Genomic DNA, 144,179 nt, shown 5'->3' with positions numbered 1-144,179 from the left:
CTTAGGATTAGGCTTGAACTTTCTCATCATCCCAAAATTTTCAACTTTCTCTATGTTCATGTTAATCTCTAATGCTTGATGCAAATTTGTAGGTTCCTGCATTCTTAATGTGTAGCTCATATCAAGATCAAATCCTCCTAAGTAAATACACAATGCTTGAGCATCATTTGGTCTTGGACCTTTGGCAATTTTCTTCAAAGTCTTCATAAATATTTGGTTAAAAACTAATACTAACTCTTCTTCTTCAATATGGATACCAAATAATTATTCAGCAAAGAAAACTCACTAATCCACTCACCAAACTGTTCGCTAAATGTTGATTGAAATTCTTACCAAGAATTAATTGACTGAGGGAATACATCTTAGAACCAGTCCCAAGCTTCATCTTTCAAGGATTGCACAAATAATTTGATGATTAAATCTTTGTGATCAACTTCATAATCCTCTATTAATTCAATAAATCTCTGCAGATGCTTTTTTAGGTGATTCACCCTTCTTACCACTAAATTTGGGTAGTCCTTTTCTGATCTCTCATGGAATAGGATTTAGGTAACCATAGATGCAATCAAAATTTATAGCTCTATATCTTGTAGTGTTGAAACCTTGCTGATTGTATGAACAAAGAATAAGGATCCGGTGAACTACTGAGAGGGGGGGTGAATCAGTAGATAGAAAACTGATATAAACTTTCACCAATCTCAGAATAAACCTCTCAAAGTAAACTATAAACTAACAAGTTAAACAACTGAACTATAAATGCAATATCACTGTTAAGATAAACCGGTTGAATGTTACAACAAATTAACAGTAAACAACTTGAAACTTCACAAACATCCAAATAATTTACTAACATAAGTAAAACCTCATTTCAGATTGTTGTCATTTATCATAACTTCTCAAAGTGGATTATTCAATTAAACATCTCAACCATAATAAACATAACCACAAAAACATTCACCACTTGACACAATATTTTTGACGTGGAAACCCAAATGGGAAAAACCACGGTGAGATGAAACTCACAAGTTAACTATCTAAACTCTTCTGAAGTTCACCCTGTTAGGAGCCAAGCCTGTTAAAGCTTTTACAAAAAGTCCTGTTAAGAATAGATCTTGTTACGGACCACCCAGTTAAGGGGTTGATTATAATGCCCTATTAGAAGCAATACCCTGTTAGGAGTAACCTCGGTAGAGGATTTAAAATAAAATCTAATGGACCACCTGGTTAGAGGATTCAAATAACACTAAGCTTGTTAGAGCTTACCCAGTTAGAGGATTTTATTGTTGTAATTGTTAGAAAACAACAAAAAGTTTTTTGATCATTTTGAATAGCACTACACTTGATTGTTTAGATCCTTTTCATGCTCCTATCTGCCTTTACACAAACTGCAGATACATCATTCGGTTTGACAACCACACACTCAACTAAACCTTTTCCAACTCTGAAACAAAATAACTCATTGACCTTATAAACAACTCACTAGGTCGGTAACACAAAAAAAACCTAATTCTCTCATAGAGATTATAAACAAGTTGGTTCAAGTATGACCATTGGATTATATAACAATCTTTGCACATCATTCAAGATAGCCTCAACCGCTCCTTTATCACCACTTCATCGAACTCTGTAACTCATCACGTGGTTTGTATTACATGTAGTATACTTGCTCATTCCCAAGATAAAAACCATTATCTCAACATGGTAAAAACACTTTTAAACTCCTCATACAACATGCATACATGCCATAATCATTACCACTCATCATCAGATCATAAACCAATACAACCAATTCACCAAACTTAATCGGTTAGGGTTTGTCATATCAATAGGTAGGGTTTACTGGTTCAACTCTCCATTACTTATCAGTACTAGTTTACTCCACAAACTCACCTAGCGGTTACAGTCCCCTTCACTAGCTCTTCCTACCGATTGCAAAACAATATTATAACAATATGATTACCAGTTACAATTGACATCAATGACAACATAACATTTCATTAATGAAATCTTCATGCAAATGCCAACAATCTCCCCCTTTGGCATTGATGGCAATACAAATATGAATACCATTGATTGTTATGATTGTGAATAGTAATCCTGGTTTAGATTTTACCATATACTCTCCTTATCTTCAACTAGTAACTAGTTGTAAATCTTCTCTTTCAAGCATACAATTCTTCTTCCCATAATCACATATTTCTTCTCCCCCTTTGACAACAATGCCAAAGTGAAAGTAAAACATGCAACATCAAACTTCATTGTTTGGCATCAACACCTTGCAATTTGATGCTCCCCCTATGGAATAAATCCAATTCTAAATCACTCCTACTATAAAATTCTGCAAGTAGCTCTGGGACTAATGTACTCTACATCATGCTCAATTGACCTCATGAAGGGGTACAACCCCTAGCTGACTTCTAAGATATTCAAAAGTAGTCTTAGGTAGAGGTTTATTAAAGATATTTGCAAGCTTCTCCTTGGTAGAAATATGCTCCAAGATCACATATTTACTCTGCACTTTTTCCCTCAAGAAATGATACTTCAATTAAATATGCTTGGTTCGTGCATGGAAAATAGGGTTCTTGGAAATATTTATGGCACTGGTATTGTCACATAAGATCTTTATAGGTTTTGAAAACTTCATCTTGAAACCTTCCAAAATGTTCCTCATCTAGATAGCCTAGGTACAATTCATATAGGCTGCAACATACCCAGCTTCAATAGTAGACTGTGATATACAACTCTTGCTACTCCATGAAACAAGTCTTCCTACAAGAAAGAATTCTCCATCGGTTGTACTTTTCCTATCATCAACATTACCTACCCAGTCTGCATCTATATACACCTTCAAGTCAAAGTTACCTTCATATGGATACCATAATTCATAGCAATAATTCCTTTCAAATATCTTAATATCCTCTCGATTGCTATCAAATGTGTTTCCTTTGGATTCTTCTAAAATCTAGCAACTAGACCAACTGCATGAGCTATATCCGGTCTTCTATGAACAACATAGTTCAATTTCTAAATCATTGACATGTACTCCTTCTCATCAACAGATGTGGCTTCATCTTCCTTGGAAAATTTACTTCCTATAACCATTGGTGTCCCAACTGGTTTACAATCACTCATACCAAATGTCTTTAATACCTCTTTCACATACTTAGACTATGTGATGAAAATACCACTCTTCATTTGCTGAATTTGCAAGCCTATGAATATTTTTATTTCATTTGCAAAGTCATTTCTCATATCATCATTGCCTCAAAATATTATATCATCTACAAACACTTCACTAACCAATATTTTATCTCCTTTATATTTGAGATATATGTTGTTGTCTTCATTAGTTCTCTGAAAACCTATCTTCATTAGTTGTGAATGAAGCCTTTCATACCATGCTCTTGGTGCTTGCTTTAATCCATTTAATGCCTTGTGCAACTTACATACCATATATTTTTCATCAGTCAAAGCATAACCATTTGCCTGCTCAATGTATACTTCTTCTTCCAATATTCCATTCAAAAATGTTGACTTCACATCCATCTGATATACTTTGAATCCCTTATGTACTGCAAATGCCACTAAATTTTTGACATCTTTCAGTCTAGAAAATGGTGCAAAAATCTCACCGTAGTCTTCTCCTTCTTCTTTTTCATAACCTTTGAAAACCAATCTATCTTTGTTTTAGACTACTATATCATCTTCATCCAGCTTGTTTCTAAATACCCACCTAGTACCCATCACATTTTTACTCATTGGTCTGAGTAATAGGGTCCATGTATTGTTCTTCTCAATTTGGTCAAGCTCCTCCTCCATAGCTTTAATCTAATGATCATCTCCAAATACTTCCTTATCAGTTCTAGACTCAATAGTGGAGATCATGCAAGACTTCTCTCTAATTCTTCTTCTGGTTAACACTCCAGCATCCTTATCTCTAATAATCTAGTCACGTTTGTGATTGAATCTCACATACCCTAGAATAACATGATCATTATTTTTAGGTTCTTCTTCTTCATTATCAACATCTTCATCTTCATTATCATTATCTTCTTCTGAATCTACTTGTTTTGGTCGAATTGGTACAACAACATTCTCTTTACCAGTTTCAGGTTTCACAGGTTCGGGTTCCAAAAAGAAAATGCAAGGATCTTCATCCTTTTTCTCCACATTGGTTTCCCCTGAGACTTTAGAATACCCATCCACTTGAACATCATCACTCTCAATGATTCTTTGTGTCTGATTGTTGTAACATTTGTAGGCCTTAATCTTGGTGGAATAACCAAGAAATATACCTCTATCACTTTTAGCCTCAAACTTACTAACATAGTCACCTCTCTTAATAAAACATTTGTTTCCAAATATCTTAAAATAGCTAACATTAGGTGATCTACCATACCAATATTCATAAGAATTCTTATCCTTACCTTTTTTTTACCAAAATACGGTTCATAGTGTAGACATTCGTGCAAACAACTTCTCTCCAGAAAGTTTTCGCTACACTTCCTTGTATGAAATTTGTCCTAGTAGCTTCAACAGCTGACTGGTTGTTCCTCTCTACAATACCATTCTATTTTGGTGTCCTCGGTACATAAATTTATCGTTTGATACCATTTCCTTCACAATATCTAGTAAATTTCTCAGAAGTAAATTCACCGTGTTGATCAGTCCTCAAACACTTTACTTTCTTACCACTCTCCTTTTTAGCTAAGGCCTTGAATGCCTTGAACTTAATAAATGCTTCTATTTTATCCTTCAAGAATGTGACCCACATCATTCTTGAGCAATCATTAGTGAAGATCATAAAATATCTGTCACCTTGAATACTTTTCATCCTTATTGGTCCATAGAGGTTTGTATGAACCAAATCTAACAGATGTTCCATTGAAAAATATTTTCTCTTAAAGTTAAGGATGTCATCTTTCCCAACTGACATTCCTTACATAGAAAATTAACCGGTTTGTCCAACCAAGGAAAAACTCTCACTATCTTGGACTTACTCACTTTAATAATATTATAAAAAAATTTATGACAAAATCTCCTATGCCAAAGCCAACTATCATCTACTTTAGAAATTAAACAACTGCTAACTTTAGGATTCGGGTGAGGCAGGTTACCTTTAGTCTTCTTGTCGGTTGCAATCAATTCACCTTTGCTCCTAGAGATTTTGCACATACCATTCTTAAACTCCAATGGGTATCCTCCATCATTGAGTTGAACAACACTCAAAAGATTGTGCTTTAGTCCTCCAACCTAGTATACATCATCTACACTACTCTTTCCATTAAGAGAAATAGTTCCCTTACCTTTAACCATGTAGGGTGAGTCATTACCAAATATCATAACTCCACCATCAAATTCCTTCAAAGAAAGAAAATTGCTTCGGTCACCGGTCATGTGATGTGAACAACCACTATCAATGATCCTATCATCAAAATTATCCATGTGAGAAACTAAAGCCTTCTGATTAGATGTATCCTTTTTAATGGCTACAAAAACAATGTCTTCATTAGCATCACCCTCATATTCCTCATCACTGATACCACCATCAACTTCAATAAGACAATCTATTTTTCCTTTTCCCTTGTACTTCTTGAATTTCTCTTGCTTGTGCTCATTATCACCATTAGGATAGTTAGCTACAATGTGTCCAATCTTGTTGCATGCAAAAAATTTCGAAGGTAATTTACCTCTGTATTTACCATTACCTTTGGGCAATTTCTTTGCCAACAATGCTTCAAGATCAATCAAATTGTCTTCATCATCAACATATCTACTGGATCTAGATTCATAACTGTGACTGACATCTCTACTTTTCCTCATAGATAGGTTAGAAACTGAAGCTCTAAATATAGACTCAGATTTCTGAACACTACCATCATAACCATTTAATTCAAAAGTAGTAAGCTTACCAATGATGGAGTCAAGGGTTACCTTAGTTTTGTCAATAGATTTTAGCTCTTGAATGGCTGCAACTCAGATAGCCTAGATTGGTAGCAGGGTTCTCAACACCTTAGTAATCATTGTGGGATCTTCCACTTTACCACTAGCACTATTGATCTCGCCATCTGATTTATCCTTTGACCATACTATTGTTGTTCTCACCTTCAGCCATCTGCATGTCATCAAACTTTCCTCTTAGACTCTCTTCCTTGAAAATATTCACATGTTCATCACCACTATAAATATCTTCAAGTTTCTTCCATACCTCATATGCAATCTCTAGACCATGGGCATTAACATACTCTTCATCAGACAAATAACTGATAATAGCATCCAATGCTTGATTGTTTTCTTGTGGCTCTTTCTTCTGATCATCAATCATAATCCCACTAGGTGCAACATATTGAGTACCAATATGTTCCCAATATTGACTTCCTAGACTCTTGATATATATTTTCAATCTATCACTCCATATGTTGTAGTTCTCTCTATTAAACTTTAGACCTTCCTTCTTCATCATGTTCTACAAGATCTTTACCTCAAGATGTTAGGCTTAGACCTTAGAGGACCTGAGAAGCTTGATACCAATTGATGGCATGATGAAAGAATAAGGATCGGGTCAATTACTGAGAGGGGGGGTGAATTAGTAGATAGAAAAATTGATATAAACTTTCACCAATCTCTTAATCAACCTCTCACAGTAAACTATAAACTAACAAGTTAAACCACTGAACTATAAATACAATATCAATGTCAAGATAAACCAGTTGACTGTTACAATAGATTAACAACAAACAACTTGAAACTTCACAAACATCCAAATACTTTCCTGACATAAGTAAAACCTCATTTCAGATTGCTACCAGTTATCATAACTTATCAAAGTTAATTAAGAAGTTAAACAATTCAACCATAATAAACATAACCACAAAAACATTCACCACTTGACACAATATTTTTGTACGTGGAAACCCAAATGGTAAAAAATAGAGTAAGATGAGACTCACAAGTTAACTATCTAAACTCTTCTGAAGTTTGCCCTATTAGGAGCCAAGCCTATTAAAGCTTTTACAAAAAATCATGTTAAGAATAGACCCTGTTAGGGACCACCCGGTTAAGGGATTGACTATAATGCCCTATTAGAAGAAATACCCTATGAGGAGTAACCTCGGTAGAGGATTTGAAATCCAAGCTAATGGACCACCTAGTTAGAGGATTCTAATAACACTAAGCTTGTTAGAGATTACTCGGTTAGGGGATTTTACTGTTGTAATTGTTAGAAAACAACGTAATTTTGGTGATCTATTTGAATAGCACTACACTTGCTTGTTCAAATCCTTTTCATGATCCTATATGCCTTTACACAAACTACAGATACATCATCCGGTTTGGCAACCACACACTCAACTAAAACTTTGCCAACTCTGAAACAAAACAACTCATTGACCTTATAGGCAAATCACTAGGTCGGTAACACAACAAAAACCTAATTCTCTCATAGAGATTACAAAAAAGTTGGTTCAAGTATGACCGTTGGATTACATAAAAATCTCTACACATCATTCAAGATAGCCTTGACCACTCCTTGATCACCACTTCATCAAACTCTATAACTCATCACGTGGTTTGCATTACATACAATATACTTGCTCATTCCCAAGATAAAAACTGTTATCTTAATGCTCCAAAAGCACTTTGAAACTCTTCTCATACAGCATGCATACGTTTCATAATCATTAGCACTCATCATCAGATCATAAACTAATACAACCAATTCACGAAACTTAACCAGTTAGGGTTTATCATATCAATAGGTAGGGTTTACCAGTTCAACTCTCCAATACTTAGCAATAGCGGTTCACTCCACAAACTCACCTACCAGTTACAGTTCCCTTCACTAGCTCTTCCTACTAGTTACAAAATAATATTATAACAACATCATTACTAGTTACAATTGACATCAATGACAACATAACATTTCATTAATGCAATCTTCATGCAAATGCCAACACTCTCCTATTATATGACAGTGACATATTACAAATCAAGGTCACATCAAGACCCATCCAAGGATGATTATACTTTTGATACATCCCGAACAATTATGCTCTTACAAAGAATCCTTTCAATATGAGACCTTAAAAATTCATAACTCATAACCTATTACAACAAAGGTTAAGGTATCTTTAATTAAGCATTATGCATACTTCTTTTATAATAGTAGAAGAAAATCAATGAAAATTGGGAATTATGCTGAAACAACCTCTACCTCTTCCCTATTCTAGTGCTCAACTCACTTGAAAGGAACATTTGACACCTTGTTATAATTTTTTTGAGAATACCTAGAACATTGCAGCAACTATTTATCTTCTTTACTATCTGAAAGTTTTGAAGATCTTCTTCAAATGTCAAGTTCTTTATTCAGACTCCCCACCTTCTTAGCAGAGGACATTTGAAACAAAAAATCATTTTGGGTTTTTCCCAACAGTATTGTCACACGTTCTTCTTTAAACCAACTATAAATAAAATTTCCTCTAGGCTAAAAGTTTGTGGGTTTGAATCAAATTTCAGACTCTACACATTCCTCACTCCTTGCCACATAGAAAGTTCCATAATTCATCCCTAGTAGAGTCACCATTTTTGTTGGTGATTTTTTTTGCAACCCTAAGTCCTAAGGATAAATAAACTTCTAGTCTATGGGATTAGAGACCTAGAACATTCAATTTGTATTGTCAATAGACTAAGGACAATAAAATGCAACATAACAAGGCTTCCATAGCCTTCTTCACTTCGAGCTCCATCATACTGAAGAGGGTATTTCTATTTAGGGGCCTGCATTCGACAAAAAACTCTTAACAACAACTACCTATAGGCCTAATGAAGATGGATTGTTCTTAGATACAATATCCCACATGATTTGTAAACAAGTGAGAACAAATTACATGAATAAATTAAAAATAATAATAATAAAGGATAGAAGGATGAATTGGACTTGAAATTTTTCTGAAACAAGTTTTGAAAGATAGTAGACCAGTGTCTATCCATGGGCATAGAGGCAATTTCTAGATCACAAATTCAAACCCAAATATTAATTTAGTTTAGGTTAGTGGGCCTTTCAAACACTAATGCCTTACATTAATGCAAATCCCTTTGCTGTTGCATAAACCATTCTTGTTTATCCATGATATATCTCCAAATTCATTGCAATTTATACATAGATTTTAATTACCTCCTTACAAGAAATCCACACACACAATCACACATTGATAGAAAAATGTCCAGACAAATGAATACATCCTAAATATTTTGATTTATATGAAATATGAAGATACAAATGGAGAGAGTTCCTGAAACAATTTGATAGTTTGGTTATGAACTAACTAAAATTACTGAGAAAGTTTTACATTCATTTCTTAAGGAATTTTCTCAAGCACTAGACTATACACAACCCTATTTTACCTGCCTAGAAAATGAGAAAATTTGGAACCCTTAATATAACCTTGGTATTCCTTTTATAATGGTAAGGAATAAAACAAGCCTCAGGTTGTTTACCTGTGTCCATCTTATTCTTTTAGTTAGTCTTTCCTTCAAAAGTTAGCAGATGAATCTGGTCGCTTCTATTTTGTCCTAATGTGTAACCGTCTGGATGACCATGTGTGGTAGCCATCATGCCTAGATCAGAGAGTATCAATGGGAGCCTACCACCAAACCACCATGTCGCCAGCGACCATGGGTGGTTATAGATGCAGAAGATACTAGCTCGAGTAGCTTCCACTACTCATCCTGGTAGGGGACAACTTTTAAAGTTTGGGTTTGTGGCACTACCAACCCAATTCCTCAATGCCTACATCACCCACTATCTCCTTACATTTCTGCATCCAAAGTGAAAATTTTTCCATGAGAGAAAATCTAGTCAAATGCAAACTGTAAAATAGTATTGCATATGCACATTAATCATCTTGTTCCTCTCTGACAGTCTGGTGCATTTTCAAGCCCCCTTTGGCTGTATAACATATTTCTCACAGATTTTCCTTAAGGACCTCAACACATCTTTTGCAACACAATCCATTTCTCACAAGGCTTTGGCATAGCTGTAAACATATCTGAATTTTGATCTTCAGCCAAGTTACTCATATGAATCAATGACTTATCCATCCTTACGTTGATCTATATTTAAGAACATCCCTACCATCCTTTCAAGCTCCACTGTATACCAATTACTGCAGCTCTGCCTTCAAGCATATTATCATGATCATGAAACTTATCCTTTCATGATTTTATTTCTTCAAATGTGTATGAAACATCATGCACAACCCCGATGCCTTGGCATCTATTTTGAGTATAAAACTCAAACGCCAACACTTTTGGCATATTTTACTAACCCTAGACTACATTAATGGTTATGATACATTCATATGATAGGCCTACCAATTGGTGAATCAACCACCTCACCACATTTAAACACAATTGGTTCTTGCTGAGGATATTCTAAATATCTCACCATGTGACGACCTGATAACTCATATTTCCCATAGTCAGCACGTGACCCAATTCCTTTCTTTACTCGAGTCTCGGTGAAATTAACTTGGGCAACTCATTGAGTTCCAAGCTACCAGCTAGATCTTTGTTCAATACACAATGCACGTCTTCTCATTTTCTTGGGGCTTGCAAAAGTGGAAAAGACATTCCTAATGAGTCTCGAGTGGTCCCACACACTCACAATTGTAAAACATGGAGCTTGAGCAACTAGAAAAGCGAGACCCACGGAAGGTCAAATATTCAATTTTCTACTTTATGACTTAGGACTTATCCATAATAGAAAATACATTATTCTGCATGTGAAGTCACTTCATGGGGAACACCTTGGAGTAACAACTATGCTGAGGAGTACCACTATGCTCAAGACCCACTTTATAATTAAATCCTCATAAAAGGATTGATTTTTCTTTTGTAAATTACTAGTTGAACAATATAGACAAGGGTAAAAGGTCAATGACACTTCTCCTCTTCAAATAGAGATTTTAAAATTAATATTGATTGGGGCGTCAAGTTTAACAATCTAAAAGAACATTCCTGCAAGTTCAATTTCAAAGAAGTTTATAGTACCTTGACATTTTTAGTGGGATCAAAATTTAGGGCTAACACATAGTGTTGTTGACATAGAGATGCATCATCGACTTCTATCAATATAAGGAAATGTGGAGTCAAAATTTATCCCACCATGTCTTGAAACTGGTCCACATTCATATTAGTGGGAACAAAGGTTTCTCACAATTATTTGTTGAGAATAGCCTAATGTGAAGGGGAGATGTGAAAAAGCTCAAGAATGGAGATAACAGCGGATTTCTTCCCTAACTAGTCTACAAGGTCATACTCATTATTTATGAATTATGAAGTTGTGGTCTTGGATGGAACTCCTTGCAATGTGACTTTACCCTGTCGAGTTGTAACATTGAAACTAGGGGTTTCATCATTATATGATGAAGATGATGGTCCAATGCCTTTCAAAAAAACTTTACTCCTTTGGGTAGATCCTTCAGATGTTTTGTTCTTTATAATAATGGTAGAAAAGTGATTGTCTATTGAAATGTGGTTAACGGTGGAATCATAATCATAAGACATCTTGGCATAATCAGATTGGTTGTTTTATTTGGCTTTTCCCTTATCATCTTTTGGGAATAGTTCCTTAAACATCACATGTTCCTCATTAAAAGTGTGACCATCAATTTCTATGTCACCTTTGTCAATAAGATCTTGTATTATATTCTTCAATCTATGACAATTGCTAGTGTTATTCCCTTTACTCTTGTGATATTCACAAAACTCATTATCATTCCACCATGCAAGTTGTACTTTTGGTTCATATGGTGGATTATCTAATATTGTTATAAGATTGTTTGCAAATAATTTCTTGAATGCTATCTCAATTGGCTCTCCCAAGGGAGTGTATTTTCTTGGAGGCTTTTATAGATTTTGAGCATTCACCTGATTATTAGAATTGGATAAACTTGCACCTGAGAAATTCATCTTTGGTTTTGCCACATTTGCATCTACTACCCTATCATTAATAGTGTTCTTGTTTTTGTTCCAAAAGAAGGGTTTATCATTCCCATTTGATTCATCTTTGTTTTCCTTGAATAACTTAATGGTACCTTGTTCATTAAGGACTTTATCAGTTACCAATCCCTTTTCAATTTCTTTAAAAGTAGACAAAGAAGATTTTCTTAATGCATATCCAATGTTTATGTTGTCATTTTGACTGAACATTTCAATCATTTGTTTTTATGGTATATCACAACAACAATGACTAGCCAAAATTCTACACTGTTGTAAGATTGATGCAAAGGATTCTCCATTTTCCTACTTGGTATTACACAAAGTAGTCACTGACACATCTATTTCAATATTGTATGAGAAGTGTTGTATGAAAGCTTATGCTAAATCACTCAATGATTTCATTCCTTGTGGGAGCTATGAGAACCATTCCATAGCTTGCCCACCCAAACTTTGTGGGAATACTCACATCAAATATGTTTTCTCCCTTGCTACCTCAATGCAAGCAATGCAAAATTCTCATATATGTGCTTTTGGATCTCCCTTGCCTCTATACTTGTCAAATTTTGGTGTCACAAAATGTGGAGGAAAAGGAGGCATTGGAAAAATTATATCAAATAGATAAGGACATATGTATTTCATTTTATATTCTTATTTTGGTGCATGCATGTCTTCCATCTATTTTCACAAATCCTTGGTTTTTTGTTGCAAGTCATTTCGAGGTGGTCTCTTATTTGTTTGAGTTGGTCCCATAATTGAGCCATTGGGAAGAGGATGAGGGATATAATGCATGCATGGATGATATTGGTCATACATGTGCTTGTATGGAGGGTGAACATAATTGTAGCTAGCATATGGACCACTTGGTATGGTATTATAATGAGGAGCACTACACCTAGGTCGATTATACATGTCATGACCCTATGGATAAGAGGTATCATAAGAGTGACCTTGAATATTTCCTCCAAATATGACACGGGGTCTCCTTGTATCATGATTTTGAATTTTCCCTTGGGTATAATTGTATGCATTGGTTTGATCTGAGTTGCTATCAAGTATATTAGCATTTCGACACCATGAGAGAGGACAGCCACAGGATTGTTCATGAGATTTTTGAGAAAACTAGTATGAGCATGAGTGTTGGTCACTTTTGGTTTTTGAAGTAAAGATGAAGGTGACTCAGGAATGAAACATTCTCTCCTATTACCACCATTATGTCCTTTAGGATTTGCATTATCTTGATTCACTTGATTTGTATCCTCCTCTAAAATTTCTGACACATCAAAATTATAAGGTAATCTTGTTCCACTTTATGCCATCACTTGACAGAAGTATTCACAATACTTTCTCATGATTTCCTCAAAAATTCTATTGAACCTTGGATATATTATAGTCTCTTCAATGTCTAGGGAAGTTATGTATTCATTGTTATTGTTGTTCTTATTCTCTAGTGGATTAGTGTGATTCTCAAATTTTTGTGGGTTGTTAAATTCATCTCCATCAAACTCATAGCTACTCATGTTGAGAGATCTTAGAGCTTCCTCGACTTCTTTTCTATGCTTTTGTGAATGAGTTTCAACCATGAACTAAACCTTGGCTACAATTAAGGATGGAAGAAAATGTGAAGACTATGGAAGACCAAGAAAGAATATGAAATGGAATGAATCTACTGTCGTCTTGCAATATCTAAAAATGTAACTCCAATATAAGTGTGATCTAAAGTAAGGTGTGGCTTGCAAAGAGATGATATATCTCTTGATGAGGTAAGTTGACCTTAAATAAAGAGAACCAAATGGGACCCAAGATGATACATTTGATGCAGGAACCACTAAGTAATATGTTGTAAAATGTTTGCAAGATATGACATGGACTACTAAAAAACCTTTTGACTCAAGTTTGAAAGTCGTCATAAAAACTAGTTGATTAAAAATGAATGCCTAGATGAATCTACCTTAAAAGCTATTTGATATCATAACATAGATGTGTTGGGAGTTCACAAACGTGGTTTTAACCCATTTAAACACAATTTCTCAGTTCACAGATGCAATTTCACTACTGATAATGTTACTCTTTGTTTTGAAACATAAATGTGATATGATCTACACAGATGCCATTTTTGAACATAGATGCAATTTAATTCAATGCAAATGCAATTTTTGATGTCTTGATAAATTGTTCTAAATGTGATGTGCAAATACAAAAACATGGTGCTATCCTACACAATCACAATTTTAAGTCTCAAAAATGCACTAGGAATAGACACAGATGTTGCCAAAAAGATCAAATAAATGTTGATATAAAACACAGATGCATTTCTGGCTAGTATGCATAAATTTGTCCAAGGTTTCAATTATTGAGTGTGACTAGATCTTGATGTTGAATGTCTTATGGCAATAAAACATAGCAAACAATGAAGACACAATATCTAAAGGTTGTTTTGTCAAAAATTTGCGCAATGTGTATGTTCAAAATATTTCAATTGGTATAAAACAAATTTAAGTCACTTGAAAACATGCACAACCTAGGATGGAAAGAGGAAACCATTCAACGGCTCCCCCACACCAATATAATACATCAAAAAAATAGACAAATAGAGATTTTGGTTGCACTAGCTCCCCCACCATGATACTCACTTCTTGGGCATACTAGATTCTCTTACCCAAAAGATCTGAAAATATTTTAAGCGAGGGTTTCCTATCTGATCATGAAAGGGTACATTAGGGGTATCTATGGGGTAGGATTCGCACACCCTAAACCATCATTGTCCCAAAGAAAACTTAGGATGATCCAGAAGAGTAGACAAAGAATGATACTCATATTCCAAATGTGTAGGAAAATGATCATGTAGAGGTGAATGTTCTAGAAAATATTGGAAATAAGGATGCAATGCTTAACGGTGAAGGAGATGCAAGAAAAGAAGATGAGGTTGAGGATATTCAAAATCCTCCAACTAAAGAAGAAACGAAGAAGGATGCAGAGAAGGAAATAGTTGAGGTAAAAGGAGAACCCATTATGGAAGTAAGAGACACTACAGGGGCAGTGAAGAGAAAGAAAGTTATTGATGATTCAGAATTCATACAAGGCCCTATCAACCTTGTCTTTCTATCACCTACCCAGAAGCTTCAACTAGCATCATTTGCACTAGCAACATCCAATGATGATCTCTTAAAATCACACACTGAAGATAGTGAGTTGCTAATCATGGCATCCAATGTTCTGGAAAAATTGATCCTCTCATTTCAGAAAAAAACACTTCAAACACCCCATCCAGTCAATTGAATCTAGTTTTAATCAATTTGGTGCACACATTTTGAGTCATTTGAAAAATATGTTGAGGTGAAGGCCTAAAATGAGTTCAATGCAAAAAGGCTCTAGACACTGAAGAGAATGATTATTGATGATAGAGCCTCATTAGATGCTTGTGTTAAGAGTGTTCATGTGCATTACGTGAAGGAGGAAATATTTACAAATCATGCTTATCACTATCTAAGTTCACTAAGGATATTGAGAAGAAGTCAAAGGATCATGAGGATGAGCTAGCCTAGATATCTTAGTCAGTTGATCCACTATTGAAGTTTCTCTGAGTAGTCATGAAGATCAAGTAATATCTTTACTTGAAAAAATTAGAATTTTGCATCATGAATGGTAAATAATAATTGGCAGAGTTAGTGATCTTCAGAGTCATAAATTACTCCTAAGTCGGATACTATGTTTAGTTCCCTAATAGATGCTAAGAATGCTCAGGGCAACAATGAACTGATAGATCTTAAGTCAATAGAGGCACAAGCATATATATTTAGTGGCCTTATAAAAATTTTAGAATGCCTCAAGAAGGGCTGGGATAGCCACTTGGATTCATTGAAGAATACTTATGCAAATATCTTCTAATTTTTGTGTGTATATATATATATATATATATATATATATATATTATTTTGACTTGAATTTTGATTTCTGGATCCCTACCATTGCCATTGATGTCAAAGGGGGAGTGTATAGGAGTGAAAAATATTGATTTAAGGGGTATTCTTTTATTTTTGGATTCTGGTTGTTAGGTTTTTGCAATATTGCAGTGTATAGCATTTTGGTTTTGGTTCCGACACTTTGTCATTTTTCACAAGTGTTTCCATTAATACCAAAGGGGGAGATTGTTGGTAAGAGACATTGCATATATGATCATATGTTGTCATTGATAGTAACTAATGTCAGATATTCCATCCATAACTCAGAATTTGTTCATACTGGAAGTGTGATTGAATTTGGTAAGTCCGGTGAGATAGAACAGTGTATCCGATAGTGTGCAATATTTTGATTGGCGGATCATTTTGGTTGAATTTTTTGTGTTACAAATATTGAAGAAGAATTTCGGATATGTAATCTACCTTATTCTAGATTTGTGGCCTCCGGTGATGATTCTTGAGTAAGTTGGAAGATCTGGTGTACAAGTTTTTGGTTAGAACATTATTTGAGCATCAATAGTAATGTGTGGATATTCATTGTGAAAATATTATGGATCAATTTTGGTGATCATTTGTGTGTTTGAGGATGTTTTTCCAACATGTGGGAAGTGTTTGGAAAATTATTTTTGGTCCGCATATGCATTTGAGTTTGGATTGAGCGAACTTGGTATACACATTTCCTTTGTGTGTTATCCATTTTTTGGCTGACATGAAGAAGACATAATTTGATGTTGTGTATATTAAACATCAGTTGATATGATCATTTTTTATATTGGTGGTTGTTTGAAAAGTGGTTGTGAGAGATTGTGTGCAGTTTCACGTGCACAAGTAGAGGATTTGTGCTCTGGAATATAGCAGAACAGAGCAATATAGAAGAGCAGAGTAAGTTTATGTGTTTTGTTCTTAACCATAACTATACTCAAGCATTTTTTGATGTTATTTAATAGTTCAAACCTTCTTGTAATCTTTTATAATCATTTTGTAAGGCAGTGAGCTTTCCAAGGTTGTAGCCCTTGTTGTAATTTGAGCAGTGAGCTCTAGGTAGTGTGTTTGAATACATGCGCATTCTCGTTATGTAATATTTTTATACTTCTAATATAAGTATATTAATTTTGTGGGTCTCAATCCCACCATGGTTTTTCCCTTAACCGGTTTTCCACATAAAATTTTTGGTGTTATGGTGTTGTGGATATTTGTTTTATGTGAACATTGTATCTTTCTTTTGTTCATTTTCATTAAGTGTTTCAAGAGTTAGGTCAATAATGTTAATGATTGCAAAACACTAATTCACCCCCCTCTCAGTGTTCCTTGATTCCAACACCATCCATTATCCAACACCTCTTTTTCACCGTTCCATCCCTCTTATCCAATCCTTTGCATAGATCCTTACTCTAGTTCCATCCAATCATCCATCTCATATTCCTTTTTCATTATCCTATCAACATCTTTGAGTGTACCTTCATAGCCATAGTCTATTGCAACACACATTACAAGGGTACCATTCAAAGATGTGAGATTCTTGAGTCCTTCCATCTCCTATCATGTATACATTATCTTCCAAAAAGTCAAAAAATAAAGTGATGAAAATGAAAAAAAAAAGAAAAATAAATAAATAAAAAAAGAGAAAAGAAAAGAAAATAGTCAAAAAAAAAATTTGTCCATTGGTGAAAACCAAGTAAATAGACACCTTGGGCAAGTACCATGATGAAAACCTTGTAAACAAGCATCATGCATAATCCATTATTTTCTTGCACTATTCACTGGGGGCAATTTTCATCCATGTTGTCTTATATCCCTCACTCACTCTATATCTATGCATATTCGGGATTTTTCCACCTTTGATCTTGACAAGGTTAAGGAACTTTACAAGCTTTGTATGTCCCATCTATTGCACTTGATCCAGGCCATTTAGCTCATATCCATTATTTTCTCCATTTCTTGCTTCCATCCTTCGTTATCACCTTTGATCTTGCTTATCCTATCTACTTCCTATCTAAATCTATCCCTTGAACTTGATCAAAACTAAGGATAAAATGCAAAACATGTTTTCAAAATAACTTCTTGGCATTTCCATTTCCTTGGATCACATGACATTCATTACACCATATCATTGTGTTATATTGCTATATCTTGTTCCTTTGCTTGGATTAACATGTTATCTTATTGAGAGGTAGTCCTTGGAAATCGCACAAGCTTCCTCCATCATTCATATCCATTCATATCCTATTCATTCATTCAACTGCTCAAAATCTCTTTTACCTTGCTAGACACTAGGGGCAAACATTCAAAAAATCATAAAATGTCTTGAAAAAATCATAATTATCCTGAAAAAATCATAAAAAATAGTAAAACGTCCTGAAAAACTCATAAAAATCATAAAATGTTTTGAAAAAACCCTAAAAATCATAAAAAATTTCATCAAAATCTAAAAACATTTAATAAACGTTGCAAAGACAAACACTTCAGATGAGTGCAAACATCTTTGAACTTCTATGTAATCATGACATCACAAAACAATGATTAAGAAGACATCACAACACACTATCGACATATCCAATCAGCACAATAAATTGGACAAAAATCATTTAGCATGAAGCATATTGTTTGTTTGTATGCTTATTTTCTTTTGATTGTTTTTTATTTTCTTTTTGATGACATGTCTTTTAGCTTTTTTGGGATGTCTCTAACTAGAGATTTTATCTCCAGGATGTCTTTGACTAGAAAGGCGAGGATGGGGCATCTTCACTTTTTTGTTGCTTGTGGATTGTTCCTTAGTAATATGATGACTCATTTTAGGACATGATCATCTAAGATCATAGAGGACATGATGGTCTCATGTAAACTAAGGCAATCCTCTCCTGTCTATTACATTTTCTCTCATGCAATTGGTATGATGATTTATTTGGGTCTTATTTGTATCTAAATAAGTTTTATCCTTTTTCTATAATAAGCTCGATGATGATACAAGCACTTAAAAAGCACAAGAATTATCATCACCTTCATATCCTCTTTCTCATCACTCATTCTTCTTTCTCATCAATTTTCTCTTTTCATCACCCTTTTCATCTCTCTTTTTCATCATTTCTTTCATCATCATCTTTGTTCATCTCATTGTAGTGAGATCAATCAAATGCTTTATCCAACTGATGCATGTCTTTGAATCCTTAATCTCTTTATAAAATCAATCAACTTGCTTCTCACAATCTCAATGCCCCTGGATCAATCAATAAATCAATCCTTGGATCACCTTATCTTGCACTAGCATCAATCATTATCAACTTAATCAGCTAATCAACATGGCTATATTTTTCATTTCCATCAAATGTTTAGTTACACGTCAACAAATGTGCATTTCCATTAAATGTACATCTCAACTCAATTACTTGCACACTATCAATTATCCAATCTCTTTTTTATAATCTATCGAGAGATCGATCTTTGTCAATATTTTCAATCAATCTCTCAAGGGCGCAAAATATAGACACATAAAAATTTTCATTCAAATATCCTCCTAATTAAACTTTAATTTTTTCCATTATCAGGTGGATCCTAATTATATAATATTCTTATTATTTATTTCTCATTATTCTATTTTTATTATATTATAATATTCATATCATAATATATTATCTCGTTATTCTTCATTATCTCATAATATTCATATTATATTATTACTCATTTAATCCATTAATATATTATATTATTAAAACCATTTTCCAAACCTCCTACATATCAACTTTACCCTCTATTTCTCACTTTTCACTCTTACCCATTTCATCCACTTAATGAATATGGGATAAACACTTACACCTCCAAACCAATATTTTATCCCACATTCATCCTACAACTTGGATCCACCCTAAGGATGTCTATAAAAACCTAGCCCCCTCTCATTTGAGGTTATCTAGCAATCTAGCAATCTATCAATTAGTTCACTTTTTGCATTCTTCTTGTGTTTCACTTTCTTTAGCTTTCTTTGCATTCATCATCTCAAATCTCGAATAAACCATAGCTTCTTGTGTGTGCTTCTGAGAGCCATACAATCTACATAAGATCTTGGTTTAAGGAGTGAAATGGACTAGATTGTGTGACATGCATGTTTGTTTCTAATTTAGATTTCGATTTGCATGTGTGTTTTCGCAGGAAGACTTCATTGTTGGATGTTGGAAACAAGTTTAGATCTTTTATTCAAACACCACATTTCATCCATCTTCAAGTTCTATGACTCTTCTCATTGAGGTTGGTACTAAGTGCTTAGATGTCATTTTTTATATTATTCCTACATCAGATCAATTTCATGTGAAGTTGGGACATCCTTGGCTCTCTTCCATGAAAGAGATCCCTTATAATATTCATAAATGTCTCAAATTTCCCCATAATGAGAAAATCATAACAATAAATCATAGCATGTATCAACCCATGGTGAGGCGTGGATATGTCAACCTTGATTACTTTTGGCCTAAACAACTTGAGCCTCTTCAGCCTCAAAGTGATTGTCTCTTTCAATCTTATAAAAAGTGGAAGAATGAGATGATCTTATATTTGAGTAAGCCTAGATATCCAAGACCTATTCCTCCTCCCCACGATGGACCCGGTCTCCTTCCTACACCTTGTATTCCTCTTATATATGCTACAATTCTTCCTGCTACATCATACAAAGGGAAGCCCCTGAGATCTCCTATTTTTCAACCTAGTAGACCTTCTCCCATTCCTCCTCCTTTGAAGGAAGAGAAGAAGCATGCATCCATTTATCCTAAACCTTCACAACCCTTGGCTAAGACTAAAAGGAACTATTGTGCAAGAGAACGCTGATAGAGATGTCATGCTAAGACTTATGAACTTTCTTCTCAACCCATTTCCTCCCCGAAGACACCAAATATTGTCTAAGTAGTTTAATGTGTCCAGCCTTCGCCTAACCTAGGGAGGAAGTTCAACCTAGGTCGCCAAGATTAAAAATGCTTAAGAACGACAATGGTTCATGTTCTATTCATATTAGAAATCATCCTATTTTTATTAATCTTGATGAATAAATGGATGAAAATGATGTTCATGCTAACAATGGTGATGCTAATGATTCTAATGATGAATATGAGCTTGTTGATGCTGACAATGAATTATCTAAAAAAAATTCAAAAATATTAATCCTAGATCCTAGTGATAGAAAAAAGTAACTCATCATTAGAACATGGTCCTTGTTTGGAACTTGTAGTAGCTCCATTACCATTCTTGAAGTTTCTCCTCTTGCATCTTGTCCACCTTCCCAAAATAGTGTTTGACAAGATTGGGAGGTGGGTGATTTTCTTTATTAGCTTCGTTTGTGCCATAGATTCTCTCTCTCTAGTTTTGCTTGTTCATATTGTATTTCTCCCATGATGTGTTTCTCTATTATGATAGGTTCTATTTGGATTACCCTTGTGACTTCATTGGTGCAAGGTTTGTTGTGACATTCTTCTATTTGTATCTCAATTCTTTTATTTGTTGTCCCTTGTGTTGTCTACTTGGGGACGATGCAAAGTGTTGAGATCTCTTTTGGTCTCTTTCATGTTGATTCAAAAGACAAAAATGCTTTTCTTCCATTATGCTTGTGGTTCCACTTCCTCTGGGGGATGAGGTCAATTTAATACAAATGTTTCATAATATACATTATTTATCATAAGAGCACATTAACTCCAGAGTTAGTGGATCCCTTATATGTTTTATGTTTTGTGATCATTATCCTTAGATTTTTCCTTTCTTGGGGGTATATCATTGTGGTAATGGGTTAGTGCAAGAAGATGAGTCCACTTTTTGGCCAAAAAGTGGAAGTGTTTTCCCTGATTTTCAGATTTTGTCTCATTTGAGCTTAAATTTTGAAACACTTAGAGATTGAATCTTGGAAAAAGTCAGTAATATAAAAGATAGCCCTCTGAGTGTAGTTTCCAAATATATAATTTATTTTAATACCCACATAATAAAAAATAACTTTTTAAATGGAGTTCTGAAAACTATGTTTTAAAAATGCCTGTTTCAGAACCATACCATGCATGTGTACGACCCACACTTTTTGACACAATTAAAATTATTTTCTCAAACCGTTTTGGGAAATGGTTTGTAACACACTGAAGATTGATGAGCATATTTTTTTGTATTTTTTTTTCTAATATTTTTTTTTTAATTAATTTTTTAATTGCCGTAATTATCTTTTTAAAAATTTGACGTGTACGACCCACATAATTTGATGTAAACTTAACATTTTTTGATTTTTTTTTTTTTTAAATACAAAAGAATTTTGTGTAGATTGATGACATATAATTTTTTTTCCAAAATTCTTTAAAATAAAAAAGTTATTAAATTAACAAAATTAGTTAATATTTCAAATTTATGGACCTGATTTAGTATAAATTAAATGAAAAATAGTTAAAATAATCAATTTTTAAATAAATTTACATATTTAGAATCTAGACAGTATAATCTGAAATGGGTTTTAATTTCGTATAAAAATTTTCTAATTAGAGGCGTGTAAACTATTTCTGAAGTTCATATTTGTGCTTTCATTCATGGAGATTTGAATTTGCAGGTCCATGTCTCAGGTGTGGCCATCCCAGGCCTATCCCGAGCCTAATCCCGAGCCAAGTGGCGGGTTGTGGAATCAACTTCCACAAAACGGGCCCCCGTTTTCAAACAAGGGCGGATTGTGGAAAAAAAGGAAAAATGCCATTTAGAAACGGGGGCCCGCTTTTAAACAAAACGAGGGCCCGTTTTTAGAAACGGGCCCCCGTTTTTTAAAACGGGCCCTCGTTTCTAAAAAACGGGCCCCCGTTTCTAAAAAACGGGCCCCCGTTTTGTTTAAAAGCGGGCCCCCATTTTATAGCAAAACGGGGGCCCGTTTTTAAACAAAACGGGCCCCCGTTACCTTTCGGCTCGGGAGCCCGAAGCACAAACGGGCCCCCGTTTTTTGAAAACGGGCCCCCGTTTATAAGAGCGCATTTTCCAATGCACGGACTTCCGCGAATTTGTGACTCATTACCTTGCACTTGCCCTAATGTCCTTGTCTTTTAGATGCATTTTACCTTAAATCAATTTCTCTCGATAAGTCGTATGTAATTGCTTTAAAATGGGGGCATACACTTGACTCAATGTTTCAATTTACGCACACATTATCACATGTCTCAATACTTGAGTTACTTCGCAAACTAAGCCTTTTACTTTGTGATTTGGTATTTTTCTTTTTCATGACTCATAGTAAGTGAATCTTACTAGTCTATTAGTCATGATTCTCTCTCTATTTCCTCTTTATAATGTTCCTTTTATCTTGATATTGGTGTAGTGAGATCCTAAAGTCCCTTAGGGGCTTAGTGTGTCTTGTTTCTTTGATGTCCTGATGAAAGCTTTTCAATGCAAATCTTTGTACTTTACCAAGAGTATGCTTAGTTTCATAATCCTGCTAAAGTGGAGGATAAATGTATCATCCTAAATTGTACTCCCTTACAATTATGTCCTCACTTGGGCCCTCACCTTGGTGTTCATCCCCTAAGGTCTGATTGAAGTCTTGATTCTACTTACACTATGAATTCCACTTAAATTTTCATGTTTTGCACTTCATTCTTCCAAGATTTGAGGCCTTTAATGTTAGGATAACCGGTGAACAATTGAGAGGGGAGGGTGGTGAATCATTTGTTAATAGATTATATTAATTAATCCACTTAATAACCTTAAACTGAAGCATATAAATATTAAGTACCAGAATAGTACAAACAGATACCAGCAAGCAATGAAACTTAACAATAAAGAAGATAATCAACATAATGCAACCATACCACATAGCACCATGATTTGTACGTGGAAAACCCAGAAAGAGAAAAACCATGGTGGGAAGTGTACCCACAGTCAGATGATACTTTTGCAGAAAGTATGTGATACAATGAGGGGCCTACACATACAAGAAGGCACACTGCCTAGAGAATACTACTCATTACAAAAGAGTCTCACTGACTACAGAGAGGTAATAACCATCTCAAGATAAATGGACAACAATCCAGAATAATTAACTTCCAGAGATAGCATCTACCATGCTTGATTACAGTCTCAGTTAAGCTCAATATCGAAGGCCTTTAACCTCTTCCTTAATCCCAATTTGATCACCTATGATTGACCAAATCTCCTTTGCATATGATATTGCATTTCAAGACCACAACACATATTCCCCATAATCTATAATGAGATCTTACATCATTTTATATCAACCCTAAGGCCTAAACCAATTAGGTCGGCCACCTAAAATATATTACAATAAGATCATTACATAAATCCATATTACAATGATATGCCATGTCGGCTTAACACCAAAACAACAATAACCAATCCATAGAACATCCCGAAACATCCCAGTAACGTGTAGAGTACACGTTAACATGATATTGGTCCATAACCTAGATAGGTATCAAACCTATTCTGGGTCCACCATGCCAAAGCAATGTCTTCAAGAAGTTGAAGCATGATAAAAGAACATCTTTAGCATCCTCAAATCCATGTAGAAGCCACACCAACACTACTTATGCATCCTGTCAATATTCCTCAGTGAAATCTCTGTCGGTTAAACCTTAAACCAATGTCGGTATGGGTTTACAAGAGTGTATGATAGCATTCAATTACCAAGTCAACATCAACTGACCAAAACATGCTCCAAGAACATGTAACACATAAAATCAAACATACTCCATTGATCCAACCATGCCAGAAGTGTCCAACAGATAGTCTCTTCTACTGGTAACACTAGATCGTCTACCGGTAACCAAAACCTATTTGTCAGTAACCAACCATAACATCTAGTGTTGGCATCAATGACAAAAAATCAATGCAACACATAATCAATTCATCCATAATGCGAACAATCTCCCCCTTTGGCTTTGATGGCAACACTAGATGTGAAAAACATCTAAGTACCAAAAAATGCCAAGCAAGTCTCCCCCTATGGAAGATGACCAACAATCTCCTGAATATCAATAACACTCCCCCTATGAATAATATCTCTATAAAATTCTGAATTTATTTTTCACATCACTATCTCTCCCCGTTTGACATCAATGCCAGAAATATGACACAAATATCAAAGCAAGATTATAAACCTTTCAATCTCAAAGCTAACTACTCCACCTCAGTAGTAGCACCACTCATCAGTGTCAGAATGAATAGTGTCTCTGATAACGCATGTCGAATTGATGACAAACTGCATTAATCAAGCCTCTGTCGGAGGGGCAGAAACCCCTAACCTGTCTCTCAAATACTCAAATGATTCCTTAGACAGTGGTTTAGTGAATATATCTGCAATCTCTTCTTTAGTGTTCAAATACACCAATTTGACCTCCTTTCCTTCTACCTTGTTCTTCAAAAAGTTATACTTTTTTATATATGCTTAGTCTTAGAGTGAAATATCGAATTCTTAGACATGTCAATAGCTACAGAGTTATCATAGTAGATAACTATCGGTTCACTAGAATTTACCTTGATATCCTTCAACATTTGCTTCATCCAAAAGACTTGAGAGCAATTAGTTGCTATTGCAACATACTTAGCTTTTGCAGTGGATAAAGAAATGCATGACTTTTTTTGCTGATCCATGAAACCAATCTCTTTCCAAGAAAGAAAGCTCCACCAGAAGTGCTCTTCTTGTCATTAGTATCTCTTGCCCAATCTGAGTTAGTATATGCACATAAATTGAAATCATCATCTCTAAAATACCATAAGCCATATTCTGTTGTTCCTTGCAAATATCGGAATATCCTCTTTACTGCACATTCATGATTTTCTCTAGGGTTACTTTGATATCTTGAAACAATACTTATTGTATTCATAATATCTAGTCTAGTCTGAGTTAAATATAGCAAGCAACCAATCATAGACTTGTACCTTGTCGGATTTACCGGTGTAGAAGTATCCTTGATAGATAATTTGTCACTTGTCACCATAGGAGTACTTACCGGTTTGGAATTATCCATACCAAACTTCTTCAAAAATTCCCTTAGATACTTAGTTTGATAGATAAAAATGCCTTTGTCAGTTTGAGTAATCTACAAACCTACAAAAATTTTCATTTCACCAATCATGGACATTTCAAATTCATTCTTCATATTCTTAGAAAATTCCATGCACAATTTATCTTCTCCTCCAATAATGATATCATCAACAAATACTTCAATAATTAGAATATCATCATCAGTGATCTTATAATATAAATTACTATTAGCACTTCCTTTAGTAAAACCAAGCTTCAAAATATATTTATCCAACCTTGCATACCAAGCTCTAGGAGCTTATTTCAATCCACATAAAGCTTTCTTCAATCTGCAAACCATATCTTTATCATTTGTCAGTGAAAATCCACCAGGTTGCTCAATGTATACCTTCTTCCTCAAGTTCAACATTTAAAAATGCACATTTAACATCCATTTGATAAACCTTATAGTTCTTATAAGCTGCATAGACAAGAAATAGTCTAACAGCTCCAATTCTAGCTACAGGTGCAAATGTGTCACCATAATCAATTCCTTCCATTTGAGAATATCCTTTACAAACCAATCTAGACTTGTTTCTTACAACTTGACCATCCTCATTCAGTTTATTCCTAAAAACCCATTTAGTTCCAATAACATTCTTATTTTTAGGTCGGGGAACTAAAGTCCAAGTTTCATTTTTCTCTATCTGACCTAATTCATCTTCCATAGCCTTTAACCAATGTTCATCTTTACAAGCTTCAATAACAGATGCTAGTTCAATTAGAGAAATAAGACATACTTCTTCATTTGCCAGTCTTCTTCTTGTCATAACTCCCTTGTTCCTATCTCCAATGATTTGATCTTCAAAATGATTTAATCTTACATACCTTGGTGTATTCTGAACTTCAGGATCACTTCTCTGATCATCAGTCACAGTTGAATTTTTTTATTGTACTGGTGAAACTGTCTCAGCTTCATGTATTGGCTGAGGCATTATCAGTTTAGTTATAATCATTTCCACTATCGGTTCCCTGTCATATGATATAGATTGATTTTTTTATTGCTCATCCACTTTCACATTAGCGCTTTCCACAATTTTTTGCAATATTTTGTTATAACATCTATATGATTTTCTTTAAATTGAATAACCAAGAAATATCCCTTCATCACATCTAGGATCAAACTTCCCAATTGAATAATCTCTTTTGATATAGAATTTACCTCCAAAAGTTCTAAAATATTTAACAGTAGGTATATGTCCAAACCATAATTCATAAGGAGTCTTACTGGTTTCACCTTTGATGTGAACTATGTTGAATGTGTATACTGTTGTACTCACTGCTTCTCTCCAGTAGATGTGAGGCAATTTGGTTTCCATCATCATAGATCTTGTTGCATCTAAAATGGTTTTGTTCTTTCTTTCCACTACTCCATTCCGCTGAGGAGTCCGAGGTGCAGATAACTGTCTCCTAATTCCATTTGTCTCACAGTAACTATTAAAACTATGAGAACTGAACTCACTGCCTTGATCTGATCTTAGACATTTGATTTTCAATCCAGTTTATATTTCAACCTTTTCTCTAAAGATCTTGAATTTATCAAAGGCTTCAAACTTCTCCCTAAGAAAAGTCACCCACATCATCCTTGAATAGTCATCAATAATCAGCATGAAATACCTATCACCTTGAAAGCTTCTAGTCCTTGCAGGACCACATAAGTCAGTGTGAATCAGATCAAACACATCATTACATTTATCATGTATGCTCTCTAAAATAATTTCTAACTTGCTTTCCCAATTGACATTCCTAACATACTGGATCATGAGGCTTCATAATCTTAGGTATATCTCTAACTGCCTTAGTTGAACTGATCTTACCAATACAATCAAAATTAACATGACACAACCTCTTATGCCATAACCAACTCTCATCAATATGAGCAATCAAACATGTCTTATTACTAGTGTTCAAGTGAAAGATGTTACCTCTGGTCTGAAAACCAGTTGCAATCTCCAAACCAGTCTTGTTAATGATTTTACATTTTCTATCTTTAAACTGAAGTTGGAAACCCTTGTCCACCAATTGACCAACACTCAAAAGATTATTCTTTAAACCTTCTACATAATAGACATTGTCACTATTATGCTTTCCATCCATAGAAATAATACCTCTACCATTGATCAAACATGCTTTGTCATCTCCAAATCTGGCTTGACCACCATTGTATTCTTGTAGGGACATAAATTTTCTTTTATCTCTAGTCATATGATGTGAGCATCCACTATCAATTACCCATTCATCCTTATCTTCAACTTTTGCTGCCAAGGCCTTTTCTTCATTCATGATAGCTGGTTCCGGTTCATCTTCCTTTAAAGCATAGAACACCCATTCCTTTCCATTGTTGGATCCACTAGCAGAGTCTTTTGGTAGTTCATCCCCAGAGTCATCACTTACTCCTTCCTCACTCGCTATATATCATTATTTACTTTTCTTGAATCTATATCTATTCTGGTAAGGCTTAAATGATTTATTAACTCTTTTGTCAAATCTTGCATTCCTTTCAAGACATCTAGATGCAAAATGACCAATCTTATTACATGCAAAACATTTAAAAGGTGTTTTTCCTTCATACTTACTTCATGTCAATCCTTTGGGTACTCTTCTAGAAAATAAGGCTTCAAGTTGCTCAAATTCTTCATCATCTTCCCTCATATCTTCCAATTCTTTTGCATATAAGGCTTTCCAATCACTTTTGCCAGTAGATGATGATGCATGAAAATCAGGTTCAAACTTCTTAGCTCCAAAAGATCCAAATTCTTCAAGCTCAAAAGCAAGTAATTTCCCAATCAGAATGTCTCTGTTAACTAAAGTATTTGCCATTGTTCTTAATTCATTAATTGCAGTTGCCTTCACCTTGTAAGCTAGTGGAAGGGCCCTCAAGACTTTGGAAACTATTTAATCTTCACTCAAAGATCCTCCACAACATTGAATTCCCATAACAATCTCATTTACTCTTTCCATAAACACAACAATTCTTTCATTATCTTCCATCTTCAAGTTTCCATATCTTACTCGGTAACCATTAAGTTTAGCAATTTTGACAGTAGGATTACCTTCATTCAGAGTTTGGAATTTATCCCACATAACCTTTGCCAGTGATTTATCAATCAATCCCATGATTCGTTGATCTGTAAGTGCACAAAAGAGGGCTTCTCTATCTCTACAATCATTTTCAATATTCTTGTCTAGGTCTACAGGAGTAGGATTGTTGGATGCCGGATCATAAGGTGTTTATCCTTTCTCAGTGATCTCCCAAATATCCTTGCCAAGATATCTAAGATGAGTCTCCATTCGAATTTTCCATATCCCATAATTTGTTCCATCAAGCTTAGGGATTTCTCTTCTAAAAATAGTTGCCAGTGTATTTGAAGTGTTAGCTGCCATAGGATCTACCTCAAGCAGTTAAGCTTCTGCAAGAGAGGACCAAAGCTCTAATATGAATTGTTAGGATAACCAGTGAACAACTGAGAGGGGGGTTGAATCATTTGTTAACAGATTATATCAATTAATCCACTTAATAATCTTAAATTGGAGCATATAAACATTAAGTACTCGAATAGTAGAAACAGATACCGGTAAGTAATGAAACTTAAATATAAAGAAGATAATCAACACAATGCAACCATACTACATAACACCATGATTTGTATGAGGAAAAATCAGAAAGGGAAAAACCACGGTGGGAAGCCTACCCACAGTCAGATGATACTTCTACAAAAAGTATGTGATACAATGAGGGGCCTGCACATGCAGGAAGGCACACTGCCTAGAGCGTACTGCTCATTACAAAACAGTCTTAGTGACTACATAGAGGTAATAAAAATCTCAAGATAAATGGACAACAATCCAGAATAATGAACTGCTAGAAATAGCATCTACCATGCCTAATTACAATCTTGGTTAAGCTCAATACCGGAGGCCTTAAACCTCTTAATCCCAATTTGATCACCTATGGTCGACCAAATCTCCTTCTCATATGATAATGCATTTCAAGACCATGAAACATATTCCCCATAATCTATAATGAGATCTTACATTATTTTATACCAACCCTAAGGCCTAAACCAATTAGGTCGACCACCTAAAAGATATTACAATAATATCATTACATAAATCCATATTACAATGATATGCCATGTCGGCTTAAGACCAAAACAACAATAACCAATCCATAGAACATCCTAAAATATTCTGGTAACGTGTAGAGTACACGTTAACATGATATCGATCCATAACCTAGATAGGTACCGGACCTATTCTAGGTCCACCACGCCAAAGCAATGTCTTCAAGCAGTTGAAGCACAATCAAAGAACATCTTCAATATCCTGAAATCTATGTAGAAGTTGTACCAACACCACTTGTGCATCCTATCAAGATTCCTCAATGAAATAATTGTCGGTTAAACCTTAAACCAATGCCGGTATGGGTTTACAAGAGTGTATGATAGCATCTGATTACCAAGTCAATACCAACTGACCAAAACATGCTCCAGGAACATGTAACACATAAAATCAAACATACTCCATTGATCCAAACATGTCGGAAGTGTCCAACAAATAGTCTCTTCTGCTGGTAACACTAGATCTTTTACCGGTAACCAAAACCTGTCTACCGATAACCAACCATAATAGTTAGTGTTGGCATCAATGTAACACATAATAAATTCATTCATAATGTCAACATATAATGTCCAGGACTAGGGCACTTGTGCTCTAGTATTCAAGGACTAGGGTGCCCAATTCCCCTGTCCTCTTCAAAAGGTCCCATTTTGGGGCCTCTTAATGATAACATAAATTGAGCAGGAACCTAGATCCCATGTCAGTTGGATTTTTATTTTTTTTGGCTAGCATGTATAAAAGGAGGTCCACCCCTCTCATTTAGACATCAATTAGAATTCATAATCTATCATTGAGACCCAACAAATTCAAGTGAGAAATAAATCAGTCTTCTTTCAAGGATTGGAACAGAAGCAAAGTCAAGATTCACACATTGGAGATGACATTCATGTTCTATGTTTTATGAAGACTATCTACATGAAACCCTAATTTCTTGTGAAGACAAACAAAACTTCATAAAAAGGTATAAAATTAGTTTTTAAAACATTTTCGGCAATTCCTTGAAAAGGAAATCTTTTCCATTATAGTACTTCATTTACGTTTCAATTCTATTTCATGGTTAATTCAAAAACTAGGGTTTGACCTAAGGAAAACCCTTATTCCTAACCATTTTCCCTTCTGTAATGTGTGTTGGAACATGTACACAGCTGCAATTTTTCAGGATCGACATTATTCATAGAGACAAACAGGTTCCCTTTTGCACAACAAAAGTTTTGAGGGACCAAAGCAACGAGTATTCTGATCTCGACAAATTAGGTTGATCTTCTGGGAAAAAATCCAAACACTCACATATTGCTCAGATCCAACTTTGTAGCTCCATTTGAAAACTATAGCTCACTATATATGCATAATTGCTTCAATTTACACACATTTACACTAATTTCAACATCATTAATCAAATCAATTCAATTTAAAGGGAAAGAAGAGGCACATCTAAAACCCCTAGAATCTGATCAGAATCTTGATCTTTTAGGCTTAGATCTATTAGATTCCATCTTTCCCTTGTGTAATGGTCCCTCGGCAAAATATTAGTGGTTTTACTACATTAATAGGTGAAACCCTAATATTTTCACCATATTATAGTTAGTATCTCTTCTTATAAATATAATTTAATTTAAATTAGATATCTCAAAGGAAATATAATATCATGTGCTTAAAATATTATGATTGATTAAAAATATTTTCTCTCCTATTTGTAATTCTACTCTTTTGTTGACTATAAATATGTGACAAGAAAATGAGCATTTCTTTTTTTTCTAAAGTCTCCTTCAAGTAGTTCATTGAGGTGTTCATCCATTTCTTTTACCTTTCTTGGGATAGTAAAATAGGTTGGTTCATAAGGAATTTTGGATTGATATTCAGAAGATATCTGTATCTCACATTATTATTCTTCTTCTACGCGAAATTCAACTAGATTCATGCTACATTAATTCTTCTCAAATATTTTTGTTATTTAATAAAGTTAATCATTTTATTCTTTTATTTTCTTTTTTCATTATAGAGTAATATCTAGCTAAATTTATTTGGTCCACTATTTCTTATGCTCTATTTTTTCTTTTAATTTCAATGTAGTCATTTTTTATATGTGGATCTGTAGGTAACATTTTTTATATCTGAGGAGGACCTTCAATTTGTTTTGGTGGGTGGCCCCTGGATGTTAGGAAAATCATCGTTGGCTCTCAAGAAATGGGAACTAGGCTTCAACCCGAAGGAATGGAAATATAATGAGGCTCCTATCAGGGTGTGGCTACCAAGTTTTCCTATGGAGTTTTGGGGCGATTAAATCTTTGCTAGGATTGCAACGTGCTTTGGTGAGCTCCTTTCTATTGACCCAATGACCTCTGCTAAGAGGTGCCTGGTGTATGCTAGAATCTGTGTGAATGTTAAACAATCTGCTAACTTGCCAAAGGAGATTGACCTATTCTCAAAACTGGGCAGATGGGTTCAAAAAGTGGAGTATGAATATATTCCCTTTGCTTGTTTCCACTATAAAAAAGTCGGTCATTGGGTCAGGGAATTCCCCTCTATTCCTAGGCCTAAGAGGACCTAGAAGAAGAAAGATGAAACAAAGGGGGTGGACATGGTGTTTTTCTTTCCCTTGGATCCCCCTCCATATCTAGATGGAGTGCGTAATCTCTTGTGTTCTCAAGATGTTGTGCTAGATCCAAATCTTTTAAACCTGGATCCCTTGATTGAGGGGGGGATGCAGGGGGAAATTTGAAGCCTAAGGAGATTTCTTGTGGGGATAAGTTTGTGATGGAGGTTCATGGGGAACTGGATCCCCTCATCCACCTTGTTGTTGAAGTTAGTAATTCATTGAAGTCAAGAATTGAGGATGATGAGACCCAGGATGATGATAATTCAAATCCATTAATTGAGGATAGAGCTAAGCACAGAAAAAGGAACCCCTCAAATGGTCATAACTCAAAATTGCCTTCTAGAGGAGTTAAGACTGTAAACCAATAAAAGGTGGATTGTGGATCTGATTTGAGAGTAGTGGGGAGGACACCCAATGCGATTAGAAGAGACAAACATAGTCGGGTGTCGATTGTTGATGGAGTCTAGAGAACACTATAGGACATGGGGATTGGTTCCCCCCATCCAGTTAAATGAAATTCATCTCATGGAATATTAGGGGATTGAATCATCACCACAAGCATGATTTTCTATCAAACCTAGTTAGAGATCACAATCTAGATATATGTCTTGTTCAAGAAACCAAAATTCCTGGTTGTAGAGTGGAAATGATCAAATGGGTTATTTTTGGAGAGTGCAGGACTCATTGTGTTGATGTAGATGGGGCTTCTGGTGGTATTGTCACTTTGTAGAATCCTAGATGGTTTACGGGTAAGACTCTCTTTACCTCTCCTAATCACATTACCTCTAGATTTTAGTCAAACTGATGGGTCGTCTTTGATCATATCTAATTATCTATGCCCCAAATGGGAAAAGTGATAGAAAAATGCTTTGGTATTCTATGATTAATGCTATAAAGGCCTTCCCTAATGAGAAATTGATTCTATTGGGGAATTTTAATACCCCATTATCTAGTATGGAAAAGGCTAGTGGGATGCCCATTTCAGATGAAAGTAGATAGGACTTGGAAGAGATGATTAACTCTCTGGGCTTATTAGAACTTGATGTCCTTGGGAATAAATTCACTTGGTCCAACAAAAGAAGTGGGGGGGACCTCATCCAAGTCAATCTGGACAGAGGTATTATCTCCCTTGAGTGGATTCGTGATGCTTCTTGTAGATTAAATACGTTATCCAGAAATTGCTCTGATCATTTCCCGATCAGTCTGAGTATTTCCCCTCTGACCTAGAGTAAAGCCTTCCCCTTCAGGTTTGAGAAGATGTGCCTTTTAGCTCCGAAAATACATGACAATATTTCTAAATGGTGGAATGTTGACATTCAAGGAACTGCAATGTTTAGAGTGGCTAAGAAACTTTCCAATGTCAAGTCCAATATTCAACTCTAGAATAAAGCCTCCTTCGGCAATATTTTCAAATAAAAGAGAAGCTCAAGAATGATTTGGATGATGTCCAGTCTTAGATTAAAGATTTGGGGTATGATCCTATGATTATGGATAAAGAAGTTGAGTTACTTACCAAAATTCATGATATCATTTCCAATAAGGAGGAATTCTGGAAGCAGAGGTCTAGAGCTTTATGGCTCAAATTTGGGGATAGAAACATAAATTTTTTTCATATGACAACTCTTAAACATAGGGTGTCAAACTGCATCAATAAAATCTTGGTGGATCATTGCTAGATTGATAAGAAGGAGGAGTTGAACCAAGAAGCCATTAGATATTTTTCTACTCTTATTTCAGATGATGACCCTCTTGATGTTAATGCTCAAGATGAGATCCCACGGGAGTTTTGCAGTACTGTCCCTCAGGACATGAATACAGAGATAACCAGAATTCCATCCCATGATGAAGTTAGAGTTGTGGTCTTTTCTTTTAAAGGTAATAAAGTTCTTGGCCCTGATGGTTTCCCTATGTTCTTTTTTCAAACATTTTGGCAGATTATTGGCTTGGATGTTGTGGATACTGCGAGAGAGTTCTTTGGCTCCAAAACGCTTCTTAAGGAGCTGAATGCCACCCTTTTTGTCCTCATCCCCAAGAAACCTTATGGTAGTTCTTTTCATGACTTTAGACCCATTATTTTATGTAACTCAATCTATAAAATCTTCACTAAGATCATTGTGTTCAGGCTTACAAGAATTCTACCCTCTTTAATTTTGAAGCATCATAACGGATTTGTCCCTGGTAGACAGATTTTTGATTCTATTATTGTTTTTCATGACAATATCCACTCTTTATCTATCAATAAGAAGGCAGGCTTCTTGATGAAGTTGGATCTTCTCAAGGCTTATGATCGGGTCAATTGGAATTTTTTGTTTAAAGTGCTTGAATATTTTGGTTTTGGTAGCCATTTCATCCAGCTTGTCAATCAGTGTGTTACCACTCCCAAATTTTTGGTTTTGATCAATGGTTCTGCGTCTAGTTACTTCTCAGCATCGAGGGGTATTAGGCAAGGGGATCCTCTCTCCCCATTTCTTTTTATTCTGATGAGTGAATCTTTTAGTAAAATTATCCAAAGAGAAATCAGAAAGAGCAACCTGATGGGTTTACGGCCTTCATCCCAAGCTACTATTTTCTCCCATCAACAATTCATTGATGATACGTTGTTGATGGGGGAAAGTTTGATTAAAGAAGCAAAAACTCTTAAAGTTATCCTAGATACATATGAGAAAGGATCTGGGCAGAAAGTCAGTCTTTCTAAAAGCTCCATTTTTTTCATGAATACTCCTGAGCATAGAAAAATGACGATTGCCAATATTTTGGGTTGTAAGATGGTTTCTCTCCCAGATTCATATTTGGGTTTGCCCTTGTGCATGGGACCTGCCCCGAACTCCTTTTAGTCTAGTATGATTGATAGATTCCAAAATAAGTTGGCTGGCTCAAAAGGGGCTTTATTAAGTCAAGTGGGTAAACTTCAGTTAATCAAGCCCTTGCTTCAAAACCTTTCGGTATATGCTATGAGTCTCTTTAAAATCCTGACCAAATTTGTTGATAGAAAGGAAAGAATACAGAAGCACTTCCTTTGGTCAAGTACTGAATCCAAGAGTAGGCTTTATTTGGTCGCCTGGGATTAGGTTTGTTTGCCCAGAAATAGGGGAGGTATGGATATTAGACATTCGAGAGACTTCAATGGAGCTTTAATGGCTAAGCAACTTTGGAGATGTTTAAAGGAGAATAATGAATGGACTGATATTTTCAAGGATAAATACCAAATTCATGGTTTCCAAAGAATGATGGAAAATTATACCCTCCTGACTTTGGTCTGTGATGTTTGGAGCAACTTCTTCAGCTCTGCCCCAATTATCTATCAGGGAAGCCAATGCATTCTGGGAAATAGAAGAAATATAAGGTTCTAGGATGATTGGTGGACAATAGAGGGACCGATTTCTGACTCGATGTGGGCTTCCCAATTCAAATATAAATGCATTAATCTGCTTTGAACCTGGGTCAAGGATTATATTAGTGATGGAAGTTGGGTGGACCTCAGAAGCTTTGATGCTTCTCTGTCTCCTCTTCTTTCTTGGTTGAACCTGATCATCATTCCCTCCTCTCTATTGGAAGACCTAGTCATATGGAATGGTTCTACCTTTGGGAAATTTTTAGTGGCAAAAGCTTTCAAAATCATCACCAGGTCTTCTACTCCTCCCCCCTTTTGGGCTGGAGTTTGGAATAAACTCTTAATTCCTAAAATTAATATCTTATTCTGGTTATTCATGCAAAACAAGATCTCTACCATTGATAATCTCTGTAAACATTGGATCCCTATTTTGAATAGATGTTTTTTTATGTAAAGAAGAAGTTGAAAATGTTGATCATCTACTCTTACATTGTTCCTATGTCAGGGACATTTGGGCCTTCTTTCTTAACCTGTGGAATATTAATTGGATCCCCCCTGATTCTATATAGAACTTCTGCTACCAATGGAAGTTCCCTTATGGCAACCATGTGATTGGTATTTTGTGGAGCTTATCCCTACCTCATATTGCCTGGGGTATTTGGAAGGAAAGAAATAATAGGGTTTTCAAAGATATGGATTCCAATGCTCTTGATGTGCCTATCAGAATAAGGAATGCTATTAAGGAAAACTTTCTTAATTACTGTCCTAGTAGGAAAAATGATCCTCCACTTGAGTCTAACTAGGAGGAATGGGATACTATCAATAGATGGAAGATATGTTGGAATATATATGTCCCAATCTATAAAATTAAACATACCAGAGAATTTTTCTTGGCATTCACCTCTTCCGGGGTGGATCAAAATCAATATCGATGGGGCCACCAATGTAAATCCTAGGCTGATAGGCTGTGGGGGAGTGGTGAGGAATCATTTGGGTTTGCTGGTCTCTACGGTGGTGCTCCCTTTGGGCACCCAAACTAACAATTTTGCGGAGGCCAGCACCACCTACATTGGACTACACATGACAAGCAAGGAAGGGTTCAAACCGGTCTAGCTGGAAAGTCACTCGCTTAACATTGTGAAATGCATTAGGGGTAGTATGGAGCCTAGCTAGACTATTTCAAACTTGATCAAGGATTGCCTTGTAATGATTATCGGCCTGGAGGATTTCAAGATCTCTCACATTTTCTGGGAAGGAAACAAACCAGGTAGATCATGTCGCCAACTTGGTTGTTGATTACGTGGTGGTTAAATGGTGGAGAGGAAGGGAAACTTCCCTGAAAACTTTGTACAACCTAGAAAGAAATTATGCCAATATCTTTGACCTTTCCAATGAATTTAATGATGAAAGATTAAGATGGGATGGGAGCCGTTGGGGTGGTATTTTGAATTATTACCACTTTGAGAATCTCTAAAACTTCCAGCCCGCCCTGAACTTCTAGTTTTGTTTCCTCCTAGTTTTGCTTCTAGAGTATTGTTGTGTGAATTGTTTGAGCTACATAATGGGAGGTGAAAAGAGTAGGTTTTAATCTCTGACCTATGATAAGTGATAGAAGAATAAGGAGGTTTGGGTGGAAATATCTTATGGTGGGATGGTGCCCTTTTTGCAGAGACTCCATGGTCATTCTGCCCCAGTTACTGAAAGCATTGTCAAAGGATGGAATAAAGGCATGTTGGCTGCTTATGGTGTGGAGTTTCAAGTTGACAAAACCCTGGTTGCCATTGTTACTGGTCTAGATATCAAAGGCAGGAAATTATATAGAGACAGGAAGTCGGGTGAGTAGGCCATTGCTTCTTTTTTTATAAGGAAAAGGATCAACAGAGGGTTTCAAAAATGGCGGACAGTGGCTACAACGAAAAAAAATTGAATTCCCTTTGGGCTGATATGGCGGAATTCATCATGAGGTACATCACCCTTGATGGTAGATATGCCATTATTTTCTCATATCATTTTACTATCTTAAACCACTTTAGGCATGGTAGATTTATCTCCATCCCCTTCTACTTGGTTTCGTCCTTGGAGAATAGTTTAGTCAAACATCTTGAAAACTAGGATAACCCAATGCTTCATGAAGAGCTTATCATGTTAATCATGGAATATGCCAAAGCTCGTGAGGTGAAACCCTCCCCCGAGGATAAAACCCACATTCCCTCCTGTAACCCTGATGTGCAGTTTGTTTCTAACATGGAGATGGATGAGGATGATAGTGGCACTACCATGGATTGGCAGGACATCAAGGATTCAGAGGACCCTGAGTATAGATCGAAGAAAGAGGGGAGCTTATGGTCACCCTGTGAACTAACAGTAGTAGGAAAACCAATCCTTCAAGGTGGGCAGCAAGTAAGTTCAAATCTAGTAGCAGGAAAATGCAAGACCAGGAGGTCCCCACCAAAAAGAAAATGAAATTAACCAAATAAAGTGGGTCCAAATACTTGGACCACGAGATTAGGTTGGACATCCCCATCAATGTAGATAATGAGAAATAGGGGAATGTGAATAAGGAGAATGAAGGCAAGAAAAAGGAGGAGAAGGTGTTGGAAAACCTGTTTTTGGATTTCACTAGAAGTTAGGAAAACTACTGTAAGTGGATGGATAAGGAAATTGGAACCCTGAAAGATGAGATTAACAGGATTATTGAAACTTTCACGGATTCCCCTCGGCCCAGTAAAAGTGAGAAGATCATGAGCATGATCAAGAAGATATCTCAGGATGTTGAAACTATGAAGATCTTCCATGAGCACATAATTGTTAAGCTGGAAGAGTATGTGAATGATATCAAGGAAAGCCTGAATAACCTAGTGGAAATCAACAAGGAGGCGATGAATAATAGTGCTGATGGTTTGGAGAAAATCAATTCCATGATGGCTGACTATAGAACTAGACCCATCGCTAGTGATTCTCCCTTGGGGGAAAAATAGAAAAAAAATGCTTCGGAGGGTGGCTAGAGTGATGCTAGAGGGAAGACTAGTTTGGGTCCCTACACTAGGACTAGGAGCCAGAGCTAGGACCAAGGAACCTCCAAATTCATCATGGATAATTTGGAGAAAATCAACAAGAAGATTATTCAGAAGAATATTGAATTGGTGCACTCTCTCAGATGAGTGCTTTGTCCTATTCCCTTTTTGGCTCTGTTTGTTTTGTTTTTGGCATTCGGTCTGTGTGGGGTGTTTCCCCTATTTTACTTAGGTTTAATGTCTGGTTGGTTTCTAGATTTGGTCTGTAAAACTCTGGATTTCAGGTCCCTATAAAATCTATTTATCTTTATCAAAAACATATATCATCAATGTTACAAGGGTGTTGAAGTCAACAAAGATGACAATAATAGGACATCTAGACCATTTGAAGAACCTACATATAAAGATGTCAATTTAAAAGAACCATGGATCTAAGAACATCTAAATCAAAATTAGTTGAGGGAAATAAATTTTCAATGGATAGACTTGTAATATTTCATTTTAAAAATTGTTATCACTTATCTTAAATGTGTCAATTTTCTCTTTGCATTACATCTAAATTTGAAAAATATCAAAATTTATATGTATGATTGTGAATTTCTAATCTTGCATAGGTTTTTTTCTCTAATCTTTGTAACATTCCCTTCTATATCATAATCCAATGGTTTTCTATACTTATACTTTTTGGTTTTTTTGTATTATCACAAGTTTCCTTCATCACTCACTTCCTCACTTTCTAAATCTTTTGCATTCTACACAATTTTGGGCTTTCCCTTACCTTGGTGCTATTTCATTTATTTCTTTAAACACTTGGTATTGTACTCATTTTTCTTTAATGTTTCAAATATTTCATTTCTTAGTCTATTTCTTCATTCCATCCTTTAGGTGTGTTTTTCCCTAGACCCGCACCTTTAGGGATGTGTCTCCTTGGACTCCACCATTTGAATGAAGCACTTCACAAGTTATAAATATATTTTGAATTATTTCATAGTCAAATTTTAATATTCATTTAATAGAGATATGTTGAAATGAAATATTTTAGTTCTATTTATTATTAGTCATGCAAATCTATTTTATGTTTTGTGGGTATTTTATATTTATATTGTTATGTAATCTATTCTGAAAATATTTTGGTGGGTATTTTAAATCTGTCTTTTATATGATTTGTCTCTATAAGACTTAGCATGGAGTTTTTGATTAAGGGTCAAACAAGTTTTGAGGGGATCTGAAACCCCTTACAACAAGTTTTGAAGGGAGTAAAAACCCAGAACAAGAGAGAAACACTTCCAATAGATAACCATCAAACAATTGGCAACCCATACATAGCAGATTAGAAGAATCAACACTAATAAACCATCTGCATGAGAAGGAAGGCTAAATCCACCTAACAAGTCATCATAAAGAGAACAATAATATTAGGTTTTGCATTGGCTCCCAAAACCAACAATAAGCACCATTTTCCTTCAACATTAGCAGAGGGAGGAAAGAACAACTGAAAATGGTCCTCATCAACACATCAACAACCCTACAACCAAGACCTTGAAATAGGGCAACAATAGCACCCTTGCAACAACACTAAACCTCTCCCACACAAATAGTCTCCACCTCAGTAGGAGAGGAACCCACCTCTATAAGACAAGTACGAGAGGAAATTAGTTGATAAAGAACCAAACCCTCAGCCCAACCCACAAGAAAAATCTCCACCTCAAAAGAAGACACATGAAAGTAGGCAAGAGTAGGAACAATAAAGACCCTCAACTCAGAATAAGCAAGATCATAATAGAGCATCGTCTCAACATCAACAAAAACAAAATTCTCTTCCACAACAATAGGCGAGACCCTTAACCAGAATCACCAAAAAAACCACCAAATGTGCCCCTAGATGCTTACGGGCAACATGCACAAACTTGAGCGAAAACCCAAAAACTCCCCCCTCAGCTATATTGCAACAACATAGATAGATATAGATAACTTCATCCTTTCAGCAAAAAAAATTATTCTTTGCTAATATATTCCTTTTTATAGATGTAATCTGCAATGGCAACCAAAAAAAGAGATGTAATGTAGTGGATGCCAAAAAAAAAACTACTCAAATCCAACATTTATATATTTATATAAAAATATTAAAATTTTCTTAGAAAAAAAATTTAAAAAAATAAATAAATAAATAAAATAATGCCTCTTAATATGACTTTAGGCTTCATTTTATATTTGTTAACTCTTAGATTTAGCTTTCCCGGGTGTGAGAAATATTTGCAAATTTAACTACGCACTTAGCTATTTGTTGAGCTTAAGGCTTCATAGCACTCTATCATCCATACAATTGACATTTCTCTTGTCTAGTTAAACGGAGTAAGTTCCAGAACTACCATCAATATGAAAGCTAAATTTTAATAAAATATTAATTAAAAGAGAGCAATTTTAACTCACCGATCAGTAACTTTAACATTGAAAGTGCAAGGACAATGCAGCTGATACTACAATCAGTGAAGCAGCATTTCTTCAACAGTTTGTTTTTCAAACGACTTCTTCTATAAAGGAAATTCTCTATTCTATTAATACTTACAACTCGCTGAGCGAAATGTTGCCCAGTGAGTTATTCTCCTACATCTGCCGCTATAGATGATACGATAAACTCCTGTGATCTGTGTGCATCCTTATAAATTGCCTGGCTGGCATGGAAAGAACTATACACCCAGCTGGCGTTGCTGCTGCCTTGTAAAACCAGAATATCGTTGACAAACATCATAAGGAAGAAAACTATTTGTTTGCTCCACATCATGCTGTGCATTGTCATAAAGTTCAGGGAATAACTGGGGTGAACATTCTGAGGCGTGGGTGAAGTCAGAATAACCAGGGACATGTTGAATTGCGCTACTGCATTCCGAGAGAGCAGACATTTCATAGGTTGGTGAGAAAGAAGTGTCCGTTAATGTTGAGGTTGCAGGTGAAATCTCCAGACTGCCATCAACGAAAACGTCCTTATGATTTGAGTTGAGAGAGGCATTAGTGTACTTATTATGGAGGTTGATAGATGCTGTCTCTGGGAAGTTCAATCTGGCCCTTGCTCCCCTGAATTCTAAGGCGGCCTCGTCGTAGGCTTTGGCTGCTTCTTCTGCAGTGGAGAAAGTGCCCAGCCAAACCCTAATTGCTTTCCTTGGGTCTCGGATCTCTGCAACCCATTTACCCCACGCTCTTTGCCTTACTCCTCTGTAACGCTTCTTTATCTCTTGTTGCTGGAAATTGGAATTTACTTCGCTCACCACATGACTCTGATAATCTTTTACGCTGTGTTCTGAGAAAACCTTTGCTTCTGCACACCAAAAGAAATTAAAAAACTTATAATGATAATTTAAATAGATATATATTTCATATGTGAACTAGATTTATAAATGTAGCATCATTAATTTATATATTATGTGTAAATATATGAAAATAGTGTAACAGTGAAATTTGTATATTCATAGAATTTCTTATTCTATTTAATCTTACTTTCGAGGAAATATATTTTCAGATGTATATAGTTATAAATGGTGTAATCATATCAGAAGTTAGGTTCATTCCTCTAACATTTTAATCATTCAAAATACATATTTCTACACATACTCCAATATGTTCATCTAGACATCTAATTTCATATATTTAATATCCACTAGATCTAATTGTCCTCCCCTCCAAAGACACTTTCATTATTTTAGAGGGTGCTTTATGATCGCAAAATTGTCTCATTTCTTTGGAAATGTCAAAATTCTAATTTGACTAACTCCCTTGAATTAAATAAACATGTTTTTGGTGCAACTGAATGTTATATGGTAGTATTTAAGGATAGTTATGTATATTAAAACATCCTTAAATTCTTTGCACTAAAAAAAAAAAACTATATTGAAAGCTCTTACTATTTCTCTTCAATCTATTACACATTTTGGATTTTGTCTAGAAGAACTTATCTCCTAAACAAATAGATAACCATTTAATATAGTTTTATATATTATTAGTCCCTAGATCTTAAGAAGTCCATATCAAACAATAATTTTTTAAGTGAATAAATCAGAATAACTTTATTATAACTTTGCATGAATATAAATTTAGAGTACTATCTATGGTTTAATCTTAGACTTCGAAGAACTTGTCTCTTAATTAAAAAAAACTTAGCAAAGGCTTTGAGACACTTCATTGATAATGACATGATTTCTCGAGCATATGTTTGTTTGATTTCAAAATATTTCATGTTGACACTCATTCTTCAATTATAGACCTAAGTGCCTTAATTGTTCCATTTAAATTTATTAGAATAAAAATTGTATTTATGGGATTATCAATGCTTAGTTTATAATTAATTAACTTTTCTCAATTTATATTTTATTGATTATATTTACTTAATTAATGTAAATTAACTCAAAAAAAAATGTATTTTCCTTTTATGAGTAATGAATGGAATATTATTGATAATATATAATTGAGTGTATAATTGATAAAACATATTGACAACAATTCACATAAGAATTTATATCAATGCATGGATAATAACTATTAGTATAATAATTAAAATATCTATGATTAATGAAGATATTGACAAGATTTAATGCAGTATTTAATATCAAAATTTTAAAAGTAAAAATTTAAATCATAATAAATAATTTAATATTTTTATGTTAAATTATAGATAAATATTTTTAAAATTAATTATTATTAAATTGTTTACATGGTTTTGATGTCCTGTAAATATAATAATAAAGAGAAAAAATGTAAAACTCAATTACTAAAGAGTGTTATAAATACTTATCACTTTATAGTACTTATGTATTGAGTTAGAAAGTTATATTTCAGATTTATTGATACATAGGCATGCTCTAATAATTTAAAAAATAAATATTCAAATTGACTTTTCAAAATGAATAATATTAGTTCCTTGGTAGATACAATTATTAATATCCACATAATTGCCTTCTAAAAATAGAATTTTTATAGTTTCTAAAATATACTAATATGAATGTACTATGAGAATTGAGATACTATAGAAGAATAATGACATCACTTGGGCTATGAGAGACAAACAAATACATACCTTACCTGTTTATTAAAAAACTAAGTATACAAAGCAAATAATGAGAAGATAGAAAACTGAATTAATCCACGATGTTAGGTCTAACTTGGACAGCTAATGTACTGAGAGGGGAGGGGTGAATCAGTACCTCAAAAATTTTCTTGAAAAATAATTTTAATGATAAATACAAACTAAGTATTGTTGATCTCATAAATATATAATACTGAAACATAATCATAGAAATAACATCCATCAACATTTCACTCCATAACACAAAGATTTTTGGTCATGCAGAAACTCTTGGTTAGAGAGAAAAACTGCAGTGGGGATGGCACCCATAACTTCACTACTACAGTAATCAAGATTTTTCGGCTACGTGTTTAGCTATTTCTGATAGCTTACCCTGTTAGGAGTATAAAGATCTTTAGATCTACCTTGCTAAAGGATTTTACAAACACTTCTACAAAATGTTGTACCTGGTTAAAGGCTTTACAATTTATAGACTTTATTAGAGTCTTTTACCCTGTTAAAGGTTTCTAACACAACTTAATAATTCAATCAAAATCTTTACAAAATATCTGCAACTTCACATCTGAAATGTTATAGTAGACTCTATGTGCTCAATATAAGATTACCTTGCTCATAGCATTCCTCGGTAATGATAAATAAACTCGGTAACCACTTCTGTATACTCTGTCCCTTAAACTGTTCTCTGAAACCTTCTCGGTAACCTCTGAATATCTCTGTCAATCTTCTTTCTTCACACTTAACTATATCATCACTTCATATCTTCTCTCTTGATTTTCCATGTCATATATCAAATGCTCAAATCATTTTGTTTATATAGATCTCTAAGATGGTGATCTGCGCATGCTTCGATCATACAAACATGTTTTATTGAATGAATAAACATAGAAATTATTTCATTCGATATTCTTCCTCAAAATCATACAAAATCTTTAAATGCAATTTCCTATGTAATAACGGTTTCATCTTCTCGAATCTTGTAACACGTTTCACATGTGGTTCCAAGTTCATTGAATCTGGTAACACATTTCCGCTCGGTTCAGATTAACTCAGTATACCTTCTTTGTTGCTTGGTAGACATTTTGTATTCGTCTCGATTCATAGCTCGGTGTATATCATCTCGGTGACTTGTCTCTCTTCAGTAACCGACACCGGTAGCCTTGGTATTTACTGACTGGACTTTTCAGTAGTATTAACCGACTAGTGTATATAGGATGACTCTGGGCATAAAACTAATGACAACTTAGTAAATAGCAACAATCTCCCCTTTTGACATTAGTTTGGTATATTTGACAAAACTGTTGGCAAATGCACACTCCAATGAGACATTGAAGGTGATTGAAGGTTTTGTCATTGATGGCAACCTTACAATCCTATGACACCGACAAGGCAATCCACCAGCACTAGCAAAGTCAGATTCTACACCGACACATAGACCACCGGCACCAGTAGTGAAAGGAAGCATACCGGCACAGAAGCCGACAGGAATTTTGTTTATTATTGTAAATCATTGTAAGCTGACTTGGGAAATTGTAAAATGACTCATATATATAAGAGATCATTGTAGAACAATTATGTAAGTATGGAGGAATGTAATTAGGTGAAATAAGGCAAACCTATTATGCGAATTATAGGTTAAGGGTTTATGTAAGAAGCAGAGCTATAAACCGGTACTAGATCTGGCATAGTAGATGCTATTTTGAAGCAGTACAAGACATTGGATTTATATAATCTATTTTGTAAGTCAGCGAGACTTCCCATTTTGTAACTGAGCAGTGAGCTCTAGGCACTTGGCCTTCCTGCATGTGTAGGCCCCTCTTGTAGCAGTAATATTCTCTTATTGGCCAGTAAGTGAATATTGTGGGTCACAAATCCCATCGAGGTTTTTCCCACACTGGGTTTCCTCATTACACTACTGTGTTATGGTGTGTTTTTCATGTGGTTGTTGTTATCTTTGTTTATTGCAGGGTGAACTCACAATACTGGTTCCCACTTTTTGACCAGCTTTGACACTTATATGAATATTTTGAAAAAAACCTTCACTTTCCGACACCTATAACTTTTAAACCGTTAAGAATTTGGAGATGATATAAACTAGTGATTTTTAACATCTTGTTTGTAGATTCTAAATATATTTTTTTCAAATTTTTTTTAATAAAATTTTATTGATTTTTCCATCTCCCTCAAAAGGTAATTTTTTACAGCAAACAACATTTTTTAAGAGCGATGTGTATCCTGAAACGCATAATTTTTTTTCTATAAATGATAAATACTTAATTCTTTTGAATTTTGGTTTGTAACATTAATACCCAGGGCATGCAGTTGGTTTGATAGTGATATGTTTAATATTTTTCATTTTATTAAGTTTTGAAGTTTGCCTAATTATAATTTAGATATAGGTGTACATTTGAACACATAACTTGTTCTATATATATCAAAATTGAATTTTCTTTTTTTTGTTAGAAAGAAAACATCAATACCTAGGGCATAGATATTTTTCAGATTTTTTTTGAATTAGTTTACTATTTTTCCCAATGCATTGAACAAAGAAGTTCATGTTCGGTGAAAAACCTACATTCATAAGAAATAAAATAAAATTATATTAATGAAATTAAATATATTAAAAGTTATACTATTTGGAAAGCTTATAATAAGGACTAAATACTTTTAAAAAAACAACTTTTAAATGAATTAATTTGACCCCCCAAAAGCTAATGTAAAATTGGTTTTTTATCAGCATTTGATAGATGCAAAAGAGACTCCATTGCAAGTATGATTTAGAAGTAGAGAGGTTCTATCCAAGAAATTTTAGTCTAAGAGCCTTTGATTTAACTCTCTTCAATTAATTACTTAAAATGGGACCTCTTAAAGCTTAAATCATTATATTTTCTAAAAAATGTATGATTTCAGCAAAAATCAGGACGTACCAAAAAGTGGGAACCAGCTTTGTGAGTTCACCCTGCATTATTTCTTGTTTATCGGTATACAGTATTAATATGATTTACATTTTTTAAGTCAAGAAAATATTATAACTGGTTAGATACTGATTCAGCCCCCCTCCACCCTCTCAGTATCCGTGGGAATCCTAACAATTGGTATCAGAGCTTGGTCCTCTATTTTCAGAAGCCTAACAGCTTGGGGAAGATCTTGACACCGGTAGAGATGGAAAACTTGATGAAGCAATTAGAAGCAGCTCTCTCAGACTATGATGCAGAAAAATTGAAAAATATCAAACTTGAAGATGATCTAAAAGCTGCACAGGATATTATTAAAGAACTTCAAGAAAATCTTACCATTTCAAGAAACAAGAGAAGAGAACTTTGTGAAAAGATGAAAAATGAGAATGATGAAAAGGAAACTCTTAGTGACCTAATGAATAAGCTAAAACAAGAAAAACATGACAACAAAGAATAAGATGCAGGATATGACTGAGATTTTGTAAAAAAATTGAAGATAAAAAGAAGAATGAAGAAGACTTGACTAGAAGACTGAATGAAGCTGCACATGAAAACACAAGACTTAGTTATGAAAATGATATGTTGAAGACAGATCTGATGCATGCACAGAATGACTCAAATGAACTCATGAGATAAAAAGGTATCTTGGAAGGAGAACTGGCTGCTGCAAATCAACATAAAGAAAAATTCAAGAAAAGCTCAGAAGAACTTGGTGACATGTTGAAGAATCAGAAACCTAATGGTGACACTAATGGTCTTGGATTTGAAGCTGGTGAAAGCTCTGATAATGCAAACACACAGGATCATGGCAAACCAGTAAGACAACCTACTGCTTATAAATTCAATGGCAAATGCTTTAACTATAACAAGTATGGTCATAGAGCAAATCAATGCAGATCTAGAAATTATCAGAATACCGATACACCCACCGGTCAATGTTCAAAATGCAACAAAGTTGGTCATACTTCTGAAAAATTGTAGAATGAATGTAAGATGTTATGTTTGTGGAAGATTTGGACACTTATCTAATCAATGCAGAACACAAACTGGCATAGGATATGGAAAAGCTATTCAGAAAAATAATGTGACTTGTTATGCCTGTAACAAAATTGGACATATTGCTAAATTTTGTAGAAGCAAGTCCTCACCGGTAAACAACAATGGTGCTAGTTTGAAAGGTAAAGAAAAGGTTGAAGAGGTAAAGCAAGAATTCTCAAAACAATGGATCAGGAAATCAGAACTAAATGGTGATAGGAACACTCCTCTACCAGAAGAATAGAGTAACACTCCATCGACAGAAGAGAGTAACACTCCACCAGTAGGAGACTCTTCTTCTAACTGAAGAAAATTTCCTTGAGGGTTTAGAAATCAAATGTGAAACATGCTATTATTCCCTCGGTTGATGGTGAGAAGTTAAAATTACTTCTATACTAGCAGATAAGTTAAGTGATTACTTAATCGACAAGCATTAAAGATGGTGGTTGGCAAATTAACATTATAAATCAGTGTTTTTGGCTCCATTCTACTTCACCATGCATTCAAACATTCAAAGAGCATGAAAATTCTGAGCAAAGACATTTCGAGCAAAGTAGCAAAGCAATTCAGCAATCAATCATTCCTAAGGAAGAGAAAGGTATTTATAATCATGGCATCTTCTTCTATACCTGAATTCATAGAAAACCCTACTGTAGTTGAAGTAATCAAATGCCCTAGGCCCGTATTTCAGTTAGTTCCTAAAATTGATAAGAAGGATGATAATGTTGGTACATTTTCTCAAATTCCCAAAGGAATAGTTTTTGCAGAAGACCCTAGAATTTACGTTCATTGTCACATAGAAGAATTAGGTGATGAGGAAATTAAGAACATGTATAAGACTGTAATTTGTGATGATTCCGTTAATGTGAAACCTAAACACAAAATAGTCAAAACCCTAGTATTCACTGAAATCCTCAGTATTCCGGAATTCCCTAAGGATGTTATAAGGATAGTTTTAAGCAGGGTTCATGGTGAATTTTTTTGGTTGGATTCAATCCACAAAACTACTAAAGAAGCAGTAAAAGTTGTAACAGGGTTACCCTCCACCGGTAACAGACCTGATAAGACAAAGAAGGTCTCAAATGACCTAGTAATGAACCTAACAGGTGCAACGTCCGATAAAAGGTCTTTAAGAGTAAATGATGTGACTGACATCAATGTTAGATTCATTAGCATGATTCTAGGCTACAAAACAACACATGCAAACAGGTTAAATTTAGTTTCTAGTTTATGCATAAAGAGTGCTTATGATATGATCAAGGATAATGCAAAAATTGATGTGTGTGAATGGTTGAAAGATGAGCGTATTGATAATCTTGGAAAAATCAAGAAAGACAAAAAGGGGACATTTAGATTTGGAAACCTACGTGTCTGTTTAATGCTGCACATAACAAAACAGGTGCCCAGTATCGGTAACAAAAATCTAGGTTTTGACATACCGGTAGGCAAACAACTGTCTGATTTACTGCACAACATGGGTGAAAATAGAGAAAAGAATATAAATGAGTACTTTCAGGCATTAAAGGCCCTAGATGAATACTAGATTCAGACTTTCACAAGCTATTATAAATAAGTATAAGGATGAAATATGCTTTGTTATTAAGAAGGATGAGATTTGGATGGAGGCAGATGTCCCAAGAACCATTTGGGTTACTGAAATGGGTTATGAAACTAATGACAACATAGTTGAAACATATGCAAAAGCCCTTCTGGAAGCACCTAAGGAACCAAAAGAAGAGGTATTTGGCAGTGCTGAGACTATTGAGAATCAAATTCAATCAAAGAAAAGAGTAAAGAATGTAGAAGAAACAGTAAGAAGAGGATCTAGGCAAGAAAAGACCATCAAAGAAGATGTACTTAAACAAACTGGTATCACTAAAGATGAGTTAAAAGCACAACAACCAGAAACTCACCTTTCACTAGTAGCAACTTCTTCGGAAAGTGACATGCTAGCTGCATTTAAAAGAGTTGTGACGAAAAGAGAACCTTCACCGATATCCACACCTTCGCCTAGAAGAACTAGACAAAAACAATAGGTAGTAAGGCCCCCAACTAAGAAGACAACTCCAAAGAAGAAAAAGTTAACACCCAAAAAGAAGACTCAACAAAGCATTGCTCCAATTGACAAACTACTAGATGAAATAACAGGGGATGGACAGCTAAAAAACATCAACAAATTATATGATACACTATCAGTTTAAGACAAGGAGAAATTTGAAAACAGTATAATTCTACACTTGGATATCTATTAAAAAAATTTGATGCAAGTTGTAGATGAATTACTGATAGAATTGTTTAAGAGACTTGAAGCTAGAAGGCAAGCTGTTGTAGAGCTTGACAAGAAAATAAAAATTGAGAAACTACTTGATGTTTATCCTGTCAACTCACCAAAGGAGATAGATGATATGATCTCAGAGGCTAACCGGACTATATTCTCAACTGTACACCGACACGTAGCACTTATGGTTGGTAGAGTAAATGAGGTTGCAGAGGAAACTGCTAATGCATGGGACATATTCCTTGTTGAGAAAGAAAAGCAAGAAGAGTATAGAAATCCTAAACCTATTAAAGTATATCAGAAAGATAAGGATAAGGGTAAAGGAAAGGTTGGTGGACCTCTGAGCATAAAAATAAAAGATAACTTATCCCCACCGCCTCTGAATACTCCACCGATACTTACAACTGAAAGTCAACCAAGTAATGAGAGTATGGAGATACCACAAGAGGACACAAATCCAAACTCTAAGGTGTTATACACAGTTGACATTGATACTCAAAAAGTTAACATTGTGGTAGATAAGGACACAACTAGAAAGATAGATATGGCTAGTGAGGCACCGGTAATAGATAACATAGAAGGTAAACCGACAGATGGTAACACAGAACAACAAGCAGAGCAAAAGGCTCCATCACAACAACAGGTTCACACAGAGTCAGTACCACTGACATCAGTTGAGCAAGACAAACCTTTGCTTAAGGAAATGGAAACACAAACTGACCTACCCAAGGTCACCACAAGAAAGGATATTGCTCCCATCTGCAGGATACAGAGTGTTGGCACTTCAACTACAGGATTCAAATCAACTAATATAATAGAAGTTCTTTTGGACTCCTTAAAGAAAATAACAGATTGTAGCTCACAAGCATACAAGGCTATAGATGATACAATTCCAATTATAAAGATGATAGCTCCAAAATGTAATGTAGATAATAAAGACTCTTTCAGTCAACTTGACACTTTGTCTAAGTATATTACTAAAAACACTATGACAGTTGAACAAATAAAAGAGGAAGCATTCAAGGAGAGATTAGAGAAGGAAAAACACAAATTCTTTGAGGAAGAAATAAAGAAGTGTACAAGGTAATTTGACACACTTCTACTGGAACTATCTAGCACATTGAAGGAATTCAAAACTTTGTACATAGATACTTGTAAGACTAAATTTTTGATAGTTGATATAGACAAGAAGATCAGCAAGATACAAGAGGAAATAAATCAACTAGCTAACAATTTCATTAACTCATGTGATTCATTATCAGTTTTTGAGTAGAAGATAACAATTTTTGAGGAAGAACTATTAAAGTTGGAAAGAGAAAAGGAAAGAATAAAAGGTAAGGCTAAGGATCTTAAATGGAGACTAAGTCCAAAACTGGACTACTTCACCACCTTAAGGAAAGAAATATCTAATGCCCTAATTCAAGGACAGAAAACACCGGCAAAGCAAATGCAACACCTCACTGGTATAGTTCAGAGGACAGAGGTCGCAATAAAAGATAACAAAAAGTTCATTAAGAGCTTGAATTTGGTTTTGGTAGATCTTTTTCAGATTGTAACCAACCGGTTACAAGGATGAAGCAGGAAACCACACTCTATTGACACTTTGACAACCTTTGTCATTGATGCCAAAGGGGGAGCAGTGGTATGAGAAAAATTCAATAACTTAGGGATAATTTGCTCAGGGGGAGCACACATTTTTGGTAACAATTTTTGGACTTCAATTTTTGGATACACTTCTGAATTTTTCTCATGAGTGTTGCCATCAATGCCAAAGGGGGAGATTGTTGGCAAATGCATACTCCAATGAGACATTGAAGGTGATTGAAGGTTTTGTCATTGATGCCAACCTTACAATCCTATGACACCAGCAAGGCAATCCACTGGCACCAGCAAAGTTAGATTCTACATTGACACACAGACCACTGGCACCGACAGTGAAAGGAAGCTTACAGGCACAAAAGCTAACAGGAATTTTGTTTGTAATTTATTTTGTTTATTATTGTAAAATGACTCATATATATAAGAGATCATTGTAGAATAATTATGTAAGTATGGAGGAATGTAATTAGGCAAAATAAGGCAGACCTATTATATGAATTATAGGTTAAGTGTTTATGTAAGAAGCAGAGCTATAAACCGGTACTGGATCTGGCAAAGTAGATTCTATTTTGAAGCAGTACAAGACATTGGATTTATATAATCCATTTTGTAAGTCAGTGAAACTTCCCATTTTGTAATTGAGTAGTGAGCTCTAGGCACTTGGCCTTTCTGCATGTGCAGGCCCCTCTTGTAGCAGTAATATTCTCTTATTGGCCAATAAGTGAATATTGTGGGTCACAAATCCCACCGAGGTTTTTCCCACACCGGGTTTCCTCGTTAAACTACTGTGTTATGGTGTGTTTTTTTGTGGTTGTTGTTATCTTTGTTTATTGCATTATTTCTTGCTTACCGATATATAGTATTAGTATGCTTTACATGTTTTAAGTCAAGAAAATATTATAACTGGTTAGATATTGATTCACCCCCCCCTCTTAGTATCTGTGGGAATCCTAACAAAAACTCCTTTCAAAATCATAACACAAAATCTATATACTTGCAAAATAAACTGAAATGTCAGTATATACATTGTTCAAATGCATACTCCCCGTATCAATATTTTGTACATAACTTGATGTTCCATACTCTGTATTCCATGCTCATGATGTTCCATGCTCCCCCTGTCAATTTTTCAACTATACACACAGATACTCTATATACTCGGTACACTCCCCCTTTTTGACAAACATCAAATCTAGTTACCATTTGGTGGAGGCAATTGATCAAAAATAGATTTATACTTTGTACGAGCTTCTGTAAGAGTGTTGGTAAGTGCATCCTTGATACTTTCCAATATTATATTCTGAGCTGTAATATTAGCGGACAGTGTGATCAAACCATCTAAAGTGCTTCCCTCTACTTGAGTTGACAAATGGGGAATAAACAATGTTTGAAGAGTCATGATATCCATCCTTATTTTATGCTCTTCATTCCGAAGTTCTAACTGTTGAGCCATAAGGGTTTGTAGCCTTGTATAAAATTTTTGAAGAGAATCTGGCTCAGTAGTTAATTTATTTGAGAGATCGGTAATCTCTTTTTCAATGACTTCAGTCTTATTCTTGATATCTTTGATGAAGAATGAGAATGTACATAAATTCTGGAAAAAATAAATAATATGCTTGAGTTGAGGGGATAACTCACCAATGAATTCAATAAGCTTTATTTTACCTATAACAATTGCTTTCTGCACTTCTTCAATGATCTTGGCAGGTAGCTCTTTATCCTTCAATTTGCTAAGGTATTCTGATGCTTCTACTCTTGATTCCTCCAATTGAGTGAGTAGTTCATCCAGTTGCACATGGATGGCAGCATCTTTATTGATGGTAGCTTCAGGTATCATGTCTGTCAATAATGTTTTGACCTTTTGAAGTACACGGTTCTTTTGCTGAATAGCTATCTGTCTTTCCTGCTCTGCTTTGGCTTTACAAAGCTCACCGAATTCTATCAATGCTTGCACTTTCAATTTTGTAATGTCAACATTCGGTAACACAATGGGCTTTGACAAATCTATCTTAAAACTATGTCTTTTTTCTTTCTTCTCCTTTGATGATGATGCCTTCTCCGGTTGAATGGGTACAATGGCTTTTGAGGCTTGTCCTTCCTCGGTATGTTGCTCGGTAGAGGCAACACTTTTGTCAGTTCCTATAGCCTCTGTTGTATCCTTTGGTGTTTCCTTGCTTGGAGTTTTAGTGGCAATTGTCTCGGTGCTTGATGGTACTTGGGAAGATTGCTCATCGGTGGCCTGAGAGGTAGATTCATCTAGTTTAACCTTTTGATCCTCTATACCTTGATCTGTGTCCTGAAGTTTCTTGGTTGTAACTTGTTGGGTGATCGGAGGATAGGACTTAATCTGTTCCACAACTGATTCACTTGATATCAGTTTGGCATAGGAGCTTCCTTCTATCATTTCTCCTTCATGTGCTTTAGTGTCTATTACATCCTCATTTGACTGAATAGTGGAAGCAGGATCTTGCTCGATGATGTCAACTATTTCTACTTCACCTTTTGGTTCTTCAACCTGAATCCTGAATATTTTCTTCCATTTTTCTTTACTTTCATTTTCAACTTCAAGAAATAGGTCATTCATCATTTTCAAGGCCCTTTGTTTTACTTGAAAATTTGTCTGGTGGTTTTTCAAATGATCTCTTATGTCATCTACTAACATATCTAGAAAGAGATGAACCAAAACTCTTTCTCTTATTTGCTTCTTCGAGTCCATAGCATATTTCCATCTATTATCAATGTGTGAATATAATGCTTTTGGAAGAAAGCCAGCCACTTCCAATGGAACTACTCAGAACTTGAGAAGTAAACAAATTACTGTCTCTTCTATTTGCCTCTTCTCTTCATCTGTTCTTGTATCATATTTTACATATCTAAACGACCCAAATCCACCATATTCCTTTAATTTTGCACAAAAATTGTCAACACTATGTACATCTTCCTTTGTGCCTTTTACAACCTAAAATTTATTTACATCTTCTGACTCTATGTCACTTTCTTCTTTATCCAAAATTAGTCTTCTGGTCTTCTTTCTATAATTTTTTGTAACCTTAGGTGTTTCTACATTCTTTAGCTTCTTACCGGGTGACGTAGTAGATGATCTAGTGTTCGGTCGCTTTGCTGGATTGGTCAGTGACACCTTGGTTGCATCATGTTTCTTTCTTTTCAAAACTTTGCCCTTTAGCAACTCGGTGCTCAGTGTAATTGCTGCTTCTTGAGCTTCAAATTCTTCCTTGATCGAAAGCTGATCACTCTTTGTTTTTGCTGTCTTAATAGGTGTAGAGGTAGAACCTTCTCCAAACTTCTCAGTTAAATCCTTGATCATTCTACTGGCTTTTCTGATAGCCTTTGGTACTATAATGCTCATTTTTACTTTTTCTTTCACCTCTTCATAGGTGCCATATTTGATCTCGGTAGCATGCCTTGGAAGTTCTAAAAAGGCATCTATCTGCTGTTGAGCAATGTCAAAATCTATCTCATAACCCATAGGCTGTAATGATTGAGTCCTGGGTTCTACTGCATTGACATAATAGTAGTTGGTATCCACTTCAAAACATATAGTATCCTTGTACTTTTTGACTAGCTGAGGTGGAATCTTATACCTACTATGCATCTTTTCTTGGAATCTATTGAAGTAATCATCCATTATCATATTGAAATTATCACCTAGTTGATTGATGAAATCATTTATTTGATGGGTGATAGGTCGGTGTAATTCCCAAACAATGTTACCAACTGAAGGAAAGAATTTCTCAAAATAGAAGAACATACACACTAAGAGTGACAAAAACTTTAGTGTGTTTGTAGTATTATTCTTCTTCGGTTTCCTTATTTTATTGAGATTTTCAAAAAGATTCTTCAATAACACTTCACATAAATCAATTTGCATACCCTTTTTAACAATTTTATAAGCCAAATCTACAGCTGCACACGGTACACTATTTTCTCTTGCAGACTGGAAGAAACAATAACCAATAACTCTAATAGCAAAATTGAGTTCTGCATCTGTCACATTGTTCAACTTAAGACCTCTGCTATCAAACTCAACACCTGTTAATGTTATTAATTCCTTCTATGAAATCATCTTCTATGCTTGGGCATGGTCAAATATAGGGTATCCGGTTATCATGTGAATAATATCCTTGTGATCTTGAAAGGTTGATCCTCTAACCACATAAAATCGTCATGCACATGGCTCAAGACAAATTTGACCCATTGGGGTTTGAAGACTCGAGGATAGGTTAGGGCTTTGGTAAATCCCTTAACTTTGATATGCTCAAACTTGCTATCTAAGTTTCCATTGGTGCACATTTTGTCATACATATCCTTAATCTCAGTATGACCTAACTCTTCAACTCAACACTTGGTATAAAATCTAACATCTTCGATCAACAGAACCCTATCCGGAATAAGAGAGAATGCAGTTTTCTCATCGGGTTTAGATGACACTTTGGGAGGTAAGCTGTATTTCATTGTAGGCTTCTCAATTCTCTCTACTACAATGGGTTTCTATACCTTGGGAGCCATTTCAAACTTTAAATTCAACTTATGAAATAGATTAGGGTTTCAAATAACCAAAAAATGCTTCCAACTTAGTAAATACTTTGCAAATATTCACAACTTGACTTTTGATCGGTTAACTGCTAAAAATGCAGCTTAGATTATGCTAAATACCTTGAAATCGCTCTTGGAAATGTTTGATCACCTTTTGATTCGCTTTTCTCTGCACTTTGAAAAATGGTAAGTGAAAAATGACCGCGCAAATAATTTAAGTACCTCTTTTTGACCTTATCGGGTTTCATGCGGTTAGGTAAAATAGGCATTAAATGCACTCGGTTCCACTATACCGACTATTTCCTTTTTAGACTTTTACTGACTAGACAAGTTTAATACATTTTGTCAACTTCTCTGGTAATTCAAAAGAGTAGATAATATTTCAAACTTGCTATTGCATCTTAGCTATGTAGATTTTGGAATTATGTATATGATTATATAGGAACTATTAAGATCTTACCTTGTGAGAATGCAATCCCTCCATAACTTTATTGATTAATTCGAAGTAGATGCACCTAACTCGGTAGGTAAGGTGCTTCCTACATTAGTTGACACATTTTCCTTCTTTTTCCAAAATTTTTGTAATTTGCTTCTTATCTCCTCAATATCTCCTCTAGGTTGGTCTCTGCAGTCTTTAGCCAAGTGTCCAACTTTGTGACAATGAAAATATGCCATTCTGGGATTTCTCCATGATCTCCTATTGTTCATTCCAAACCTTATCATACAGTTTGCACTTATATGTCTGTATCTTCCATAACATTCACACCATATTCTTGTATTGTAATCCCATGGCACTGAAGTATATTGTCGATTGAGATCTATGTGAGTTTGGTAACTTCTAGTGTTTGCTCGGTGTGGAGTCCACATATAGTTTTTCTGCATAAACCAACATTTCTCTGTATTGTGTCCATATCTATTGCAATTTTTACAAAACCCCTTGAATTTTGCCTTCTGATAATTGTTAATAAACTTTTTCCTACATTGCTTAGATGTGTGACCATACTTGTTGCAATTATAACAATAACCATCAAACCTAGTAACATTCGGTTGCTTACCTTTTCTGATCCGGCAAACATTGGCAGTATGTCCTTGTTTTCCATAGTAGTTGCAAATAGTCTTCTTGTCCTTCATGTTATCTTTGTTTCCAACTTTCTTTGATGATTCTCCTTTCTCGGTGGTGTTGATCCCTTTCTCAGTAGAGTTGTTTCCTTTGTAACCGAGTCCTATAGTTTTGTTGGGTGTTCTCATATTTAGTTGCTCATCCAACATTCTTGACAATTCATGGCTTTTTGTCAGTGTTTCTTTTGACTTCTTTTCTGCTTCTAGTTCATCAGTCAATCTTGATAATTCAAGTTTCAATGCTTGGATCACATTTTCCTTTAGAGTAGTTTCATGATGTGCATAATCCAATTGATCAGACAGATTATGTTGAACTTCAATCATCCTTGATATTTCATCATTTTTTGTAGAGACCATTGCTTCTAGCTGTTGTTTTTCTCCTTCTATATTTCACTTATTATCTTCAGTTGTTCTCAATGCTTCAAGATTTTCAGTCATCTATGTGCTGAAATACTCATGTTCCCTTCTCATTACTTTTAGCTGTTCATTAAGTTCTTTGTTCTTTTCTCTCAATTCTCCAATCATTTCTTCAGATTCTTCTGATATGTTGTTCTTAGATGATGTCTCAATTTGTTCCACCAACTCTTGTGAGTCGTGTAAATCATCAAACAACCTTCTTCTAACTTTTAGTGATCTTTGCATTTGCCTCTGCATATCTACAATCACTTGATTAGCATGATCCAATTCTTCTTGAAGCTTCACAATCCTGCGTGATTGTTCATAGTCTTCCATTGATAGGATCTTTCTCTTTAGGCTCTTAGTCCCTTTACCAAGAATTAAGCTCTCACTGACTTGGAAAGCTAATGTACTGAGAGGGGAGGGGTGAATCAGTACTTCAAAACTTTTCTTGAAAAACAATTTTACTGATAAACACAAACTAAGTATTGCTGATCTCATAAATATATAATACTGAAACATAATCATAGAAATAACATCAATCAACATTTCACTCCATAACACAAAGATTTTTGGTCACACAGAAACTCTTGGTTAGAGAGAAAAACTACAGTGGGGATGGTACTCACAACTTCACTACTGCAGTAATCAAGATTGCTCAGTTAGAGCTACATGTTTAGCTATTTCTGATAGCTTACCCTGTTAGGAGTATAAAGATCTTTAGATCTACCTTGCTAAAGGATTTTACAAACACTTCTACAAAATGTTGTACCTAGTTAAATGCTTTACAATTTATAGACTTTATTAGAGTCTTTTACCCTGTTAAAGGTTTCTAACACAACTTAATAATTCAATCAAAATCTTTACAAAATATCTACAACTTCACATCTAAAATTTATAGCAGACTCTATGTGCTCAATATAAAATTACCTTTCTCATAGCATTCCTCGGTAATGATAAATAAACTCGGTAACCACTTCTGTATACTCTGTCCCTTAAACTGTTCTCTGAAACCTTCTCGGTAACCTCTGAATATCTCTGTCAATCTTCTTTCTTCACACTTAACTATATCATCACTTCGTATCTTCTCTCTTGATTTTCCATGTCATATATCAGATACTCAAATCATTCTATTTATATAGATCTCTGAGATGGTGATCTATTCATGCTTCGATCATACAAACATGTTTTATTGAATGAATAAACATAGAAATTATTTCATTGGATATTCTTCCTCAAAATCATACAAAATCTTTAAATGCAATTTCCTATGTAATAATGGTTTCATCTTCTCGAATCTTGTAAAACGTTTCACATGTGTGTCCAGGTTCATTGAATCTGATAACACGTTTCCACTCAATTCAGATTAACTCGGTATACCTTCTTTGGTGCTTGGTAGACATATTAACTCGGTAGACATTCTGTATTCATCTCGGTTCATAGCTCAGTGTATATCATCTCGGTGACTTGTCTCTCTTTAGTAACCAACACCGGTAGCCTTGGTATTTACCAACTTGACTTTTCGGTAGTATTAACCGACTAGTGTCTATAGGATGATTTTGGGCATAAAACTAATGACAACTTAGTAAATAGCAACACACGATGTATAAATTTAAAATATGTGTACACATTTATAATTCAAATGAGACCAATTTCCTTCTAGAATCATGGTGAAGGGTCCTAATAATAGGAGCGCAAATCCACCATTCTATGATTGGTGGCATGCAAAATCAATGCAATTTTAAGTAAGAAAAAAGAATCACTTAGGAAATTTTATCTCAAAAATAGGAATAACTTATAAGACAATTCTAGCAGAAAGAATATCCTACACTAAAACCTCCCTTAACAATATCTTACATGTATAGAAAAATGGAGCTTAGCAACTAGTCGTGATAAGGTACCCTAGTGTACAACACAATCTCTCATAAAATGGAGAAAGGAAGAAAACCTTGTGCAAAAATGTCCCTCAAAAAAGAGAAAAGAAAGATGACTAGAAGGCCACACTAGAGAGGATAAATTATCTAGTTTCTACTCAAATGCTCAATGTGATTTCCTACAAAAATCAATCTGTGTATGCTCTTTGTGAATAGTCTTATAACTTTGATTTTCTAAGAAGTTCATGAACCAAAGAACTTATATTAATGAGACATAAAAGATCCTCAAGAGTTAGATCTAGATCCAAAATGAAAAACTCTAACAAAAAGAGATGTCTAGTTGAAATTAGTCTAAATGAAGTAGAAATTAGTCACAATGAAGTGAACAAGGTCACTAAAATATCTCAAAAAAGAAACATAAAAGGATAAAGTAGCAATAGGCGATGGTGGAGGAGACGAAATGTAAATATTAGATGAAGAAGAAAAAAATCAAGAATGAATCATTTGGTGCAAAGTGAGAGAAGGTGTAAACATAATATAAATGATCAATGTCACAAACTATAATAATCTCTCTTCTTTTTGAATCTCAAATAGTCATTGAAGCAGCTCAAAGCTCAACTATCTTCCTTTTATCAATGAGATTCTATACGAAAATAAGAAATTTGGCCTAGTCTAGAATGAACAAGTTATTATGGATATAACCCTTACCTATCTCAATAATCCCTCTTCCATAAATAGGCATATAAGATTTATTTATCAAAATATTGGATGTATCTAAAGGATAGAATGACAAAAATACTTCTAGATAAGGATACATGTGACAAGAATATTTGAAGTAGTGAACACACTTATTTGACATAGAGATTATAGGTACCACAAGTGGAAATAATATGGAAGTGAAAACAAAAACATAACACAAATACACCCCACTTAATTTAGTATTTACTTCTCTTTAGATTGTGGCAATTTATAATATAATACATACGATTATCTATTTGAAACTAAAAAGTAATACTTTACAATTTAGTACAAAAAATGAACCAAATGGATTATCATAGGTAGTACAAATATTATAACACTTGCTTTTGATTCCATTCAGAAGATGTTTACAAATTTGTTGTTTTTTCTAATTGATTATTTTTTTTGCATAAATTTGAATACTTTTCTAAGTAAAAGAAACCCTGTATTTATAAAAAACATAATATGCAATTATGAATAGTATTTAAATAAAAAAATTGTTACAAATAATAAGTGTGCAATTATAAGCCTTCAACAATGGATATAACACCCTTAAAATGAGCCACCAAAATATCACCTCTTCACCTAGACTAAGATTAAGATCACTACCAAATGAAAATTACAAATTAAATGTTATTCCACCTTTAAGTGCAACTTAGGAAGAATTTACACAAATAAAAATAATATTAGACGCAATATTGGTTTTAGGTACTAGCAAATATTAGGTAACCATGCACAAATGAAATGTCATATTTCACTAATAAAGAAAAGAAGAAAACCAAGTGGCACAAAACTCATCCCCAAAAGAGAGATGAAAATAAAAATTCTCTAAATGAATCATGAGATCAACAAAATCCCATATATTAGGAAAAATTCCCCCATAAGAAAGTGTAAGAAGAGAGATAATGCAAGCCCCCTCAATATAGAGTCTCCTGTAATGATGGCAGATTCTTGAAATTTAATGTTGACAAAGATCTAATATTGGAAAATAATGTTCCTTCCCTTAGGAAGAAACAAAGTGAAGATGTTATGTAGGATGCCTTCCTGTTGTTGAAAGGGTGATGAGGGAAGAAGGATAAAATGTGACGTCTCTAAAGTATGCTCAACTTTCTCCATGTTGATGTTGAAATCTATCACCATCTAATATGGTGTTCTAGGCCACACTCCTAAATATGACAATCTAGAATCTCATAGAAACTGATGTAGGACACTATCCAATGTCAAAGATACCTAATTTTAAGATAGAGACCCCCTCCAAATGTTGTCATATCCATAGTCATGTCAAAATCAAAATAATGATCATGCAAAGATTTAACAAGAGGGTTAGATTGTTCTCTTGCGACAACTAAAGAAGAATCACTCCATAAAAGAGAAGATGAATGTGAGCAATGGTGTCTCCCAAATTTAAAATGTAGGACTCCATAAAGAAACCTACAATATATGTGAATTTATTATCTCATCAAGCCATTTATAATAGATAATGTGTGTCATGTTGCATTGAATCATAAGGAGCCCAAACTATAGAAACATTAGGATTATAAAATGCAATGGTTGATGAAGGAGATGGAATATTAGAACTTCTCTATAATATCATAATTGGAAAGCACTCCAAAATTCTAATGGCCATAGTTAATCTCCTAAAATTTGTCTACACTAGTTGAATCAATAATAGGAGCAAAATGTGAGGTGTAGACTTGAGATTTATGATCAACCTCCAGAACTAAAATAACATATTTGCACCTTCCATAATGTAGATAACTCTTAGATAAACCAAGTGTTGGTTTCACACAATGAATGAAACCTCCTTAAACTTCCTCAATGCCAAATATTAGAAAACCATAAACTCATCCTCATGCAATGTGTCATTCAAACCTAAAACTTATAAAAGGATGAAGCTTTAAATATTTTTCCTTTTGGTGTAAGAACTTAATTTTTATTTTTTATATATATAATTTTCCTTTCATGCCTAAGATAATGCCTAGGATTTTTTACAAGTAATTTATGGACTATTAAAAATGACTTAAAATATCCTTGAGAATTATAACCAATGAATGAATAAAAATTTATAAATATTTTTTTAGGAAACAAGTTAAGCCAATATGGCATAAATATCAACATCTCTGATGGCCTCTATGGGATATTTACCTACTAATAATTTAAGAAAAGTAGACTTTTACTATACATTATGTAAGAGACATAGAAGACTTGGAACAAACTAAGAAAATGGACCAAGACATAAAAATGAACATTGATGGTTCTTTCAATAGCTAACACAACAAAATATAAAAGGAAACTACTTAGGAAAAACCCAAAAATAGTACCTAATTGCATATGCATCAACACTTGGCACTAATAAATTTGGACTAGATTTCCGACTGAGGTTTCTGACGGAGAAGGTATATTGTGGCCAAATTTGATTTTTTTTTGAAAAAATGCCCGAATTCATCATAATTCCGACAAAAATTTGCCATTTGGTTTCAACGAAGAAGGTATTAGCAATGAGAATTTTCTTTTTTTCAAAAAAGTTCTCAAGTTCATCATAATTCCAACGACAATGGCCATTACTTAGAAAAAAAAAAGAGGGGAATTCATTTGTGCATTGCGATCCCGCATAGGCATCCGTGGTGACTTCAGCCCCCAAGAACATCAAACCTGCATCGAAGGCATTTGTGGCATTACTTGCAATCCCATGCAGGAGGTAGATTCAAATTGCCCTAGTTTTTAATTTCATGTTGCAAAAAATATACATGTGGTGGTTAATTGCCCTAGTTTTTAATGCAAATTGGTCAATCTTGTAAAACCATAGAACTGTGATTGAGGAGTGAGCTTTCAATTTTGTAGCAGCAATCCCTTCCTCCTGTATACGTGCATGTTGATTGTTCACATGAGATCACATCTCTTTGCGACATCGTATCAAACAATTCACGAGCCTTGTCCATGTTTCCACATTTTGCATTCATGTCAAGCAGGGCATTTGCAAGTACAACACCTAACAAAATTCCTCTATCGGTTATGCTTTGATGGATGTCCATACCCTGTTCCAAAGCTCCCATTTTGCATAGGTGGGGAGGATGTTGGCAAAGGTTGTGGAATTTGGCTTTATGCCTGCCAATTTCATTTGCTTAAAAGTGTCTAAATCCTTTTTGACAAATCCATTTTGTGCATATCCAACAATCATTGTAGTCCATGAGACAATATTTCTTTCAGGCATTCTATCAAACAGTTAATGTGCCTTGTCTATGCTTCCACATTTTGCATACATGTCTACCAGGGCAGTTGCAACTACAACATCTGACAAAATTCCTCTATCCTTTATGCTTCGATTAATGTCCATACCCTATTCCAAATCTCCCATTTTGGAATAGGCTAGGAGGATAGTAGCAATGGTCGTGGAATTTGGCTTTACACCTGCTGATTGCATTTGCTTGAAGCCTTCTCAACAAATCCATTTTGTGCATATCCGGCAATCATTACAGTCTAGGAAACCACATTTCTTTTAGGCAATCCATCAAACAGTTCTCGTGCCTTGTCTATGCTTCCACATTTTTCATACATGTCTAACAGAGCAGTTGCAAGTACATTTGACAAAATTCCTCTATCTTTTATGCTTTGATGGATGTCCATACCCTGTTCCAAAGCTCCCATTTTGGCACAGGCTGGGAGTACGCTAGTAAACGTAACTAAAGAAATGCAATGATCAGCTCCAAATACATCAAACCACTACTAACAAAACCAAGAGTCTAAAATATGATAGGGAATAGTGTGAGTTGTCCTGAAATAAAATATTTTATTTTCAATTTCAACTAAAACATAATTACTCGTCCATTTAATGTTATTAATAAGTGTTTAATTTATGAAAGAGATAAATGGTTGGCCACAAGTACATGAGTTACTAAATGCACACAAATAAGTGAATTTGATATTCAAAACTATCTACAATGAATTCAATTCTTGTCCATTAGTCATTTATGTTTGCAATAAGCATCTTTCTTTGTTTTTCTTATTCTTTATTCATAGTTATGTGCATATTTCACATTCTATAATTAGGATATCAATTGCTATGGCTAAACACTAACATGATGTTTGTGTTGTGGTATAGATGCGTGGAAACATAATTTGGGATTGTTATATTATAGAGATCATAAATCTAGATATCGCATATTAGTTCTAACTCTTCTTGGATTGATTCTAAAGTTGACATATAGTCATAAAGCCATTATTAGCAGATCTATCCATTTCTAGTAAAGACAATTGAGAAAGTCATTTTGATATTGAGAGTTTCTTATCTATTTACCTATTGATCATTATTAAGATATAATATTTAGGTCTATTTATCTCTCTTGCAAAACCTCTGTAAGTGTCCTAGATTGTCCCTACTACTCACTCTTCAATGAAATAGTGGAGTTCTACAGATTTGTTGCACAAGATGGTGTTGAACGTATCAACAAGGCTAGCATGGAAGGCATGTTCAAGCCTCCACTTGTACAACTTACAACAAATGATTTGTTGATAGAAGAAATTCTTGAAATAGGGATACAATCGAAAGACAAGTACATACAAACCACCTCAATTGAAAGTAAAATCTGTGTATAAAAAGAGTACATTCAATCCCAATCCATAAACACAATAGAGATACCGATGGAGACTTAATTGGATATAGCATGTCACACCAAAGTTGTTAGAGTATGCTAAGCTAGTACATAATGTTTCCTAAAGCCACATTAGTATTGTACCCAGATCATTATCTACCAAAACTAACTATAGTAATCCTTTTGAGGATTCATTTCATGGTGCTAGATCTTCATTTAGTTCCACTTCTTGTTGGAGAAAAGAACAGTTATTTCTTGAGGTAGATGAATATTCCATCAATAAAGGACAAGACCCTTTCTAGAATATAACAAATTCTACTCCAACAAAAGATCATGGGGGTTTCACTAGAGATATTGAATAAGAGATAGACTTCTACTACTGCATTAAAAGCATTGGCATGTTCTTTATTTATTGATGTAAAGTCTCTGTGATGCCACCAAAACCAACAAAGGTGTAAAACATTGTTTGCAATGCATGGATCTTTAGGATTGTCCTTTGAGAAAACAGAATTAAAGTATGGAAGCCAAATTTGCCAGCTCTTGAGAGAATCTTGATGAAAAATAACTGGAAAATATTTGGGCGAGCTTATATGCAAAAACTGATGCTTCCTGATGGGTTTATGTATAGAAATAAGTACGAATTAAGTGGTAAAGGGGCTTCTGGAAACAAGAGGGATGGAGAGGCAGTGGAAGTGAAAACTTCTGGTGTTCTGTCTACCCCATCTCATAATGGGAATGGCGAAGGTGTTGTAAGAGGAGCTAAGAAGGGTGTTGGAAGAAGTGGGGGTGTTTACACTCCCCCATTTAAGCTGGCTCAAATGATGAAAGATGTGGAAGACAAGAGCAGTGTGGAATACAAACGCATGACATGGGATGCCCTTCGGAAGAGTATCACTGGGTTAGTAAACAAGATAAATACATCATTCTAGAGTTGTTTGCAGAGAATCTCATCTGTGGGAGAGGTCTATTTTGTAGGTCTTGTATGAAATCCCAAATGGCATCCCCTGGATTTACAGATGTTTTTGCTGCATTGGTTGTTGTCGTAAATACAAAATTTCCTGAAGTTGGCAATCTACTTTTGTGAAGAATTATTTTGCAGCTTCAGAGGGTATACAAATGCAATGACAAGCACATGTTGATAGTTGCAGCCAAATTCATAGCTCGTTTAGTGAATCAACAAGTTGCACATGAGATCATTGCCTTGGAACTTCTAACCCTTTTACTAGAGAACCCCACAGATGACAATGTAGAGGTTGTTGTTGGATTCATGAAAGAATGTGGTTCTTTGTTGCAAGACCTTTCACCCAAAGGTCTCTATGGGATTTTTGAAAGATTTAGAGGTATTCTCCATGAGGGGGAAATTGACAAATGAGTACAGTTTTTAATTGAAGTCCTTTTTGCAATTCGGAAAGCTAAGTTTAGGGTCATCAACCTATGCATCCAGAATTGGACCTTGTAGAGCAAGAAGATCAGTTAACACATGAAGTTTTCCTAGAAGATGAACTTGATCAAGAAGCTGGTTTGGATGTTTTCAAGCCAGATCCTGATTTCTTAGAGCATGAGGCAACCTATGAAAAACTAAAGAAAGATATCCTTGGAGATGCTTCTTTAGATGAAGTAGAAGGGGAGAATGATTCAGGTGATGATTCAGATGATGATTATGATGATGAAGAGGAAGGTGAGGAAGCACTGAGAATACAGGATGAGACAGAGACAAACTTGATCAATTTAAGATGTACAATTTATTTGACAATCATGTCAAGTGTTGATTTTGAGGAAGCTGGTCATAAGCTACTAAAGATCAAGCTTGAACCTGGTCAAGAGATGGAATTATGCATCATGCTGTTAGAATGTTGCAGTCAAGATAGAACATACCTTCATTATTATGGTCTTCTTGGGCAAAGATTTTGTATGATCAATAAAATGTATGAGGAATTTTTTGATAAGTGTTTTGTACAACAGTATTCTATGATACACAAACTCGAAACAAATAAACTGCGTAATGTTGCAAAGTTTTTTGCCCACTTACTTGGCACAGATGCTCTTCCATGGCATTATCTTGCTTATATACGTCTGACAAAGAAAGATACTACTTCCTCTTCCCGTATTTTTATAAAGATTCTCTTCCAGGAGCTGGCAAAACAACTTGGTATATTGTTGCTTAATGAAAGGTTGAACGATCCAACAATGCAGGAGTCTTTTGATTCAATTTTTCCAAAGGACAATCCCAAAAATTAATGGTTTTCTATCAATTTCTTTACTTCTATTGGTCTTGGTGGTATCACTGAGAGTTTATGTGAGTATTTGAAGAATATGCCAAGGCTTGTAATGCAGCAGCAAAAGTCTATTCCTGAGTCAGATGAATCTACCTCTAATGATAATTCTTCTAGTTCATTAGGTTTGTCAGATTCTGATACATCAGACTCAGTTTCTAAGAGTGAAACTGATAGTGAGAGCAGTAAGGAGTCACCAAGAAAGAAAAATAATTCAAAGCATGACAATGAGTATGAAAAAACAAGAAGAAAGAAAAGGGCGAGGGCATTTGACTCGGAGGATGGAAGTGACAGTAAAAAAATCAGAAGGAAAAAGAAAAGGAATTAAAAATCTTTCTAGTTAGTTATTCAAGGCTCCAATAGACACCATTTTCCTAGACTGTGACAAACAATAGAATCACTCCCAAGTGCTTTGGTTTTATAATAGATGATTATAAGATGCTACAATGTTGTCTTATGTATTTTAATAGCCATGGGTTTTAGAGTTTTGTACTTGATAGGTAATGGATAAACAGTGTTAGGAGGAGAAAATATTGAAGGCCAAGTGCAGATTGTGATAATACTAGATCAATGAATCCTGTTATTTATTGAGTATTTCTTGTTTTCCATGTTGTGTAATGTACCATAAGCAAACTAGAAATCTAAATTCAATAAGATGCTTTGTTCAATGATTATAATTTCTATTTTCAATTAATTTGATGATGATAATTTCTATGTTCAAGTAATTTGATTCAGTATATTATATTGAAATGTGATTTCATAACTAACATTTCAACTTCTATATAACTAGTTCTATAGCCCAATTTTCTTGCCTGTGAAGAAAGACCATGTCAATATCAATGAACAACAAAATAAGGAGACAATTGCTAGATTGTGGTCTAAATTGAAAAGAAAAGGTGATGGAAACAGTTATTGTTCATGCAAAATGTGTAAGGGGTTAAAGACTAGAAGACTTCTAATCAAAACAATGAAGAAACATTATAGGTTGCATGGTCACATTGAAGGTGGACATGATTATCATCCATTGGTAAGTTTTTCATTATATCGTTTTGACAATTTATATACATAATAAATCACATGATGATGAGATCATGATCACGGTTTATTTATGTTTATCAATTTTATACAAGTCGAGCACCCCGGAGCACATGGTATGGATCAACACAACCCTGAGAATATGGTTTTCTAAGTGGATGAACATGGAGGTGTTAAATATCGAAGCTGAAGATAATGATCCCATGGAAGATGATGATCATGAGCCAGAAAACACAATTGAAGATGATGGTACAAATGCATTGATCCATGACTCATTTAGTACTCGTTCAGCTGATCATGATGATGAAGATGACCTTGATGTTGTTCATGATGTCCCTCTACTTGAGAAGGCATCTGAGGCCCTTTATGAAGGCTTACAAGCAAATCTTCTCTTCGTTGTATTGTTATTGGTGAACTTGAAGGTTATGAATGGTTTATCCAACATAACAATGTCATGTATGTTAAGGTATGTCATATATGTCATAATAAACTGTGAATCATGTTGTACCATTAATATTCTTTATTATAACAAATTATATTTTTTTGCTGTAGATTGATAGGTGAGTTTATGTTACCACCATCAAATATTCTACCTTGCTCATACCGAGAATTATCTATCATTATGAAAGATATTGGAATGGAGTATCAAGGAATAGATGCTTGTCCCAATGATCATATTATATATCCCAAACAACATGAATTTTGAATTGAATGCCCTAAATGTCATATCAGTAGATATCGAACAGATCAAATAACAAAAAGGGTTCCTCACAAGGTTCTTCGCTATATTCCCATTATTCCATGTATGCAACGATTATTCAAGTGCACTAGCTTGGCACAATTTATGGATTACCATGCACGCAATAGAAGTCGAGATGATATTATTCAAATGCCTATGGATGGTTCAGCATTTATGGACATAGAGGAAAAGTGGCCACACTTTAAAGAAGAACCTCGTAATCTCCGGCTTTCATTGGCAGCAAACGGTGTCAATCCATTTGGAGAGATGAGATTTGTTTACTCAGTTTGGCCTGTTTTTGTTATCAACAATAACATTCCTCCATGGATGTCAATAAAGAGGGAGCACATAATGTTGGCAATGATTGTTCCAGGTATTTTATCATTTAAATATAGTCGTCTAAATTTAATTATAAATATTGCAGTACAATGGTCATAATAATTATATAATGTTTTTGTTCATTCGATTAGGTAAGTACCAAGTTAAAGATATGAATATATATATCAAGCCTTTTATCAATGAGTTGCTGGAGTTATAGAATGGTGTCACTATGTATGATGTCTCTAGACCAATATGACAAAGATAATTTCAATTCCGTGTGATGCTTCTATGGACAATACACGATGCCCCGGGGCTAACACATTTTTGTGGTATGTTATAGTGTTTAAGTTGTGCATGAACATTATAATTCAAAAAATTATCATATTTAATCCAATTATACATTATCTTGTAGGTCTTCAAACAAAGAGAAAATTTGCATGTCCTGTTTGTAGTCCAAAGATGAAATCTCGTCATTCAAAAATTTTAGGAAAGAAGGTGTTTGATGAGTATAGGCACTTTCTCCACAAAAATCATAAGTATCGAAATACTGAAAAACATCTTTTCAATGGGAAAGAAGAGAATACATCAAAGCCATGAAGAATGACACCTCACCTGTGGAAGTTGGAATATAATAGAATTAATCGTCAAGGTAATGCCATTCCATCTATTGGTTTGTCATAAAACATATTTTCTATTTTGTTTTATTTACTGATGATGTGATTGATGATCATGAAGGTTGTGAAGGCATAAATGACCACCTTCCTAAGGGAATAAAAAGTTATCCCAGACAATTTAGTAGGTTTCCCTACTACGAGTAGTTACAAATTGTTCATTTGTTTGATAGTATGCATATTGGAAAGAATATAACAGAGACAATATGGAAAATATTGGATGGAAGGTGTGACAAAGAAAAAATTGTCAAAATATGTAGTGACATTCAAGATTCCAATCATGCAATGATAAATGTCATTCAATCAAATAGCCATGGAGACTAGATTAATATAAGTGAGCTTCCTTGGTTATTAACGGACCAACAAAGCAATGCTATAAAAGAAGTCATACGAAAAAGTTTGATTTCCCAAAGGATTTGCTGCGAACATAAACAATCTCATATCAAACAAAAGTGAATTTGGGCCAGGGATGAAAATGCATGATTGACATACCTTCATTAAGGTAATTTATGTTCTTGTGTTTTTAGCATGTATTTAAGTACTGCGCATACGTGTACTTTTCATTATGTTACAAAAAAATGAAAAGATAATTTTATAATTGTTGCAGTATGTTCTACCTCTATCTCATCGATTATAGTTTGAATCGTATAGATACAAACAAAGTTAATATCATGAGGGTGGTATGTACTATATACCATTTAAATTAACCAACCTCCAATTAATGAATCCAATATACCATTTTATTATGAAGTTTTTTAGCTAAGTCTATTGGTTTAATTTCGCTAACGTTTTTTATATTTTTTCTTTGTCACAGGCCAACATGGATCCATCACATATTGTAGACAGGGATGTAGCTAGCGACACTTCTAATGAGCAGTTAAACCTCATTGTAATTGTACAAATTAGATAGAAGAAAACAATTACATTATTATGTTCTTTTTTTTAGTGATTTATACTAATTTTATAACTGTTAATGATATTCTTGACATAGATGGATGTTTGGAGAAAGGGAAAGGGATTTGCAGTACCTGAGCACCTTTCTAGGGATGTGGAATCATTAGGGTTAAGCGATGATGACCCTGAAGATCCCACACACCTTATGAAATTCTTTAAAATGCCTCTTATAAAAATTAGAAAAGAGATTGTTGCTTTGGTAGTCGTGCATCCTATCACTAATGAGATACGAGAGAGGGTGGAAATATTGCTTCAGACAGCAAAAAACTTGCAAGTAAGTAGTAATGAAAGCTTTAATTATAACAAAAGTTCAATAACGGTTTATATTTTATTCTCTTTTATTTCATTAACTAAAATATGTACGTATTGTTTTTACAGCAATTTATTCGCCCTCATCAAAGTCATTCCCACGATCAGGGTGTTGCAGGATCTTCAGGTGGTGACGATTTTCTTGTATTATCACTTGCTTGGCTTATCACTCTGAGTACCCAGAACACATCATACTTGATACTGTCAATTTTCAAAATAAAGGTTCATCCTTGTTTACAATTCTTGCACTTTTCATATATTTAATGTTTGATATATTTAATGTATTATTCTTTTGGTGTTGTCAATGTTACTATGCAAATGTCGCCGCTACCTCATAAGAGGTTAACCTCACCTGTATTGCTGACTGCAATGTCGGCAACACGTAGCATGCAGACATCCTCTAGTGCACGTCATATTGGCCAGACCACTGTTGGTAGATCCCTCTTTTTCTCTATCTTCTGTCATGTGTTTATTTCCCTTCAAGCATTCTTTCTTGAATTCTAATGCCATTTCATAGTGGATTCATTTTCTGCAGGAGGAGATGCACATGAGAATGTGCCAGAGGCGACTACTACTGATAACATAGCATCATTTCCTGGATCTTCTCATATTGCTAGTACGGGAACGTTGCAGGCCACATTGGTGGTGAGCGATGAAGAAATGATTCCCTTAAAGATACAAAAGGTTCCAGGTACTTTAAAATTATTATTATATATACTCTAATTGTAATTTACTTTATGATCACTCATTTTGGACTAATGATCCCATGAATTTTTTGCAGGCAATGATATTTTCTATAAACATCTTAGTGAAATTGCATTGTAGATATTTGGGCCCACCATACGTAAAAGGTGGTACATCATATATGAACTAACCCTAATCCACTTTTGATTTCATATCATTGCTAGAATAGTTTTCCTTTGATCCATTTCTTGAAGTGTAATAAATGTAGCTTTAGTTCATTTCTGAATCTAAGAGGTTTGTTTTTGCTTTAAAAGGTGGAATGACCAAGAAAAAAGGTTAAAAGATGAATTGACAAACCAAATGGTTGAGTGGTTTAGAAATGACACCTTTGACAAAACCAAGCTCCTTGAAAAAGCTGGCACATATCTAAAGTATGTGAGGGACCAATATAGGACCCATTTGGAGAGGAACCTAAAGTACGAGCGTCCCCCATGATTCCAGAGAGGGAGTGGAAGGACCTAATTTTGGATGCCAAGGAGAGAATTGAAAGGAAAAAAGGAAATACACCACTAGACGCCAGAAGAAGGTATGGGATACTATTAAGAATGTAATTATGTACTAATTAATTACTCTTTATATTTATATAATCTAACATATTTCAAACTTTTTATAGACTGAGTGACACGTCAAAGGCAAGGCAAGAAAAGCATGGGCAACACAAACTCGGCTCTGGTGGTTACATGAAACTTGTTGCATGAATTGTAAGTATCTCATGTAAATGAAATATTGCATCAAAATATTAATAAATTGTGAACATTTTTTTTTTATCAAACAATGCAAGAAAAATTCACAGTACCAAACAAAAATGCAGGGCTCTGAATTCAATGGAGCGCCCACAGAAGATGATAAGAGAATTACTTACCAGCAAGGCTATTCAGCCATGGCTGATCGACTATGAGAATTGAGTGGGCATACACAACATTCAAGTGCATCCGTCACACAGGTAAATATGCTAAATGGAAGTTGTTTCAAATTGAATACTTTACCAATAATCTAATTGATGTTGAGTTCCAACATAAAGTGACTATATTTGTTTTAAATAAGCAAGCAATGATAACAATGTGCATGTCATTGGAATGCAACATGCTAATCGTGAAACACCACCTGCACATGAAGGTCTGGATGTGCATCCCAGTAGTGGAGGTATTCATTTGCTATTAAAATTTATTTATTTAGCTATTAATACAATTAAACATCTTAATTTGTAATTAGAGTAGTAATTAATGTAACCTTTTTTGTTAATATTTTAGAGCATGTAGTCGGTGGTGAGCAAGTGGAGCATGATCTGGGTACACAACATCAAAAACTTGATGTTCCCCACTCAGGTAAAGAGGACCACTGTTATTGCTTTGAATAAATATAATTGCAATTGGTGTTCAACATTAATGTAACCTTTAGTATTTCAACTCCAGATGATCTAGAGGGTGTTCAGCATGTTGAGGTTGAGGCTACACAAAATGATGTGGCCCCATCAGGTAAAGAGCACAACAATTATGTTCTCTAAATTAATGAAATACTTGTAACAATAAAAAAAAAAAAATTGAATTTAACCCATTTCTTTGTTATTGCAGAGGACCCCCCTTCGCTTCAGTGTCCTTGTCCTCAGTAGAGGACTAGGCATACATCGAGATCACGAGCAGTTGGCGGAACATCTGCAGAGGGGGGAAATGATGAAGAAACTGATGTTCAACTTAGTCTTTTCATAGCTTCAAAGAAAAAATAAAGAAAGAAATGATTGTAATCTAACTTATTTGATAATGACTGATTTTCATGTGTTAGTGAATGTAATTATGTGCTAATTAATGGTTATGGATGATATGTGTTAATTAATATTGATGAATATTGTGTGTTAATTAATGTTAATCAATGTTATGTGTTAATGAACGTTATGTGATATTAATGAATGAATGCTATATTTTATTAATGGTAGAAAGAATGAATGAATGAATGTTATAAGATGTTAACAGGGAATTTAGAGTGATGTTAGGGGGGGAGGGGCCAAACAAGCTTCCACCTTCACGTGGTTGGCCCTGTTAAGTAGAGAATATTAAACTATTATTGAAATCAAGCGAAGCTCAACAAGATAACACACTTTTCAATATTTCATTATGCTGCAAAGTTAATCTTATTGAATAATGTATATTGAATCTTAATTGCAGGGTCCAACAGAGCCAACACAAACAACAACACCACAAGTTGCTGCGTATAATGAACTCCCATATTGTCTTGTCTATACACAAACAATATGAGTTGCTTCTAGTGTTGATATCCAAGGTGGGACTACAAAAGTTATGAATATGCCTCATCCTTGTAAGTTTTTTTATTACTTCTAAGTAATGAATATGCCTCATCCTTGTAAGTTTTTTTATTACTTGTAAGTCATGAATATTGCTCTTTAGTTGATTAAAATCATTTCATTGAATGTAAATCTTGATTATTATAAAGTGATATCTCCACTATCAATTCCAAATTGAAACCCTTTCAGTGCATGCATGTTGTTTGCCAAAATGCCATCTCAAAAGTATTACCAAACAAACATTGGCATTCATAAAATCAAGAAAGACAAACTAAAAATTAGCAGCAGAGCATTCAAGTAAATTGTTTGTCAAGAAGCATAGTTGAAAAGCTGCAAAAGAAATTGGTTTCAAAATAGGGGTAGATGATTACAAATTGGCAACTTGGCATCACTTCTCTTCCTACTTCTCCTCAACCCTCTTGCTCTGCACTCTCACTCTCACATTCACAGTTGTCGGCTTCTTGCTCTTTGTTTTTGTGAGTTGAAACAAAAATAAGAGGTAGTTTTATAAAGTTGGTGGGGCTTGGGTGGGGCCCATAGGCTGTGACGGTTTGACCTTGGGCATGGAGTTTGAAAAAAAGTTCTGATTTTTTTTAAATCACTTAAGGTTTGTTGGGATGGTCAGGAGGCTCTTCAAATTCCCTCAAACATCTCAAGGATGTCCTAGAGATGTCTCAAAGATGATGGCATTGGATTGCACTAGGGCGACAGGGGGACGTCCCATCCAAGTCCCTGTATTTTGAAGGTGTCCCGATTTCAAAAACAAATAGTTTTGGGGGAGGAAATGTCCTTGTGGAAATAAGAACCTAGTGAAGACATTAAGAGGGCATGGAGGCACAACCAAGGGTCATTGAGTAGAAGGCAAAGGAAAAACCTTGGAAACAAGAGGAGGAACACTTGGAGAAGAAGGTAGGGAAAATAGCAATCCGAACAATAGAGAAGCTAAACTCTGAGGGCAAACTACCAGAGATAGCAAGAAACTCTCCAACCAAAGAAGGGGAGATAAAACCAACAATTTTTGCTTAGGGAGGAGCTCTAGACCCCAAATTTGAAGAAAGAAATAGAGCTAAAGTAAGTGAATTGGATAACAACAAGAATGTAAAGTGCACCCCTGATTTGCTAACCAAAATGCTCAAAATTAAATGAAAATCTTTAATGAATACACAAAACTATATATATATGCAGGTGCACCATGGTTGAGCTGGTCCAACTCCCTAGTCTCACTCTATGACTAAGCTCATGCCATATCTAAATCAAAGACATCTCAAATACATCATCGGTGGAAAGCTGCAAAATGCCATTTTCATACATAAGCAAGACATACACAATTGGGCACAATCACCAAGACAAGAAAGTGTGTTTGAGATCATTGTCCTAATTGTGGTGTGGTCACGAAGAGGTTTACAAATTTATGGTGATCTCTTCGTGACCACATCACAATTAGGACAATGATCTCAAACACACTTTTTACCATTCTCTTGGTGATTGTGTCCAATTGTGTATGTCTTGCTTATGTATGAAAATGGCATTTTGCAGCTTTCCACTGACGATGTATTTGAAATGTCTTTGATTTAGATATGGCATGAGCTTAGTCATAGAGTGAGACTAGGGAGTTGGACCATCTCAACCATGGTGCACCTGATCATATTAGCTTGAAACCATATGCCTCATATTAGCCTCAAACCTATGCCCCTACTGGTAGGTGGTGGGGATAGAATATCATTTGCTGTACATATCAATGACTGGATAATAATAATATTTTTGATAAAAATTATCATCGTCAGAATTACGACGAATACCAAGCTTTCGACCAACGATGTAATCATCAGACATACAACATTCTCGTTGGTGAAATTTTTTGGAGTTGTCGCACTTCCAACTCAAACCACACAAACATCTGATGAGGATGTTGTACATGCGATGGCACTTCGTAGTCAGATAGTCATCAATGTCTTCGAATGGACCGATAACACAAGCGTCAGACAAACAACATCACCATTTGTGCGAAGTTCCAAATCGTCATCGCCTTTGTGACGAAATCTACTGATTCTGATGAATTTTTTGACTGTCGGCAGAGTCCATGGGATCGTCGTATTTTCGACGAGCATGGCATCATCGACCAATCTAACGTCGAGTTTTCAACGGCTAATTTTGTCGGCACTCCGATGAAAATTAGTCGCAAATCCGACAATCGACCGTCGGAAATCAGCTCCGAATGTACTAGTGTGGAGTAAAGGAAAATCTACAAAATGTGAAACAACACTTATTAAACTAAAAAAACCTATCCTAATCTATGCCAACAAATATGAGAATTGTTCAAACAATGGCATTAAATAGTTCTTTGAAATAGTTGTCATTCCTTGTTACCTTGGAATGCTTGTCATGTTTATGAGAAGCCAATAATATATGAAGAAAGGGAAAGTGTTTAACTAGCTATTGCAATGCTTATTGAAGAATGAAAACAAACTCACTAACCTTTTCAATTTGATTATACATGTTATTTTGAAGTGGATAGTTAAGGTAAATCTCTTACAATTAAATTATAACTTCATGATTAAGTGTATGCATGAATTGTGGCACTTTTTTTGGCCTCAATCTAGGCTAATGGTGGATATGAATTGGTATATTTAAGAAAGTGTGACATGTATACCTTTGAATTGATAATGGTGGATATGAAATATCCTTTAGATAATTCCTTCAATTGTTGATGTATTAACATAATAAATCATAACAAAATCCATTATGAAAACATATCTAAAGATAACTTGTTTTATCTTGATGCTCCTTTTACTTAGATCTACTCTTGAGTGAAGGAACTAAGTGTTTAATGAAAACTTTTCATTATGAATGATAGAATATGACCAAATTAATTATAAATGATACCTTATATAGGTTTCTCAAGGTTTTTTTTTTCATTTAGGCCAACTTCTAATCATATCCAAAAATTGAGACTGGAGTCTACAATGTCAAGGTTGCCATGTTGATCCCCCAAATTTTTGGCAAAAAAGTGTCAGTCAATGGAGCGATGATTTATAGATCCAAAAAAAAGTCCTCGCAGTTGCATGAAGCAATAAATTAAGGCCCTGATATTGGATTAAGTCATAATTTTTGGATTGACTATGATTAAATGTGGAATAAGATGTCTTGAAATTTAAAATAGGATAAAGCATACATAATCTTCAAATGACATGCAAGAGGGCACACTAAAGAAAGGTCCCTAAAAGGAGTGTGAAATTGTGAGGGGTTAGAATATATGGCACTATATTTAGCCCCCACTGTAGTGGGAGTATGAACTTATACTCACGCTCATGGTAAAGTAGATATGAAGAGGTAGAGAATCTTAGAAAAAAAAAGCTAGAGGTAGGATGAAACTAAGCTGAGGTATGATCAAGACCCCAAGCATAGGATACTATTAATCCATGAAAAACCATCAAATATACACAAAACAAAAAAAATAAGTAATAAAGATAACAAAAGGTTCCAAGTCAACTAGTTGAAGAGACTAAAATGTCAAAAATTCTTAATTGCTAATATCATTCTTGGATTGTTTTTTATTACATGAAAAGAAAGTTTTGAAGGGGCCCCGGAACCCTTTACAGCAAGTTAGAAAATAGATAAAACATGAAAGGTCCAGCTAGATAGAACATAACAACAAACTAAAATAGTTGCAAGATACAAAAATCCAACAAGAGAACCAAAAGTAACATAAGGACAACATAATGATACCTAAGGGATAGCCAAGAGAACAGAACAACAAAACTAAGAAAAATTCTAGACAAGCTCCACTGCTTCTATCTCCAGTTGGACCATTGAGGCAGCAGCACTCTTAAGATCATCCAGATCCTTAGCTTGTTGAGCCATCCTCCTTGTACTCACTTAGGTTCTTTTACCAGGTCCAGAAGCCACACTTTCAGGGGTCAAGTCCTTATCCTCAAAAATATCTATCATGTTATTTTCTAGCTAGATCTATTCTAGTTTACTAATCATCACTCTGAAGTTATCAACTGAGGCTTTCAGAATTTTTTGGCTTTGTTCTCCAGTTTTTTTTAGGGTATTCTCATGAGTCTGAACCCTCTTTTCTAGCTCATTGAACCTAGCCTCCATAGCCTTAAATTGGGCACCATAAGCTTTAGTAATAGCTTGTGCATCATTGATGGATTTTTTTAATTCATTCACATAATTAGGAAAAGAACTAAGGGTAGCTGTCTCGACAGCTTCTAGAATGTCCACTTTCTTAGAAGAATCCTCCTATTTAGTCTTTAGACTTTCAATCTCTTAGTAGACCCATTCAATAATCTTATAAAACTCCATCACCCCATTCTTCGTAGTATGAAGCATGACAATAGGAGAATCATTACTATCTTTATTAAATTTTGAAAAAACAACATTATTCTCTAAGGTCTCCACATCAGCAACTGTGACTTTGTCTATAGGAGGCAGAGTCACATCTTCCACCACATTCTTCCCCTCTTTCTCAACACCACAAGTTTGTCTATTAGGATTCAAAGGAGTAGGGGTCATTGAGGTACCATCCTCCTTCTTCAGGCTGATTTCATTGATAACAGGACTGCGCTTGGTTTTCTTCTTGGGTCATGGAATAGTATTTTCACTTTTAGTCTCCACATCATCATCATCCTCATCATCTTCTTTAAACCATCTATCCTCCTCCTGCACCTTATTCCTACATCCTTTAACCCCTTTTTCGGAAGTCTTTCTTCCCGACCCAGAAGACATATCTTTATCCTTCCCCTTTTCAGTTCCTTTAGTGGAGGTATCCCTATTAAAATCATCTTCCAGTTCTATATCAGACCCCTCATCTTCACTATCATATGAGTTACCATACTCTTATTCCAAGTCCAATAGCTCAATTATAGAGTGTTGAACAAAGGTGGCCTTGACATGGCTGTATTAAAGCAACATTAACCCATACTGAATGGGTAGATTTCTATTCGAGTAAGCCCTAAAATTCTTTATGCAAGTATTTAAGGAACTATACAAGTAGAAAGGAATAGAAACCATATATTTATGGTGGAAGTGATTCAAGAGCACAAAATGATAGCCATAAACATGATAGTATATACCATCAAGAGTAAGATATTGTATCTCAGCAAATAGAACCCATCTCCATACCTTTTTTATCACCTTCGGCGAGTAGTAGGTCTTGTTGGATTTCAGTCATTTGGTTTTCACAGTCTTCCTTCAGGAATCACTTAATAGCCACCTCTATGAGCTTTCTATCCCTGTAGAATTTTCCACCCTCCATTGGCATCCCATTAACTTCAACAATCATTCCTTCATCAATTTACACCTTTCTCCCACCTATGGTAATTTTGCCCTCCTTCCAATTCTTATTGAATAATCTGGTAATAGTTGGGTTTTTTGCCTAGAATTCACTCCATATACCCCGTCATTTTAGCAACTTCCAAGATAGCCTACGTTTTCGACTTCTTCTTCCATTAATCATAGGTAAGTTGTTCAATCCTTTTCCTATTGCCTCCCATTGCATCAATGACAAAATTTATCACACCCTTCACAATGGAGAACAAAGCAAAAAAGGGGCCAAAGTGAAGAGAATAGCAACCCTCGAAAAAGAAATGGACACCCAAAAAGCGTGCAGGGCCTTGTCTGCATTAAACACCAGCTCGTCCTTCAAGTAGTGCTCTTTGTGATTCATTATAGCAACTTTAATTGATAAGTAAGTTGTTATCATCACTTATCACTTCATCTTTTCCATGCACTATGTCATAAATGAGGATGGCACGGGCATCATGAGGAAGATACAACTCACCTCTCTAGCTGATCATTTGATCGACACGAACAACCATGTTGGCAGCCCAGACAGCCATGGCATTGGTCCCTCTATATGTATGTGAGATAACACACCGCTCGAAGGACTTAATTATCTCCTTAGATAGAGATATAATATTTTTGATAGTCCATGATGGGGGGAAAAGACCCTTAAGGCATTTAATGATGTTATTTGAATCTCCCTCGAGCCAAATTTTTTTAAAACCCAAAGATTTAGCAAGGGTAAGATCTTGGTAAGCTTCCATGGCTTCGGTTAAGTGGTTGGTCAAACATCCCATGGGGAGTGCCACCACCACAATACAATAGACATCTTCATTTCTTATCACTCCCCCACACCTAGTCAACCCCAAGTTCCCCCTGGCCGCCCCATCAAAATTAACTTTGATCCAACCAATCGGAGGAAAAGACCACTTACTACTATCTCTCTTATCCTTCTTGTCATTCTTGTCTAAAGAGGCAGAAACATTCCAATTATTGAATAGATCCAATTCATCCGTATTCCTAAAAAGAAGAGGATTACCATCAACATTCAGATTTCCAAAAATGGCCCGCTTGATTTTAATAAAAATCATTTCCGAAGAGGAGTAGGAATCTTTGAAGATTTTATCATTCCTCTCTTTCCAAATTCCCCATACAACATGAGGAAGAATAAAATCCCATAATTGTTTGATAGAACTATTCATGGAGATGCATCTCCAACCAATGAAGCACTCGTGAATAGAAGCAGGAAAGACCCAGTTCAAATTCCACAGCTACAAGATCTGCGATCAAATAGATTGGGAGAAAGAGTAGTGCAAAGAGATATGGTTAACATTTTCCTCCTCATTTAGGAAAAGGTAACACCTATTGGGGAGATAAAAGCCTTTTTTGTAGAGATTATCGGTGGTGGCGATTTTATTCTGCAGAAGGATCCAAAAGAAGATATTAATCTTGGGGATTAGACCACGAAACTAGGATTTTGACCAACAAGGGGAAAGCTCTTGAGAATGGGACAACAAAAGAACAACATAAGCCACTGAAAAACTACTAGTAAAGGTACCAGTCCAAATAATCCTATCCTCAAGCATAGTGTCAACCAAAACAGAGTCAAGCAACAACAACAATGGGTTAAGGGTTGGTTTATGGAATTCAAATTCACCCACTAGTTATCCTTCCAATAACCAGCCACCTTAGTTCCAAATGTGGCCTTGCAAATAGGGATAAAAGGAGAAAAACAATCCTTGCTAGAGAGAGGGGTCTCCAACAACCAAATATCCTTCCAGAAATTGACTTTTCTACCATTACCAATAGTCCATCTTTTACCAATTCCAGTAGTAATTTTAGATTGAGCAACATTACTCCAAATCATGGAACCAGAAGGGACTTGAAAGGAAGTTATAAACTCTATGAGAGACAACTAATGATGCAGTTATTTAGCTTTCCAGATTGAACTCCATTCACCTGTTTGCCCAAACATTCTCCAAATTTGTTTGGCAAGGAGGGCTCTATTAATGGTTTATATGTTTCTCAAACCAAGGCCACCCATTTTTTTAGGTTTGCAAAATTTATCCCAGGCAATCAGAGGAATTTTTTTTCCTCTCCTCGACCCTTGACCAGAGAAAAGACTTTTGAATCTTTTTAATGGTATCAACATACTTGATCAGGATTCTAAACAGTCTCAATGCATACACAGGTAAACTCTGGAAGGAGGATTTTAATAATTGGATCTTCCCAACTTGGCTAAGTAGGGCTCCTTTCCAACCAGCTAGATTTTTTGTGGAATCTATCCACCAAACTGATCCAAAATGAATCAAGAGGTTTTCTACACAAAGGGAGACCCAAGTAGCTAGAAGGGAGCAAACTAATCTAACATCCCAAGATTCTAGCAATTATCCCTTGCCTATCTTTAGGAGTATTGAGGAAGAAGAGGGCACTTTTCATCTACTTTATTAGCTAGCCCGAGGCTTGCCAATAGTAATTTAGAGCCGATTTTAGTGTTCTGGCTTCCTTGATAGTCGATGAGCCTAGCAGAACCGTGTCATCGACAAATTGTGATGAGAGCAAACCCTATCAGTCGAATATGGTCTGACACCTTTCGAATGACCTTCAAAAACAAGCTTACTAATATATTTGCCCAAACTTTCAATTAAAATAGCAAACAAAATAGGGGATATAGGATCCCCTTGTTTGAGGCCCCTTGAAGACTTGAAGAAGGGGGTAGGAGAACCATTGACAATAACCAAGAGAGGGGGGGTAGAAATCAATTGGAATATCAGCTGAAGCACTCTCCCCCCAAATCCAAAAGCTTTAAGGATTCTGTGAAGAAAATACCAGTCCACTTGATCATAAGCCTTCAACAAATCAAGTTTCATTAGGAATCCCTGATTTCTTTATTCTTCTAGAGAGTGAATATTCTCATGGACCTTAATTATGGAGTCAAGAATTTTTCGTCCAAGAATGAATCCATTTTGCTGGGGAGAAATAATTTCAGGGAGAAGGGAAAGCAGTCTTAAGGTGAGAACCTTAAAGATAATCTTATAGAAGGAGTTGCATAGGCTAATAGGTTTGAATAGCTCTAGAGCATCAGCACCCAGAATCTTAGGGATGAGGACAAGAAAAGTAGCATTGATTTCTTTTAGAATCTGCTTAGAACCAAAAAATATTTAACAACCTTGACAATATCCTCGCTAATAATATGCCAAAAAGGTTGGAAGAAGAACATCAGGAAACCATCCCCGGTGACTTTATTGCCTTCAAAGGAGAAGACCACCTTCTTAATCTCATCTTCAAACTGGATTGTAGAGAGGAATTGATTCTTGTCTCGCCCAATCATATTTGGGATAGCATCAAGGAGTAAATGTTGAGCCCCTTTATCCAGATTGCAGTCAGACGACAAAAGAGAAGAGAAATAAGATCTAGCTTCCCTCTTTATTTCCTCTTCCTCAAAAGACTTGGCCCCCCTATAGACATTTTTGAGATTCTATTGGTCACCTTGTGTTTCATGGAAGTCATATGAAAGAATCTATTATTTTTATCTCCCTCCTTAAGCCATAGAGAATGGGAACGTTGTTTCTAGAATACCTCTTCTTTTTTTATGATATCATGATATTTAGATAGAATCTCATTCTCTAAGGTAATGGAGACCTTTTCATACCCATTAGCCTAGATTTTAGCCTGAATATCCTTGAGTTCTATCAGGATTGCAAATTTGAAGGCAAAAATATCACCAAAGACTTCCTTATTCCATTTCTTGTCCTTATCCTTAACATGCCTTCGCTTTTTAGCCACACAGAACATGGCAGAACCATCCGCTGAGATATTCCACCATTCCATAATTGCCTCCTAAATCTTGGGATGGTCCATCCACATTTTCTTGAATATGAAGGGGAAATTTCTCCTCCCAGAGATAGGGTCTGCCACAAAAGAGATTGGATAGTGATGAGAACCTATATGGGAAAGAGAATTCAAGGAGAAATTGCAATGGTTGAACCAATAATTGGAGATAAGGGCCCTGTCAAGTCTCACCTGTATAATATCAGAGCCAGTTCTTCTGTTAGTCCAGGTATAATTAGCTCCCTGAAGATCCACATCATGTAGTGCCTTATGATCAATGAAGTTCATCATATCCATTCTACTTTCAAGCTGATGAGGAATCCCCCCATATTTCTCATTCTCCTTAAGAGGTGTGTTGAAGTCTCCCATGACCAGCCATCCTTCAATTTTGAATTGATCTCTTATTGATTCAAGATTTTTCTAGAATTTGTTTCTCCCTTGTCTTGTATTCGAGGCATAGATATTAGATAAAAGCTAAGTAGTTCCATCTTTAATGTCATGAAATCTAACAAACACCATATTATTGTCAAGACAAACAAGATTCCCCTATACATGCTGGAGGTTCTAGAAGAGAACTATGCCACAAGAGTCACCATTCGAACTACCCCCTAAAGCCCCACAGTTCTTAAACACTTTTATTTTTTCCACTTTATGCTTAGGAATTTCAATTTCTTTAATCAAAAAAATATTAGGTTTGTGATCCTAACAAGGTTCCTGAGAGTCTCCTATTTATGCAGACCATTAAGTCCACGTATGTTCAATGCAATAATCTTCATATTCACTTAAAAGAACATACCTTAGGGATGGTCAATTGGGTTCCATCCGCTATATTCTTGTTGGCTTCGAGCTCCCTCATTTGAGTAGTTGATTTCCTTCCTATCGTTGTTGGGTTTGAGCCCACATTAGATTTGGCTCTTCCCCTGGTTTTCATAGGAATAGTTTGGGGTGTTGATTTAGGGCCCTTTTTCCCTCCCCACTTTCTCTCGGTGACATCATTAATCTGGATTTCATCATCCAGAGGGATCTGAGAATTAATTTTATGCATAACATTATTTTTTTCTTCTTCATCTTCCCATTTAGAGCTTATATTGAGAAGAGAAGTTGTCAGTGACGTCAGAAAGGTATACTTTACATACTCAACCGACTTCTAGGACCTATATAAATAACAAGGATGTACATGAATTGATGTAACATGAATTAATGTAAACAAATTTATGTACAATAGACATTATTCTTGGATTGTTATTGCAATAGTACAAGTGGACTTATAGAAATAACAAGGATGTACATGAATTGATGAGAAAATAAAGAATGGATTCCACTATCTAATAAGGTGTGTTATGTTGGGTGATTCATTTTAGAGAAAGGAGAGTCAAAAAGTTCTAGTAAGGTGTATTATGCTAGTTGACTCAACCTATGGATGATTATGAATCAAAATCTTTATTTTCTAGATAATCTAAAAATACAACTACACAAAGATTACAAAACAAAACCTCTATTTTCCAAGTAATCTAAAAATGCAACTATAAAATGGGTGTTGCAACATAAACCAAACACAAGGATTATAAAATAAAACCTATATTTACTAGGTAATCCAAAAATATGACGATAAAATGGGTGTTATTTTGTCCATCAAACACAAACAAGGAGTCCTTAAATGCTTGGACCCTTAAGATGTCAACATACAACCATTTTGATATCTTAAGGAAGATAGAGATCCATATCAAGGATAAACACCTTCAACACCAAGTAGATATCCTCAACAAATTGCACATGTTCATATCTAGGAATAAAATTCATTAAAGGACACAATTCTTGAAGCAAGAAAGAGATAGTTTTGAAAGAGATATTTTACAAAAAGGGTAAAGGTATCCTTATCAAGGCTACATAAATATCAAATGGGTAGGAAGAGATCATTTACTAAAGATATTTACCCCTAAAAAAGAGAGGATATATTTAATAAAGACGACATCTTCAACTAAAAAGGGGGAGATTTGGAATACATACCTTCCTAGTTGTCAAGACAGGAAATTCTTGATGAAGGATTGCATACTTTCAACACAAATGAGAGATCATTTAAAAGATATATGCTTTCAATCAAGGAATAGGTCCTTAATTATTTGTAAGAAAGGAAAACTATTTTGAAAAGTAACAACTCAACAAATTGAAAGTGGATTCTTGAAAATTATTTTTAATTTTTTTAAAAACTATTCTTGCCTCACGATATAGAGAGAATAATGCATTAGGCCATTATCTTTCTATCCAAGTATTATTGTAAGTTAAATTCTACCACTATGAATTATTATGAGCCCCAAAAGGTAAGCTACTAGTGTCACATAATGGGGAGAAATATAATGGGAAAGAAATGCTAGTTAAAAGGGATAGAACCAAGGTGCAACTTATTGTCACTTATCATTTTAATGATACCAAAATAGATAAATTGTTGTATTTTATACTCCAAATATTTACATTCATTAGTGGAATGACCATTCATTTGATGATGCACACAAACAAAATATCTTTCATGATTTTATTTATATTTTCTCCTCTATTTTGACCAAGAGAGAGTGATCAATTTTGGTTGAAGAAGGAAAAAAAATTTATCTCTTATTTAGATGAAAAGTTAGGAGAAGAAGACATAGATGTATTATACAATGGGGGAGGGGATGTCGATAAAGGAGGAGGTTGGAATTATAGACCCTATTTAAGTAAGTGTGATGTATATTTCTCATGAGCCTCAATAATTTGTTCCATGCATCTATGTCTATTGCATACATGTTTACAATCAAATATGGGTGTTGAAATTTCAGGAGGAGAGGGTTAACTCTTAGTCTCAATTGGGTTGAAGTCTAGAGAAATGTAATAAACATCAAGACATGCATTGAAATAGGAATTTGGAATGGATTTAGAATAGACCTAAATAAATGAAACATAAGGCTACTTTGAGGTTCTATACTTGGATTTAGGGGACTTTGTATTTTCCTTTAAAGGAGGTTGTAAAGTCTAATTGACCCCAATTTTTCTCTAACAAGCATTATCAATAGGAGACCATGTTGTAGAAGGAATCTTAGTGTTCAAGAAAGATATGCATCCTATTTCTTCTTGAACACTATCTTAAGGATTATAATCAACCTTGATTGTGTAGAGTTCATTATCATACATAAATTTGAATATGCAGTAAAGGGTAGAAAGGACTAGAAGAAGATTGTGTGTGAGGGTATCTAGCATGAAACGGATAGGCATGGGTAAAGTGAAGGGTCCTACAATAATATATAATGTGATTATACCTAATGACTCTCTACCAGAATTATCCAATCCATGAATAGAGAAGTATCCCAATTGGTCTTATATAATAAGTCAATGCTACAAACATTAAGGCCTTATCCATTGTTAGTTAAGCTACACTTTATCTTATGTTCAGAAAGGAAAAGGTATGATCATGAGGGGATCATTTTGATTTTCAACATCAAAAGAAAGAAATTCATCTTGTGACCTAGCATAATATCCATATTTTCATGGATATAATATAATGAGGTTGCTAATCATTTTTTCTAGCAGAATGAGAAGAAACTACCTTCTATAAGACTTCTTGGATCAACCCATAGTATGTAGGAGAAGTTTGAATCAAATACCAAAGGGAGATCTTAGCTAGAGTAGCATGAAGATTCTTAATAAGATTAGGCTCCCTACCAATATGTCAAGGGGTAACATTGTTTGGATAGTTATATGTGTGATCTACAACATGATAACTATGTTGTGACATTTTTTGTTTCATCCTGTCTCTTTCAATAATTTGTTTTGCATATTTAAAAATATAGTTAGGAGTTATAATTCACTTCTTACCAACAATTAGGGGTTTGGTTTTAGGTTGAGAGTAATTTTGATGAAGATGAACAACAATTTTAGGCTTCACATATTTATTTGTATTATCGAAAACATGAATTGTATTGACTCTTCTTTGATTAGGTTCTTTGTTCTCCAAGAATTCATGTCTAGAAGGAAGAATGTCAAAAAAATTGCTAATGATATCATTCTCTAACTCCAAATTATCCTCAAGAGGAGGGAAAACTTTGGGGGATACAAACATAATTCATCAATGCATCATGTCTAGAAGGGATGTTATTAAAATGAATAAAAGGTAATGAATCACTATGAAAAGTAACAATGGTATCATCTTCTTGCAATGAATTATCTTCATGGGGAGGTATATTTTAGGAGAAGGTCAACATCATTCCACAAAGATTTATCCTTTAGAGGGATATTTTTAAAAGAAGTGAAATAAAAATATCATCCTACACAAAAATGTCCTCATGGGTGAGACCAATTTTGGGAGAGGGACAAGCATTAATCATTGAAACTGCATGCTTAAAAGGAAGAGCATTAATAAATATTCTATTATTATCATCCTCCAATCTCCAAATATCCATTTAAATAGGAGTATATTTAGGAGAGGGATAAGAATGTTTCATCAATGTTTCATTTGTAGCATAGCTACATGGATAAAATGGAATGTCATGAATGTCTTGGATAAAACATGAAAATGAATTAGCAATAGAAGGTAACAACTACATTAATCAAATAGAGTATTATTAAATAACATAGTCAATAAAATAAGTCATATTAATAAATAATGATGTGACCAAAAGCAATGATCAACCAATTTATGTAATGAATTTCTAAAATTTTCATGCAAAATTTAGATCTGAAATTAAAAATCAGAACTTATGCAAATTTAAGAAGAATTGGGTTCACCAAAATGAAATGTACAAAAATGGATTCTAGCCTAAAAATAAAAACTAAGAACCATTTACAAACTCTTCCATTGGATCTTTCCTAATTAAAACCCTAGGTAGGCTCAACTTCAGTCCTATAGGAAAGATGAGCAACATGAATGAGTTTTCCCTTTCTGAATGATGATTAGTTGAATAATGATTTAAATATGAAAATGCAAGAACTAGGTAAATGGATACAAAATTGATAACAATTAGCATAAACACATGGATACATGACTAAAATTCAACTTGTAAATATAGGAATTGAAATGAGGTGTAGAGAGGAACTTGTGTCCAAATGATGTGCCTAAAATAGGAGGACTATGGAGCTAAGTGCCATAATCTAGACAATTGTCTTGATGCAAATAGGTGCCATATCTAGTCTTAGCATCCTTCAAACTACTTTCCTCTCCAAAAATTTAGGTCAAATTAGTAGGACTGTGGAGGGTGGCTGCAAGAAGTTGAGTCCCACTTTTGGGCAAAAAGTGGAAGTGTTTTCCCTATTTTTAAAATTTTCTTTCTATTGATGTCCGAATTTGAGGCACTTAGAGATTGAATCTCGGAAAACTTCCCTAAAAGAAAATGTAGTGCTCAGAGTCTAATTTTCAAATATGTAATTTATTTTAATACCCACATGGTAGAAATTGTTTTTTAGTATGTATGTTTAAAAACCACTTTTTCAAAATGCCTGTTTCAGGACCATACCATACATGTGTACGACCACCATATTTTGATGTAAATAAATGAATTTTTGAAAATCCTTCTAGGAAAAGATACCTAAGACACCAAATATTGATGAGAATATTTTTTCTTATTTTTTTAATGAATATATTTTTTTATTAATTTTTAATTGACTATAAAGTACATTTTCAAAACATCTGGTGTATGACCACCATAATTTGATGAAAATTTCATATTTTTTAAAGTGTTTTTTAAATATTCAAAAGAATTGTATGTCGATTGATGCCATATAATTTATTTTCCAAAAAACATAAAAGAAAAAAAGTTATTAAAGTTTCATTGAACCTCACTATTTTACATTTAGGTACCACTTTTGATTAATAAATAATACAAAAATAGTAAAAATAGTGAGAACTCTAATGGGTATCACTATGAAATTTATATTTTTGAAATCAAGATAGTGAGAACTCTAATGGGTTTTTGTTTCATCTAAAAATACGATCAAGAAGACCTTCAAAAAATTACGACAAGGCAGAAATCTGGTTTTCGAGTGCCTTAGCCATTTTTTTGGAGCTCCAAGCATAGGCTTGGTCCCACCAAGCCTAACCCAAAGCCAAAACTGAGGCATAGGTGTGTTTCCCGCTCCATCTTTTATGAAACGGGTACCCGTTATTTAAAATTCAAAAAAAGGGTACCCATTTTGAAATTTGTAGTATTTTAAGAAACGTGTGCCCGTTTTTAGAAACATGTACCCATTTTTAGAAACATGTGTCTATTTTTTAAAACATGTGCCCATTTTTAGAAACGTTTGCCTGTTTCTAAAAATTGTGCACTCGTTTCTCACAATGGTCTGATCCTAAATGGGCACCCATTTTCCAAAACGTGCACCCATTTTATTTTTATGGGTCAGGGCCCCAAAGCTAAACGGGTGTCTGTTTCTTAAAAAATGGGCACTCTTTTCTAGCAACAAACTTATTTTCTTGCGAACTTCCGTAGAATTAGGACCCAACTTCTTGCACCCACCCTGGAGCTAGGCACAATAGTCCAGGACTTTTCTACTAAATTTTTTTTGGTGATCCCTATCTCAATCTATTTTGTTCTCTTGTACTTGCAAAATAGGTATATAACTTGTATCTAAACCTATAAATACACAAATAAGGAGGAAAATGGTAATATTATATAGTGTCTTGCCTAAGTCAAACCCTAGGAAGGTACCACCATCCACAACAAAAATGATTGATTAGAAAAGAGAGTTCACCCAAGGTAGGACAGAGGCTAAATCTGAAATGATATGCTAAATTGATAGGATTAGACCTTTCGATTTATAATGACATTGATGCAATGCCCTTTAGATAAGTCCTACAAGTGTTGATGCAATAACTTGATAAATCATAATAAAAAACCATTATGAAAAAATGCTCCTTGAAGTGAGATCTACTCTTGAATGAAGGAATTGAGTGATTGAATGAAACTTGTAGATTGTGAAAGATTAAATATGATTAAATGAACTATAAATGATGACTTATATAGGGTTCTCAAGGTATTTTTGCATTTAGGCCAGCTTCTAATAGTCTTATCCAGCTATTCTTGAGTCTTCGAGACTATATCGTTCAAGATTTTATTTTCATATGAGGAATGACTAGAAAGATATGTAATGGTTGGGCATCAAAATGGCTTCTTGGTATTAATTAAAAGCATTTACTAGGTACATCGATGAAGGTAGTATGCTTGGAAAAGATGAGGAAAATATGGATAATTTTATACAATAATGTTACTTGGGATAGTATAACTTTTGTTGGCATTTGGCATTATAAAAGACAATGGGAGATTGTTGGCATTTCAATAAGGATATTGAGAAGGTTGTTAATGATTATGGATATAACTGATTAAGGATGTTTACTATCTTGATATTATTATTTTATCATGTATGTCAAGAAATTGATTTTCTAATTCAATATGATGTTGCCATATCTTGAGAAGTATGATTTGAAGAGTATAAAGATGTTGGTAAAAGACACAGAAAGAATATGATGAATAAGGAGATGAATAAGGTATTCAATGGGCCACTATTACCGAGTCAGACAATGATGAGATCATTATGTTTAGATTGTTTTAACATCATACATATGTTGTAAATTGTAAGGTTAATACTATACTATGTTATCGAGCAAGGAACCTAGTTGGTAAACCCTAAGGTTATCGCTATCAGTTAATGAAGGCAGAATGTCTACTGAGTGAAGTTTAGTATTTACCGAGTTGTTACTGAGTTGTTATCGAGCTGTACCAGAATACATTAAATGGTTACATGTGTTATTTAATGAAGGAAGCTGATGAGCTAGAACTGATTAAATGATTGGTATGTCGTGCATGAAGTTTGTTAATGAATCTATGGCAAAGGAAAATCAACATGAAGATCTACAGCTCAGATTGAACCGCAATATCCTAGCACAAGTTCCAAGAAATGTATGCAAGTTCCTAGGTGGGGTAAAATGTTTTCAGATTGAAGGATACATTGAACCTAGTCAAAGTTTGAAGATCTGATGGCTATGATTGATCATGGGAAATGTGATCAAGGACATTAAGCGGTTGGTGAATTGTTTATAAATAGGGAACTATTGATAAGCAATGTATGCACAAGGATGCTACATAGTGATTACCGAGCACAGAAGCTTGAAGACCTATTTGAATAACAGAGGTTAGAAGCCCAGTAGATGGACAAGATTAGTTTTATGTCTATATTGTATTGAGAAAATAAGAATCCTCTTTAGCATTTTTAGATGTGAAGTTGCAGATAGATTTTTATTACTGTTCTTTTGTGAAAGTGACAAAAAATCTCTTAACCAAGTGGACTTAACAGTCTTACTTGTAAAACCCTCTAGCAAGGTGACATTCTGATTGAGTGTTTGAAATCCTTTAACAAGGTCACTTCTAACAAAGTGAAGATCCTAATAGATCTGAGGGAAATCCCTTAACCGGGTCACATCTAGCAATGTGTTTGTAATCTTTAACAGGATTTGCTTTTAACTGAGCATACTCTAGAAGAGTATATTTCTTAGTGGGTCTGAAATCCCACAATGGTTTTTCCCTATTTGGGTTTCCACGTTAAATCTGGTGTTATGAGGTTTATGATGTTTATATGCTTTTGAGTTTGCATGTTTAGCAGTTTTGGTTATATTACTAAAGTATATGTTATCGAGGTTGAATCTGATGTTTTTATGGAAGATTAAGTTTGTATGATTCACCCCACCCCCTCTTGTTGGCTATTGGATCTATACTTACATTAAGTATTAGAACTATCAATTGGTATCAGAGCTTTGGACTCTGGAAGAAAAGTTTAAAGGTACTTGAGGCAAAGATCCAAAGATGTATAAGAGGGATGCACCGAAGCTGAACAAGTCAAGTTTCTCTACATGGAAGAAAAGGATGAAGCTGCACCTATCAGGAGTTGGATAATATGTTGTATATTATCTGGAGAATGATTTCATCACACCGAGCACCTATCCATTGACAATGGAAGAGATAAAGGCAAACCAAGAATATATCCAAGAAATGATTGAAATAACATCTACATTGACTGACTCACAGTTTAATGATCTAGAAGGCTGCAATGATGCAAAGGCTATGTGGGATAAGCTCATATCAGTATATGGAGGAGATGAACATGTTCAAAGAGCAAAAGTAGATAGTCTAAGAGGACAACTTGAATCTATGAGGATGAATGAAGGTGAGAACATAACTCAGTACAGTACAAGACTAAAGGAGATTGTCATTCAAATCAAAGGAGTAGGTGGAACTATTGAAGAAAAGGATATAACAAGTAAGTTGTTAAGAACCCTTCTACCGGCTTATGCAATCCGAGTCTCTGCAATCAATGAATTGAGGTCTGTACCTAATATGCCAGTTTCTTTAGATGCTACTATTGGTAAGTTACATGCATTTGAGTTAAGTAACTTTGATAACAGTGGATCTTCGGTAAATAAAGTTGAATTTGCATTTAGTTCTTTTCATCTTGATGAATCTAATGATTACAATGAAAGAAAGTATAAGTATTCTGAAGGAGATCACAGTGGAGCAAGTGAAATATTTCGTAAGAACATGGAAGAAGTACACAAACTGTATGAGGAAATTTAGAAAGAAGGAAGAGTTTGAAGCACTATTAGCCAGAAGGTTACCGAGAGGCAAAGGTAAGCATAAAGGAAAACTACCTTTGAAATGTTTCAATTGTGATAAAATAGGACATATGGCTTCTAACTGTCCTAACAAAGATTCTACTAAAAAGAGAGATTACTGAGATGACAGACAAAAAGACAATCATTACAGAGGACACTGAGACTTCAGAAGAAGAGATAGAAAGACATGCTTAATAGCTGATGAGGAATCCAATGATGATAAATCAGATGAAACTGATATAGAGGAAGTAGTTTATGTGGCTATCAAAGATGGATCAAATGAAGAAAGGTATGAAGAAAAAGCCCTAATATCTCACATAAATACTAATGATTCTTGGATCATAGATAGTGGATGCTCACATCATATGATAGGAGATAAACACAAGTTTGTTATGATAGAAGATTATGATGGAGGCTATGTAAGATTTGGTAATGATGCACCTTGTCCGGTGAAAGGTAAAGGATCTATAAAACTTCTTGACAATGCAAGATGAAATGATGTTTATTGGGTTGAAGGTTTGAAATACAATTTGTTGAGTGTAGCACAGCTAAACAATACAGGTTACTGAATAGAATTTCAGAAGGGAATTGCCAAAGTTCATGACAAGAATGGAAAGTTAGCTGCTACCAGGATACAAACAAAAGGTAACACATTTCACCTTGACTCAACTCGAAACAAATATCTGTATGCAAAGATAGATGATACTTGGTTATGGCATAAAAGGTTTTGTCATGTAAATTTTGATAATTTGATCAAAATAAGTAACAAGCACCGAGTAAGAGGTCTACTGAGTCTTGAAAAACCTGAGAATGCTATGTGCCAAGGATGCCAGATGGGTAAGATGACAAGATCAAGCTTTACAAGTAAGTCTTACACTTCTAAGGGAATTTTAGATCTTGTGCACACTGATCTTTGTGGTCCTATGAAAGTTCAAAGTTATTATGGTGATAAATATTTCATATTATTTGTGGATGACTATTCAAGGATGATGTCAGTAATGTTTTTAAAAGAAAAATCAGAAGCTTTTCAAATGTTTAAATGGTACAAGGCAAGAGTTGAAAATGAAACAGGAAGACAACTGAAATGTCTTAGATTAGATAGAGGAGGAGAATTCACATCTGATGAGTTCAACTTATTCTACAATGATCATGCTATTAAAAGACAAGTCTCTACACCGAGAACTCCACAACAAAATGGAATAGCTGAGAGAAGAAATAGATCTATTGTGGATTGCTCTAGAACACTGATGATTGAAAAGAAAGTGCCACAAACATTTTGGAGAGAAGCAATAAGCACAGCAGTTTACACCCTGAACCGAGTACAACTAAAGAAAGGTACTTTGAAGACACCATATGAAATCTGGTATGACAAGAAACCTAATGTAAGTTATTTTAAAATATTTGGAAGTAGATGCTATGTACACAAAGATGATAGAAATGGCAAGTTTGATCAGAAAAGTGAAGAAGGAACATTTCTAGGTTATTCTTCTAGAAGCAAAGCATTTAAATGTCTGATCAAATCATCTAAAAAAATAGTAGAAAGTGCAAATGTGAAAATTGATGAATTTGTAGAAAGAAATAATGAAGAAAATTCCAAAGAACCAAAAGATTATGATGAATTTGTCTATGTTCAACCGACAAGTCCTACCGAGAAAACTGTTGAAGAAAATGAAGAAAATATCCAGTTACCGAGTGATGAAGAAGATCATACAGAGCCTACCGAGCCTGTATTAGCCAAGTATGTCAGAAGACATCATGCACCAAGTCTGATTATAGGAGATAAGGATGATCCAGTGATCACAAGGAACAAACTGAGACAGAACACATGTCTGATATCTGAATTTGAACCAAGAATAGTGAAAGAGACATTTAATAGTGAAGATTGGATAAATGCTATGACAGAAGAGATTGATCAAATCAAGAAGAATGACACATGGACACTAATCCCAAGACCGAAGGACAAAAATGTAATCGGTACAAAGTGGATTTTCGAAAACAAGCTAAATGAAAAAGGAGAGGTCATTCGAAATAAAGCAAGACTAGTTTGCAAAGGTTATGCTCAAGAAGAAGGAATTGATTATGGTGAAACTGTTGCACCTGTGGCTAGACTTGAAGGAGTAAGAACATTGTTGGCATATGTTGCTTTCAAAAAATTCAAGGTATATCAAATGGATGTCAAATCTGCATTTCTGAATGGAATATTAGAAGAAGAAGTTTTTATTGAACAACCTGAAGGATTTGTTGAAGACAATAATAAAGATCGGGTATGTAAATTGAACAAAGCATTATATGGTCTGAAACAAGCATCTAGAGCATGGTATGAAAGATTGCACTCTTATTTGATTAAGATTGGTTTTATAAGGACAAGTGAGAACAAAAATATGTACATGAAGAATGATGAAAATGGAATACTGATCTCAGCCATATTTGTTGATGATATTATATTTTGTGGAAATGACGCTTTATGTAAGAACTTTGGAAATGAAATGAGCAAAGAATTTGAGATGTCATTAATTGGTGAGATAAAGTATTTTATAGGTTTACAGATACTGCAAATGAAAAATGAGATTTTCATTACTCAATCCAAGTACATAAAGGAAATCTTGAAGAAATTTGGAATGGAGGATTCAAAACCAGTAAGTACTCCTATGACTACCAACTGTAAACTATCAAAGAATGATGAATCTGCATCTGTTGATGAGACACTTTACCGATCCATGATTGGAAAGCTACAATATGTTGTTCACAATAGACCAGACATAGCACATGCAGTAGGTATAGTTGCAAGATTCTCTGTTGATCCTAAGGAAACACACATGACAACAATCAAAAGAATTTTTAGATACTTGAAAGGCACAGAGGATTATGGCTTAGTATATCAGAAAGGAAATGATTTTGATTTAAAAGTTTATACTGATGTTGATTGGGTAGGCAACATTGATGACAGGAAAAGCACAAGTGGAGGAGCTTTCTTTTTAGGAGAAAGACTAGTGAGTTGGCTTAGAAAGAAACAAGGATGTGTTTCATAGTCAACACCAGAAGCTGAATACGTTGCTGCAACATTGAATTGTACCAACATTGCATGGATCAAATAACTGTTGGAATGAATAAATGAGAAAGTTACTGAGCTAGTAACTATATTCTGTGACAATACTAGTGCCATTAACATTTCAAAGAATCCTGTTATGCACTCTAAGACAAAGCACATCTCTATCAAATATCATTATCTTAGAGAAGAAGCTCAAGAGAAGAAAGTGGTGTTGGAGTATGTTAGCACAAAGGAACAAATAGCAGATAGCTTCACCAAGACGCTGCCAAGGGACACTTTTGAATATCTCAGAAGTAAGTTAGGGGTCCTACCCCTATCTTCTACTCACTGACCGAGTTCGGTGAAATCATCAATTCGATGACTCTATCGAATATCTTTTAGGAGTTGATGCTGATTTACACACTTTAGGATGTTTTCTAAAGGTGTACAGGAAATAATGCAGGATACAATACAAGGAATAGGAATTAAAGACAAATGCTCTGACCGAGACTAAGTTGACACATTACAGCAGGAATTCACTTCATACAGGAAGAAATTATTGTTTTAGTTCTTTACTTTTTGGCATTGTTATCAAAGGGGGAGAAGACTGGAGAAGACTGAAGAAGATTGAAAGAAAAAGAGGGAGAAGACTGGAGAAAAGAGGAGAAGTCTAATGTATGGGGGAGAATTCTGATGACAGCAAGAGAGCATTTCAGCATTTCAGAATCACAGCAATCTGAATCTTTTTAAGGTCAAATCAATTGGTTTTTCCATCAATGCCAAAGGGGGAGATGTTTTGCATTTGGCATTATAACAGACAATGGGAGATTGTTGGCATTTCAATAAGGATATTGATAAGGTTGTTAATGATTATGGATATAACTGATTAAGGATGTTTACTGTCTTGATATTATTATTTTGTCATTGATGTCAAGAAATTGATTTTCTAATTCAGTATGATGTTGCCATATCTTGAGAAGTATGATTTGAAGAGTATAAAGATGTCGGTAAAAGACACAGAAAGAATATGATGAATAAGGGGATGAATAAGGTATTCAATGGGCAACTATTACCGAGTCAAACAATGATGAGATCATGATGTTTAGATTGTTTTAACATCATACATATGTTGTAAATTGTAAGGTTAATACTATACTATGTTACCGAGCAAGGAACCTAGTCGGTAAACCCTAAGGTTATCGCTATCGGTTAATGAAGGCAGAATGTCTACCAAGTGAAGTTTAGTATTTACCGAATTGTTACCAAGTTGTAACCGAGCTGTAATAGAATACATTAAATGGTTACATGTGTTATTTAATGAAGGAAGCTGACGAGATGGAATTGATTAAATGATTGGTATGTCGTGCATGAAGTTTGTTAATGAATCTATGGCAAAGGAAAATCAGCATGAAGATCTATAGCTCAGATTGAACTGCAATACCCTAGCACAAGTTCCAAGAAATGTATGCAAGTTCCTAGGTGGGGTAAAACATTTTTAGATCGAAGGATACATTGAACCTGGTCAAAGTTTGAAGATCTGATGGCTATGATTGATCATGGGAAATGTAATCAAGGAGATTAAGCGGTTGGCAAATTGTTTATAAATAGGGAACTATTGATAAACAATGTATGCGGGCAAATGTATGCACAGGGATGCTACATAGTGATTACCGAGCATAGAAGCTTGAAGACCTGTTTGAATAATAGAGTATAGAAGCCCAACAGATGGACAAGATTAGTTCTATGTCTAGATTGTATTGAGCAAATAAGAATCTTCTTTAGCATTTTTAGATGTGAAGTTGCAGATAGATTTTTATTACTGTTCTTTTGTGAAAGTGACAGAAAATCTCTTAACCGAGTGGACTTAATAGTTTTATTTGTCAAACCCTCTAGCAAGGTGACATTCTGATTGAGTGTTTGAAATCCTTTAACAAGGTCACTTCTAACAAGGTGAAGATCCTAACAGATCTGAGGGAAACCCCTTAACCAGGTCACATCTAGCAATGTGTTTGTAATCTTTAACAGGATTTGCTTTTAACCGAGCATACTCTAGAAGAGTATATTTCTTAGTGGGTCCAAAATCCCATAGTGGTTTTTCCCTATTTGGGTTTCCACGTTAAATCTAGTGTTATGAGGTTTATGATGTTTATATGCTTTTGAGTTTGCATGTTTAGCAGTTTTGGTTATATTACTGAAGTATATGTTACCAAGGTTGAATCTGATGTTTTTATGGAAGATTAAGTTTGTATGATTCACCCCCCCCCCTCTCATCTTGTTGGCTATTGGATTTGTACTTACATTAAGTATCAGAACTATCAAACTTTTAGTCTAACATAGTTGACATGGAGGTAAATGAGCACAATTTCATGTAATGGAGAGGGAAAATACATATCTCTATAAAATTTTGACATGCTAATCTATTCACATAAACTTAAAATTCATTAAAAGTGATTTTGAAGTTTGACAAATGAAATTTCTCTTTGTAAACTAAATATACTAGTAGTTAGTTTTCTTGAGCTCGTATACTTAAGCATTGACTCATTAGGTGCATGGAATTTGTTTCCGTGAAAGAAAAAGTTATTGACATAAACATCAAATATCAATAATGATTAAAAAATTTATGAATTGTAGTGGTCCAAACTATCACACTAGCCTACCAAAATTGTTATTAGTGCTTCATTCACCCTTGGAAGTATAATAGGCTAACTCTCTCTTCAATTGATACCATAGAAACACGTCAAGGACAATGGGCTTCTTATAGATCAAATTGAGGGTCTGGAGAGGGTTGGCTCCCTTGGTCTTTCACCCTCATTAATATTTTCTATGGAAAATAGTATAAATTAAAATCAAAATGAAATCTATAACTTATAGGAGATGATACACCATATGATTTGTGATATGTTCAATGAGCGAAACTATAGCATACATAGCTCAAATTTTGATATCTTGTTGCATCAATATTTAACAAATAAAAATATTTTTTAAAAGCGAAGATAGTGTTTAAGACGAGATGGAAATATTCTCACAACTAAATTATTTTCTTAACTGATCAAAGAAAAGTTATGACCTATAAATGTCCAATTTTTTTTTATAAAGGGAATAAAATGGGACTGAAATCTAGGACATAATGATATTACCACAAGACTGCATCAACTTTTTTTAGGATGATCAAATTGTACCAAAATGAGTAAAAATTTGAGAAGGTACTATATTTTCTAAAGAGTAAAATCTTACAATGTTATTTAAGTATATAAACGAGTTGTTGAGTTACAATGCAAAATGCAAACTAGAAATAATTACCAACACTTATGGGCACATAAACTCAACGTGGAATAAGGTATTATTGTCCCTTAGTAAAGGGAATGGCACATAAAAAACTTCATAACCTATAAGATATGGTCAATTTTCTATTGGAGCAATGCTCCCAACCCAAGATCAACAATTACTATAGCTTCTAAATATAGAGAGAAGATATAAATCACCAAGAAAGATAAATCTATTGTGATATCTACAAATGTACATATGCTCTTCTTACAAAGGCATGAGTAAGAAACATATCACCAACTACCTATGAGAGGGTAGGTACAATGACCCGACATAATTTACTAAATGCATATGTAATAAAATAATAAACACTACCTACTCACTTAGAAAAGCATAATTTGGCTATGTGCTTAAGTTGGACTTAAGCACGTAAATAGTTAATGACCTATTTACTCGAACACCCCCCCTTGAGTGCAACTTGGGGAGAAAAAATGCAATATGATATGAGGTCTGATAGCCTAGACCATGTTAGGTACCTATGTACAACTAATCATGCAACTAATCTCTTACAAACGGAGAAAAAATCAAGGGACAAAATTCCTCTCCAAAAATAAGAACCAATTATGAAAAGAAAAAGTGAAAGGAAGGAAGGAAGGAAGGAGGACTCGTCAAGGCCCCCCAAGGACTAGTTCTCGTACAAAGATACAAATGATGTCCCCCCAATAGAAGGAAAATTGAGAGACTATGTAGCTCCCCCATAATTAATAATCACTTGCAAGAATGGTAAGTGTTTGAAGACAAAACAAGACCCAGTGCTTACAAACCACTTGTCTCCACTTATGAGGAAATAAAACCATGTATAGATGCAAGTATGTTTTCTATTGTAGATAGGAATTGGTAGGAAGTGGAATCCAAATGTATGATGATGTCTTGGAAAACTACTCAAGTGTCTCCTTGTCCATGAATGATGATGATACCACACTCTAATCTAACAAACAAGAATGCAACAAACTGGAACTATGTGGAAAATGATATGGAGCAAGATCCAATGACGAATATGATGCGACAAAAGGGATGCAATGGCTATCATCAAAGAGGAGAGATAACCCGTCAAATGTGTCCTCCAAACCTGAAATGTGAGCCTTCGTAAACAATGAAGCAATGTCTATCAAATAGGAATCCCAATCAAAAAGACAAATAGCTATTTGTGGCAATGAATTACTCACAATGTGTCCTTCAGCCAAGTCCGAAAGACAATATTGTTAATGCTGATGGAGAACAATGGAAGTCTCAAGTGAAGACAGATCAACGACCTCTGACGAAAAATCAAGAACCTCAAAACCAACCTCATCGTCATCAAAAAAATTCAAATCACTCCAAAATAACAAATTCCAAATAGTATTATAATCATAGGGTATCTGAAGGTGTAAGCGATCATATAAGAAGTGTCGAGTTCCCGCACCACATTAGCTCCAAGTTACGAGCTTCCACAAAACCACGCGACAGAGAGCACAAGTCTCCTCAAATGCTCACAATAAGTTGGTGTAAGCGATCATATAAGAAGTGTCGAAGACTGCGGTACACAAGCCATATGATACGAAAGTCCAAAAGATTAATGCTCAAAGTCACCTGGCACGGCCCCACCAACCAATTTGGATGTACTAAAATTCAAGCTATTTTGCACCAACAAGTATAGTATCCACGATAAAATACTGGCATCGATTCTTGCAACTAACTGTCAAGGCAAGCTCTACGTGATAAAAAACGCGTCCCTCTTGGGTCACGAGCACAAGGGACTGCAATGAAATGACCGATTTTTTTTCGCAGACCAACTTCGCCCATTTTGGAGGCAGAATAGACGCAGCGTTTGTTGTGAGGCCATGCAAGTTTTAGCCAGTCCATCATACCTAGCGTCATTCATAGTCCGCAGACGTTGTGGTTGTCATTTTTTGTTGCCAGAGATTTCATCGGCCCATAATCGGCCCACATCACAAGTTTCGGTAAGGTAGTTGATTTCTCTTTGCGATCTCTGCCTTGTTTTCTTTTCTAGGACCCGATACTTTGATTGTCCGTCATAGTTTATATTCTCAGGCGGAGGTGTTTGTATTTTGTCCAGGGGCTATTTTCACAGTGGTCTATTTCCTTTTTGAATCGGCCTTGATTCCCAGTTGGGATCGTTCTATTCTCTTATAGAATGTCTAAGAAGTAACTGCATCGATCCTTTCCTTGGCATGCGATTTGTTCTGTTCCACATTGGCAGAGTAATTGGCCTTGTTATCCTCCAGGATTGGTCGTGGTATCATTGCTAGATCGACCGTTTAATATTGTTGCAGGCTGCATTCCTCATTCTAGCCCATGGGTTTGAACTGTTATCAAGTAAATCGATTTTTGGCAATATTGTGGATTGTTTTGCTTGCATATTTGCTTTGGCTCGTGGCATAGTCAGATCAACTTTCACTGCTGTTATTGGCTCTCTATTCTCTAGTGGCGAAGTTATTGTGCTGGTCACGTGGTATTTCGTTCATTGCATTTTTTAGCTCGAGGTTGTGGTTCAATCTTTTCATTGGCAGATCTGTTGACGTCCAAAACTTATAAGCTCTGTGTTTAATTGCTTTACTGACGTATTGGCATTTGATCAGTTTGTACTTGCCTGTTATGTGATCAGTGGTGATCGAGCATGTGTATGTGTTGTGTCGTTTCATTGCATAGTTGTGCTCATAGCTGGCAGGCTCATATTCCTTGGCAGAGGCCCATATCAAGAATCGAGCATATGGAGTTCGCTGTGTCTATTCTCGCTCCAAAATGGGCGAATCAGCCATTCAATCGAAAATTTAGGGTTAAAAAGGTGGGACACACATTACGTGTTAGTCGTGCCGTACATCATTTTCGAGTCAGAATAGACGCGTCCCATTGAGTGCTGTGTATATTCTGGCTCCAAAATGGACGAATCTATCAGACTAACAGCGACATGTTACGTAATCTCAGCCATCCAATAAAAAATCTATGGTTAAAAGGGTGGAACTAACATCGCGTGTTAGGCACGCCCTACGCCATTTTGGAGCCGTCTATTCTGGCTCCAAAATGGAGGAATATGTCAGACTAACAGCGACGTGTTACGCAATCTCAGTCATCCAATCAAAAATCTACTATTAAAAAAATGAGACTAAAATATTAGTCGCGTCGTATGCCATTTTGGAGCCAGAATAGACGCCGGCAATAAAAACAAACGCGCTAATAAAAAACAAACAATGTATTCCTGCAAACAAGTACGGCGTGGACCGAAAGGTGATATAGATCTGACTGATAGGAAGAGATTCTAGTCAAAATGAATGCAGCCGCTCCTGGAGCTGCCAAAGGCTAAGATTTAAAAGAGATGATAAAATAATGCTGCCAAAGAGTATCGCTCCAGTCGAATGTGCCAAACGATATGATGTCGGTTCCAACAGAGAATAGATCGCCACCTAATACAGGATAATAAATCTTGGAACCCAGGCACGGATCGTACAAATCAAGGATATCGCCAATGGCACTTTGGTGAGAAAGAATTTTGATAGAAAATTCAAATGTCGTATCTCTAAAAAATCGGACGAGAGAAATAATAGCGTAATCAGAATAGCCCGGATAGGGCAATAATAAAATTTTAAAATTGTAGCAACTGCAAACCAAAAAAGCAGAAAACTTGTTCTGCCTGAAACATTTACTCAGCTAATCAAACAGTCGGGATGCTATGATATCATGTTAAAGTAATACTCCCAAGCCTATCATGTTGGAGTAAACTCCCAAGCCTGGATCGACAATTGCTAGAGTTTTCACAAACAGCGAGAAACTGCGAGAAGATATAAATCATCAGCAAAGATAAATGTATTGAGATATTTACAAAATGTTTTTAGAGTGCACCAATGAAGTGACCTGACAAAATTTACTAAATGCATAGATAATGAAATAATCAACTCTACCTGCTAACTTAGAAAAGCATTATATTTAAGCACAACCTATTTACTCCAACTTTTTCCATTATAAAAGTAATTTAAGTTCACACATTCAAGCTGGACCTACCTAATTCATCAAGATGCATTTAGTGTTTAATTGTGAATGCCTACAACACTATGGCTCCTTCGTGTTGGATGAACAAAAAGAAGAAAAATTACAAATCTCATTAGAGGACTTAGAATTTCATAATAAAGTAATACTTATAGAGTATATGATGCGATAGAAAACGACTGGGAAGATGAGAAGAAAAATAGAAGTCATGGAAACGTGGACTCAAAGGGAAATCATTGAAGAGACAAAATCCTTATTCCAAGCAGAAAGCAGGATTACTCTTTCATCACTTAGTGTTTTTTTTTTTAAAAAGTATGGAAGTAGAACTATTGTAAAAAGGGGATGTGATCTATAAGGATTTGGTGATGAATAATCTTGAGTAAGATGGAGTTTTTAGCAATAAAAAAAATTTGGTTTAAATAATAAATTTAATTTACCACTTTTTTAAAGATATTTTATAACATTCTTTTTGAAATCAATGGTTAGAAATCACTACAATAATTTGAACCTTACTACTTTCTAGGTTTATTAAGGAGGTTTTGTACAATTCAACCATGTAAGTACAAGAAATTAAAATTTTAGCAATTTCTCTTCAAATTCTCATTCCATTGCCTCCTAGTACATGGGAAAGACCATCAAAGAACCATTGAAAGATATGAGAAGATTAGATGACTACATGTTTGGAGAATGTTAGATGGATTACATTGTAAATAAGTTGGTTGTTTTTTTATAGCAGACAAGCATAGGTAGAAAAAATTAATAGTTCAACTGTTTTTGTTCCAATTCTCATTCCATAGCCTTGTAGTACATGGGGAAGACCTTCAAATAACAATTTAAGGATATGAGAAGGTTAAATTGGATGATTAAATGCTTTGAGGAAAGTTATAAGTATTAAAATGTAAATGCGTTGGTTATTTTTGTACAACACAATTATATAGGTAGAAGGGGTTAATAGTTCAACAATTTCTCTTCAAATTCCTATTCCATAGCATTGTAGTAAATGGGCAAGACCTTCAAATAACCATTGAAGGGTATGATAAGGTTATATTGGATGTTTACATGCTTTGCGGAGGGCTATAGGGATTAAATTGTAAATAAGTTGGTTGTTTTGTACAACACAATTGTGTAGGTAGAAAAAATTAATAGTTCAACAATTTATCTTCAAATCTCCATTCCATAGGGCATTGTATTAAATGGGGAAGACTTTCAAATAATCATTGAAGGATATAAGAAAGTTAGTCGGATTATTAAATGCTTTAGAGAAGGTTATAATGAGAAAATTCTAAATAAGATGGTTGTTTTGTATGACATAATTATGTAGATAGAAGAAATTAATAATTCAATGAAATTTTTTCAAATTCCCATTCCATAACCTTGGAGTACATAGGGAACACCTTTAAATAACCATTGAAGGAAATGAGACAGTTAGATTAGATGATTACATGCTTTGGGGAAGATTATTGAGATTAAATTGTAAATAACTCGTTGTAAAATTGATTGACAACTTTGACCATAAGCGCAAGAATAACTAATTGTTGCATACCCTCATTGCAATTCGTTGTTTCTTATCTGATAACGTTAGGGAGATGTATACTTGTTGCCATTGCCACTACCACCAACTCGTCTTCTCAGGCCTTGGGGTTTTCCGAGGTAAAAAACAAGTGTTATTAGTTAACTTTCTATCTGTTTAAGCACTATATTTTATCCGTTCACACACCATTCTATCCTCTTAGCTGTCATTCAGGTCATTCAAATAGAACAATCATTTGATTGTGTGGTTTGCCAATTTCTATTAAAAAAATATCATACATATTTCTTTTGTTGTGTGTAAAGTTTGAGTGAAAAGCAACAGAGCTGTTAAGCAATTAATTTAGCAGCATAGTAATTTTATGTATTTATTTGAGGATTTTTTCCTCCTTATCATCGCTTCAATTAAACTACAAACAAAGAAGAGAATGTCTATACGATAAGAACTAACATATGAACCTTGACAGGACGTAAAAGAAAAGAGCTTACGAGCGATTTCTGTGTCGACACAGATAGACGTTGTGATTTCCGTAATGTGCTGATGATCATATCTATGTGTCTTCTGTGCAGTGGACAAATCAGTGGGCTTCAGTTCCATGGAATGAACAACACGCGACGGAGCAGAAATCATTGCCAAGCCACCCTTCAACGGAGGAGGAGAAGGAAGAGGAAGAGAAGTGGATATTAGTATTATCTTGAAGACTTATTCAAAATCACTTGCAATTCTTTGCATTTTCTTTGCATGGCCAATTTATAGTCGTCCTGTCAGTCCGCTGTAAATCCGAGCTTTGAAGAAAGAAAAGGACAAAGAGGCAGTGTCGGCGGGGAATATGACACTCCCGGTCGAAAACGTTGCTCACGAGAGGTGTTCAATCTCATACTCTTACTATACTAAAGATATATGATAATAATATTCTCTTTCATGGGTGCAACCTCCAATGAGGATAATTAGTCAACATGATGATAATAATTAACTTCTAAATCTTATATATAATATAATGCAATCAATATCAATATGGATATTTAATTATAATCTATTAGATTACTTAACAATCTACATATGATTGTATAGCTTATTTAAGAGATAAGATATCATTTAATTAATTTATCATAATCTAGTACACACTATTTACATAACAATCTTTATATGTATCAGCTACATATAAGTGCTCACAACTTATCTTTTTGTTTATTAATCTTATAAAAACTAGTCAATAATACTTCCCCCATTCGATTAACTCAAAAAAATTGTTTACTGAAAAGAGTTTTGTTGATTTTTGCTTGGACATTAATTAGAAGAACTTATAGAAGTTTAAAGAAATATAGCAAGCTAGTGAAAACAATGCAATGGAGAGGACCAGTTGGGAACCAGCAAATAGTTAGGAATATTTGAGAGATCTAGGTGCTTAAAATAATGTAATGTAATGTTTCAATATATATTATCATTTCTTTTATTATCTTTAAATCAATGGAATAAAATAATAGTAAAAATTGTATCTCTTTAGTCTCATTTGCTAGACCTCTACTATATAAAAGTAAATTGGTGAAAGATTTAAAGTTTTTTGTATTCCTTTTATTTCCAAGGGTCTAATTCAAATATCTTTTCCTTTTTACACTTTTATAAAAATGTTGCCATATTTGAACACCAAAAAACACTCTATGGTTGGTAATTAAAATAAAATTCGATAATATTTTCTATTAGTCACGTATATTGATGTTCTTGTTCACCACCTATGAAGGGTTGTAAACTTGTAAGAATTAAAAATTGCATGAAGTTTGTTTATGGTAACTAGGTTAGAGGGCACTCATTCATCTAATGACATATCCTATGATCTTTGTTTCCATTCAAAGATCATGGATATTATGGGTTTCTAAATATTTGGTTGTGTGACGTATGTGTAGATTAATGTGAAAGGAAAGATTCAATTCATGGGAGGAGATGAGGCCTAGAATGTTCTTCTCTTTCATTGTATCAATACAACAGTCCCTTACATATTCTAGATTGGACTAAACCATATTATGTTTCTATAGTTTTGTCAATTGGAATTAGCATGTGTATCATGAAATTCTAAATATTTTCTATTATAGAAGATGTTTCCCAAGTATTTGGATATCTAGTTAAGTATATATTTAATTAGACTATGTTATAAATATTATTAAGTGTTTTTTTTTTGTGTGTACAGATTTGATATTGATGGAGATTAATGTTATTCAAAATAATGTATATATAAGGATTTGAGTTTATAGATTGGGACATATATGGATAGTAGGAGCTATCCTAGTCGATAAATTTATTTTAATTTCTGGTGTGGTTAGTTGGGAATATGTGCAATAGCTTATGGTTATTGTTCTATCTATGTAGATGACTACTTGATAGTTACCCAAGATTGTTTGTTATAGTATTATATTGTTTGCAAACTATCATTCAAAAGCTAGAAGAGAGAATAATTTCTAATATCAAGAATTCATATTTAGTTAAATCAAGATAAGATCTAAGCACATTTAGTAATAAGCTATAATAATCTACATTCATGTATAGTTTCATGTGTATAATTTATCTTTATTAATCATGTTATTGAACCAATACTTGGAGGACTTGCTTAAAGAGAATTACATCACCATCATTAAGTGGAGCATGATGAGAGAGTTTTGTACCTAAGGTAAAATAATTTCATTTCAAATTTTCTATTATTATAAGCACTATTTTTTGTATCATCATTGCTATTGTGGAGATGGGAACACCAACACAGGGTTTGGATTAGGCAAGCCCCTATATAATAAAATTATTTTTCCCATATTTGTGTGTACAAGTCCAATTCCACAACAAAGGAGGCTATAGATGTATAGATTGAGATAATATAGCTCCATATTTTGAACAAGTAGAGACACCTATACTAGAGTGCCCTCCAACCATCTCTAATCTTTTTTATCTGAAATCATGAGAAACATGCTTATAGGACTTCCTCACTATACTTTTGAACATTTCCATCAATTTGGACACCCTTAGGGCTAGGGTTCCCTCCTACCATGGCTAGGACTTTTGGTTTTAGATTTCAACTACAATTTCCTCTCTATGTCGCACTTCTAGATCTAGTTTACTATGTTGGTTTCTAGTTTTGTATTTAATTCTTTTTTTTTAAGTCATCATTTTTTTATCATTTAACCCAAGTCATTCACTCACACACACTTTACAATCTCAAATCCATTGCAAGAAAGGGATAGAAATCAATTGCCTAGCTCTCCTTTAAATATTTAAACTATGCATATTCATGTTCGTCTATTATGCAATGAAGATTTTAGATATTATATTACATCCATGGGTCTAGGATCTCATTTACATACATATCAAAGGCGTATCTAAACTTTCACCCAATATACTTTAATAAGTATATAGGTTTATTAGACGCTAGACAAGATTTTTTGTATTGTTAAAATAAAACAAGAAAAGAAGGATTGAAGGAATATATATTTCCTCATCTTTTTCATTCCAAAAATCTCTCATTATACTTCAAAGAAAAGGAAATATCATCCAAAAGTATATTAATCAACTGGGTGCTTTGAGAGGCTACATTTTTCCCTCTTGAGATTTTTCATAGGGAATATCTTGTGTAATATTGTGATATATGTTTGATTGTTTCATTATCATTTTTTTTAATTTCGCATGCATGTTTTTCTCTCATGGGGTTATGTAGGAAATGGTTGGATCAGTATGATAATATCCAAAACAATGTAACATGAATGTATGAAAAATATAATTCCTTACAATAGTAAGTCCCATGGATCACAAATGATCCTTCATTGGATGAATAATTAAATCATGGGATGCACTTGAACTAATGAGCCACTCTTAAACTACTAGTGAAAGATGTTTCTCATGTTGAGAGTATGATTGATCATAGTCTTATATGATTAGTACCTAGTCTAGTGGGTTATATAGTTATAGTTTATAAAGAAAAAAACATTGGAATCATGAAATAATATCATTTGTGCATATACATATACCAGAGATATGATATTAAACAACAAAAATACTTTATAATCCATCTCTACACTACAAAAAACAAATATAGAATAAAGATAAGATTATTACAAATAATGGAATTATTTAGATTGCAATGAAATTCATCCAATTATTTTTATAATAATGAAAAAAATTCTATCATAATTCATGCCATGTAATTTATCACGAGGATCTATAATATCCATAGATACATTTGGTTGTAGACATTAGCTAATGATTTACAACATCCTTTTTATTTACAAAGCAAATTACTTTATAGGTAACTAAGCATGTAGAATTTGAAACGTTAAATAATCCTAAACACTTGCAATCTCATGAGAATTATAAATGATTGACTATTTGTTTATAAAATAAACTTGCATATATATCATTTTTTTATCCACCGAATTACTTATGTAAATTTGATGAATATTAATAGGTTCTAAATGTGACAAGAAATATAAGTGCAATCCCATGGAATCTACAAGATGGATGATCTAGAATAGGAGTAGAACTAAAGCATCATATTCATTGTGAACTAAAATTTTCTTCAACACCATTCACATTATATGTAGATATATGAGCTCAATATGCATAAGTATTTTTAGGTAGAAAATTGCTCTTATATTAGTTGCAACAATCAAGTCTAGTCCAGGAGATCTTTGTGAAAACCTAATCTAAAACTAAAAAGAAAATGAAGGCCCTTCCTAAGAATAAATTGGTATCTTACTTTGAGGAATTGTCGGGTGACCCCTTTGATACTTCTAGTTCCTCTAAAGGATACCAATCTTCTTACCCTACCACCGACAGGGAGAATAGGCCAAGAATTGCTAAAGACCTCAAACTGGATGACCACTACTTTAAGTTGGATAGGGAAACTCCAGATGATGTTTTGGCTATTGCCAAGAATGGTGCAGTGGACCTCTTTAGGGTTTTTAAATGGTTTTTTCATTAAATCAAAGACATTAACCTAAAGAACAGGGCAACTTCTAGAAAATTGGATGAGTTGGTTGAAAAAATGCAGTCTCAGAAGACTGAAGGCGCAGTTTGGACTGAGGAAGAGAAGCTATCCATGGCAGAGTGTCTACAAAGAACTCTGAAACTTATGGAAAAGATGAAAAAAGAAAATGAGATGAAAACCATGCAGCTGGAAGGGGAAGTTAGTGAAATCAGGGAAACTATGAATTCCATTATGAAACAAAGCCACAAGATTGTCAAGAATTATGCCTGGTCACTATGAATACGATGGTGGATAAATTGGAAAAGTCCCAGTAGGGTCCCTTGGTTGTGGACCTTGATGCTGACAGAGAAAAAGGCCAGAAAGAGGAGTCATGTCCGTCTAAGAGAACTAGAGCCAACCTAAAGAGAAAGGTAGAGTCCTCCAATTAGGAGTTCTAGGACCTAAAAAAGGCAGCCCAAGAGATGAACACTCTGGAAATGAGATAGCTGAGACTTTAAAGTCTTTAGGTTAATGTTTATCTGGTTTTAGTTTCTATTGTCTTTTTGTCTGGTCTTCCGTCCTTTTGTCTGTTAGATAGCTTTTTCATGCTAGTGAACATAGACTGTTAATCTTATTTTAAATTTTATCTTTGTGGTTTTGGGTCCTTGTAAAACCCATTTTTCCCTAATAAAAAACAATCAAGTCTAGTCATTAATAATATTTTGGGAAGATATCATGAGTGATATAGTTAATTTGGAGGGAAAAAGTTAACATGGGGTGGGAGGTCAAGATAAGAATATTTATGACATTTCATTTCAAGCTTGTATGTTAGGAAAATACATTACATGGAAGTGTGAAATTCCATCAAATTTCTAAAACTGTATGAAAATGAACAAAGAAAGCTATATGGAGAAAAGATGCATCTTATTATAAAACTATAGATTTGTATAGGGCATTGGAATGAAATTACAAAACTAATACTAAAAGTCTAAAAGTCTATATAGAAAATATGAAAATAAAAGGATGGAAGAAAAAGACGTGGGATTACATTGTGAGACCAGATATGAGAAATAGACATGTGATTGAAGAGTGGAAAATTTAATCAAAACTTTACAAATTTTATTAAACTAAGTGAGTTGAATTCATGACAAAAACATGTGGACAAAAGGATATAGAATTAGATGTAGGAAGACACTAACTTTCAAAGGAACTCTATATGAAAGATAGAAAGAAGTGGCAAAGACATTTGTCTATATAGTAATACATGATGTAGATTTGATATTGAAAAGTGGATGTAAAATTGGAGGTAGTCTAAATATCTAGAAGTGTAATAGAATTCTATAACAAAGCGGAACCAGATGGAATGTGAGAAATTATTGAGGAACTAGAACTCATGATTGCATGTTTTGGGGAAGGTTATATGGATTAAATTGTAAACAAGTCGGTTGTAAAAGTGATTGACAACTCAACATGATGAGTATAAGAACAACTATTTGTCGCATACCCTCTTTGTACTTCGTTGTTACTGAGCTAATAACGTTTGGTAGATGTGTAATTGTTGCTATTGCCACTACCAACTCGTCTTCCTAGACCATGGGGTTTTCCACGGTAAAAATCTCTGTGTTTTGAGTTGAATTTCTAACTTTTTAATCCATGGTAAAAATATGTGTTTTGAGTTGAATTTCTAACTTTTTAATTTGCTAATTTCTATGAAAATAAATATATCATTGATATTTTTTTTGTTGTGTGTAAAGTTGGAGTGAACAACAACAGAGCTCTCAAGCAATTTGTTTACCAGCATACTAATTTTATGTATGCATTAGAGGAATTTTCTGTAGCTAAACTGATCTATAAACAACGAAGAGCATATCTATACGAGAAGAAAAATAAGATATGAACCTGGAGGAGACGCAACAGAAAAGGGCCGATGAGCAATTTCTGTCTCGACGCAGATGGGCGTTGTGATTTCCGTCATGTGCTGCTGATTTTGTCTCTGTCTCTTCTGTGCACTGGGCAATTCAGTCAGCTTGCGTTCCATGGGATGAACTACACGCGACGGAGCAGAAATCATTTCCAAGCCGCCCTTCAATGGAAGAGGAAGAGAAGTGGGTATTATTATTATTATTATTATCATGAAGACTTATTCAAAACCACTCTCAATTCTATCCATTTCTTTACGTGGCCACTTTTAATATCGTCCTGTCTGTCAGCGGAAAATCCGAGCTCTGGACAAAGAGGGCACTGTCGGCAGCGAATATAAGACCTAACACACGCGGTCGAAAACGTTGCTGTCGAGAGGTTTACAGATATCTTCCCATACCAGATATTTTTTGAAGTTTTCAATCTCCACTTGCTCAGACACAGTTTTGTACGTTGAGCCCACTCAGACGACTTGAAGACTTTTGGGCACAAAATCTCTGTATTCGCGATTCAGAATCATCTTGAAAGCTTTTATAATTTGAATCAATAATTTTTTTTCCACGCCCGCATAGAATTCGGATGTTGATTGACGTGGATCTCCAATTGTGCTGGCAACAGGCTTACATTAGGCCGTATTTAGGGATATTTTAACTTAAAAAAATAATCAAATGTTTTGGAAGATTGTAGAGGTTAGTTGGTCAACTGGATTGGTAGAACGCCATTTTTTCTACGTTTGGTCAGGATTTAATGATCTTTTATTGTTTGATGTAACCGGCATTAAAAATATTACCTCAAAGGTGTGTAATTAAGTCAAGTCTTCCAGATTTTGAAAAATGCAGAGTTAGCCCAATCACCGTCAAAGGAATGCGCGAGTGCATAGTAGTGCAGAGGATAAAAATCGTACCCTTAATCCTTATCTTTTATTCCATTTTCTATTAATACTTTATATTGATGATTTAAATGTGATTTTTAATCTTGAATTTACTTTTTTGAAATGTTAAAATTAACTATTGTAGAATAAAATTATATGAATATGTTTATTATTATTATTATTATTTAATTAATTGATAGGATTATATGAATATGTTTATTGTTATTATTATTTTAATTAATTGATAGGATCTTATGTGGGAGTAGGGCATCTCAATATTAGATTATAGGTATAGTTTAGGTTAAAAAAATTTAAATCAAATTTTTATAGGTTACTGATTAATGATCTAGTATTATTGGAATATTTTTGTCATGAAGTCTCAATGAGACGAAGGAGTCAAAATTGACAACATATAAAAATTAAGTAAACTCTCCAATCCTTATTAACATGTTTATTTTTTTATAGTTATGTTCTTCAAATTTGACTCACCACTACTATGTATGACTCATCAATGGTGGGCACACTTGTGATATGGATGTTAATCAAATAGGTGTCAAACTAATATTGTTTGTAAGGAAATAATTGATGTATTGATGAGGAATCCTATTAAAGTCTCTTCATGAGGAAGGAGTGTCTTCTAGATGGCAAGAATGCTTGGTTGAGGTGTAGTGATGTTGGAATGGATGCTTCTTGTTATTCATGAAGCATTGAATTCTTGATAGAGTTCATTTAGGTTTTATATAATAAATTTAAGGAGAACATTCAAATGGGTGGTCACATACACAAATATCTCGTATAGCTTGGATATTTCAATTTTTTGTATCATATCATTCTCATGTTACATTTATTCTAATGTTTGAGATTGTTCTTCTCTTACAATTGTGAGAGCCATAGATTTCACCCTTAAATACCATTAAACAATACTTAGCCAATCGCCTCTAACTCATAAACATATAAGGATGATATGCCAAGTGTAATCAAGAGAGAAAATATGGATAATCTCTTTCGAAGCCCTAATTTATACATTTTCAATTAAAACTGATTTATTAGTTATTTTTTAGTTCACATAAATAGTTTTCTTCATAAATAGTTCTTAGCTATGGACAAATTCTCTAAGACTTCTTAGCCATAATTAGTGCAAGAGTGGTAAATCTAAAAATTCTTGTGATCAGAAAAATATCTATGTTTGTTAGTAATATAATTGATAGGGGCTTTCCAAATTCATCAAATTAGCAATTTGATTACAAAAGAGAGATCTTATTAGTTAATGGCTATAAATAAAGTTTCTGAGAAAGTTAAAGCATGAGCATATGTTTTTGATTAAGGGTAAAAGTAGGTTTTGAGGGGACCCGAAACCCCAAACAATAGGTTTTGAAAGGTCCCAAAACCTTCTGGAATTAGAGGGAATCCAAAACTCCTACAGGGAATGCTGCCAAAATAACATCAAGAACTAATAATAGCTGCCATATAGCCAAGCCAAAACAAATAGGCTTCTTGAATAACTGGCTAAACCGTCAACAAGACCTAGGCCATTAAGACCTCAAACAATCATAAACAGAGGGTTTTTCTAGGCTCCCTTAACCATTAACATGGGTTTTACCAAGGCTCCCATAACCTACACTTCTAGGAGCATAAAAATATTACAAATTGATCTTACTAGAAGAATGGGTTTTGAAAAGGCTCCCATAACCTTCATTTGGTGAATAAACACGATCCTTGCAAACAATAGAACCTTGAACTCCACCTTGGTCTCCACCTTCATAGGAGATGAAAGATAGAGGAAATAGTTTAAGGCATCCACACCATTAGTGCAACCAAAGACCACTAGTAGAGAAACATCAGACCCCTCGATGCAGCTTCCAATATCTCTCACAAATTCATTCTCTACCTCAATAACAGAAACTACCACCTCAATAGGATCCATGAGAGAGAGAGAGAAAAAGGAGCAGAGAAAGCCAATCCCTAGCCAAATCCAAGAGAGAGTTCTCCACCTATATAGGAGAAAACACCCCTTCAAAAAGAGAAACATTGAGGAGAACCAAGGACAAATCCACAAGAGTACACAAATGAAAAAAAGAATCTTGAAACCCTAGAGCTCCATTAAGCCACAATGGGCTGAAAAACACCACCAAACCCATAAGGACCCTTAACCAAAAATTGAGATAAAAAAAAAATTGGCTCCATTTCCAATAAAAAGTGGAGAAAAAAAACCACAACTTCTCCATCCTAAGAAAACTAGCACCCAAACATCATGAAAGAAGAAGGTCATCTAAATACCTGACACAAGAAATGACCAAGGGGATTCGACAACAAGGGGCGACCACCACCTAGCATGGTAGTAGAACATAGACGAGACCCCCCTCCAACCCCACCCACCAGCCACAAACCATAGGAACGAGCCCATTTGAAAATAGCACTGCTCCATCCAAGCAAGGCAAGCTCCAATCATCACAAAGGATCCCAAAGCCAGCACAATACATAGAAGAACAACCATCCACCACATGAGGGGGAAAGGCAAGAACACAAGAGACCAAACCACACCCAAAGAGGGGATCACTCTGCAAAAAAAGAACAAGGCACCCCACCACACCAAAAACATAGGAACAACCCTAGAACCATACGAGCCCTAGCACAAAGAAAAGCCCAGGAATAAGGATGACAAAGCCAAGCCCTCCAGGAGAAAAAATGCAGACCCAGAGGGGCAAATAACTAGATCTATCCATTATTCTAAGGAACCAAGCACACATCACCCAAATGGGACAATCAAAACAAACTAAAATAACTACCAGGAAAACCAAGAAAAATAAAAATAGAAAGCCACCCGCCTCCTACATCCTTGGACAAGTAGACATACATAAGGCATGCACATGTTAAATGGCTAGTGAATACAAAATAAATAGTAAGAAATATCATATGAGATGACTTAGCACTTACATCAAGTTTAGATTAGTTGTGAGACATTTTATTCATGACACATAGATTTTTACTAGTTAGTTAGGTTTCTATTAGACTTGTTTTGTATGCTTCTCACTTTCATAGTTTACCTCTAGCGAAAGATATTCTATAGTAATGAGTAGGTGTCATTTTCCAAAAGAGGTATTTGTGAGCCTCACACTTAGGGCAGGTCCCCATGCCGTTGCTTAGCTTATTTTGGCTAGCAGCTGCTGCTCAAATTCTTTAGCAGTAATTTGTGGAGCTGGTGGCTCCATGAAAGTTAAATTTTGCTGCATATAAAAACAAGCAGTTATTTTAAATTAGATTTTTAATATAATATTTAATAATAATAAATTTTTGCATAAATTTTAGAGAAAAAAAATGGAAACATTAAAAGAAGGAAAAAAAATTGTGGAGCCACATGTCATTCTTCTCAATAAGCAGCTATTTATTTTCATCCCCCACTTTTTTTTCAAAGCTTATTTTTAAATTTTAAACAGTTGCTGCTCCACAAAAATAGGAAATGATTCTAATTTATCCTTTCTCCTTAATTAAAAAATTTCATGGCAACACTCCAATTGCTTTATTTTAAGAAGATTTTTCACTTTTAGAGACCATATTCTTTCTGTGGTTGGAGCAATTTCAGGATTTTTCCAAATTCATTATTTTTAAAACTCTTTATGTGGTTGGAGCAAGTTTGGGATTTTTCCAAATTCATTATTTATAAAACTCTTCCATGTATTTAGATTAGTAAGTTGAAAATTAGTATTTTGTTAGTTAGTTTAAAATAATTGAAAATTTCTATAGGTCATGTAGATAAGCATGCAAAAATATCCAAAAAAAGGCAAGCTAAAAAAGTTGCTAAAATTACCAAAAAAAAGGCAATTTTTTGATTTTGCCAAAAATTTTCAAAAAGGTGATGTTTTGATTTGTACTTAAAAGAAAGTTTTCTTTTAGTTTTGGGTGTAGAATGGAATGAGGAACAAAACAAAATTGGTGAATATTTCTTATCTTTCTTGCACGTTTTTATTTTAGTAATAAAAATATTTTTTATGTTGTGAATTTTGGTTGTATCATTTGGTATTAGAGCATAAATATGACTAGAACAGGAAGAGGAAGAGGAGGTTTCTACAAAATGCATAGAGATATGAAAAATCTACATAGATAAGTAGAAGATCTTTGGCAATATGATAGAAAACTTGTGAATAACAAAAAATAATTTTGATGAAGAAATAAGAAAAAGAGGTGAAAAGAAGCACACAAAATATGGTGAGGAAGAATAAATAGATAGCCTTACCTTTGAAGAAAGGATACTCAGAGAATTAGAAGAAATAAATAAAAATGATACAATCAAAACTAATTTTTTTGTTTATGAAGGTAGTCTCTCAAACCAAAGGAGCTAATAATTAGCTAAATAAAATGAAGAATTTTTTTTTATGGAAGATTATAATAGAAGAAAAGAAGGTAAAGTTTGCATGCACTAAATTGAATGGTCGGACAATGATCTGGTGTGATCATTTGTAAAATAAAATGATTAGAAAAAGGAAGGATAAAATTAGAACATGGAGTAAAAACGGGTACAAGATGAGAGATAAATTCCTACATGTGGACATGCACAAGCTCTTTTTTTAGAATTTCAAATTTTGAAGTAAAACTTATCTATTATGAAGACTATACAAATAAATTTTATAAATTGTCCATTTGTGTGGAGCATCAAGAAACCAATGAAGAAATGGCTGCAAGGTATGTAAATGGTTTAAAATTCTATATTCGAGATGAATTGAGTATGCATAGAATTAGCAGTATGGAAGAGACATGCATACTAGTTGGCTTTAAAAGCAAAAAGAAAACATAATAGACATTTTTTTTCTGAAGAAATGTAGGAGAGAGAAGAGGATTAGAATATCAATTACAAGTTAATTAAATTATGCAAAGAAGAATCATCTCAAGGAATAGAAAAATTAGGTGATACCGAACAAGAATTTTAAAATCAACTAGATGCATATTAGGAGGAAAGCTTATTCTAAGTTATTATTGATGGTGGTAGTAGTGAAAATATGGTTTCTCTAGAAATGCTAGAAAACTAAAATTACAAGGTGAAAAACATCCTCATCCTTATTGTATTTCTTGGTTTAAAAAGGGGAATGAAGTCATTGTTGATGAGAGATGCTTAATCATGTTTTCCATAGGAAAGAATTATAAGGATTAAGTAAGGTGTGATGTTACTCCAATAGATGCATGCCACATTTTATTGGGAATTCCATGACAACATGATATAAAGGTAATACATGATGGAGAGAAGAATACATAAAAAATTAGGAGCATGGTTGTAAAGTGATTTTATTACCTCCTAAGGATGAAGTTAAATTTGAAATGAAGGTAAGAGGGTTTTTTTATGCACTATTTCACTACCTACTTTGAGTTCACTATCGTTCGAACACCCGATAGCAAGGGCGGATTCACTTTTTTCATGGTACCTTTTGACTTGGGAATTCCTATATAGTTGATTGGTGAAAACCAAAACTCACACAATATAGAGTATAAATATTTAGTAGAAAAAAAAGAGACTACATTGATATGTTCATGACTCCTCTCCCCCCTTTCGAGGCTAAAATATTGCCTCATTTTATAAATGTAAACAAACTAATTTAAGCTTCTAATGGATCCAATCATAATCCCCTATTTAGCAAACAGTTCAACTTCCTATTGTTTTGTTGAAACAAAATGATTGGAAAGTTTTAAATAAGTTATAACCTCACCAAATGAAACTAAAAAATAAAAAACATACGATGCACCTACATCAATGATAGTCTATGGCTTGGTCTCTTTAACTCTACATCTGACGGGAACTTCTCAAATCAAATTGTGGCTTTGGAGTTTGATACGTTCCAAAAAATTTTTAACATGGATAGGATTAATGTTGGAATCCTTGTAAATAGCATTGTTTCTAAGGTGAATATATCTATCAGCAATGGTTCTCTCAACAATGGCTTCAAAAATGCAATAAATTATCAATAATTGCACACATTCCCACATGCTAGGTAGAGGTCAAAAGCCACGTAAGCTTTTGCTCACGACTCAAATTGTGAAGATCATGTTATTTGATGTGGTGTGAGTTGCTAAATCCCTGGATTTGACACAATTTATAAGGACACACACAAAGGACTAAAAAAAACTAAACACCCCTAGAATGGATACAAAGAAAATTTACAATTCCCAAAACACCAATTTTGCCAAGAGAATAACTATAACAATTTGCAACTTCAAGCTATAAAAATTGGCACAATATGGAAAAATATTTAAAAATTACCTCTACCATAGTGTAGTTCGTCGAAGCATATTTTTTTATGGTATCTCATTCACTAAAATAGTACTTCGTATGCAAAAGTTATGTGAGTTTGGTAAAAAAGGCTATTTTAGACACATTTGGCATCACAATAGCCCTTGGTCGTTATCCATGTGAGCACCAAATAGCACTATGACAAAATTAGAAGCCCCTTATGGATGAGGGGTGAAGTACATAGTAGGTCCTTGTACCACATAAGCAATTAACAAAGCACTAACCAGAATCTACAAAGCCACAACAAATAGCCAAGCTCTCCATGTGACCACCAAACAACATTGTGACAAAATTTTAAGCCCCTTAGGGATAAGGGGTGAAGTACATGGTAGGTCCTTGTGTCACATAAGAAATCAACAAAGCACCATCCAAACTCTACAAAGACACAACAAAAGGCTAAGCTCCAAGTACTCCATAAATGCAACACGTTATCAACAACTACACACATCCCCACATGCGAGGTAGAGGTCAGAAACCACATGAGATTCTGATCACAACTCAAAATGTGAAGATTGGGTTATTTGATGTGGTGTGAGTGAAGATCCATCCTTGGATTTAACATGATTTATAAGGACACACACAAAGGACTAAAAAGCACAAAACACTGTCTAGAATGGTGGTGTAGCCATAGCCTGGTGGATCCTCAAAGAGAACAAACCAGATCATGTAGCCAGAGTAACACAATGGAAGCAAGAACAAAACATGGATAAAATGCAAAATCAGATATCCGCATCATCATATTATCATCATAGAACATCCAATAATCATCTGGTTACATGCAGGCTAACATGCTCTATTTTAAATTGTATGTCAGATTACAATCCATCTGGACCTCCAAGAGGCATCTGAATTACAATTCCAGAAACTAGATCCTCCTATTCTTTGAACTACCTCCCAAGGATCACCTAAAAATATATATATATATATCCTCTGGAACACATCCGGGTCGGCCACAAAATATTACATTTACTAAGAAAGGAAAATGAAATGTGCAAATAGTTCAACCCTAAGATTGAAAGAAAAATCCTCTGGAAAAGAACAATCAAGAAGCACAGATCAAACGGAAGATCGGCCAAGGACTCAAGAACATCAAGAAAGGCACTAAACAGATCCGCAAGCCAAGAAATTGCTCCATGTGAGAAGAAATCACCAATTAGTCGTTAAGCTCAAAAACTGATCCAGGAACCAAGATCAGACAATCCAGAAGTGATAAATCACCAGAAAAGAATCCAAATGAACTGAAAAATTTGGGATAATGCACAAGAACAAGCTTGGAAACCAAAAATCTGATATGCAATGAAAAAGAACCAGCTACCGGAACACACTGAAGGAAAACACAGAAAACTACTATCGGAACTGAACAAGAACAAAACTAAGGAAATATTTTTGGTTGATGCAAGATTGCTCATAGACTAGGGATGCTCCTGCATCATGCACCCTAGGTAGAAAGAGATTTTCCATAAGAGGCAACTCATGAACATCAAAAAGGATTCAGGATATAGATCCCATCCTCATTTCTGATCCAGACATCTTCTTTGTCTAGAAACCTCTTCCTTACCTCCTCTAGAACCTCAGTTGGATTCTCTAACTCTCGATTCTCTTTATTTCTCTTTCCTTGCTTCAGACCTACACACTGTCTCTGATCGATACTCTTCTTCTTCTTCTACAACTCTGATTTATTTCTACCTCAAGATTTCATCCGGTTTGCCACCATAACCTTACTGCCATCCAGTTCCTTCTTACTATCAGGCTTATCTATTAGACCCTTCTACAAATTAGTGCCACCATCCGGTGTAACCTCTGCAACTTGCTTCCTAGTACTGCAACTTCTCTCAAGATTCAGATTCCTCACTTCCTTCTATTTCTCCCTCAAAGAAGCCAATGTGAACTAATGTTCATCCTTCTCAATAGTTATTAGTTTTCTTCTACAATCATAAATAAATCCTCTATCAAATTGCCAAGGTCTCCCCAACAAAATATGACAAGCACTCATAGATAAAATATCACATAAGATCTCTTCCCTAAAAGGTCCAATATTAAAATCACCAAACACTGCTCGTTTACTTCTAACTTTTGATCATCTTGCAACCAACTCATCTGGTAAGGACAAGGGTTCTTAAGCCTCTTCAAACCAAGCTTCTCTACCATCTCCTCAAATACCAAATTATCAGTACTTCCGCTATCCACAACAACTTTACAACACTTACCACCAGATCTACACACAACTCAGAAAAGATTCTTCCTCTGAGTAGGTCCAGTATCACTACTTTGCTTCATCAAGACTCTTCTGAACATAAGGGATTCTCCCTGCTCCAGTTGCAACATATTCTCACTAGTAACTCTAATTTCCTGATCTTCATTTGCCACATAGCTCCTTGCCATCCCTTGCTTGCACTCAAAAGATTTATGTCCATTTTCTCCACACTTGAAACATCTGCCCAAAAATTCTCTACTGCTACTACCACTGTCTTTTCTCTATGTCTTCTGATCTGGTTCTTTATTCCCCCTAGGTTTTTATTCTTCTTCAACATTCTGCTTCTTTATACTGCTACTCATTTGTCCTTTATATCTCTCCTTTCCTCTAGGGTTGTTTTGCTATCTTCTTTTCGCTTTCTCCTCAGCCTTCAAAGCATATTGGTAAGCCTAGATTCAAATATATAAATCTTCATTATACTCATCTCATCCTGAATGTTAAATGCAAGTCTATTTATGTACCTAGCCACCTTCTCTCTATCCATCTCTCTATGTCCAAATATGATCATTACCCTGTATAATTCCTCAGTATAGTCCTTCACACTCAAGTTTCTCTACTTCAAGTTGTGCAACTTCGTGAACAACTCCAACTCATAGTCTCCAAGTAATGAATTTAGCCTTCAATCTCGCTACCATCTACCTCCACCGGGTGATCTTCATCTCCCCATTCTCAACTCTATCTCTCTACAACTCCTTCTTGCCATAAAGAAGCATGCCCTTTCAACTTAGTCTATGCCAACCAAACTCTCCATGGGTCCTTAATATCCTCAAAATAGAAGTAGTCCTTCAACTCTCTGATCTAATCGATTAGATCTTCCAGAATCAACATCGCAGAAAAGTTTGAAACCTTCACTTTATGAACTTTACTCACTTGTGCCACCACTCTTAGAAATCTTTCCTCTCTTTCATCTTTTGGTCCTTCAACTTCCTTGACCTCAAGCTCTTCTCCAGCCTCTTCATACTCATCCTCAAATTCTGGATTCCTCCGCAAACCAACCAATGCATTTTGGATCTCATTCTTCATCTCATTCTTGAAATCCTCCATCATTTTCTCTACCCTCTGGGGGTTCATCCTTCTATGTGGCATCTCCTCCTTTGCTCTGGTGCAACTGCCTCAACTCAGTGATTTGACTACTAATTTCGATTGCCTCACACTCAGTGATCTAAAAATAGAACACGCTCACAACCTACCTCCACTTGACGATCAATTCACCCAAAGAAATGCCTCAAGGTTCGCAACCAACTCTGATTCCACTTGGTGCAATCATGGTCTTGTGGGTCCTCAAAGAGAATAAACTAGATCATGCACCCAGAGTAACACAACAGAAGCAACAACAAAACATGGATAAAATACAAAATCAGATATTTGCATCATCATATTATCATCATTGAACATCCGATAATCATTTGAATACATGCAGGCTAACATGCCCTGTTTTAAACTATATGCTAGATTACAATCCATCCAGACCTACAAGAGGCATCTGAATTACAATTCTGGAAACTAGATCCTCCTAACCTTCAAACTGCCTCTCAAGGATCACCTAAAATAATATATATACCCTCCAGAACACATCCAGGTTGGCCACAAAAGATTACATTTACTAAGAAAGGAAAATGAAATGTGCAAATAGGTTGGCCCCAAGAATGAAAGCAAAACCCTATAGAAAAGAACAACCAAGAAGCGTGGATCGAAAGGAAGGTCATCCAAGGACTCAAGAACATCGAGCAAGGCACCAAATAGATCCACAAACCAAGAAATCACTCCGCACGAGAAGAAATCACCAACTATCTGTTAAGCTCAAAAAACAAGCTAGGAAACTAAAAAATCTGATCCGCAATGAAAAAGAACCAGCTACTAGGACACCCTAAAGGAAAACACAAAAAACTACTACTGGAACAAAACAAGAACAAAACTAAGGAAATATTTTTGGTTGATGCAAGATTTCTCATAGACCTATGATGCTCCTGCATTAGATGAATACAAAGAAAATTTACAATTACTCAAACACCAATTTTGCCAAGAGAAGAACAATAACAATTTGCACCCTCAAGTTATAAAAATTGGCACAATATGGTAAAATATTTAAAAATTACCTCTACAATAGCGTAGTTTGTCAAAACATATTTCCAATGGTATCGCGTTCATTATAAGAGGACTTTATATGCAGAATTTGTGCAAGTGTGAAAAAAGGCTATTTTAGACACATTTGGCATCACAATAGCTCTTGGTTGCTCTCCATGTGACCAAAAAATAACACTGTGACAAAACCATAAGCCCCTTATGGATAAGGGGTGAAGTACATGGTAGGTCCTTGTGCCACAGAATCAATCAAGAAAGCATTGACCAAACTCTACAAAGCCACAACAAATAGACAGTCTCTCCATGTGACCACCAAACAACACTGTGACAAAATTATAAGCCCCTTACGTATGAGGAGTGAAGTACATGGTAGGTCCTTGTGTCACATAAGAAATCAACAAAGCACCGACCAAACTCTATAAAGCCACAACAAATAGCCAAGCTCTTTGTGTGACCACCAAACAGTACTGTGACAAAATTATAAACCCCTTAAAAATGATGGGTGAAGTACATGGTAGATCCTTGTGCCACATAAACAATCAACAAAGCACCAACCAAACTCTACAAAACCACAACAAAAATCTAAGCACCAAGTCCTTCATAAATGCAACACATTATCAACAACTACACACATCCCCACATGTGAGCTATAGGTCAGAAGCTACGTGAGCTTCTGCTCACGACCCAAAATGTGAAGATCATTTTATCTGAAAGGCAAAATAACTAGAACATGATCTATATGGGACTATAAGATAATATCATATAGTTGTTATATATACTTTATAGCAAAGATAAGATAAGATAAGTTAATAATAATATTATTTTAGATAAACCCAAATAAGCAATTTTTTGAGCAAACAAATTGTACTAAATAATAATTTGACCTAAAGAGAATCCATCATCTCAAGATATTTTACAAGCCCCCTTCACATATTAATTATAATAAACCAATCCAAATATAATTTGAAGTCTTTGAGCCCATGTGAATTGAAGATCAATTAAACCTAATCTCACAATCCATTTCACTAATAAATTGCCCAAATTGAGATATAGTCCTTACCATTTGAGGGTGGAATAGGAATTGGTTGTGGATTACTATTCATTATAAGACCAACTCAAGCGCGCTATGTTGTTCCTTGTCCTATTGGCTGATGCTAATTTGTCACAAACATGAATATAAATTTTAAACATATTATTTTCATTTTAATGTATAATTTTGCTTGTAAACAATATATGATTATCTATAAGTTTTTATATCAAGTTTTCTTTTTCAATGACTTTCTAGTTAATGATTTTAGTATGATTACAATTTCTCAACTACATCAAAATTGATAGTTCTAGGGTATAATATTAATATGTTTTTGATACTTTCACATTGTTGTGATAAATAAGTGTCATTGATTCTAAGATGTAAATTAAGTGTGGATTTTTAAGTTTAATTATCATACTTTTTTTTAACTTAATGATCACACATTGATTCACTACTAGATTTAGTTTTCACATTCCTTGATATATACTCTCCAATTTATTATATTTTACAATCGATGTAATTATTGCATATCCTTTAATTCAAGGGCTAATAGATATTGACCAAAATAGTAAATAATTTTGATAGCTAATATGGTTAGGGCCTATAATAGTAATTTATAAATTATGAATGTGGTAGAATGTTTCTAATTAAATGTATCTATATTCTAAAAAGTAAAAGGAATTTATCTAATATGGAGTTTTAAGTTTATTTGTAGAAATCATAATACAATGTTATGTATATTGTATATATTGAAGTTAAATATAATAATATTTATTTAAAAAATCAAATATTTAGATTAAATTCAAATAAGTAAACCCTAAGTAAATCATAACCCTTATTTAACCTTAATTGTAATATTTATCAAACAATGTGAACCTTAACTCTAACATAACTTCAATCTTAATTGCATCTTTAAGTAACCTTAAATAAAATTATTATTGTAATATTATATTAATATTATAATAACCCTAATTTTCCTCAATTTAAATATTTAATAATTTAAGTTATTTTATATTATTTTCAAGTGCCATGAATATTTATTTATTTTGTTTTAAAAAATGAATCTATTAAATTTCAATTTTATTTCATTTGAAGTTGAGAGTTAAAAAAAAAATTGATATTATGGTAGTCCTTACAAATATTTATTATATTATATTATGACCTTATCAAAGTTTAACCCTAAGTAATGTTATATTATATTACATTACATTAATATTATGATATTGTATTACTTTATAATAATAATAAAATTAGATAACCCCAAACCAAAGTTTAATATAATATAATATTAACATGATACAATTTAATTTTTAATTATTTAATATTTATATTATTATTTAATATTGAATTAAATTATTTTTTATTATATGCAATGATTTCTAATTTTAACCATAACCTAATTGAACTCTTAGCTATAATTGACAACATAATTGATTCATATAAAATAATAAAGAACATCATATAGTTTGGGTCTTTTTTTATATGTTACTATAAAACATAATTTTAATTATATGTTACTATGAATCTAATTATAATATAAATTTATGTTTATATTAGAATAATGTTAATATTATATTATTAATGTTAAAATTATCATATTGTTATTTTCATATTATTCTAATTGATATGATTATATATTATTGTTATTATTGAATTATTTCTTTTATATTATTACTAATATTTTAATATGTTTTTCAAATATTTTTATTACTTTTTATTGCTATATTACTAATATTTTTTATTATATTATGTTTTTATTTTTTTGTATTATTTTTTTTATTTTACTAAAAAATTATATTATTAAATTATATAAACATAATTTGAACCTTACTAAAAGCTATTTATAAATTACACAAAAAAATATTTCTAGCTATTATAAATCACTGGCATTGTTATTAGACCTCAAGTTCTTCACTTAGTCAAATAAAAACAAAAATATTACCCAATCAAATGAAAGCTAAAATACATATGGGATGAGAAATTAAGAAATCAATTGAAATTTGAATACTTTAATAATAAATTTTTAATGTTACTTTATTTTTACATAAGTTTTTCTTAAAAAATACAAAACTATTTAAATAATTCATTTTTATAAACATTAAATGTTATTGATATAATTATATTTAAAATAATACTTTCTAATGACAAAACAGTAATAAATAAAATGTTATTACTGCTTACATTTTTCCATTGTCAAAAGTAAAATAAATTAACTTTGTATCATTTTTTTAATTATCTTTATGCAATTGTAAATAAAATCAAATAAATCACCAACCCTAGAACAATATGATAATGAAATTTTCAAAATAATTATCCAAACATTTTAATACATGGTAGAAATAATCCACAATCCAAAATTTGATCTAAAAAAAATTAAAACACAATTAATAACTAAATTATATATAAAAGATATTTACATTAATATATTTAAATCTAAAATTTATATTAATTTTAATATTTTAATTCTAAACTCATCAAATTGAAATACAATTTTAAACAACTACTTTATTTATTTACTATTACTATTAGCAACTAATTGTCCTAGAAAAATTTAAAAATAAAATTTAAACACACTGTTCCACGAAGGAATAACTTAGAGATTTTTCAAGAAAGTTCCAAATTTTTAAAACGAGTCTCATTTAATCCATGTCTAAGCGAAAAGTAAATATGTTGCATTGTACGTCCTTAGGAAACATCACGTAAAATTCTATGCTATCAAATATAATTCGACCAGGCAGTTACACATGTATTTATTTTTCACATTAATAACACCCAGATTTTTTAGACAATGGCATTTTTTTAGACAGTGGTATTCTAATCTTCATTGAGGAAAATATGTGAGAACCTTCCTTAGATTTGGTCAAGAGTTAATTTACATACTTAACTTGCTCTTTACGCTTCAACACATCCACGCAAGTCCCACTACGACGACTTTAACGGCTTGAGGAACAAGTCGTCGTCGTCGTCGTCGTCGTAAAGTTTTTAGATTTTCGTTGTTTATTATCTTGGACTCGCTAAGAGGCTAAGAGGCTATACCTACCTATTCAGCATTTTTATTTTGGTTTCTTCTAGTCAACCTTCAATCATTTGATGCAACAATTAGAATGACATTTGTATGTCAAGGACATTATTCCAACATCATACGGAAAAACACATCTCGGTGTTCATATGAATTAGATTTACAAGCTCATCCAAGAGCAAGTTATTGAACTTGTAAATTAAATTTTAAATAAGATTGTATATATATTTATCAAACTCTTTACATATAAAGTAAGTATATTCCATTAGTTCTATTAATTATTTATTTTGGGTTTTCAAGTCTTATCTTTTCTCTTTCTTTTATGATTTGGTTACATCTCTTTTTTCACTCACTTCTTAATAGACTCATTTCTTTTAGGGAGTTAATTTTTGCACTTAGATACTTAAGATAATACCATTTTTATTCACTTAAATTATACCTGTAATATTTGGATGCAAACCATACACTATTATATGTTGTTCATTTATTTATCTTTTATAAGAATATATTAACATATGTTCATTTATTTATCTTTTATAAGAATATATTAAAGATATTAAACATAAGGTACATATGATTTTAAAAATATATTATATTTAGATATTTCATAGATTAGCTTGTCTTTCTTTGAATTTTTTGTAGATCTAAGTTTTTGACAAAATTTTGTTTTGCTTCACCTTTAAAATAATCACTATGTTTCAAGAGAGTTCTCATCTTCGCATACTATTATATATTTGTAAAAAATAATTTCATTACATTTTATAGATGTTTAGCTTATTCACAATTGATGAGTATAATTTTTCTCTATTTATGTTTTATTGTTATACATATATATTTATTTTCTAGGTAATTTTATTCTAATTATAATTTTTCTCTAAATGTGATTTATTTCAATGTGCATTGAATCTTACGAATACAATTAAAACAAAAAATTTAGAATAATGTGCTTACATTACAAATTATTAAGGGGCATAAAAGAAATCAACATAGAGAAGGGATTACAAAAAATATAGAAGCTACTTTTACTTTCTCAAAGATTATTAAAAATATCATCACTACATGAAATCTTTAGCCATATATAGATAAATTACTAGATCATAATTAGTTTTTATGAACATATAAAAAAATAAAGTCTAATCTAGGGCATAAACTTGATGCTACCTTATTTTGTTTAACACATTTTTTTCCCTCTTTCTTAGTGCATGTACCATTTCATATGTCATTCTACTTGGGGAGCAACATTATTGTTTCATTAAATTGCAACCTTAACATGAGTTCTTCATTGTTTCAATCAAGGAAAATAGTGTGAGCATCCTTCATCTTTGTCTTACATTCATATGCATATATTTCATGTGTACATCATTGCATTCTAACATATTTCTACATCACATGTATATTATCAAATAGTTTATATTTATTTTCAGTTTTTTATATTGAAATTATAATATTAGCGTGCTTTATTCAATACACTTTTTTTGCTTAATTTATGTGTGTCTTTTTGTAAAACACATAAAATCAAGGGTTTTTCAGTTATTACAAATCACATTCTCAAGTTCATATATAGTTCGTAAGTTTATTTTATATTATTACATTTATCTTTTTACTTCTAGTAGTACATATCATCTTGGTTTGGTATGTTTTCTTATGTGGATTTATGCACCCACCAAACTAGGGGGAAAATGTAAAGATTAAAAGTACATGGACCTTGTAGTTTTTACATAAATTTTGTACTACTTTGCATTAGTAACCTGTTGTACTATGTATGTTTCTCTAGCACATGATTTTTACTTATAGGGTGGTCCCGCCAATCAAAAACTAGTACTTATACTTAAAAACATCCTACTTATAAAGCTCAAATATTTCTCTCATTGAAATAATTGATTTCTCTATTTAAGTTCAAAATAATAGACATGTCAATAACAAAATTTAGGGATGTAAGCATTGCCTTGAAATACTTTATCTATTTTAGAAACTAATTATGGATTTAGGGAAATTCAATCTAAACTAACTATCATTTTACCAACCCCATCTTAAAGACATTAGAAATTGTGCACCTAAGACATGTATAAAAGGATATTACCCCTAGGTAATTTCAGCATCTATTCGAAATAAGTCACTAAAACTATCTGTCATACACTAAAATGCTCATAATAAAACATTTCCTTTTCATATCTCCATTTTGCATGAGTAATTTGGATTACATTAGCTATTATGTCAACTAATAGTAAACTCTACTTCTTATATTGGTTCATTATCAATATTTTCTACATCCAATATTGGGTTCTCGCTATTATTATATCACATCATTGATAGCTATTTACACATCTGTTGCATATATTATGATGTTTCTTCAAAATTTATACAAATGGAGTTTGACCAAGGTAAAAGAGTAAAACTACTATACTTTTACTCCTTATTTTATGAAGCTCCAATGATGTTTTCTAGTGATACCAAGTCTTTCATTTGCGGGTAGAGGTAAACCTAAGAATTATTGCAAGCACTTAAGTTTTTAAGACTCAATGAGCAAGACTGCATATAAGATTTAAGGTTGTAGATGCACACCTAATCCAAAATCATGCATAATTTTGAATTTCACATAATATAATTTTACTTAAATTGCTCATTGTAAATATAATATTAGATTTTAAGCATCAATCCTCTCCCAAAATTAAATTAGTCTGCCCCACTTTAGCATCAAAGTATAGTTTATTTTAATTATTTATTTATATTTCAATTTCATAATCAAATATAAATTTGATTATTGAATGCATATATTTAGATTATACACAATAAATTTGAAAAATGAAATCTTTTATTTCATCTACCTTACAACTTCAAATAAATCTATTATGCAAATTTAACGTTTCTTTAATCTCAATTAAATGGATCTGGTCCATAACACCTATAATATTATGAAACTAAAATTATATTAAAATGACGAAATAATAATAACAATTTAAACCTACTATTACACCTAATAAGCCAAAGTTCTAAGCGTTGTTGATTCTAGCATACACAAAGCTGAAAAGCTTCTCACATAATCTTGTTAAAATGGAAGCAGATGAGGAAAACGATATAAATAATAATTAATAACAAAGTCCCCTTTCTTACTTCTTCTGATATATTCTAAGAGAGTCAATTATGGGGAGGAAGAACTCCTGATGCCTGACTGAATTTGAGTGAAAATTGTTAACTCTTGCTCTCGAATACAGTTAAATCTCTCCGCTAAAAACATTTTAAGAAGAATCTGCTGTTGTTGCTGATGTTCATATCTATTTCCTTAGCTGGATTTGGATGAACCATGCAGCCAACTGCTGTTGCTGCTGCCTTGTAAAGCCAGTATTGCGCCGAGCTGCATCGTAAGGAAGATAATAATCACTTTTACCATTATCTACGACCTGCGTATTCTCACAAAAGTCGGCCATTGGAAACAAAGATGGTGAGGAAGAAACCAAGTCAGAAAAATCGGCGGCCTGTCGGATTGCACTTGTGCATTGCATTTCATAAGTGGGTGTGAAAGAGGAATCTCTTAATATTGAGGGTGCGGCCGGAATTTTGACACTGCATCCAGCGGAAACATCTATATGACTTGAGTTCACACCAGCATTATTGTTATTCTTATGGTGGGGGAGGGAGGCTCTCTCTGGAAAGTTCAATTTGGCTCTCCTGCCCCTGAATTTTAAAGCAGTATCATCGTAAGCTTTGCCTGCGTCTTCTGCTGTGGAGAAAGTGCCTAGCCAAACCCGAACTCCCTTATTTGGGTCCCTGATTTCTGCAGCCCATTTACCCCACGGCCTCTGCCTCACTCCTCTGTAACGCTTCTTGTTCAAATTCGCTTTCTTCAAGACAGGATGCTCATAATCCTTTTTCCTCACTATAGTCTTTTGCTCGCTTTTTCCAACGATATTCGTTTCTGCACATGTGCCATGTAACAACCTCAAATCAATTATTTTCATACAAAGGTTTTTAACAGCCCCAAATCAATTATCTTCATACAAATGTTTTTAATGAACTGATGGATCTTCCACTAATACCTAAACTGCACAGAGCTTCTTTTTGCTGTAAATTTGTTGGGTCGTCAATTACCTCGTTTTTCATAATGTATCGTATATTTAAGAACTTCTCTTTTCCGTTTTTTCCGATAAATGAGTTCTTTGAGTAGTTGAATGAGTTATCTTTATTTTTGTATTATAAAGAATTTTAGAAGAGAAGAACGCTCCTGTAAATTGTTACTCAGCTACCAGAGGTGATACATTCGTACCCATTTGAAATAAATCCTTTATTTCTTCTTCTTCTTTCTATTTTAAGTTATTACTGTCTCGTCTAACAGATTTTGTGGTGCTGGCATATTTACCATTAAATAAAACGTTCTGTTGAGCTACATTTTCCTTAACTATTTTTTCCTTTAACTGCTGCAGGTTCAGAAAAGATGTAATGCGATGGCAACCTCAGCTTTTCAATGATTGTTTTTCTGGTAGTAGTGGTTTATGTGTTTTACTTGATAATTGAGATCGTATTTAGTGATTTATTATAAGAAGAGGGTTCAAGCTTAGTTTTTCAAATGATTGCTTTTAGAATCAATTATGTATGTGTCTTTTAGAATCAATTATGTATGTGTCTAATTCAATGTTTCAGTGATAATAAAGCTTAGATTTGAAATAGTTATAAATTCTAAGACCTGATATTTGTAATGTTATGAATTCTAACACTTGATACTTGTAATGTGAGGGTTTCCATCATATTTCCATTGATTAGACAGTGGATAAGTGAATAGATGAATCTATGAGTGCACAGACATAATGAAATAAATTGGTATGGTTTGATCGTGGTATTCTAACCTTCATATACTGTTGGCTATCACAGGCTACAGCTATAAGGCTGAAATGTATTCATGTTGATGTGTTCTACTTTTATTCTTCTTCGTCTGTTGTGGCGATTCGAAACGTATTGCGCAAGTTACATTTTTAGATTAAAAGATGACAAAATATTGTGATGGAAATAGATTGCATTCAATAGATGTTAATGAAAATAGATTATTATCCGGGACAAAAATTTCTACTTTCAGCGCCGTCTGATTTATGACCGGAATAAAATAAAATGAAGACCTTTTCTGCCGTTAAGCTGCATTAACAGGCAGGACTGAAAATCTAACTGCCGAACACCCCAATACATTAGGGTTACTTGTTTCCATGGATCTGACAATTCTATCAAATAGATTATATTTTCTTTTTGTACAAAAGTCGGTCAAAATTTCATCATTGCAAATCACTATGAAAAGTAAAGAGTAACTTGTATGCAGCAAAATAAACTATGTAGTAAGATATGAAGGTTGAAGAGATGTAGGTGATCGATGGAGGAGGAGAACAACTGGGTATTATTATTATTATTATTATGATTAACATTGATATTTTCTGAACCTTTCTCGATCCATTGGTTTGTCTTCGCTTCTTTACTCACCCCAAATCTAACGTTTTTGTGACAGCATCACAATATTTCCAAATCAGAGGAGGACAAAAAAGTCCAAAAAATACGCTACTGGAAGGTCGAGGTCATTGAGGACCATATGTGTGAACCTTAGTTAGCCATGCCCAATAGTCAAATTACAGACTAGGCTTGTTCTATACGCTTTTTCCCATAAGTCCCACTAGGACGACTTTAAAGACTTGTTGAAGAAGTCGTGGTCGGAAAGTGTTGGGGTCCATCCTTACAATTTTTTTATTTGTATTTTTAAAATAGGTAGGACTAACAACACACTTATAAGATGAGGATAAATAAAAAAAATAAAATTAAACTAATATAATTAACAATTGTATGCTTTTTTCATGCAACAGAATATTGATAGGTTTTGTTTTTTAGTGAATGAAATTGACAAATAGTGAAATGATTGACATATAATTTCCATGTTTGCAAACTTTAGTCATACTTCTAGTTGGTAGTTTAGGTAATAAAAAAGTATGATGTACTAGAGAAATTAATCAATATCAAGATGATATAATTTTTTTCTAATTTGGATAATAATTAAGAAAAAGGGTGGCACCAAATGGAAAGAGTTATATTTAAATACATGCAACTTTTAAATTTATTGAAAAATACATATTTATAAAAAATAGTAAAAAATGCATCCATGCACTAAAGTTTCAAGTTATCAATATACATAAAAAAAATTGAAGAAAAAAAGTAAAATTTACTATGTAAAGTGCGACTTCTTGTGTAACTTCAATTTCAACATTTTATCAACAACTAAATTATAGCATTACTTTATAAAACACTATAATGAAATAATTTTCTTTCTTTTTTAATAAATTACAAACATAAAATACACAAAAATAATATACATTTTATTAGTCTACATCATTTCAAAATTCAAAACATATATTTCACTTTCTATTGATTCAATTTAAAAAGTTGAATCAGCATTGACCATTTCCTTTATAAAAGTGTGCAATAGATTTTTACTTTTACCTTACTTCCTCTTTCAGTTCTTCATTCAGGAATGTAGACTTCACATCCATCTGATGGACCTTGAAATCCTTGTATGTTGCAAAAGCCAAAAACATTCCAGGATAACTTCCATTCTTGCTACAAAAGTATAAGTTTCCACAAAATCTATACCTTCTACCTATGAATAACCTTTACAAACAATTCTTGCCTTGTAACTTACTATGTGTCCATCCTCATCCAGTTTGTTTTGAAATATCTTTTTCCTATCGCATTCTTGTTAGCCAGTTTTGGGACAAGTTCCCATGTCTAATTTTTCTCAATTTTTTCCAATTCTTCTTTCATATCTTTCATCCAATGTTGACCACTACAAGTATCCTTTACTGTTTTTGGTTTAGTCACTAAGATTAATTATGAATTCACTTGTTCTTCAACAACTTTACTTCTTGTGATAACATCTATGTTCTTGTCTCCAATAATCTATTTTTCTAAATGATTCTTCTGAACATATATTAGAGTCTTAGGAGCAATTTCTAGAGCATCTTTCTTATCAGCTTGTCCTTCTATTTCTTTAGCCTTTCCTTCATCTAGTTTTCTGATAGACTCATTAGATTCATATCCCATTTCTACAGCTACATTCTTCAAAGTATCCTCATCAACCTTCACATTTGTGCTTTCAAAATTTCTTCTCAATCTATTTTTATAACATCTATAAAATTTATTTTTAGTAGAGTAGCCAAGGAAAATACCTTCAGCAACTCTTTTGTCAAACTTCTCTAAATTTTCTTCATCTCTCCTAATATAGCATTTACTTCCAAATACTTTGAAATATTTCATAGATGGAGTCCTCCCATTCCAAAGTTCATAAGATGTCTTCCCATGATTTCTTTTGATCTATACTTTGTTAAGAGTGTATACTATAGTGTGTATTGCTTCTTTCCAGTAGATTTCTAGTAGACTTGATTCATTCATCATTGTTCTAGCAGTCTCCTAAATTGTTCTATTCATTCTTTCAACTACACCATTCCATTGTGACATCCTAGCAATAGACAAATGCATTCTTATCCCATGATTCTCACAAAAGGTATTAAATTCATTGGAAGTAAACTCAACACCTCTATCAAACCTCAAGCATTTGATTTTTCTATCTATCTCATTTTTAACCATGACATTGAATTTCTCAAACTTCTCTAGAGCTTCATATTTTTCTTTTAATAATGTAACTCAAGTCATTCTAGAGTAATCATCAATTAAGAGCATGAAATGGCTATCACCTTGTTGACTTCTAGTTCTAGTCAAACCACAAAGATCAGAGTGCACTAACTCCAATAGTCCAGTAGAAGATTGTTCCTCAACTTTGAAAGTTCTCCTTGTTTGTTTTCAAACTTGACAATCTTTGCAAAAAGAATTAGTAGGTTTTGTGATCTTTGACAAATCTCTCACTGCTTGAATTGAATTGATCCTCACCATATTATCAAAATTAATGTGACACATCCTTCGATGCCATAACCAACTCTCAATAAAACTGCACCATCAAGCAGTATTCGCCAGCAATCCTCAATTGATATACATTTCCATATGTCCTATTTCCTACTACAATTAGAGTTTCGATCCTTTTCCTAGTCTCACACCCATCATCTTGTAAAACAAGATTATATCCATTTCCACACATTTGACCAACACTCAAAAGGTTATGATTCAAGCATTTAACATAAAAAACATTGTCAGTGTTACATATACTATCAAAGATGATTGAACCAATTCCAACTATCTTGGCTATCTAATAATCTTCAAATCCAACAACTCCTCCGTATTTTTCAATCTTTACAAACTTGCTCTTTTCACTGATCATATGATTTGAACATCCATTATCAATAATCCATTTATTTTTATCTCTTCTACCATGAAAATCAAACACAACAATACCTTTTGTTTTAGCAGCATCTTCCAAAGCCTTTTCCTTCACAATTTTACCAGGGTTAGTAGAACAAGTTTCTTTCTTTACAGCCAAGAACAAACATTCTCTATCTTCTTCATAATCAGATTCATCATTAGAAATATTTGCATCTTCTTTAACATGAATGCCTTATTGTTGAACTTTTAGTTGAATTCCTTATTCCTTTGACTTGCAATTTTTTTAGGACATTAGAAGCATAATGAACTATCTTTCTATAACTGAAACATTAAAAGGGAAATTTACCTTTGTACTTCCTACTTTCTTTCTTCATCCTTCTCATAAATTTTGCCTCAAACTCATCAAAGTTCTCTTCATCGAATTCCTCATCCTTCATTGATTTAGTAGCCTTGAATGTTGTTTTTATTCTTGCACTAGTAGTACAAAATTCTCTCATCTCAAAAGCAAGTAAGGAGCGATACAAGTTTTCTGTAGTGTACTTATTATGATTTTGTGATTCTTCTATTATTGAAACCTTAGAGTTATAGGGTATATTAAGAGTTTTGAGTACTTTTTTCACAACTTCACCTTTCGATAAGTTACCTCCAACAACTCAAATCTCATTTACAACATCATCTACCTTCTATAGATAACTAATTATATTCTCTTCTTCATTCATCTACATGCATTCATATTTAGTTTTAGCATTCTACAACTTGCTTCTTTAACAATATCATCTCCTTCATAAGTCTTTTCTAATTTATCCCAAACTTAATAAGCAAATTCCAAAGACATAACTTTTGTTAATCTAGTCTTAGAAAGAGCACTAAAGATAGAAAACCTTGCATTTGTATTGCCTTCAAATTTTTTGATCTCATTCGGAGTATTCACCCCAGTCTACAGTTTAGTGTACTTTTGTGTAATAGACTTCCATACTTCATAGCCAAGAGAAATGAAGTAACCTTGCATCTTTAATTTCTAGAAAGCATAGTTAAATCCATAAAACATAGATATTTCCAATTTGTGCACCATCAGGATCTCCTGAAATAGTTAAGCTCTTCTCCAAGGAACCAAGGCTTTGATACCAATTGTTGAATATTCTAATGCGCAAGACAACTGAGGGGGGAGGGGGGGTGAGTTAGTTGTATAAAATCTTAAATCTATCTCTTAAATTTAACACATAATCCATAGAAAGATATGAGCATGAAAACTAGAGCACACCATATATAATGAATCACCAGATTTTACGTGTAAAATCTTGTTAAGGGAAAAAACATGGAGAATGTTATTTTCAATATATGAACACCTGTTAGGGTGACATTGGTAAAGGTGATTTTTACAAAGAAAGGCTCACTGCCTAAGAGAAATAAAAATAGGCTCATTGCTAGAGGGCTCACTGCCAAAATGAAGAAGAATAAAAGAGAAAGAATCCAATACTGGTACACTTCTACAACCGTAAGATCTATAGACACCTTCTACTCACTACTTTCAGTAGGTAACATATGAAAGTTCACAATACTCAACACTTTTCACCATCTTGAATACTAGTATTCAAACAATTAGGAAAGTAGACCCTCTTTCATACACCTTCACATTTTTCTTTCTTTCCACACCTTCAACCATACTCACACCTCTATTTATATCAATCTTACATATGCAAAGTCTCCCAACGTTGGATAAGCATCTCAATTGAACACAATTCAAATTAGGTCATTAGTAAACATTCTTGTGGTGGAAAAGAATGTAAAGTGGACCACAACACATCTTCATTAGGACTAAAATAAACATAAAACATGTTATACAAGAATCCATAATCATCAGAGCAGTAATATGAAGTGTAAACACCCGAAGTTGGCCAAACCTAGATTAAACACCATCAAACTTTGAAACCATTCTTCTAAAGCTCAAGACCATGTACCAACTGAATAGAATGAAGCTAAGGACATTATTAACTTAACTCTGAAACCATAATGGTAAAAACCATGATAAGAAGAAATGTGGAGTATGCACTTCATAAAGAAACACTGCCAAACATATTCGTAAACACAACTTCCTTATCAAACCAATCCTAAGCACCAAATCTAGAATGTAACATCTCTAAAAGTAGCTTAACAATATATCCAAACTACAAAAATAGATATACAACATAAAAGATATATAGAGAAAATCTCTCAGCACAACTACACAGAAAACTCAACATCACTTATACCAACTAGTTACCAATGACAACCAAAACATGTTGACATCAATATCAACACATAAGTGGCTCATTGTGATCAACCTTGCAACAAATGCTATAATGGACTACATTTTGGGCTCAATGATTGTTGGTAATACTACTGGTATTGTCTAGAAAGGTTGACATTTACCATATATTACACATGTGACATGATCAAACTACCAAAAAGAGAATTTTCTCACTTTTTCATTCTAAGTGATTGACAATACAAGTAAGCATAATTATTCGACAATGTTATTTTCCTAGTGTGAAATTTTTAGGTTCCTACTTTATTTTCACTTTCTTCATGTCTTTCTTCATGCACTTACTTTTCCCTCAATACTCTATTGGAAAGGCAATCACTTCTCCTTCCATCACAAATCACAAGATGTATAAAGCTCTATTTAGAATGCCCAGGAAAAGAGTGACTTTTTCAACTTTAACACTACTTACATTGCTTCAAAAATTACTATACCATATTCTTCGTAGGCTCCAAGATGACCAGTAACAAGGCTCATATCTCATTCATATGTGCACACAAGAAACCAGTGTTTTGGTGCCAAATGAAAGAGGGGGAAAAACTTGACAATCTTATTCCAATGTAAGAACATATATATAACAAGGAAGGTAATGTATGCAATTCTATGATGACATAATATAATAACTACTCTATAGCCATACAATAGAATACTTACACTAAAATTCCTTTCATTGTTCCATTTTGCATGACTAATTTGAATTACATTAGCTATTATATCAACTACTAATAAACAATAGTTCTTACACTATTTTATCATTAACATTTATTACATCTAATATTAAGCTCTCACTATCAATCTATCACATCATCGACAATTACTACACATCTATAGCATACATTATTGATGTGTCTTCAAACTTTATACAAATTGCTTAATTGATGAATGGAGCTTGACAAAGGTACAAGGGCAAAGTTTGTACTCTTCTACACCCAATTTTACCAACCTACAAATATATTTTCTAGGGAAGCAACTAATCTCCACACAAAACAACATTCCGTATGGTTTTTAAAATCTGCAAAACACAACAAATTTTTGTAAAATTTTCCGGAGTGAAATCTTAATGCTCTGCATCTCCATTGATGTTAAACCAAAAAAAATCTAACAAGAAAACACTATGTTTTGCACATATGAGATATTTTTTGGAGCGCCTTTTTGTGTGGAGATTAGCCTATACCATTTTTTGGCAATAGCAATTCTTTTATTTGTTGTAGAGATACAATTGAAAATTATTGCAAGCACTCAAATTGTGAAGACTCCATGTTCAACACTACACATAAGATTTAAGGTTGTGGGTGTGGATCTTATCCAAGATCATGTAATTTTTTAAATTATAAAATATAAGTCCTCTCAATTTACTAATTCTAAACGTTCTATTAGATTTATGCATTAGTTCTCTATCACAATGAAATTAGCTTCCCTCACTTTAACATCAAAATACACTTTATTTTAATTATCTTATTTATGTTTCAAATTCTAAAATCAAATATAAACTTGACAATTAAATACACATATTTATATTGAACACTATAAATGCTTTGAAAAAAATCTTTCCCTTCAAGTAAGTTACAACTTCAAATAAATTTATTATTCACATTTATTTTTTCTTAGAATCTTAACCAAATTGATCTGACCCATAAAATTGCTTTTTGTTATGAAAATAAAGTTATAATAAAATAACTAAATAATAATAACAATTTTAATCTACTCTAAAATGTAACAGAAAAATGCAAGGGTTGCTGATTCTACTATCCACGAAGCTTAATAAATTCTAACATAATCTTCTTAAAATGTGAGTAGTTTTAGAAAACGATATAAACAATAATAATAATAACAATGAGCAAAGTCCCGCTTCTTACTTCTGCAATTATGAGTGAATTAGAGTGAATATTGTGCAACTCTTGCTCTCCAATACGGTTAAAACGCTGGACAAAAAATCGCTTAATCTTAGAAAAAGATAAATTAATTATCTATGAAATCAGTCGGCACAGACAAGCCGACCAAGCGCAGTCTTTAGCCGCCCAACGCCGTCTTCAGCCGCCCCACGTTCTGACCATGCTCTCTCACCTATCAACCATAAATGTTGTAGCTAATCCAATATTTATAATTATGGGTTTTCCTATAAATTTGATTGATTACCCTGTAATATTTATTATGTATTATCCATGTTTGGTTTCACTGAAGAAGCATCTGATAAGATGTTCATATCTGTTTCTATTACATACTGATAAGATGTGACCTGACCAAAAACTGCTTAAGAAGTATTTATTGCTGTTACTAATTTTCATATCCATTTCCTTAACTGGATATGGATATGATCTATTTGCTGAACCATGCAACCAACTGGTGTTGCTGCTGCCTTGTAAATCCAGTATAGCGCCGAGTTTCATCGTAAGGAAGATAACAATCCATTATACCTCTATGTACCATTTGCATATTCTCACAACACATTGGAGATAAAGATGGTGAGGAGGAAACCAAGTCAGGAAAAGCGGCTGCCTGTCGAATTGCACCTGTGCTTTGCATTTCATAAGTGGGTGTGAAAGAGAAATCTGTTAATATTGAGGGTGCGGCTGGAATCTTCATGCTACAAGCAATGGAAACATCTTTATGACTTGATTTCACACTAGCATTATTGTTATTCTTATGGTGGGAAAGGGAGGCTGTCTGTGGAAAGTTTAATTTGGCTCTTCTACCCCTGAATTTAAGAGCAGCATCGTCGTAAGCTTTGGCTGCATCTTCTGCTGTGGAGAAAGTCCCGAGCCAAACCCGAACTGCCTTATTTGGGTCCCTGATTTCTGCAGCCCATTTACCCCAGGGCCTCTGTCTCACGCCTCTGTAACGCTTCTTATTCGAATTCCCTTGCTTAATGACGGTCCTCATTGTAGTCTTCTGCTTCTTTTTTCTAATGATGTTCGTTTCTGCACAGTTGCCATTTAACAAACCCAAATAAGTTATGGATGCTCTTTTCATAGACAAAATTTGAATGAACTGATGGATGTTCCACAATAATTTAAAGTGCACAGTGTTGATAAATGATGCGTGTGCAAACTCTATATTTAGGCTATTAGTTTTGTTAGTAAAGGAAAAATACAAGAACCTGTTTTTTTTTTTGTTTTCAAAGCTTTACGTGCAAGGCAGCATGCTGTTTTTCAGAGGGTGCAATGTCTTTAAATTACAGTCTCCTTTATTGTTTACTTGGATCAGAATATATAAGTGTTAGCTTCAATATTTTGCTATGAAATATGATTTTTGATCTTCCTTGATTTAGATTGAAATCTGATTATTTGTAGGATTCAAATCTGCTTATTTGTAAGTCTGCTGTTCTAATTTCTTATTTATCAGTTTATTGGGTTGATTATTTGTAGGATTCAAATTTGCTTATTTGTAAGTCTGCTGTTCTAATTTCTTATTTATCAGTTTATTGGGTTTGTTCAAAATCTTCACACAGAGCATCATTCCACTGTGAATTTGTTGGGTAATCAATTACCTTCTTTTTGCATCATGTATCATAGTTTTCAGTACTTCTTCTCTTTACTAACAAGTGCGTTTTGGAGTAGTTGAAACATTATTCTTTATTTTTGTATTACAAAGTTTCTAGAAGTGGAGAAAAACTGCTGTAGTTTGTTACTCAGATACAGGAGGTGATACTTTCGAACCCATTTGATATAAATCTTTTATTCCTTCTTCTTCTTTCTATTTGAAGTCATCATCACCCCGTCCTACAGATTTTTCGAGGCTGGCAACTTTAGAATTAAATAGAATGATCTACATCTTCACTTATTCTGATTTTTTTTTGAACTGCGGCAGGTTCAGAAAAGAAGTAATGGGATGGCAACCTCAGATATTTTAAAGATTGTTTCCGAATCAATGGTGTGTGTTTTAGGGTTTTGAAATGATTATTTGAAGAATCAATTCTGTAGATGTTATGTTTTATGTTTCAGATCATACCCAATGACAGATATGATCTGTCATAAGAAAAGGATTTAAGGCTGGCACTTGTAAAGGGAGGGTTTCATCGTATTTTCATTAATTAGACAGTGGATAAGTGAAAGACGAGTTTAAGAGTGCATACATAGAGGTAGCACAGCTGTAAGGCTGAAACGTATTCATCTTGATGTGTTATACTTCTATTGTTTGGGCGATTCAATGGTTTGGTTTGTACAACATTCTTTTTCAGATTAAAAGATTGTAGAAAATTGTGAGGATGGAAACGGATTTCAAGTTTTATGTTAATGAAATAGATTATGATCGGGGAAAATTTTCTGCTGTATCATAAAAATAAAATAAAATAAAGACCTTTTTCTGCAATTTTAGGTGAGTTTAGAAGTTAAGCTCCATTAACAAACAGGACCGAAAATCTATCTACCGAATATCCTATTAGACTAGGGTTACGTGTTTCCGTAGATCTGACAATTCATGAAAAATATATTTTATATATATTTTTAAACTGGGTAAAATTTCATGATTGCAAACCACTATGTACAGTAAAGAATAAAATGTACGCTGCTAAAAAACCTATGTACTATTATATCAAGATTGAGGAGATGCAGGTGATCACCGGTTTCTTTGTTGACGCAGCAGATGGTTGTTGTGAAACTCTTCTGATCATCTCTCTGTAGACTGGGTGATTGATGTGGCTGGCTTTCCACCGGATAGCCAAGTACACCTCCACGAAGTACACCTGCACAATTCATCGGCAATGCGTCATTTGTGCACAGATCGATGGAGGAGGAGGAGGAGCAGAAGTGGGTAATATAATTGTTAACATTGGCATTTTCACAACCTTTCTGAATTCGATCCATTGATATTTAGTTGCTCTTTCACAATGTTCCCAGTGATACGTTACTGCAAGGTGGAGCTTATTCAGCAAGATGTGTGAGAATCCTAACTTTGCCCAACAACCAATTTACAGTCCTGACTTGCCCTTTACGCTTTTCTCCATTCACCATAAATCCCACTACCACGACTTTAAAGACTTGATGAACAAGTCATCGTCATAAAGTTTTCCTTCTGTCCCTACATGATTTTTTTTTGAAATAGGTGCGATTAGCGACACAATTATAACAGTTATGATAACAATAACGATATAAAAATATTAACTATTGGTATAATTAGATTGAGCAAATTTTATTTTCTGATTTAGGTGTGAGACTAAGACACGTGATTTAGATCTTTCATCTGCCACAAACTCAAGGAAGAACACTACTACCACCCATAGGGAGGAGTGTGGGGTCCTAAGGGGGAGCAGTAAGCAAAGTGGGAAAGACAAGGAGTTAACACCCCCAATTATAATAAGAGGCTCAAAAACTATACAATAGAAATGTGGGTAAGCGCAAAAAGGTGGGTTCACATTTTAGGCAAAAAAAAAAGAGGCGTTAAAACATAAAATGTAGGATTTTGTTTTAGTATTCAAATATGTAATATTTTTGAATATTGAGATGATCAAAGTTGGTTTTGTGTAGGGCATATAAAACTAACATTTAAAAAAAAATAAAAAAATATTGAAAGATAAAACATGCAATGTGTATGACCAACAAAACAAATAGTAAAAGAAACTATTTTTTAAATTGATTTTGTGGAAGTATTCATGATGCTAACATTTGATCATAAAATTTTATTTATATTTTTAAATTAATTTTTTGACTAGGTTAAAGGTGTCTTTTAAAACCCCTCATGTATGAACAATATAATCAAACTAAAATATATGTACCATAGAGTTTATTTTTCTTTTAAGTAGATAATGATATCTAAACTATTGAAACTTAATCTTTCTCAAAAATAATTTGAAAAATCATTTTTTTAAGAAAATAATGATATATATCATTTTGAGTTTGTGAATTTTTTTATTTAAAAATAAAAAATAATTCTAAAAAATTTTTCAATACAAAAAAGTTACATAAATGAAAAGTAGACATTATTTTTTATAATGGGTTTTTATTTTCATCCAAAAAAATATTGAAAAAGTTGTTAACAATATTACCAAAGTTCATTCTTCCTA

The 144,179-nt window shown here is 34.0% G+C and overlaps 3 protein-coding genes across 4 annotated transcripts; all 3 read right to left on the bottom strand.

The window, feature by feature from the left end:
• Window positions 1-41,652: 41,652 nt before the first annotated feature.
• Window positions 41,653-112,235, bottom strand: LOC131026810 (ethylene-responsive transcription factor ERF112-like). The gene is made up of 2 exons (XM_057956793.2): window positions 112,040-112,235; window positions 41,653-42,359 (listed from the first exon to the last, which is right to left on the bottom strand). Exons 1-2 carry the CDS (start codon window positions 112,209-112,211, stop codon window positions 41,734-41,736), a joined length of 798 nt encoding a protein of 265 aa, XP_057812776.2. The 5' UTR covers window positions 112,212-112,235; the 3' UTR covers window positions 41,653-41,733.
• An 18,627-nt stretch (window positions 112,236-130,862) lies between these two features.
• LOC131026843 (ethylene-responsive transcription factor ERF112-like) lies at window positions 130,863-131,688 on the bottom strand. Its single transcript, XM_057956842.2, has 2 exons — window positions 131,625-131,688; window positions 130,863-131,503 (listed from the first exon to the last, which is right to left on the bottom strand). The coding sequence occupies exons 1-2, from the start codon at window positions 131,686-131,688 to the stop codon at window positions 130,863-130,865; spliced, it is 705 nt and encodes a 234-aa protein (XP_057812825.2).
• An 8,283-nt stretch (window positions 131,689-139,971) lies between these two features.
• On the bottom strand, window positions 139,972-143,130 carry LOC131026680 (ethylene-responsive transcription factor ERF109). 2 transcript variants are annotated; one of them, XM_057956618.2, is made up of 3 exons: window positions 142,965-143,128; window positions 142,740-142,862; window positions 139,972-141,099 (listed from the first exon to the last, which is right to left on the bottom strand). In XM_057956618.2, exons 1-3 carry the CDS (start codon window positions 142,981-142,983, stop codon window positions 140,498-140,500), a joined length of 744 nt encoding a protein of 247 aa, XP_057812601.2. In that variant the 5' UTR covers window positions 142,984-143,128; the 3' UTR covers window positions 139,972-140,497. The 2 variants fall into 2 exon arrangements, with proteins under 2 accessions (XP_057812601.2, XP_057812593.2); XM_057956610.2 differs by having other exon boundaries at window positions 142,740-143,130.
• Window positions 143,131-144,179: the final 1,049 nt, after the last annotated feature.

The sequence above is a fragment of the Cryptomeria japonica genome, chromosome 9 (genome assembly GCF_030272615.1).
Source record: "Cryptomeria japonica chromosome 9, Sugi_1.0, whole genome shotgun sequence".
In the NCBI taxonomy this organism is placed as follows: domain Eukaryota; kingdom Viridiplantae; phylum Streptophyta; class Pinopsida; order Cupressales; family Cupressaceae; genus Cryptomeria; species Cryptomeria japonica.
This window is presented reverse-complemented; position numbering and strand designations above follow the sequence as displayed.

Bases quoted from the DNA above. Each gene is read 5' to 3' on its own strand.
- LOC131026810 (XM_057956793.2), bottom strand. From the start codon at position 112,211: ATGATTTCTGCTCCGTCGCGTGTAGTTCATCCCATGGAACGCAAGCTG. The intron at 42,360-112,039 runs GTTCATATCTTA...TTTGGTGTGCAG, and splicing joins TTCTGTTGCGTCTCCTCCAG to AAGCAAAGGTTTTCTCAGAA.
- LOC131026843 (XM_057956842.2), bottom strand. From the start codon at position 131,688: ATGAAAAACGAGGTAATTGACGACCCAACAAATTTACAGCAAAAAGAA. The intron at 131,504-131,624 runs GTATTAGTGGAA...GCACATGTGCAG, and splicing joins AGAAGCTCTGTGCAGTTTAG to AAACGAATATCGTTGGAAAA.
- LOC131026680 (XM_057956610.2), bottom strand. From the start codon at position 142,983: ATGGATCGAATTCAGAAAGGTTGTGAAAATGCCAATGTTAACAATTAT. The intron at 141,100-142,739 runs GTGATCACCTGC...GCAACTGTGCAG, and splicing joins CTGCGTCAACAAAGAAACCG to AAACGAACATCATTAGAAAA.